Genomic DNA, 144,179 nt, shown 5'->3' on the forward strand with positions numbered 1-144,179 from the left:
CTTTATAGAATGCTGTAGATAAGCCCTGAAAGGCAGTGGCCGAATCCTATAGTGGCAAATCTGCGGACAGGTTCCCTTTAAGAAATGCATCAATTCAATACTGATGTAGTTTTTCATATTTTTTTTTCAACATTCACAATGTAGGATAAATAGTTATACAGTTTTTTTTACTGCTTGTTACAAATGTTGTGATACCAGACATGTTTTGGGGTGCATTTGTGATTTATTAGATTAATATCTATGTGTAAATGTGGGATAATCGTTTTTTTTTGCTTGTTTGTTTTTACAGTTTTCATAGACAGTATAACTACAGAGTAGCATATAGCCTATACTATCTGGAGTGACTGGCCCTGGTGTCCAGCTTGCAGTACATTCGCTTTCATTCCTTTTCCCACTGTATTACTGGTATGTGACTTATTTTCTAGTGTCTTGCACCTGTTCCTGTCTGTCTTCATCGCTGGGTCACATTTCCTTTCCATAGTCCGTTCTTTACTGTGAGTCCGAATGTGGAGGAAGGGCAGCAAAAAGGAACAGAGAAACTACCCAAAGAACAGCAGTGGAATTGGGAATTATGGAATGGTTATGGGTTATATTCACACTTAGTTTAGCTCCCTACTTTTCAGGTAAGCGTCTAACGCTTTTTATTCAATCTGCATATTTTAGTGATATTTCTAATTAAACAAATGTCTTTGCATATGTGCCGTCATTCTGTATTTTCATAAATGTTACCATAATATCCACTATTGACAGTCACATTTTGTGAAATAAGATTATCACTTTGGTTTTATATCTTTTTTGTGTGTTTTTTTATGTTGTGCTGCTAGAATGAAGAGTCAACATGACCATGAATAGGCATTTATGTTAAATCCCTAATTCTTTTATTTTTCTTTTATTAGTGGGTCAGTCATTTACTCATTAGAAATGCAATAATGCTGGATAATCTGGAAATTAATGAGCTAAAAGTAAATGCTAGTGAGTTTTCTAAAAGAACTACTGCCTGTCTCTTACTACAACCTCGTAAAATAACTAGATATTAATCACCCTGGTGGGTAATGCACAACTTCTTCAGACATTGGAATAAACAGTGGGCAAATCAAAAGATAGATAGATAGATAGTCTATTTCTTCTGGTAAACGTTCATTTAGGTTTGATTGTGTGTATAAAACATAGATATACCACAAAATGCAGAGTGTGCGTGTGATGTGTGACGTGTGTGGTGTGTCTGCACAAATCTATGGTGTGTGTTGTATGTTTTCATGCTCATGTGTATGTGGGGTACATGTGTGTGTGTGTGCGCATATATGTGCTTTAGGTGTGCCTGTGTGTGTGCGCACATGTGTGTGGTGTATGTGTGTCTATATGGGTATCTGCCAGGCCCAGATTGTCCGATCAGCCAGGACCAGGAGGGGGAAGAGCAGCAGGCAGCGTGCAGAGCAGCAGCACAGGACAGCAGAACAAGATGAGAAGTAGCTGCCCTGTGTGACCACAGCCCAGCACCTAGAGCAGCCCATCTCAGCTTTTGCTGTGCGGAGATAAATTGTGGGGGTTTGGGCATATAACAAATGATAAATTAAACATGGCAGTATAGAGTATGTGTGTTTTGCAGTGTAGGTGCATGTGTGTTTTCATGTGTGTGAGTGTGCATGTGTTTTCCTATGTGTGTGAACGTGAATGTGTGCATGTGTGTTTTACTATGTGTGTAAGTGTGCATGTGTGTTTTCCTATGCATTTGAGCGTGCATGTGTGTTTTCCTATGTGTGTGAGTGTGCATGTATGTGTAGCGCCCCCACTGCCGCAGGGCCGAGGGGTACCCGGTACCGGGCCTCTGAGTCTCTGCTCTGGGGTTGTCACGGTGGCTAGACCCGGTCCGTGACCCTGCTGAGGGGCGTAAAGTAATAGATGTGGATAGTGGTGGTGGTGCGGTGCAGTAAATAACGAGGACACCTGTTATGACCCCAATGGCAGAGGGTCTCAGAAATAAATACCAAGTCTGCAAACACAAAAAACCAGCTCATAGGGCAGTGGTAACTGGGCTGACCGTATATCTAATCCTAGCACCACAAATAGCAGCAGCCGGGGAACGTGCCTACGTTGGTTCTAGACGTCTCGCGCCAGCCGGAGAACTAACTACCCTAGAAGGGAAAAGATAGACCTTTCTTGCCTCCAGAGAAAAGACCCCAAAAGTTGGATACAAGCCCCCAACAAATAATAACGGTGAGGTAAGAAGAAAAGACAAACGTAAGAATGAACTAGGTATTTAGCAAAGAGAGGCCCACTGACTAATAGCAGAATATAGTAAGATGACTTATACGGTCAGCAAAAACCCTATCAAAATTTCCACGCTGGATATTCAAGAACCCCCGAACCGTCTAACGGCCCGGGGGGAGAATACCAGCCCCCTAGAGCTTCCAGCAAAATCAGGAATCACATTTAGTACAAGCTGGACAAAAAATAAGACCAATACAAATAACCAAAAAACAAGGAAGCAGGACTTAGCTTAATTTTGCAAGAACCAGGACCAGCAGACAGGAGCAAACAGAAAGGACTGATCACAACGATGCCAGGCACCAGACTGAGAATTCAGGAAGTTCATATAGCAACACCCCTGGACTAACGACCCAGGTGGGTGCCAAACTGAGGAAAGACAATCCCAGAGTCATATCACTAGTGACCACAAGAGGGAGCCAAAAAAGTCTAATTCACAACAGTACCCCCCCCTTTAAGGAGGGGTCACCGAACCCTCACCAAGACCACCAGGGCGATCAGGATGAGCAGCGTGAAAGGCACGAACTAAATCGGCCGCATGCACATCAGAGGCAACCACCCAGGAATTATCCTCCTGACCATAGCCCTTCCACTTGACCAGATACTGAAGCCTCCGCCTGGAGAGACGAGAATCCAAGATCTTGTCCACCACGTACTCCAACTCGCCCTCAACCAACACTGGAGCAGGAGGCTCAACAGAAGGAACCACAGGTACAACGTACCGCCGCAACAAAGACCTATGGAACACGTTGTGAATGGCAAACGACACCGGAAGATCCAAGCGAAAGGACACAGGATTAAGGATTTCCAATATCTTGTAAGGACCGATGAAGCGAGGCTTAAATTTAGGAGAGGAGACCTTCATAGGAACAAATCGAGAAGATAGCCATACCAAATCCCCAACACGAAGTCGGGGACCCACACCGCGGAGGCGGTTGGCAAAACGCTGAGCCTTCTCCTGTGACAACTTTAAGTTGTCCACCACATGACTCCAAATCTGCTGCAACCTATCCACCACAGAATCTACCCCAGGACAGTCAGAAGACTCCACATGTCCCGAGGAAAAACGAGGATGGAAACCAGAGTTGCAGAAACATGGCGAAACCAAAGTAGCGGAACTAGCCCGATTATTAAGGGCAAACTCAGCCAACGGCAAGAAGGTCACCCAATCATCCTGATCTGCAGAAACAAAACACCTCAAATAAGCCTCCAGAGTCTGATTAGTTCGCTCCGTTTGTCCATTAGTCTGAGGATGAAAGGCAGACGAAAACGACAAATCAATGCCCATCTTAGCACAAAAGGATCGCCAGAACCTGGAAACAAACTGGAATCCTCTGTCAGACACGATATTCTCAGGAATGCCGTGTAAACGAACCACATTCTGAAAGAACAAAGGAACCAGATCGGAAGAGGAAGGCAGCTTAGGCAAAGGCACCAAATGGACCATCTTGGAAAAGCGATCACATACCACCCAGATGACAGACATGCCCTGAGACACCGGAAGATCTGAAATGAAATCCATGGAAATGTGTGTCCAAGGCCTCTTCGGGACAGGCAAGGGCAAGAGCAACCTGCTGGCACGAGAACAGCAAGGCTTAGCTCGAGCACAAGTCCCACAGGACTGCACAAATGACCGCACATCCCGTGACAAGGAAGGCCACCAAAAGGACCTAGCCACCAAATCTCTGGTGCCAAAAATTCCCGGATGCCCTGCCAACACCGAGGAATGAACCTCGGAAATGACTCTGCTGGTCCACTTATCAGGAACAAACAGTCTGTCAGGTGGACAAGAGTCAGGTCTACCAGCCTGAAATCTCTGCAAAACACGTCGCAAATCCGGAGAAATGGCTGACAAGATTACTCCCTCTTTAAGAATACCAACTGGTTCTGTGACTCCAGGAGAGTCAGGCACAAAGCTCCTTGAAAGAGCATCAGCCTTCACATTCTTTGAACCTGGTAAATACGAGACCACAAAGTCAAAACGGGAGAAAAACAATGACCAACGGGCCTGTCTAGGATTCAGGCGTTTAGCAGACTCGAGATACATCAGATTTTTGTGATCAGTCAAGACCACCACACGATGCTTAGCACCCTCGAGCCAATGACGCCACTCCTCAAATGCCCACTTCATGGCCAGCAACTCCCGATTGCCAACATCATAATTCCGCTCAGCAGGCGAAAACTTCCTAGAGAAAAAAGCACATGGTCTCATTACAGAGCAACCAGGGCCTCTCTGCGACAAAACGGCCCCTGCCCCAATCTCAGAAGCATCCACTTCAACCTGAAAGGGAAGTGAGACATCAGGCTGGCACAAAACAGGCGCTGAAGTAAACCGGCGCTTCAACTCTTGGAAAGCTTCCACGGCCGCAGGAGCCCAGTTAGCAACATCAGAACCTTTTTTGGTCATATCCGTCAAAGGTTTAACAACGCTAGAAAAATTAGCGATAAAACGACGGTAGAAGTTAGCAAAACCCAAGAACTTCTGAAGACTCTTAACTGACGTGGGTTGAGTCCAATCATGAATAGCTCGGACCTTGACTGGGTCCATCTCCACCGCAGAAGGGGAAAAAATAAAACCCAAAAAGGGAACCTTCTGTACTCCAAAGAGACACTTTGAGCCCTTAACAAACAAAGCATTCTCACGCAAAACCTGATACACCATCCTGACCTGCTCTACATGCGAGTCCCAATCATCAGAAAAAAACAGAATATCATCCAGATAAACAATCATAAATTTATCCAGATACTTCCGGAAAATATCATGCATAAAGGACTGAAACACTGAAGGAGCATTAGAGAGCCCAAAAGGCATCACCAAGTACTCAAAATGACCTTCGGGCGTATTAAATGCAGTTTTCCATTCATCTCCTTGCTTAATGCGCACAAGGTTGTACGCACCACGAAGATCTATCTTGGTGAACCACTTGGCACCTTTAATCCGGGAAAACAAGTCCGACAACAGAGGCAAAGGATACTGAAATTTAACAGTGATTTTATTCAGAAGCCGATAGTCAATACAAGGTCTCAAAGATCCGTCCTTCTTGGCCACAAAAAAGAACCCCGCACCAAGAGGGGAAGAGGATGGACGGATATGCCCCTTCTCCAGAGATTCCTTGATATACGAACGCATTGCGGTATGCTCAGGTACAGACAGATTAAATAGTCTTCCCTTAGGAAATTTACTACCTGGAATCAAATCTATAGCGCAGTCACAGTCCCTATGAGGAGGCAGAGCACTGGACCTGGACTCGCTGAATACATCCTGAAAATCAGACAAATACTCAGGAACTTCCGAAGGAGTAGAGGAAGCAATAGACACCGGCGGGGAATCACCATGAATTCCCTGACAGCCCCAACTTGACACAGACATTACCTTCCAATCCAAGACTGGATTATGGGTCTGTAACCATGGCAGACCCAAAACGACCAAATCATGCATTTTATGCAGAACAAGAAAACGAATCACCTCCCGATGTTCAGGAGTCATGCACATGGTTACCTGTGTCCAAAACTGCAGTTTATTTTCCGCCAATGGCGTAGCATCAATACCTCTAAGAGGGATAGGATTTACCAACGGCTCAAGAACAAAACCACAGCGCTTGGCAAATGACAGATCCATAAGACTCAGGGCAGCACCTGAATCCACAAACGCCATAACAGGGTAGGAAGACAATGAGCAAATTAAAGTCACAGACAAAATAAATTTAGGTTGCAAATTACCAATGGCGACAGGACTAACAACCCTTGTTAGGCGTTTAGAGCATGCTGATATAACATGTGTAGAATCACCACAGTAAAAACACAACTCATTCTGACGTCCATGATTTTTCCGTTCATTTCTAGTCTGAATTCTACCACATTGCATTAAATCAGGTGTTTGTTCAGACAACACCACCAGAGGATTAGCGGCTTTGCGCTCCCGCAAACGCCGGTCAATTTGAATAGCCAGCGCCATGGAATCATTCAGACTTGTAGGAATGGAGAAACCCACCATCACATTCTTAATGGCTTCAGAAAGGCCATTTCTGAAATTTGCGGCCAGAGCACACTCATTCCACTGAGTAAGCACGGACCATTTCCGAAATTTTTGGCAATACACTTCAGCTTCATCCTGGCCCTGAGAAATAGCCAGCAAGGCTTTTTCTGCCTGAATTTCAAGATTGGGTTCCTCGTAAAGCAATCCGAGCGCCAGAAAAAACGCATCAATATTTGCCAATGCTGGATCTCCTGGCGCTAGCGAGAAGGCCCAATCCTGAGGGTCGCCCCATAAGAAAGAGATAACAATTTTAACTTGCTGAGCTGAGTCTCCAGATGAACGGGGTCTCAGAGATAGAAACAATTTACAATTATTCCTGAAATTCCTAAACTTAAATCGGTCTCCAGAGAACAGTTCAGGAATAGGTATTTTAGGTTCAGACATAGGACTACTGGTAACAAAATCTTGCATGCCCTGCACACGAGCAGCAAGCTGGTCCACACTTGTAATCAAGGTCTGGACATTCATGTCTGCAGCAAGCTCAAGCAACTCAGAGGTAAAGGGGAGGAAGAAAGAGGGGAAAAAAAAAAAAAACTCAGAATTTCCTTTCTTATTATCCCACTTCTGCAATGCATTAAACATTCAACTTAGGCCTGGCATACTGTTATGACCCCAATGGCAGAGGGTCTCAGAAATAAATACCAAGTCTGCAAACACAAAAAACCAGCTCATAGGGCAGTGGTAACTGGGCTGACCGTATATCTAATCCTAGCACCACAAATAGCAGCAGCCGGGGAACGTGCCTACGTTGGTTCTAGACGTCTCGCGCCAGCCGGAGAACTAACTACCCTAGAAGGGAAAAGATAGACCTTTCTTGCCTCCAGAGAAAAGACCCCAAAAGTTGGATACAAGCCCCCAACAAATAATAACGGTGAGGTAAGAAGAAAAGACAAACGTAAGAATGAACTAGGTATTTAGCAAAGAGAGGCCCACTGACTAATAGCAGAATATAGTAAGATGACTTATACGGTCAGCAAAAACCCTATCAAAATTTCCACGCTGGATATTCAAGAACCCCCGAACCGTCTAACGGCCCGGGGGGAGAATACCAGCCCCCTAGAGCTTCCAGCAAAATCAGGAATCACATTTAGTACAAGCTGGACAAAAAATAAGAGCAATACAAATAACCAAAAAACAAGGAAGCAGGACTTAGCTTAATTTTGCAAGAACCAGGACCAGCAGACAGGAGCAAACAGAAAGGACTGATTACAACGATGCCAGGCACCAGACTGAGAATTCAGGAAGTTCATATAGCAACACCCCTGGACTAACGACCCAGGTGGGTGCCAAACTGAGGAAAGACAATCCCAGAGTCATATCACTAGTGACCACAAGAGGGAGCCAAAAATGTCTAATTCACAACAGACACCAGGTTGCAGTCTCTTTACCTCTTTACTGAAGGTCTCTGGGTCCTCAGTCCGGAATACGGTTCACCAGGCTGCGCAAGTCCGGCCGGTCCGATGGCACCTCCAGAGTTCCCTTTGCAGGTGGAAATCTGTGCCTTCCTGCTAGCGCTATGTGTTGTGGTCCTCCCCTGCTGTGCTTACGGAAAGTCCCCACAACTGTTGTGTCTGTTTCTCGTGTTCCCTCACAACTCGATTAGATGATGTTCTGCTAATCCGTCCCTCCCGGTGTTATGGTTGGGACGCACCCGTATGACGGGTAGGCTCGGAGCTCTTCCGGGACCCTAGAGTCGCCCCTCTCCACAGGTTGCCCCCTATGTCTTCTTAGGGGATTAAGGTGAGACAGCCCGCCTGTGACTGACTGTCCTGCCGTTGGTTTGAAGTATTGCCTGAAGCTATATATAGAAATACTTCCTCGGCGTTCCGGCCGCCGGTTGTGCGCCTCAGTAGGATGTTGCCTCGGTCTTACAGCACGACTCCTACTGGTATTCTCCTTCTTGCTTTGATCTCGTTTCTCACTCAGCACAATATATCTCGCTTCTGATCCTTTCTTAGGGCACCGCCGCTATGCTGAGCAGGCACGGTCCCGTGACGTTCTCTCTCGTTGCCAGGCCTCTGTCAGGGTCCCAAACCTGACAGGGACCCTACCGAATCTTCCCCCACAACACCCTCTGCCACAAGGTGTTGCCTGGTTCCAACCCAGTCAGCTTTCTCTCTAACTTCCTGCCTGACCCCAGTTTTACCAGTATGTGAGGAGTGGCCTAATGAATAGTACCCTTAGCTCCCCCTGGAGGCCCGACTGTGAAATGTATTGGTGTATGTGATACCTGGTCAGATGAACTCCTTCAGTGCCATCAGACGTACCATAGCCCCCCTTAGCGGTGGAGCCATAGTACTGCAACGACCAGGACTCTGGGGCGCTGCACTCCCCCCCGGTTAAATCCAGTACTCCTGGACTGGGAAGAAAACAACAATACATGTCAGCAAAAAGACATACAATTTTTGAAAATGCAAGTACAAGTCAACTTTTTAACAGAGCTTCCCTTTATGGGAGGTGAGGACACTTGAACGTTACAAACATGGTTAAATACTTTTAAATAACCTTACTATAAATAACTTTTCTTACCCAACCGGGTATTCTACTAAGTGCAAATTCTGAACAACAATAGTTTAACATTGCCTTTAAGGACGTACTCGCTAAATCCACTAAAGACCTTCTTATATCACATATAAGGCTAATTACCTGTGCTACATTCTCCTACTTTACGTCTGCAGGACCGCCTGTCCTAACTGCTCCAGACCTACTGCCTCTCCTTTCTGTTACAGGACCGCTCCTTTCCGTCCGAGCCTACTGTCCTTCCACTACTACACTGTTGTGAACTGTGTTTCTGGGCTCCCTCTGGTGGTCACTAACGGTATTGTGTTAGGCATGTCTTGTTGCAGGCCTGAGCTCCAGCTGTGTTGTTAAGCAGCGAGTGTTCCCTATTTAAGTCTCCTCTGGACTCAGTCTCTTGCCTGGCATCGTTGTATCCAGACCTATATGGTCTCCTCCGGATTCCTTTCAGTCTGTCTCATGCAAGAAAAGCTAAGTCTGTTTTGAACAATTTGGATTGTTTGCATTTTTCAGTGTTTTTGTCCAGCTTGCTTATATTTGATTTTCTGGCTCGCTGGAAGCTCTAAGGGTGCTGATGTTCTCCCCCCGCACCGTCAGTCGGTGTGGGGGTTCTTGAATGTTCAGCGTGGATGTTTTCGTAGGGTTTTCTGCTGACCGCATAGTCCACTATCTATTTTCTGCCTATCTAGACTAGTGGGCCTCACTTTGCTGAAATCTAGTTCATCTCTACGTTTGTGTTTTCTTCTTGCCTCACCGTTATTATTTGTTGGGGGCTTTCTATATCTTTGGGGTTCAATTTCTCTGGAGGCAAGTGAGGTCTTATTTTCTCTCTAGAGGTAGACAGTTCTCCGGCTGGCTCGAGACGTCTAGAACCAACGTAGGCACGTTCACCGGCTGCTTCTAGTTGTTTGTGTTAGGATCAGGTATGCGGTTAGCCCAGTTTCCACCTCCCTAGAGCAGTATTTATGTTTTTGCTATCTTGCCGGAATATCAGAGATCCTCTGCCATTGGGATCATAACAGAATGCCAGGCCTAAAGAAAATGTTTAATGCATCGCAGAAGCGGGATTAAAAAGAAGTTCTGAGTTTTTGTTTTTTTGGGGTTTTTTTGCTGCAGTTTGCCTAGCTTCTTCCATCCCCTTTTTCTCTGAGTGGCTGAAACTCTGCTGCAGATATGAATGTCCAGACTCTGACTTCTAGTGTGGATCAGCTTGCTGCTAGGGTACAAAGCATTCAGGATTTTGTTATCCATAGCCCTATGTCTGAACCAAAAATACCTATTCCTGAGCCGTTTTTTGGAGATAGATCTAAGTTCCTGAATTTTAGGAATAATTGTAAATTGTTTCTGTCTCTGAAACCTCGTTCCTCTGGTGGTTCCGCTCAGCAAGTTAAGATTGTTATTTCCTTCTTGCGCGGCGACCCTCAGGATTGGGCCTTCTCTCTGGCGCCAGGAGATCCTGCATTGGTGAATGTTGATGCGTTTTTCCAGGCGCTTGGTTTGCTTTATGAGGAGCCTAATCTTGAAAATCAGGCTGAAAAAATGTTGCTGGCTATCTCTCAGGGTCAGGACGAAGCTGAGGTATATTCCAAAAAATTTCGGAAATGGTCCGTGCTTACTCAGTGGAATGAGTGTGCACTGGCCGCAAATTTCAGAAATGGTCTTTCTGAAGCCATTAAAGATGTGATGGTGGGGTTTCCTATCCCTACAGGTCTGAGTGATTCAATGGCTCTGGCCATTCAAATTGATCGACGTTTGCGGGAGCGCAAATCTGTTAATCCTTTGGCGGTGCTGTCTGAACGGTCACCTGATTCTATGCAATGTGACAGAATTTTGACCAGAGCCGAGCGACAAAATCATAGACGTCAAAATGGGTTGTGTTTCTACTGTGGTGATTCAACACATGTTATCTCAGCATGCTCTAAACGTTTAAAAAAAGAAGTTAATCCTGTCGCCATTGGTACTTTTCAACCTAAGTTTATTTTGTCTGTGACTTTAATTTGTTCATTATCTTCTTACCCAGTTATGGCTTTTGTGGATTCTGGTGCTGCTTTAAGTCTGATGGATTTGTCGTTTGCCAAGCGCTGCGGTTTTGTCCTGGAGCCTTTGGAAAATCCTATTCCTCTTAGAGGAATTGATTCTACGCCATTGGCAGAGAATAAACCTCAGTATTGGACGCAAGTGACCATGTGCATGACTCCTGTACACCAGGAGGTGATTCGTTTTCTGGTACTGCATAAAATGCATGATGTTGTCGTTTTGGGTCTGCCATGGTTACAGGCCCATAATCCAGTTTTAGATTGGAAAGCTATGACTGTGTCTAGTTGGGGCTGTCAGGGGATTCATGGCGATTCTCCATTGGTGTCTATTGCTTCTTCTACTCCTTCTGAGATCCCTGAGTTTTTGTCAGACTTTCAGGATGTATTTAATGAGACCAGGTCCAGTGCCCTTCCTCCTCATAGGGACTGTGATTGTGCTATAGATTTGATTCCTGGTAGTAAGTTTCCTAAGGGACGACTCTTTCATTTATCTGTGCCAGAGCATGCCGCGATGCGGAGTTATATAAAGGAGTCTTTGGAGAAGGGACATATTCGCCCATCCTCGTCCCCTCTTGGTGCAGGATTCTTTTTTGTGGGCAAGAAAGACGGGTCTTTGAGACCTTGTATAGATTATCGTCTTCTGAATAAGATCACGGTTAAATTTCAGTATCCTTTGACATTGTTGTCTGATTTGTTTGCTTGGATTAAGGGATCCAGTTGGTTTACCAAGATAGATCTTCGTGGTGCGTATAACCTTGTGCGCATAAAGCAGGGAGATGAATGGAAAACGACATTTAATACGCCCGAGGGTCATTTTGAGTACCTGGTGATGCCTTTCGGATTATCTAATGCCCCTTCTGTGTTTCAGTCCTTCATGCATGACATCTTCTGGAAATATCTGGATAAATTCATGATTATTTATCTGGATGATATTTTGGTTTTTTCTGATGATTGGGAGTCCCATGTGAACCAGGTCAGGATGGTGTTTCAGGTTCTGCGGGAGAATGCTCTATTTGTGAAGGGCTCAAAATGTATCTTTGGGGTACAGAAGGTTTCTTTTTTGGGTTTTTTGTTTTTTCCCCTTCTACTGTGGAGATGGACCCAGTCAAGGTCCGTGCCATTCATGACTGGATTCAGCCCACGTCTGTTAAGAGCCTGCAGAAGTTCTTGGGCTTTGCTAATTTTTACCGTCGTTTTATCGCTAATTTTTCCAGCGTGGTTAAACCTTTGACGGATATGACCAAGAAGGGTTCTGATGTTGCTAATTGGTCTCCTGCGGCCGTGGAGGCCTTTCGGGAGCTGAAGCGTCGGTTTACTTCAGCGCCAGTCTTGTGCCAGCTGGATGTCTCTCTTCCCTTCCAGGTTGAAGTTGATGCTTCTGAGATTGGTGCAGGGGCTGTTTTGTCGCAAAAAAGTTCTGATGGCTCCGTGATGAAGCCATGCGCCTTCTTTTCAAGGAAATTTTTGCCTGCTGAGCGGAACTACGATGTTGGTAATCGGGAGTTGTTGGCTATGAAGTGGGCATTTGAGGAGTGGCGACATTGGCTCGAGGGAGCTAGACATCGTGTGGTGGTCTTGACTGATCATAAAAATCTGATCTACCTCGAGTCTGCCAAGCGCCTGAATCCTAGACAGGCTTGTTGGTCGTTGTTTTTCTCCCGTTTTGACTTTGTGGTCTTGTACCTGCCTGGCTCGAAGAACGTGAAGGCTGATGCACTTTCTAGGAGTTTTGTGCCTGACTCTCCGGGAGTCTCTGAGCCGGCTGGTATTCTCAGAGAGGGAGTGATTTTGTCTGCCATTTACCCAGATTTGCGACGAGTGCTGCAGAAATTTCAGGCTGATAGGCCTGATCGTTGCCCACCAGAGAGATTGTTTGTCCCTGATAGATGGACCAGCAGAGTTATTTCTGAGGTTCATTCTTCGGTGTTGGCGGGACATCCTGGGATTTTCGGTACCAGAGATTTGGTGGCTAGGTCCTTTTGGTGGCCTTCCTTGTCGCGGGATGTGCGTTCTTTTGTGCAGTCCTGTGGGATTTGTGCTCAGGCTAAGCCTTGCTGTTCTCGTGCCAGCGGGTTGCTTTTGCCCTTGCCTATCCCAAAGAGGCCTTGGACGCACATTTCCTTGGATTTCATTTCGGATCTTCCGGTATCTCGGAAGATGTCTGTCATCTGGGTGGTGTGCGATCGTTTTTCTAAAATGGTCCATTTGGTGCCCTTGCCTAAGTTGCCTTCCTCCTCTGATTTGGTCCCTTTGTTCTTTCAGAATGTGGTTCGTTTGCACGGCATCCCTGAGAATATTGTGTCTGACAGAGGATCCCAGTTTGTGTCCAGATTCTGGCGATCCTTTTGTGCTAAGATGGGTATTGATTTGTCTTTTTCGTCGGCTTTTCATCCTCAGACTAATGGCCAGACCGAGCGAACTAATCAGACGTTGGAGACTTATTTGAGATGTTTTGTTTCTGCTGATCAGGACGACTGGGTTACCTTTTTGCCACTGGCCGAGTTTGCCCTTAATAATCGGGCTAGTTCTGCCACTTTGGTTTCACCCTTTTTCTGCAACTCTGGTTTTCATCCTCGTTTCTCCTCGGGCCAGGTTGAACCTTCTGACTGTCCTGGGGTTGATTCTGTGGTGGATAGGTTGCAGCGGATTTGGAACCATGTGGTGGACAATTTGAGATTGTCACAAGACAAGGCCCAGCGTTTTGCCAACCGCCGCCGCGGTGTGGGTCCCCGACTTCGTATTGGGGATTTGGTTTGGTTGTCTTCTCGGCATGTTCCTTTGAAAGTCTCCTCTCCTAAGTTCAAGCCTCGCTTTATCGGTCCTTATAAGATTTTGGAAATCCTTAACCCGGTGTCTTTTCGCTTGGACCTCCCAGCGTCATTTGCTATTCATAATGTGTTCCATAGGTCCTTGTTGCGGCGGTACGTGGTGCCTGTGGTTCCTGCTGTTGAGCCTCCTGCCCCGGTTTTGGTTGAGGGCGAGTTGGAGTACGTGGTGGAGAAGATTCTGGATTCTCGTATCTCTAGACGGAAGCTCCAGTATTTAGTTAAGTGGAAAGGCTATGGTCAGGAGGATAATTCCTGGGTTGTCGCCTCTGATGTTCATGCGGCTGATTTGGTTCATTCCTTTCATGCTGCTCATCCTGTTCGCCCTGGGGGTCTTGGTGAGGGTTCGGTGACCCCTCCTCAAGGGGGGGGGTACTGTGGTGAACTGTGTTTCTGGGCTCCCTCTGGTGGTCACTAACGGTATTGTGTTAGGCATGTCTTGTTGCAGGCCTGAGCTCCAGCTGTGTCGTTAAGCAGCGAGTGTTCCCTATTTAAGTCTCCTCTGGACTCAGTCTCTTGCCTGGCATCGTTGTATCCAGACCTATATGGTCTCCTCCGGATTCCTTTCAGTCTGTCTCATGCAAGAAAAGCTAAGTCTGTTTTGAACAATTTGGATTGTTTGCATTTTTCAGTGTTTTTGTCCAGCTTGCTTATATTTGATTTTCTGGCTCGCTGGAAGCTCTAAGGGTGCTGATGTTCTCCCCCCGCACCGTCAGTCGGTGTGGGGGTTCTTGAATGTTCAGCGTGGATGTTTTCGTAGGGTTTTCTGCTGACCGCATAGTCCACTATCTATTTTCTGCCTATCTAGACTAGTGGGCCTCACTTTGCTGAAATCTAGTTCATCTCTACGTTTGTGTTTTCTTCTTGCCTCACCGTTATTATTTGTTGGGGGCTTTCTATATCTTTGGGGTTCAATTTCTCTGGAGGCAAGTGAGGTCTTATTTTCCCTCTAGGGGTAGACAGTTCTCCGGCTGGCTCGAGACGTCTAGAACCAACGTAGGCACGTTCACCGGCTGCTTCTAGTTGTTTGTGTTAGGATCAGGTATGCGGTTAGCCCAGTTTCCACCTCCCTAGAGCAGTGTTTATGTTTTTGCTATCTTGCCGGAATATCAGAGATCCTCTGCCATTGGGATCATAACACTATACACAGTATAGAACATATTTTCCTTTCAGTTCAAGATCACTGAGCCATCCCTATATGGCTCCTAAGAGGACTCACCACTAACCCCTACGGGTTCACTTCCTGTCCTCATTCTTCTATTGACATTATTAAACATTTCTTACAATCAACTAGGTAGTTACATTTAACTTTCACATATCAACATCATCAATACTTTCTTTTCAAGACATTATTGCCATTCAACCATCTTAAGGCAATACCGTTCATAAGTGCAGGATATGAACATCCCCTTTAAGAGGGGACCAAGTCTCTTTGAGGTAGTGCAACTTCTCAAGCCGCAAGTCCATATGCAGCAAGGACTCCAGTGCAAGTTCCAAGAACCGTATCTTCGCAAAGAGTCCGTCTTTTATGTAAAACCAGTAGAGAGCACCTTTAAGAAGGTGCAAACTATATACAAGGAGTTTGTATCATGCACTGTTCATGATTCAGCAGTTCTTTGATAACTTGTGCAAAACGTAGAAAACAAACAAAAACAATAGGGATCCCGGGTCAACAAAGGGATCCCTTTAAGAGTTAACCCTAGACGGGTATAAAGCAGCAAAAAGCAGGAAAACAAACAGTTAACTATTTACATATCCATGGCATCGAGGTTTACTCTTGCTCTGGCGGCCGTAGCTCCGCATAGACCTCGCTCGGCAAGGTGATCGACGAGATCGGAGCCTTTAAGAAGTGCTCCATACCCTGGGCCTGATCCCAGGGTGTAAGGCGCTGGAATCTATAGGTCCCAGGGAGAGGGGGTGCCGCGACGGGGCCTACCAGCAGGTCCTCTGCTGGCGGGGCAGGGTTGTTCTTCATACCTGCTTCAGATGCGGTCCCTCCGGTGCCGATCTGCTCCGTCTCCGCTGGGATCTGGAACGCTGGTTGCAGGGCCTTGCGCTGCCATCTCCATTTGCAGCATCTCGCTTTCCGGCAGGGCCTTGCTTTCTGGCTTTGGAGCGCTGGAACTTCTTTCTTGCTCCGGACCAGACGAGGCTGCCGACAGATATCTGGTGAGGCTCCCGTTGATGGACTTCTTCCACCCGGCCTCGGTGCTCAGCTGCGTTCGCAGGAGTTGGTGGATCAGCTCGTCCGCTCCGGTCTGCAGGAGGTCAGCGCCAACTGTGGAGGTCTGGCTGCGGTGCCCCTCCGGGTAGCTGGGGGAGTCCTCTGCTCCTTCCCCACGCTCCGACTCCGGGAGGCTCGCCATGGCATCCTCCATGTCGCTGACTCCTTCTTCCTGGTCCTTTTCCCGCTCTCTCCTTCGTGGGCGGTTTCGTTTTCGTTGTCTCCGCCCTCCATTGAGATTCAGGAGGCGGATCTCGGCTGCTGACGGACACGTCCTCACGGTGCAGAAATACTTAGACTGGGCGGCCATCGTCGTTCGCGCTTTCCAGCTTGCCTACGCCCACTCCACGCCCCTCTTCTTCTCCTGCGCTCTCCTCAGCGCTGTAATGGCAGCGGATTTTGGCGGCAAATGGCACAGCACAGTCCTTGTAATAAGTCACAGTCCAAGTACAATAAATCACAGTTCCAAGGCACACATGACCTGATTCTTCAAGCTTAAGTAGATCCTGTTCGTGACGCCAAGTTGTAGCGCCCCCACTGCCGCAGGGCCGAGGGGTACCCGGTACCGGGCCTCTGAGTCTCTGCTCTGGGGTTGTCACGGTGGCTAGACCCGGTCCGTGACCCTGCTGAGGGGCGTACAGTAATAGATGTGGATAGTGGTGGTGGTGCGGTGCAGTAAATAACGAGGACACCAGGTTGCAGTCTCTTTACCTCTTTACTGAAGGTCTCTGGGTCCTCAGTCCGGAATACGGTTCACCAGGCTGCGCAAGTCCGGCCGGTCCGATGGCACCTCCAGAGTTCCCTTTGCAGGTGGAAATCTGTGCCTTCCTGCTAGCGCTATGTGTTGTGGTCCTCCCCTGCTGTGCTTACGGAAAGTCCCCACAACTGTTGTTTCTGTTTCTCGTGTTCCCTCACAACTCGATTAGATGATGTTCTGCTAATCCGTCCCTCCCGGTGTTATGGTTGGGACGCACCCGTATGACGGGTAGGCTCGGAGCTCTTCCGGGACCCTAGAGTCGCCCCTCTCCACAGGTTGCCCCCTATGTCTTCTTAGGTGATTTAGGTGAGACAGCCCGCCTGTGACTGACTGTCCTGCCATTGGTTTGAAGTATTGCCTGAAGCTATATATAGAAATACTTCCTCGGCGTTCCGGCCGCCGGTTGTGCGCCTCAGTAGGATGTTGCCTCGGTCTTACAGCACGACTCCTACTGGTATTCTCCTTCTTGCTTTGATCTCGTTTCTCACTCAGCAGAATATATCTCGCTTCTGATCCATTCTTAGGGCACCGCCGCTATGCTGAGCAGGCACGGTCCCGTGACGTTCTCTCTCGTTGCCAGGCCTCTGTCAGGGTCCCAAACCTGACAGGGACCCTACCGAATCTTCCCCCACAACACCCTCTGCCACAAGGTGTTGCCTGGTTCCAACCCAGTCAGCTTTCTCTCTAACTTCCTGCCTGACCCCCAGTTTTACCAGTATGTGAGGAGTGGCCTAATGAATAGTACCCTTAGCTCCCCCTGGAGGCCCGACTGTGAAATGTATTGGTGTATGTGATACCTGGTCAGATGAACTCCTTCAGTGCCATCAGACGTACCATAGCCCCCCTTAGCGGCAGAGCCATAGTACTGCAACGACCAGGACTCTGGGGCGCTGCATATGTTTTCCTATGCGTGTAAGTGTGCATGTGGGTTTTCCTATGCATGTGAGTGTGCATGTGTGTTTTCCTATGCGTGTGAGCGTGCATGTGTGTTTTCCTATGTGTGTGAGAGTGTATGTGTTTTCCTATGTGTGTGAGCATGCATGTGTGTTTTCCTATGTGTGTGAGCGTGCTTGTGTATTTTCCTATGTGTGAGCGTGCATGTGTGTTTTTTCTATGTCTTTGAGCGTGCATATGTGTTTTTCCTATGGCTTTGAGCTTGCATGTGTGTGTCTTTTACAATGTGTGTGAGCGTGCATGTGTGCATATTTTCCAATGTGTGCATGTGTTTTGCAGGGTGGGTGAGCGTGCATGTGTCTTTTGCAATGTGTATGTGTGTGAGCGTGCATGTGTGTGTCTTTTCCAATGTGTGCGTGTGTTTTGCAGTGTGGGTGAGCATGCATGTGTGTCTTGGAGAAAGAAATGTTTTTTCTCTACAAAGATGGCGCCGCCTGCGTAGTATCAGCTATTGGACCACCTTTATATACACCGATAGCTGCTACTGCACAGGTGCGGCCGGCACCATTTTCAAACTGATTTTGTTTTATGAATTTCAGGATAACCCTAAACAAATGAATTACTGTATATACACATTACATATACGATCAGGCTGCAGCGCAGGTGACACCGCCAGAGTCAGCCTGCAGAAGGGGATTTTTTTTCCAAATATATATATATATATATATACTGTATATATATATATATATATATATATATATATAATATTCAGTATGTAAAATAGGGTCGCAGGTCAGTGAGGGATCAGTGACCTGTCAGCAGTCTGCATTATGAATAGCTAATCAGAGCACCACATGGCTTCCCCTTACAGGCCGCCCCAGAGCACGAGCATATAATTAACTCAAAATTGAAAATAAAGATTGCTCAACAACCACAAGATGAATTTCATCACCCAGGTATCATTTTAATTAGTGTAACGGAGCCGACCTGACACTGTAGGTTACTGTGCATAATCCTTCTGATAGGTTCCCTTTAAAGGGAACCTGTCACCCCCCCCCAGGCGTTTGTAACTATAAGTTCACACAGGACTTTTTTGCTGCGTATTTTTGCTGCGTTTTTTAATGCTAATTTAGGTGCGTTTTTTTGGTGCGTATTTGGTGCGTTTTTTGGGTAAGTTCACACAGGACTTTTTTGCTGCGTATTTTTGCTGCGTATTTTATGCCAATTTTCAGCTGCTTATAATACATGCGTTTCTTGTGCGGTTTTGGTGCATTTTTTTGTCTATTTGTGCATGATAATAAAGTCGAGTGACCCCAGTGGAGCTTAGCATCGCCTTCATCCCAGCGGGGGAACAATTTACGGCGAATTACATGCCATGCATCGTCCTTTTTTTGACGATCACTGTAGTTTGAGCAAGCTACATCCCAAATTACAGGCATTGCTTCCACCTTGGAAAAATAAATGAAAAAGTAATTACCAAATGCAAGATGAAATGAAGCCAACATTCATGACAAGGAAGATACAAACATACACATGCAGAACACATGAACATGTACATAACAGCACATGAGCATCGCAAAGTGTACCATTGCAAACAATCGGATAGATAGATATATCACAAATTTAAAAAAAATATTACCTCCATGATTAGTTGGGAAACATTAATGCTCATCCTCCTATACCAAGACATGGCTAACACCTCACTACCAGAAACTCCCTCACAATAGATCACAATCAGGACACCTCACAATGGCTCTTCACACCTCACAATGGCTCACAATGGCTCTTCACACCTCACTACCAGGAACTCCCTCACAATAGATCACAATGGCTCTTCACACCTCACAATGGCTCACAATGGCTCTTCACACCTCACTACCAGAAACTCCCTCACAATAGATCACAATCAGGACACCTCACAATGGCTCTTCACACCTCACAATGGCTCACAATGGCTCTTCACACCTCACAACCACACCCCTAAGCTCTTGGCTGTGAGATCACTTCCTGCTGGCCATGATTTTTCTGCACAAAAAACGCAGCAAATAATGCTACATGCGTTTTTGCTGCGTTTTTGCAGCGTTTTTTCCATCACCCATTCAAGTCAATGGGTGAAAAAACGCTGCAAAAACGCAGCAAAAACGCTGAAAGAAGTGACATGCCCTATGTCCAAAAAACGCAGCAAAGCAGAAAATACTGATCAAACAAAAACCCAATGTGTGTGCATGAGATTTCTGAAATCTCATAGGGTATGTTTCCACGGTCAGTTTTGCTTCAGGCTTTGGTCAGGATTTTATGCAGGTAAAATCCTGACCAAAACTGCACCTAAGGTCACTGGCAGGTCACCTGCGGTGTACCTGCGTGTTTTGCTCATAGTAGCAACATGCTGCGTTTCGAAAAAACGCACCACGCATGCGTTTTTGCGGCAAAAACGCATGCGTTTTTTAACGCATAGTGGAGTCTGGATTTCATAAAATCCCATCCACTATGCTGTAACATCTGGACGCTGCGTTTTTGACGCTGCAGAAAAACGCAGCGTCAAAAACGCAGCGTTTCCTGAACGTGGAAACATACCCTAAGGCTTTGCTGGTACTGTAAAAAGCAGCTGAAAATTAGCATAAAAAAACGCAGCAAAAATACGCAGCAAAAAGTCCTGTGTGAACGTACCCTAAGAGCCACCTTGTGCAGAACTAATGCTGCATTCTGACAAGGTGGCTCTTTTAGTTATTGGTGCTGTAACTTCAGAAATAATCCATTTTGTAATTTGTCCCAAATACCTTTCATCAGTCCTGGAGGAAGGTCTTTCCCCCCCCCCCTGCTGCAGACGCAGCACCGCCATCACTCATGTCCTCTTGGCGCCGGGCGCCGCCTCCTCGGCGCTATTTTGAAATAAGCTGGCGCCTGCACTCTTTTCTCATGCCTTGGGCAGGCGCAGTGAGCGCTGCCCGTCCTCTGTCCTCATATGCAGTCTAGCTGACTGCGCCTGTGAGGCCGCCCTGCCCGAGATCCCGCCCCACAGTCTCTTCTGATTTATTCTCACTGCGGGGCTGGGATTCCTGGGCATGAGCAGTGCATATCTAAGCCTCTCTTTCATCTCGCTCCGCCTTCTTCAGACTGTGCGGAGTCAGCTGATCCCTAATCGTATGCCTCGGCGATTAGGGATCAGCTGACGATGCACAGTCTGTAGAAGGTGGAGGGAGACGAGAGAGAGGCTTAGATATGCACTGCGCATGCCCAGGAATCCCAGCCCTGCAGTGAGAATAAATCAGAAGAGACTGCGGGGCGGGATCTCGGGCAGGGCGGCCGCACAGGCGCAGTCAGCTAGACTGCATATGAGGACAGAGGACGGGCAGCGCTCACTGCGCCTGCCCAAGGCATGAGAAAAGAGTGCAGGCGCCGGCTCATTTGAAAACAGCGCTGAGGAGGCAGCGCCCGGCGCCAAGAGGACATGAGTGACGGCTGTGTGGCGTCTGCAGCAGGGGGGGGAAAGACCTTCCTCCAGGACTGATTCAAGGTATTTGGGACAAATTATAAAATGGATTATTTCTGAAGTTACAGCACCAATAACTAAAAGAGCCACCTTGTCAGAATGCAGCATTAGTGCTGCACAAGGTGGCTCTTTTAGTTACAAACGCCTGGGGGGGTGACAGGTTCCCTTTAGGTATATAGTGAGGACTTGTGTATGTAGCATATAGTAAGGTGCTGGGTAAATTTATAGTGTAGATATGTGTACATAATATGGTGCTGTGTGTATTAGATAGTGTGGACTCTATACTATATACACAGGCACATCTCTACACTGTATAATATACACACTGCTCCATACCAGGCTTTATAACACAGTATATAGTGTGGAGCTCTCTATATGGTGTGGACGCCCACTATAACTTATATACACAGGTGCAGCGCCCACTAAAGAACAATATCACAGCTCCACAGGACATACTGTACTACAATATAGTCCGCGTGTTGGTACAGTACACACATGTAGTAATTAGTGTGGAGACACACACACACACACTTTGCACAGTACCACTTCTCCTGACCTGTATACTGGGTGTAATTCTCAGTATTTGTATTAAGGCCACATTCACCAGTATTTGGTCAGTATTTTACATTAGTATTTGTAGCAAAAACCAAGAGTGGAACAATCAGAGGAAAAGTATAATAGAAACACATCACCACTTCTGTATTTATCACCCACTCCTGGTTGTGGTTTACAAATATTGATGTCAAATACTGAACATATGAACAAGGCCTTATTCTGTATATATACAGGGTGGGCCATTTATATGGATACACCTGGGTGGGCCATTTATAAAGTTGGATACAAAATGGCCGACTACAAAATGGTCGCCATGGTCACCACCCATCTTGAAAAGATTTCCCCCTCCCATATACTAATGTGCCACAAACAGGAAGTTGATATCACCAACCATTCCCATTTTATTTAGGTGTATCCATATACATGGCCCACCCAGGTTTATCCCCATATCTGGCCCTCCCTGTACACTGTATATATACACTTCTCCGGTCTTGTTGTCGGACAGGCTGCATTACACTTCTGGATTGTCATTAATGGTTTGTTTTTTATTCCTATGGCCAAACAAATATAAATCTTGGAAAACCTGTTTAAATGCGTTACCCCAAGTAATCCCCTCCCCTCGGGATATGGGATAACTTGCTAATCTCTGGGACCCTCATAACCTCGAGAACCGGAGCTCTGAAGAGCATCATGTAAATAGAGCTGTGGTCGATCCTTCTCACTGTGGTGCCATTCACATGTGGCTCCTCACATAACTCCTTTAAAGCACCAATTCATAATTTTTTTTTATTGTACTGATGGATTAGTACTTTAAATGGAATCCCGCTGCCCCCTGTCTCATGTTCACCTTCCGCTGCCATCATTGGTTTCCAGCATTGCGACGGTTTGTCTCCTGTGAAAAGTGACCTGCCGGCAGCTCTAGTGTTTCATGGAGCAGTGCAGAGGTCTCTTTTCAGTACAAGGCTATGAGAACCTTGTCCTTGCCTTGTTCTGGCTCTTATAACCTTGTATTGACAGCTTGTGATGTAACTTCTGACTTCTGGCTGTCAGAAGCTGCGCTTACACCATGGGACCGGAGCGGTACTGAAAAGCAGGGAAGACGCCGGAGGGTGAGAATATCACTGGGGCTAGTGGTTTACACTTGAAGCACCACTCCAGCGCTGAAAAAAAACAAACCGCTGGAGTAAGTAAATAAAAATCCATTGATCGGGGGTGGGACGTGTTATAGTATGTGGGCTGGTGGGATTTGTGTGGTAAGGCTGCTTTTTTGTCCCAGTTCGGCCCTGGTATCTGCATTTTGATATGTGTGTGTTGTATGTGTGTCTGTGTGTGCACTTATATGGTGTGTTGTTCTGATGTTGGTGAATAAAGTGTAATGTCTGCCATTGATCTATCTACAGTGAGTGCTACATCAGAAAGTGAAGAAGGACATTTGCTCAGATACCTGTTTCAGGAGAAAGGCTACAGGAATGATCTCCGGCCTGTGGAAAGTCCTGATGAGACAGTTGATGTATACATTGCTTTGACTCTCTCCAATCTTATCTCACTTGTAAGTCTGAATGTCATGTCATGGTAGCACCATTGGTGACCAACTACCCTTGCTTTAGTCACTAATTTTATAATAACTACAGAATCTCCATAACCTAATATACACTGTGTGCACAATTATTAAGTCCAGTGAGTACAGGTCCTTCTCAAAAAATTAGCATATAGTGTTAAATTTCATTATTTACCATAATGTAATGATTACAATTAAACTTTCATATATTATAGATTCATTATCCACCAACTGAAATTTGTCAGGTCTTTTATTGTTTTAATACTGATGATTTTGGCATACAACTCCTGATAACCCAAAAAACCTGTCTCAATAAATTAGCATATTTCACCCGTCCAATCAAATAAAAGTGTTTTTTAATAACAAACAAAAAAACCATCAAATAATAATGTTCAGTTATGCACTCAATACTTGGTCGGGAATCCTTTGGCAGAAATGACTGCTTCAATGCGGCGTGGCATGGAGGCAATCAGCCTGTGACACTGCTGAGATGTTATGGAGGCCCAGGATGCTTCAATAGCGGCCTTAAGCTCATCCAGAGTGTTGGGTCTTGCGTCTCTCAACTTTCTCTTCACAATATCCCACAGATTCTCTATGGGGTTCAGGTCAGGAGAGTTGGCAGGCCAATTGAGCACAGTAATACCATGGTCAGTAAACCATTTACCAGTGGTTTTGGCACTGTGAGCTGGTGCCAGGTCGTGCTGAAAAATGAAATCTTCATCTCCATAAAGCATTTCAGCCGATGGAAGCATGAAGTGCTCCAAAATCTCCTGATAGCTAGCTGCATTGACCCTGCCCTTGATGAAACACAGTGGACCAACACCAGCAGCTGACATGGCACCCCACACCATCACTGACTGTGGGTACTTGACACTGGACTTCAGGCATTTTGGCATTTCCTTCTCCCCAGTCTTCCTCCAGACTCTGGCACCTTGATTTCCGAATGACATGCAAAATTTGCTTTCATCAGAAAAAAGTACTTGGGACCACTTAGCAACAGTCCAGTGCTGCTTCTCTGTAGCCCAGGTCAGGCGCTTCTGCCGCTGTTTATGGTTCAAAAGTGGCTTTACCTGGGGAATGCGGCACCTGTAGCCCATTTCCTGCACACGCCTGTGCACGGTGGCTCTGGATGTTTCCACACCAGACTCAGTCCACTGCTTCCTCAGGTTCCCCAAGGTCTGGAATCGGTCCTTCTCCACAATCTTCCTCAGGGTCCGGTCACCTCTTCTCGTTGTACAGCGTTTTCTGCCACATTGTTTCCTTCCAACAGACTTACCATTGAGGTGCCTTGATACAGCACTCTGGGAACAGCCTATTTGTTGAGAAATTTCTTTCTGGGTCTTACCCTCTTGCTTGAGGGTGTCAATGATGGCCTTCTTGACATCTGTCAGGTCGCTAGTCTTACCCATGATAGGGGGTTTTGAGTAATGAACCAGGCAGGGAGTTTTTAAAAGCCTCAGGTATCTTTTGCATGTGTTTAGAGTTAATTAGTTGATTCAGAAGATTAGGGTAATAGGTCATTTAGAGAACCTTTTCTTGATATGCTAATTTATTGAGACAGGTTTTTTGGGTTATCAGGAGTTGTATGCCAAAATCATCAGTATTAAAACAATAAAAGACCTGACAAATTTCAGTTGGTGGATAATGAATCTATAATATATGAAAGTTTAATTGTAATCATTACATTATGGTAAATAATTAAATTTAACACTATATGCTAATTTTTTGAGAAGGACCTGTATTTTGACGACCATATCATCGTTTGTTTCCATATTTTCCAACTCCAAGCTGTTTAACTTTGAATGCTTTTTGGATGAAGCAGATCAGGTAATGTGTTTTTGTGTAATGAGGGACGATGGGGCCTGAGGATATCATAACCTTCTATCAAAGTGTGCAGAATTATTAGACAACTTGTTTTCCTCAGACAAATCGGGGCAAAAAAGAGATTTAACTGACTCTGAAAAGTGGAAAAATTGTTACAAGTCTTAAAGAGAGATGCACCACCCTTGAAATTGATAATATATTGGGGTGTTATCTCAGAACCATAAAAAGTTTTGCTGCAAATAGTCAACAGGGTCGTACAAAATGTGCTGAGAAAAAGACTTTTAGGACTGCTACTATGAAGAGACAATTTGACAAAAAAAGGCACACATTACCTGATAAACATTTGAGAAAAATCAGATGTAAAGGGACCAAGGACCCATTATCCTACAATGCTGTCGTATTCTAGAATTGCAACCTCCATGGCACGCCCATAAGTACATGGTGTTACGTATTGTAGGGATTCCACTCACTCAGGTGCGACGGCTGATACTCAGGAGGCACGTTCCTTTAAAGTTCACGGGGTTTATTACGTCATAAACCACATGGAAAGATAACAGCAAACAAAATAGCCTTAAGTTCAGGAAAAGCAAAAACAAAGTGTCCAGTCCACCAGGCTCAGTCCTGTAGCGTTAACACACTCAGGAGGGTTTCACCTCCACACATGTCCCCTGTGTTAAGCATTTGCCTGTCTTATATAGAGCTAACCACACCCAGCAACCCATCACATGATTAGCCATGTGGTCTGACATCACCACAGGTCCTGGAAGACACATATATACATGGTTATATACAACAAAGAAATACTCCGGGCTACATTACAGCAACAAGGCACTTATGTGGCACATACCTCCCGTCGACTACACACCCTTTAGCCATGCTACATACCTCCCCCCTCTGCCTAAAGCCGTGGGGCTTGGCACTTTTCCCCACTAAACAAGGGATTCTTGATAGGGCATCCGCATTACCGTGCAGCTTTCCGGCCCTATGTTCCACATGGAAACTGAAGTCCTGCAGGGCTAAGAACCAACGGGTGACCCTAGCATTTCTACCCTTTGTTTCCCTCATCCATCTTAGTGGGGCATGGTCAGATATCAATCTGAATTTATGACCAAGCAGATAGTACCGTAACATGTCCACCGCCCACTTTATGGCCAAACACTCTTTTCCACGACTGAGTAGTTCTTCTCAGATGAGGACAGCTTTCTACTCAGATAGAGGACAGGATGCTCCTCCCCATGTAGCTCTTGGGAAAGGACTGCTCCTACCCCAACATCTGAGGCATCTGTCTGAAGAATAAATTCTTTATTAAAATCTGGGGCCATCAGAACGGGCTGCTTACATAGAGCCCCTTTCAACTCTTGGAAGGCTGACTCTGTCTCTTCGGACCATTTAACCATCACTGATTTTGTCCCCTTTAGCAGATCCGTCAGAGGCGCAGCCACTGTGGCGAAGTTCGGGATGAACCTCCTGTAATATCCCACGATTCCCAGAAAGGCTTTAACTTGCTTTTTGGAGAGTGGTTTCGGCCATGTTTGGATTGCCTCCACTTTCCTGATTTGGGGCTTTATTTCTCCACGACCCACTATATAGCCTAGGTATTTAGCTTCTTCCTTACCCAAGGCACACTTCTTCGGGTTTATTGTAAACCCCGCCTCTCTTAGAGCATCAAACACCGCTTGGACTTTCTCCAGATGACTCTCCCAGTCCGGGCTAAAGATGACGATATCATCTAGGTGCGCAGCAGCGTAGGCCTTATGGGGTGCAAGGACTCTATCCATAGCCCTCTGGAAGGTCGCCGGAGCTCCCTGTAGGCCAAACGGCATCCGGACATACTGGAAGCATCCATCAGGTGTCGAAAAGGCCGTCTTCTCCTTGGCTTCCTGTGCCAAGGGGATCTGCCAATACCCCTTTGTCAAATCCAAGGTGGATATATATCTGGCGTGCTCAAGCCTTTCGATGAGCTCATCAACACGGGGCATGGGATAAGCGTCAAACTTGGAGACCTCATTCAACTTCTGATAGTCGTTGCAAAACCTCCATTCTCCATCAGGTTTTGGGACCAGGACAATTGGGCTCGACCAACCGCTCTTGGATTCCTCGATGACTCCAAGCTTCAACATACGCTCCACTTCCTTGGAGATAACTTCTCGACGAGCCTCAGGAATACGATAGGGCTTCACGTTCACCCGCACATGTGACTCTGTTAGGACCTCGTGCTCTATGACCTTCGTGTGTCCTGGCAACTCTGAAAACAGGTCCCTGTTTTTCTGGAGTAACTCCCGGCACTGCTGTTTCTGGGACTTCGATAGCGTCTCCGCTATAGTAACCGCTCCAACCTCACCTTCTGGGTTGCTTAACAATGATGGAGATACTGTCGGCTCTCTATCTTGCCACGGCTTGATGAGGTTGACATGGTATACTTGGAATGGTGTTGTGAACTGTGTTTCTGGGCTCCCTCTGGTGGTCACTAACGGTATTGTGTTAGGTATGTCTTGTTGCAGGCCTGAGCTCCAGCTGTGTCGTTAAGCAGCGGGTGTTTCCTATTTGAGTCTCCTCTGGACTCAGTCTCTTGCCTGGCATCGTTGTATCCAGACCTATTTGGTCTCCTCCGGATACCTTTCAGTCTGCCTCATGCAAGAAAAGCTAAGTCTGTTTTGTACAATTTTGCATCGTTTGCATTATTCAGTGTTTTTGTCCAGCTTGCTTTACATTTGATTTTTGACTCGCTGGAAGCTCTAGGGGGCTGATATTCTCCCTCCACACCGTCAGTCGGTGTGGGGGTTCTTGAATGTTCAGCGTGGATGTTTTGTAGGGTTTTCTGCTAACCGCATAGTCCACTATCTATTTTCTGCTATCTAGACTATTGGGCCTCACTTTGCTGAATCTAGTTCATCTCTACGTTTGTGTTTTCTTCTTGCCTCACCGTTATTATTTGTTGGGGGCTTTCTATATCTTTGGGGTTCAATTTCTCTGGAGGCAAGCAAGGTCTTATTTTTTCCCTCTAGGGGTAGTCAGTTCTCCGGCTGGCTCGAGACGTCTAGAACCAACGTAGGCACGTTCACCGGCTACTTTTAGTTGTTTGTGTCAGGATCAGGTATGCGGTTAGCCCAGTTTCCACCTCCCTAGAGCAGTATTTATATTTTTGCTATCTTGCCGGAATATCAGAGATCCTCTGCCATTGGGATCATAACAGAATGGTTTCCGTCTTCCTGGTTGGTGAATTTTATAATTTACTTCACCAAGTTTCTCGACAACCTCATATTGCCCTTGCCATTTGGCCAAGAACTTGCTCTCCACCGTCGGAACTAACACAAGAACTCGGTCTCCCGGATTAAACTGCCTCACTCTTGCAGACTGGTTGTAGACTCTGGCCTGAGCTTCTTGTGCCTGGAGTAGGTGTTCTTTCACAATAGGCATCACCTTTGCAATCCTCTGCTGCATCAGGGCCACATGCTCAATGACGCTTCTGTGGGGCGTGACTTCGGCTTCCCAGGTTTCCTTGGCTATATCCAGGAGTCCTCGCGGATGTCGGCCATATAGAAGCTCAAACGGTGAGAATCCTGTGGAGGCCTGTGGAACTTCACGAATGGAAAACATCAGGTAGGGTAAGAGACAATCCCAGTCTCTACCATCTTTCTCTATAGCTTTTCTCAGCATGCTCTTCAGTGTCTTGTTAAATATCTCAACAAGGCCATCTGACTGTAGATGGTACACCGAGGTCCTCAACTGGGAGATTTTCAGGGCTTTGCACAACTCCTTCATCACTTTGCTCATGAAAGGTGTCCCCTGGTCAGTCAGGATCTCCTTCGGCAGACCTGTCCGGGAAAAGGCATGGACCAACTTGCGGGCTATACTCTTCGAGGAAGAATTTCTCAGAGGAATTGCCTCAGGATAGCGTGTGGCATAGTCCAGGATGACTAATATATACTGATGGCCCCGGGCTGATTTAACTAAGGGACCGACCAAGTCCATGGCAATTCTCTCGAACGGGACCTCAATAATGGGCAGGGGCACAAGGGGGTTCCGGAAATGAGGAGTGGGAGCAGTTAGCTGACATGTAGGGCAGGACCTGCAGTAGTTCACTATTTCCCGGTGACACCCAGGCCAATAGAACCTCTGCACAACCCGCTCCTGCGTTTTTTCCACCCCTAGGTGTCCACCCAAGATGTGTGAATGGGTCATGTCCAACACCTTCCGTCTATATGGACCCGGCACTAGCAACTGCTCTACCAACTCCTCCCTTATTTTCGTGACCCGGTACAACAACTCCCCACTCATCAAAAAATGGGGAAATCTTGTGTCTGCCCCCAGCTCCTGTACCACCCCGTCAATAACTGTGACATTATTAAAGGCTTCCCTCAGAGTGGGGTCCCTATGTTGGGCAGTCCCAAAATTTTCACCGGTTACCTCTAACTCCATAGTGTCAGATGCAGGGGATACTTCCTCCTCATCCCCAACCAGCACACAAAAAGGAAACCTGTCTGTCTCTGGGTGTGGTGACACCCTTCCAGGGTTCTCGGGTTCCCTACTGTTGCTAGGGAGCTCAGAACCTTTTCCCCACAAATCCCAAAACAGACAGAAATCCCGGCCAATAATTATACGGTGTAACAAGTCCTGCACGACGCCGACTATGTGGGACTCAGTGCCACATGCCGTTTCAATGTCCACCCAGGCCAAAGGGTAGTCCTTGGCATCACCATGTATGCACCGCACGCCGACCTTCTTTCCCGGGAGCAGGTGGAGAGGGAAAGTGGCCCTCATCAGGGTCACTAAGCTCCCTGAGTCTAACAGCGCCACTGCTGCTCGACCGTTCACCCTTACGGGACATGCTTGAGGTCCCTCGTTGGGTGGAGAGTTCACACTGCAGGCTGGATACGCATAGTATGAACAACGGCGTCCCATGCTGCAGTCCATCTGCTCAGTGGTCTGGGAACAACGGGCAGCTATATGTCCTGGCCCGTGGCACCTCCAGCAAATAATATCACGCGTAGGGACCTTGGGCACCACCTCCCCCGCCCTTTGTGACCTTGGACGCGCCACCCCTTTTTGGGACTCAGTAGCTTTCTGGGACCCCCAGTACGGCACGGGCTGCCTCCCAAAGGAGCCTTCCATCCCTTGGTATCTCTCGACCAGTCCGATCAGTTCATCGGCATTCTGGGGATCACCCTGGGCAACCCAAGTCTGTATGGACCTCGGGAGGGAATGCACAAACCGATCCATCATCACTCGTTCCACCATCTGTGCAGGTGTACATGACTCTGGCTGCAGCCATTTCTGGACCAGGTGCAACAGATCAAACATTTGAGAGCGAGGCGGTTTGTCCCGGTGATAGGCCCAGCTGTGAACTCGCTGTGCCCTGACAGTCAGTGTCACCCCCAAACGTGCGAGAATCTCGACTTTCAATTTGTGATATTCTTTGGCATCCTGCAAGGTCAAATCATAGTACGCCTTCTGGGGTTCTCCCGTGAGGTATGGTGCCAGTACCTCTGCCCACTGCTCTGGCGGGTGTTTTTCCCTCTCAGCGACCCTCTCAAACACCGTCAGGAAGGCCTCAACATCATCCCCGGGGGGTCATTTTTTGCAATGCGCGTCTTACCGTCTTCCGGACGTGGGTGTCATCAGCCAGACCTGGGGTTGGGGCACTCGTCTTGCCCTGGATGGCGGTTGCCAGAAGCTGCATCTGCTCCCGTTGATCCTGCTGATTCTGTTGCATCTGCTGCCGTTGCTCCTGCTGGTTCTGTTGCATCTGCTGCCGTTGCTCCTGCTGGCTCTGCCATTGCTCCTGCTGGCTCTGTTGTATCTGCTGCATCAACAGACTGTTGGTCTCTTGCTGTACCTGCTGCCATTGCTCCTGCTGTGATTGCAACTGGACCAAGTGTTTCAGTAGTTCCTCCATTTTCCCTGGCTGGCTTACAACAGACTTGACCCAGGACATTCAATAACAGACTTTCGTCTCCGCTGGGAACGCTGCCCGCACGTCTACCACCAATTGTAGGGATTCCACTCACTCAGGTGCGACGGCTGATACTCAGGAGGCACGTTCCTTTAAAGTTCACGGGGTTTATTACGTCATAAACCACATGGAAAGATAACAGCAAACAAAATAGCTTTAAGTTCAGGAAAAGCAAAAACATAGTGTCCAGTCCACCAGGCTCAGTCCTGTAGCGTTAACACACTCAGAAGGGTTTCACCTCCACACATGTCCCCTGTGTTAAGCATTTGCCTGTCTTATATAGAGCTAACCACACCCAGCAACCCATCACATGATTAGCCATGTGGTCTGACATCACCACAGGTCCTGGAAGACACATATATACATGGTTATATACAACAAAGAAATACTCCGGGCTACATTACAGCAACAAGGCACTTATGTGGCACATACCTCCCTGTTATGGACCTGGTGGTTAAGAACACTTGGAATGACCTGATAGATAAACCTGAAATATAGGACAAGCTCCAGGGATGTGGGAACTTTACTGACCGCAACCCTAATCCTATCACACACACTATAAGCAGCCGTGGAGCGTACCTAACTCTCCCTAGACGCCTCTTCACAGCCTGAGAGCTAGCTACCCCTAGAGAGAAATAAAGCCTCACTTGCCTCAGAGAAATTTCCCCAAAGTAAAGTCAGCCCCCCACAAATAATGACGGTGAGTTAAGAGGAAAATACAAACATAGGAATGAAAACAGGTTTAAGCAAAGGAGGCCCACTAATACTAAATAGTAAGAAGATAGCAAGGGAACTGTGCGGTCAGTATAAAATACTACCAAAATATCCACGCAGAGAATACAAAAAGACCCTCATACCGACTCACGATGTGAGGGGGCAACTCTGCACCCCAGAGCTTCCAGGAAGCAAGAAAATAGCATATAAGCAAGCTGGACTGAACTTATCATATACTGAGAAACATTTTCCAAAAGCAATGAGCAAAAATGAACTAGCATGAACTTAGCTTCTCCTGGAGGAGACAGGTCACAAGAGAAGTCCCAGAGAGATCTGAACCAATACTGAATACAACGACAGCTGGCAACAAGTAAAGATCTAGGTGGAGTTAAATAGGCAGCCAGCATAGCAGAAAACGAGGCAGCTGGGAGCCCAGCTAAAGACCAGCAGTATCACTCAAAGCCACCAGAGGGAGCCCACGAACAGAACTCAACAAAGTACCATTCATGACCACAGGAGGGAGCCTGAGAACGGAATTCACAACAGTACCCCCCCTTGAGGAGGGGTCTTCGAACCCTCACCAGAGCCCCCAGGCCGATCAGGACGAGCCAAATGAAAGGCACGAACCAAATCGGCAGCATGGACATCAGAGGCAACAACCCAGGAATTATCCTCCTGACCATAGCCCTTCCATTTAACCAAGTACTGAAGCTTCCATCTCGAAATACGAGAATCCAAGATCTTCTCCACCACATACTCCAATTCTCCCTCGACCAACACCGGAGCAGGAGGATCAACAGAAGGAACCACAGGCACCACATACCTCCGCAACAATGACCTATGGAACACATTATGGATGGTAAAAGATGCTGGGAGGTCCAAACGAAATGACACAGGATTGAGGATTTCCGAAATCTTATAAGGACCGATGAAACGAGGCTTAAACTTAGGAGAGGAAACCTTCATAGGAACATAACGAGAAGACAACCAAACCAAATCCCCCACACGAAGTCGGGGACCCACACAGCGACGGTGGTTAGAAAAGCGTTGAGCCTTCTCCTGTGACAACGTCAAATTGTCCACTACGTGGTTCCAAATCTGCTGCAACCTATCCACCACAGAATCCACCCCAGGACAGTCAGAAGGCTCAACCTGCCCTGAGGAAAAACGAGGATGAAAACCAGAATTACAAAAAAAAGGCGAAACCAGAGTAGCCGAACTAGCCCGATTATTGAGGGCGAACTCAGCCAATGGCAAAAAAGTCACCCAATCATCCTGATCAGCAGAAACAAAACATCTCAGATAAGTTTCTAAGGTCTGATTAGTTTGTTCGGTTTGGCCATTCGTCTGAGGATGGAAAGCCGAAGAAAAAGATAAATCAATGCCCATCTTAGCACAAAAGGACCGCCAAAATCTGGACACAAACTGGGACCCTCTGTCAGACACAATGTTCTCCGGAATACCATGCAAACAAACCACATTCTGAAAAAACAGCGGAACCAAATCAGAGGAAGGCAATTTAGGCAAGGGCACCAAATGGACCATCTTAGAAAAACGATCACAAACCACCCAGATGACAGACATCCTCTGAGAGACTGGAAGATCCGAAATAAAATCCATGGAAATATGAGTCCAGGGCCTCTTTGGGACAGGCAAAGGCAAAAGCAATCCACTGGCATGAGAACAGCAAGGCTTGGCCCGAGCACAAATCCCACAGGACTGCACAAAGGAACGCACATCCCACGACAAAGAAGGCCACCAAAAGGACCTAGCCACCAAATCTCTGGTACCAAAAATCCCAGGATGACCCGCCAACATCGAACAATGAACCTCGGAAATAACTCTACTGGTCCATCTATCAGGGACAAACAGTCTCTCCGGTGGACAACGGTCAGGTCTATCGGCCTGAAATTCCTGCAGCACCTGCCGCAAATCAGGGGAGATGGCAGACAGAATCACCCCCTCTCTGAGGATACCAGCCGGTTTAGGAACTCCCAGAGAGTCAGGCACAAAACTCCTAGAAAGGGCATCAGCCTTCACATTCTTAGAGCCCGGAAGGTACGAAACCACGAAATCGAAACGGGAGAAAAACAGCGACCATCGAGCTTGTCTAGGATTTAACCGCTTGGCAGACTCGAGATAAATCAAATTCTTGTGATCCGTCAAGACCACCACGCGATGTTTGGCTCCCTCAAGCCAATGTCGCCACTCCTCAAATGCCCATTTCATTGCCAACAACTTCCGATTACCAACATCATAATTACGCTCGGCAGGCGAAAACTTTCTAGAAAAGAAAGCACATGGCTTCATCACAGAGCCATCAGAGCTTCTCTGCGACAAGACGGCCCCTGCTCCAATCTCAGAAGCATCAACCTCGACCTGAAAAGGGAGAGAAACATCCGGCTGATGCAAGACAGGAGCCGAAGAAAACCGACGTTTCAGCTCCTGAAAGGCCTCAACGGCCGCAGAAGACCAATTCGTCACATCAGCACCCTTTTTGGTCAGATCAGTCAAAGGCTTAACCACACTAGAAAAATTAGTGATGAAGCGACGGTAAAAATTAGCAAAGCCCAAGAACTTCTGAAGACTCTTCACAGATGTAGGTTGAGTCCAATCATAAATGGCCTGGACTTTAACTGGATCCATCTCGATAGTAGAAGGGGAAAAAATAAAGCCCAAAAAGGAAACCTTCTGGACTCCGAAGAGACATTTAGAGCCCTTCACAAACAAGGCATTAGCAATTAGCACGCAGGACCTGAAATACCATCCTGACCTGCTTCACATGAGATTCCCAATCATCAGAAAAGACCAAAATATCATCCAGGTATACAATCATGAATCTATCCAGATACTCTCGGAAGATGTCGTGCATAAAGGACTGAAACACAGAAGGGGCATTAGAAAGCCCAAATGGCATCACCAAGTACTCAAAATGGCCTTCGGGCGTATTAAATGCTGTTTTCCATTCATCACCCTGTTTTATACACACAAGATTATACGCACCTCGAAGATCTATCTTGGTGAACCAGCTAGCCCCCTTAATCCGAGCAAACAGATCGGACAGCAGAGGCAAAGGGTACTGAAATTTGACCGTGATTTTATTAAGAAGGTGATAATCTATACAGGGTCTCAGAGAACCATCCTTCTTGGCCACAAAAAAGAACCCTGCTCCCAAGGGTGACGAGGACGGGCGAATATGCCCTTTCTCCAAGGACTCCTTTATATAACTCCGCATAGCGGCATGTTCTGGCACAGATCAATTGAAAAGTCGACCCTTAGGGAACTTACTACCACAGGAATCAAATTTATAGCACAATCACAATCCCTATGAGGAGGCAGGGCACTGGATTTGGGCTCATCAAATACATCCTGGTAATCCGACAAAAATTCAGGGACTTCAGAAGGAGTAGAAGAAGCAATTGACACCAAAGGAACATCGCCATGTACCCCTTGACAACCCCAACTAGACACAGACATTGATTTCCAATCCAGGACTGGATTATGAACCTGCAGCCATGGCAAACCCAACACGACCACATCATGCAGATTATGTAACACCAGAAAGCGAATATCCTCCTGATGTGCAGGAGTCATGCACATGGTCACTTGAGTCCAGTACTGAGGCTTGTTCTTGGCCAATGGCGTAGCATCAATTCCCTTTAGTGGAATAGGGAATTGCAAAGGCTCCAAGATAAAACCACAGCGCCTGGCAAATGCCAAATCCATCAAATTCAGGGCAGCGCCTGAATCCACAACAGCCATAACTGAGTAGGATGACAGAGAGCAAATCAAAGTAACAGACAAAATAAATTTAGGCTGTACAGTACCAATGGTGACAGACTTAGCGAACCTTTTAGTGTGCTTAGAACAATCAGAGATAACATGAGTGGAGTCACCACAGTAAAAACACAACCCATTCTGACGTCTGTGATTTTGCCGTTCAATTCTGGTCAGAATCCTATCACATTGCATAGACTCAGGCTTCTGCTCAGAAAACACCGCCAGATGGTGCACAGGTTTGCGCTCCCGCAAACGCCGATCAATCTGAATGGCCAAAGACATTGACTCATTCAGACCCGCAGGCGTGGGGAACCCCACCATAACATCCTTAAGGGCTCCAGAAAGACGCTTTCTGAAAATCGCTGCCAGGGCACACTCATTCCATTGAGTGAGCACAGACCACTTCCTAAACCTCTGGCAGTAAACCTCCGCTTCATCCTGACCCTGAGACAGAGCCAGCAAGATCTTTTCTGCCTGGTCTACTAAATTAGGTTCCTCATAAAGCAATCCAAGCGCCAGAAAAAACGCATCCACATTTAGCAATGCAGGATCTCCTGGCGCCAGGGAGAATGCCCAATCTTGAGGGTCACCACGTAACAAAGAAATAATAATTTTAACTTGCTGAGTAGGGTCACCAGAGGAGCGGGGTCTCAGAGCAAGAAACAATTTGCAATTATTTTTGAAATTCAAAACCTTAGATCTATCTCCAGAAAACAAATCAGGAATTGGTATTCTAGGCTCTAACATAGGATTCTGAACCACATAATCCTGAATGCTTTGTACCCTTGCAGTGAGATGATCCACACTAGAGGACAAACTTTGAATGTCCATATCTGCAGCGGAGTCCTGAACCACCCAGAGATTAAGGGGAGGAGAGAGGCAAAACACACTGCAGAGAAAAAAAAAATGAGCTCAGAACTTCTCTTATCCCTCTTTTGCGATGCATTAACACTTTGGGCCAGCTGTACTGTTATGGACCTGGTGGCTAAGAACACTTGGAATGACCTGATAGATAAACCTGAAATATAGGACAAGCTCCGGGGATCTGGGAACTTTACTGACCGCAACCCTGATCCTATCACACACACTATAAGCAGCCGTGGAGCGTACCTCTCTCCCTAGATGCCTCTTCACAGCCTGAGAGCTAGCTACCCCTAGAGAGAAATAAAGCCTCACTTGCCTCAGAGAAATTTCCCCAAAGTAAAGGCAGCCCCCCACAAATAATGACGGTGAGTTAAGAGGAAAATACAAACATAGGAATGAAAACAGGTTTAAGCAAAGGAGGCCCACTAATACTAAATAGTAAGAAGATAGCAAGGGAACTGTGCGGTCAGTATAAAATACTACCAAAATATCCACGCAGAGAATACAAAAAGACCCTCATACCGACTCACGATGTGAGGGGGCAACTCTGCACCCCAGAGCTTCCAGCAAGCAAGAAAATAGCATATAAGCAAGCTGGACTGAACTTATCATATACTGAGAAACATTTTCCAAAAGCAATGAGCAAAAATGAACTAGCATGAACTTAGCTTCTCCTGGAGGAGACAGGTCACAAGAGAAGTCCCAGAGAGATCTGAACCAATACTGAATACAACGACAGCTGGCAACAAGTAAAGATCTAGGTGGAGTTAAATAGGCAGCCAGCATAGCAGAAAATGAGGCAGCTGGGAGCCCAGCTAAAGACCAGCAGTATCACTCAAAGCCACCAGAGGGAGCCCACGAACAGAACTCAACAAAGTACCATTCATTACCACAGGAGGGAGCCCGAGAACGGAATTCACAACACCTCCCGTCGACTACACACCCTTTAGCCACGCTACAGTACTCAGAGACATGTCTAATGTAAGAAGGGCTGAAACCATCTCTGAACAAGACAAAGGAGTGGAAATGCCAAGACAGTGCCAAGAAATATCTGAAGACAGATTTTTAAAAGATTTATGGAGGGATGAGACGAGAATGATTCTTGACGGACCAGGTGGATGGGCCTGTGGCTTGATTAGCTATGAGTCGAGCACAGACCTCCACTTCGACCTCCACACGCACAGTATGGTGACCCTACATTACTCTATCCTCTCCTCCACCCTGCAAAGTATGGTGACCCCCAACACAGTATGATGCCCCAACTGTGGCCCCCAACACAGCCCCCCACACAATATTATGGCCCCCTTTAGCACTCCAAAAAGTATTATGGCCCCACACAGCATGATGGACCCCACACAAACCTCCACAATGTTTAATTGCTCACATAGAATATAATGACCCCCACATAACCCTCAACAGTATAATGGTTCCCACTAGCCCTTCTAAAACTCTAATGACCCCACATAGCCCTCTAAACAGTATAATAGTTTACCACATAGCCATCCAAATAGTATAATGGCCCTTCACATAGCCCTCCAAACAATATAATGGCTCCACATAACCATCCACATAGCATAATGGCAGACACACAACTATCCAAACAGTATAATAGTCCCCACTAGCCCTCGAAACAGCATAATGGCTCCCCTCATTACTCTTATCACCGCACTATCCAACGTTCTGAAACGACTCTTTTACACTTTTCATTCTCTCCTCAATACAAGAGTGCACTTACCTCAGCGCTGACGATCTGGCTACTTATTTCAAAGAAAAAATTAACAATATCCAACAGGAAATTTTCTCCCATTCTCCTAATATCATGCATTGTCATCCCTCCCCCACTGCATCTAGCTCTCTTTCGTTCTTTGAACCGGTCACGGAAGTAGAAGTGACCAGACTCCTTGCATCTTCTACTACCTGCACCAGTGACCCTATTCTCTCACTTCTCCTTCAGTCCCTTTCCCCGGCTGCCACCACTCACCTAACTAAAATATTTAATCTCTCTCTCATCTGGTATATTGCCTTACTCATTTAAATCTGCCAGCATCCATCCATTGCTTAAAAAAACATCCCTCAAACCGAACTGCGCTGCTAACTACAGACTTGTCTCTAATCTTCCCTTCATCTACAAACTCCAGAAATGCTTGGTCCACTCCCGTCTAATCCGATATCTCTTAGATAACTTCTATTCTTGACCATTTACAATCTGGTTTCTGCTTATTACACTCTACTGAAACTGCCTGTCACGATGCATTTTTGGATTTGTGGAAGATCTGGTTTCTTTAAACTTTTTACCTTTTAGGCCATCGGGAGTTAATGTCAGTTTCTCCCTGCTGGCCTGCTGGTGTAATTGCATTGCTACCAGGTCAGTTGTTGTGGGTGGTGACCATTCTCACCTTCCTTCAAGAGGTCACCTGATGCATCAGCTGACTGTCAGTGTTAGAGCAATCTGCAGTGACCAAGCTGGAGTAAGGAGCTCTCTGGGTGCAGTAGTGATTCAGCTGAATTAGTTGATCTGGTGTCTTTATCCTGCTGTGCAGTACTTTGCAGCAGAAAGCTAAGTATTGTATTTGTGTTACCTTGTCCCTTAAGTGTCTGTCCCTTCTGTTGTGAAATTGGATTCTGGGCTCCCCCGGTGGCCACTTGTGGAATTGTACTTGTGTGCATCATCCCCTCTGTTCACCTGCTCCTATCAGGATGTGGGAGTCGCTATATAACCTTGCTCCTCTGTCAGTTTCATGCCGGTCATCAATGTAATCAGAAGCCTTTCTGTGCATGTTCCTGCTACTAGACAACTCCCAGCTAAGTTGGACTTTTGTCCTTGTGTGTTTTTGCATTTTGTTCCTGTTCACAGCTGCTGTTTCGTTACTGTGTCTGGAAAGCTCTTGTGAGCGGAAATTGCCACTCTGGTGTTATGAGTTAATGCTAGAGTCTTAAAGTAATTTCTGGATGGTGTTTTGATAGGGTTTTCTGCTGACCATGAAAGTGCCCTTTCTGTCTTCTTGCTATCTAGTAAGCGGACCTCGATTTTTGCTAAACCTATTTTCATACTACGTTTGTCATTTCATCTAAAATCACCGCCAATATATGTGGGGGCCTCTGTCTGCCTTTTGGGAAAATTTCTCTAGAGGTGAGCCAGGACTGTCTTTTCCTCTGCTAGGATTAGGTAGTTCTCCGGCTGGCGCTGGGCATCTAGGGATAAAAAAACGTAGGCATGCTACCCGGCCACTTCTAGTTGTGCGGCAGGTTTAGTTCATGGTCAGTATAGTTTCCATCTTCCAAGAGCTAGTTCTCATATTTGCTGGGCTATGTTCTCTCGCCATTGAGAATCATGACAGTTTGACCGGCCCAAAAAAAAGGGTTAAATTACTGGCTGAGAAAGGAGAGAAAAAAGAAGTCTGCTACAATTTTTTTTTTTTTTTTTTTCCTCTAGTTCTGAGTGTGCTCTTAATTGAATCACTTGCTAGTCTGCCTATACTGCAGCCTTCCTCTCTTTCTCTCCTTCTTATCCTTGAATGGCTCTGTGTTCACCTGTTTCAAATGGATCTTCAGAGTGTAGCTACAGGCTTGAATAATCTCGCCACAAAGGTACAAAATTTGCAAGATTTTGTTGTTCATGCACCTATGTCTGAGCCTAGAATTCCTTTGCCTGAATTCTTCTCGGGGAATAGATCTCACTTTCAAAATTTTAAAAATAATTGCAAATTGTTTTTGTCCCTGAAGTCTCGCTCTGCCGGAGACCCTGCACAGCAGGTCAGGATTGTAATTTCCTTGCTCCGGGGCGACCCTCAAGACTGGGCTTTTGCATTGGCACCAGGGGATCCTGCGTTGCTCAATGTGGATGCGTTTTTTCTGGCCTTGGGGTTGCTTTATGAGGAACCTCATTTAGAGCTTCAGGCGGAAAAGGCCTTGATGTCCTTGTCTCAGGGGCAAGATGAAGCTGAAATATACTGCCAAAAATTCCGCAAATGGTCTGTGCTTACTCAGTGGAATGAGTGCGCCCTGGCGGCGATTTTCAGAGAGGGTCTCTCTGATGCCATTAAGGATGTTATGGTGGGGTTCCCTGTGCCTGCGAGTCTGAATGAGTCCATGACGATGGCTATTCAGATCGATAGGCGTCTGCGGGAGCGCAAACCTGTGCACCATTTGGCGGTGTCTACTGAGAAAACGCCAGAAAATATGCAATGTGATAGAATTCTGTCCAGAAGCGAGCGGCAGAATTTTAGACGAAAAAATGGGTTGTGCTTCTATTGTGGTGATTCAACTCATGTTATATCAGCATGCTTTAAGCGTACTAAGAAGCCTGACAAGTCTGTTTCAATTAGCACTTTACAGTCTAAGTTTATTCTATCTGTGACCCTGATTTGTTCTTTGTCATCTATTACCGCGGACGCCTATGTCGACTCTGGCGCTGCTTTGAGTCTTATGGATTGGTCCTTTGCCAAACGCTGTGGGTATGATTTGGAGCCATTGGAGGCTCCGATACCTCTGAAAGGGATTGACTCCACCCCATTGGCTAGTAATAAACCACAATACTGGACACAAGTGACTATGCGTGTTAATCCGGATCACCAGGAGGTTATTCGCTTTCTGGTGCTGTATAATCTACATGATGTTTTGGTGCTGGGATTGCCATGGCTGCAATCTCATAACCCAGTCCTCGACTGGAGAGCTATGTCTGTGTTAAGCTGGGGATGTAAAGGAACTCATGGGGACGTACCTTTGGTTTCCATTTCATCATCTATTCCCTCTGAGATTCCTGAATTCTTGTCTGACTTTCGTGACGTTTTTGAAGAACCCAAGGTTGGTTCACTACCTCCGCACCGGGAGTGCGATTGTGCCATAGACTTGATCCCGGGTAGTAAATACCCTAAGGGTCGTTTATTTAATCTGTCTGTGCCTGAACACGCGGCTATGCGAGAATATATAAAGGAGTCCTTGGAAAAGGGACATATTCGTCCTTCGTCATCTCCCTTAGGAGCCGTTTTTTTCTTTGTGTCTAAGAAAGACGGCTCTTTGAGGCCGTGTATTGATTATCGACTTTTGAATAAAATCACGGTTAAATATCAATATCCGTTACCACTGCTTACTGATTTGTTTGCTCGTATAAAGGGGGCCAAGTGGTTCTCTAAGATTGATCTCCGTGGGGTGTATAATTTGGTGCGAATCAAGCAGGGGGATGAGTGGAAAACCGCATTTAATACGCCCGAGGGCCATTTTGAGTATTTGGTGATGCCTTTTGGTCTTTCAAATGCCCCTTCAGTCTTCCAGTCCTTTATGCATGACATTTTCCGCGATTATTTGGACAAATTTATGATTGTGTATCTGGATGATATTCTGATTTTTTCGGATGACTGGGACTCTCATGTCCAGCAGGTCAGGAGGGTTTTTCAGGTTTTGCGGTCTAATTCCTTGTGTGTGAAGGGTTCTAAGTGTGTTTTTGGGGTTCAAAAGATTTCCTTCTTGGGATACATTTTTTCCCCCTCTTCCATCGAGATGGATCCTGTCAAGGTTCAGGCTATTGGTGATTGGACGCAACCCTCTTCTCTTAAGAGTCTTCAGAAATTTTTGGGCTTTGCTAACTTTTATCGTCGATTTATTGCTGGTTTTTCTGATGTTGTGAAACCATTGACTGATTTGACTAAGAAGGGTGCTGATGTTGCTGATTGGTCCCCTGATGCTGTGGAGGCCTTTCGGGAGTTGTTACCCTTGCCTATCCCGAAGAGGCCTTGGACGCACATCTCGATGGATTTTATTTCGGATCTGCCTGTTTCTCATAAGATGTCTGTCATCTGGGTGGTGTGTGACCGTTTCTCTAAGATGGTCCATCTGATTCCCTTGCCTAAGTTGCCTTCTTCTTCCGAGTTGGTTCCTCTGTTTTTTCAAAATGTTGTTCGTTTGCATGGTATTCCGGAGAATATCGTTTCTGACAGAGGGACCCAATTCGTGTCTAGATTTTGGCGGGCATTCTGTGCTAGGATGGGCATAGATTTGTCTTTTTCATCTGCTTTCCATCCTCAGACTAATGGCCAGACCGAGCGGACTAATCAGACCTTGGAGACATATTTGAGGTGTTTTGTGTCTGCGGATCAGGATGATTGGGTTGCTTTTTTGCCTTTGGCGGAGTTCGCCCTCAATAATCGGGCCAGCTCTGCCACCTTGGTGTCCCCGTTTTTCTGTAATTCGGGGTTTCATCCTCGATTTTCCTCCGGTCAAGTGGAATCTTCAGATTGTCCTGGAGTGGATGCTGTGGTGGAGAGGTTGCATCAGATTTGGGGGCAGGTGGTGGACAATTTGAAGTTGTCCCAGGAGAAGACTCAGCTTTTTGCCAACCGCCGTCGTCGTGTTGGTCCTCGGCTTTGTGTTGGGGACTTGGTGTGGTTGTCTTCTCGTTTTGTCCCTATGAGGGTTTCTTCTCCTAAGTTTAAGCCTCGGTTCATCGGCCCGTACAAGATATTGGAGATTCTTAACCCTGTGTCCTTCCGTTTGGACCTCCCTGCATCCTTTTCGATTCATAATGATTTTCATCGGTCATTGTTGCGCAGGTATGAGGTACCGGCTGTGCCTTCCGTTGAGCCTCCTGCTCCGGTGTTGGTTGAGGGTGAGTTGGAGTACGTTGTGGAAAAGATCTTGGACTCTCGTGTTTCCAGACGGAAACTCCAGTATCTGGTCAAATGGAAGGGATACGGTCAGGAGGATAATTCTTGGGTCACTGCCTCTGATGTTCATGCCTCCGATCTTGTCCGTGCCTTTCATAGGGCTCATCCTGATCGCCCTGGTGGTTCTGGTGAGGGTTCGGTGCCCCCTCCTTGAGGGGGGGGTACTGTTGCGAAATTGGATTCTGGGCTCCCCCGGTGGCCACTTGTGGAATTGTACTTGTGTGCATCATCCCCTCTGTTCACCTGCTCCTATCAGGATGTGGGAGTCGCTATATAACCTTGCTCCTCTGTCAGTTTCATGCCGGTCATCAATGTAATCAGAAGCCTTTCTGTGCATGTTCCTGCTACTAGACAACTCCCAGCTAAGTTGGACTTTTGTCCTTGTGTGTTTTTGCATTTTGTTCCTGTTCACAGCTGCTGTTTCGTTACTGTGTCTGGAAAGCTCTTGTGAGCGGAAATTGCCACTCTGGTGTTATGAGTTAATGCTAGAGTCTTAAAGTAATTTCTGGATGGTGTTTTGATAGGGTTTTCTGCTGACCATGAAAGTGCCCTTTCTGTCTTCTTGCTATCTAGTAAGCGGACCTCGATTTTTGCTAAACCTATTTTCATACTACGTTTGTCATTTCATCTAAAATCACCGCCAATATATGTGGGGGCCTCTGTCTGCCTTTTGGGAAAATTTCTCTAGAGGTGAGCCAGGACTGTCTTTTCCTCTGCTAGGATTAGGTAGTTCTCCGGCTGGCGCTGGGCATCTAGGGATAAAAAAACGTAGGCATGCTACCCGGCCACTTCTAGTTGTGCGGCAGGTTTAGTTCATGGTCAGTATAGTTTCCATCTTCCAAGAGCTAGTTCTCATATTTGCTGGGCTATGTTCTCTCGCCATTGAGAATCATGACACCCTTCCCTGTGTTTCTTACCTGCAGTGGTGCGGCTAGTGTCTGTCTCCCGCCAGTGCACTAGCTAGGGCAGGTATAGGTGACATTTAGGGACAAGGTATCCTGACGTCGGTGTGGGAAGAACCTGCATAGGGTGCTAAGTGAGATCAGGGACGGGCTCTGGTTTGAGCTCTGGAGGTGTCCGTCCCTGATTCCCTAGTGTCAGGGCCTTCCTCTCCCCTATTCCATTGGCGTTGTGTTGTTGTTCCGTTTGGTGACCGACTAACCATTGGGTCATGTCACACTGGGTCAGTCACTCCGTGACACTGCCCTCACTAAAGTCTCTAATTATCTACCAACAGCTACATCTAATGGCCATTGGCCACTACTCCCAGCTGGTTCTCATGGATCTCTTTGCAGCATTTGACACTGTAGATCACCAGTTCCTCTTCACTATGCTCCGCTCTATCGGTCTCAAAGATACTGTTCTCTTTCGGCTGTCGTCTTTGACTGCTCTTTCACTGTATCTTTTACTGGCCCCTCTTCCTCTCATCTTCCCCTTACCATTTGGGTTCCTCAAGGATCAGTCCTAGATACCATCCTCTTCTCATTATATACTGCCTGTTTTGGACAATCAGCAGATTTGGTTTTCAGTACCACCACTATGCTTATGACACCCAATTATACGCATCATCTCCGGATGTCAGCCCTGCATTACTACAATATATCAATGTTTGTCTTTCTGCTGTCTCTAACATTATGTCCTCCCTCTATCTAAAGCTGAATCTATCAAAAACTGAACTCCTTGTGTTTTCTGCCTCCACTAACCTACCTATGCCATATATTGCTATTTCAGTGTGTGTTTCTACCATTACTCCCAAGCAACATGCCCGCTGTCTTGGGGTCTTATGTGACTTAGATCTTTCCTTCACTCTCCACATCCAATCACTTAATCTCTTGTGTCACCTACATCTCAAAAATATCTCTAGAATTCAACCTTTTCGTACTTTTTACTAAGCAAAAACTCTTACTGTTGCTCTTATTTACTCTCGTCTGGACAACTGCAACTCTCTGCTAATCGGTCTCTCTCTTACTAAACTCTACCCTCTCAAATCTGTCCTCAATGCAACAGCCACAATCATATTCCTTTCCAACGTCTACACCGATGCCTCCACCAGTCATTGCACTGGTAGCCCTTCCACTACAGAGTCCAATATAAACTTACTACTCTCAACCACAAAGGTCTCCACGGTTCAGCACCACCCTACATCTCCTCCATCATCTCAGTCTACCACGCTACCTGTGCCCTCTGTTCCACTAATGACCTAAGTCTAACATCCTCAATAATCTGAACCTCCCACTCAGGTCTCCAAGACGTTTTGGTGCTGTGCCAATTATTTGGAATGCACTACCCAGGACAATTCATTTAATTCTCAATATCCACATTTTTTAGGCTGGCCTATCACCTCACCTCACTTATCTAACTATCCCTGTTTTGCCCATACTAAACTTTCTTCAAAATTAGGACCCTCGTAGCATCTTTTCACACATACTCCTTGCACTTAATAACCCTCTGTCTCTCTACTTGTACACATACTCGCTTTTGACCAGTTCATGCAACAGCGTGAATATTCTATTTATTTAATTGATGGCTGGACCATACACAACAAACATTTTCTTTTTTTAATCACTTACCTTAGCAGGGCCCTCACTCCTTTGCTATTTGTGCTATGTAGTATTCTGTATTGTCTTTATTTTCTGTTCGAAGCTCTGCTAAAATGAAAAGTGCTGTGGAATATGTTGGCCCTATAGAAATATAAATTATTATTAGCTCTCCAAACAGTATGATAGCTTCCCCCACATAGCATCCAATCAGTATAATAACCCCCATATACTCCTGCAAACAGTATAATGGGCCCACATAGCTCTGCAAACAGTATCATGGCCCCTACATACTCCTGCAAACTGTATAATGACCCTTCGCATAGCCCTCAAAACAGTATAATGGCCCCATATAGCCCTCCATATAGTATAATAGCCCACATCTAGCTTTCCATATGGTATAATGTGCCCCATATAGCCTTCAATATATGAACTGCACCTTCACCACCCATATAGTCCTCCAAACAGTATAATGACCCCCACAATGTACTCATTGAGTAAAAAAAATACTCACCTCTCCTTGTTCCCCCATTGCTTTGGTCTCTCCAGTGTCTGGTTTGCATTGCTTGGCAGAGAGGGCATGATGTAGTGATATCATCATGCCCCCTGACACATCAAAGCTCAGACGAAGAGGGAGAATAATGGAGGAGGGATGTGACTGCTTCCTGTTCCATCATTGCTTTCAACGGTTTTGGCATCAATAATTATGCACACATAGATATTCTACATGTGCAGTACAAACTTCGGTGGTGGGGGAAAAATTCCACTGAGCTGCATCAACCTGCTCCGTACTCTGTTTATTTCCAGTGAGTGTAGGACCTGCGAACAGTTGATCAGTAGGAATGACAGGTTTGCGAACACTACTGATCTGATATTGATGACCTTTCATAAGTGTAAGTTTTCAATGTCTAAGTACTGGACAACCCCTTTAAACCAGTAGCTCCAATAAAAGGTTTACCGTAATTATATCTTCAATAGTAGCAGTTACACTAAGACCCCTGTGCCTTATGGGCCCAATCAATTCTTTGCCAAAAAAAGACCCCAATATTACAAATATAGCATATTTGGGGGTGTCTGGTTGTAAATCTTGCATTATTCCACTCGAGCGTCAAGTTTTCCCTCTGGCTGTAGTCACAAGAAGAGCCCTATTAATAGTTATTCAGTGCAGGGTCCCTGATAGATAGGGAACAATACCTTTAGTTATTATTTTATATTCAATACTTTCTATATTTCCATAATAACAAGCTATATTTTTTTTTTTTACAGAAAGAAGTTGATGAAACGCTTACTACAAATGTGTGGGTTGAGCACGTAAGTTAGTTATTAAAATAAGTATTTTGTACATTTATATTTGCTGATAACTTTCTACCAATTCCCACATTTTAGGAACATATTACCAATTCTACCTTCCAATCAAAACTCCCCTAATAAGATCATATAGATTTACACTTCTCAAAAAAGTCCATAGAAATAAAAAGTCCATCATTTAAGGGTGTAAAATCTTCAGCATTAGAGATAAGTTTATAGTAAAGATCTCTTCAATGAAATATTTGGGTCTCGCACAAAAAATGATCAGGTTTTTCTCACACGGGCTATCTTCCTCATCTCATATCCAGTAATGCCGTAATCCATATTTGATTCTGTGGGCCACTATGGCAGGAAAAGAAGAATACACTGTACTGTTTAAGTACCTTTTCAGATCCCTACCACATATTTTACTTTTTTAATGGGTACTTGGAAAAAGTGACAAAAGACCCATTTGTGCCTGTGAAATTAATTTGCACTATGCTGTTGTCTATCAAATGGGGTGCACTGATTAGTATAAGTGAGGTAAATGCACTGGTGATAAGTGGGTGAGAGTGGGTTTTTATAACACAGACACCTCACCACAGTAACAGATGTACACTTTTCGTGGTGGTAGCCCTCTACAGGAGGGATAAAATATTATCTTGGATGGAATCAAACACTATTTCCTTTACAGTGTGTGGTGTCCTGGAATAGCTAAATCTAAGCAGTAATGTGAACCAGAGTAATACTGAACAATGACTTATGCAGACCTAATGTTCTAATGTCACGGTTTGTCTGGTCGATTTACAGGGATGGTATGACAAGCGATTGTCCTGGAATAAGACAGAGTTCTATGGCATTGACACCCTCCGAGTTTCTCCGGACATGGTCTGGCAGCCAAAACTAATCCTAGAGAACAAGTAAGAATGGTCATAAACAAAACAGAAACACAAAGCAATGAGTTTCCCATTTGATTAAAAAGGTGTCTAACAAAACTATAAGCATCTATAAGCTCTGAGGAGGTTGGTACTTATTATTGTTATTATTTATTTATATAGCACCGTTAATTCCATGGTGCTGTACACTAGATGGGGTTACATCAAAATACAAATATCACTTACAGTAAACAAAACTAACAATGACAGACTGGTACAGAGGGAAGAGGACCCTGCCCTTGCGGGCTTACATTCTACAGGATTATGGGGAAGGAGACAGTCAGTCAGGGGTTGCAGTAGCTCCGATGGTGTGGAGGTGGCCATGTGGTCATTACAGGTGTAAGCTTTTTGAAGAGATGGGTTTTCAGGTTCCATTTAAAGGATCCAAATGTGGTGGATAACCGAACATGTTGGGGCACAGAATTCCAGATGATGGGGGATATTCGGGAGAAGTCTTGGAGGCGATTGGGTATGGAGCGGATAAGCCTGGAGGAGAGAAGGAGGTATTGGGAGGCCCGGAGATTACGTGAGGGAAGATATTGAGAGATTCGTTCGGAAATGTACAGAAGAGAAAGGTTATGGATGGCTTTGTAGGTCAGTGTTAGTAGTTTTAACTGGATACGCTGGGAAATTGGGAGCCAGTGAAGGGATTTGCAAAGAGGGGAAGCAGGAGTGTAACGAGGAGAGAGATTAATTAGTCAGGCAGCAGAGTTAAGGACAGACTGGAGAGGTGCGAGGGTGTTAGAAGGTAGGCCACAGAGGAGGATGTTGCAATAGTCGAGGCGGGAGATGATTAGGGCATGCACAAGCATTTTGGTAGAGTGAGGCTTGAGGAAAGGACGGATTCTGGAAATATTTTTGAGCTGGAGGCGACAGGAGGTGGCGAGAGCTTGGATGTGCGGTACTTATGGCAAAGGTGGTAAACAAGGGTGAACATATCCTTGGTGCAACCTGTTCAGCTGCACAGGGGCACAAGAGGTAAGGGGGCCCATTTCCACCTTAAAAACATTTAGTGTTGTGCATTATGATGAGCTATTGGACTACAAAGGGCCCATAAATTGTTCTTGCACAGGGGCCCTCTAAGGTCTGTGTCCGCCCCTGGTGGTAAACTAAAGGTACATTCACACTAAGCGACGCTGCAGCGACACAGACAACGATGCCGATCACTGCAGCGTCGCTGTTTGGTCGCTGGAGAGCTGTCACACAGACAGCTCTCCAGCGACCAACGATGCCGAAGTCCCCGGGTAACCAGGGTAAACATCGGGTTGCTAAGCGCAGGGCCGCGCTTAGTAACCCGATGTTTACCCTGGTTACCAGTGTAAAATGTAAAAAAACAAACACTACATACTTACATTCGCGTCCCCTGGCGTCCGCTTCCCTGCACTGTGTGAGCGCCGGCCCTAACAGCAGAGCGGTGACGTCACTGCTGTGCTTTACTTTACGGCCGGCACTGACACATTTAGTGCAGGAAGCTCTGAGCAGCAGCGCGGACGCCGGGGGATGTGACAGACATCAGAAGGTGAGTATGTACTGGTTTTTTTTTAACTTTTACAATGGTAACCAGGGTAAATATCGGGTTACTAATCGCGGCCCTGCGCTTAGTAACCCGATATTTACCCTGGTTACCATTGTAAAACATTGCTGGCATCGTTGCTTTTGCTGTCAAACACGACGATACACGCCGATCTGACGACCAAATAAAGTTCTGGACTTTCAGCAACGACCAGCGATATCACAGAAGGATCCAGATCGCTGCTGCGTGTCAAACACAATGATATCGCTATCCATGATGCTGCAACGTCACGGATCGTTATCCTTGCAAAGTCGCTTAGTGTGAAGGTAGCTTAAGGGGTGATGGAAAATTTGCTTACTGGGCATGAAAACACTGGACCAGCAGTCCAAAGGTCCAAGCTTATAGAAATCCAACACATGTCAGTATATCACTTCTGTGCTGTTATACTCAATATCACATTTAATTTTTATATTTGCATGTTTACAGCAATAATGGAGACTTTGAGGTGGCCTATTATTGCAATGTGCTTATAGCAGACGATGGATACATATACTGGCTACCTCCTGCCATATTTCAGACTCCTTGCTCCATCAATGTCAACTACTTCCCATTTGACTGGCAAAACTGTTCACTCAAATTTAGGTAACTATGGTAGTTAGCTATATGATGGTGTTTTCGGAAGACAATGACTTCTAAAGACATAATGTTGTGTGACTATGGTTGCAGTTCCTTTACGTATAATGCTAAGGAGATAAATCTACGGCTAAAAGAGGAACAAGATGCCGATACTCAGAGAAACTACCCGGTGGAATGGATTGTCATTGATGAAGGAGCTTTCACAGGTACCTTGTCACTTAGTTCATCAAACTACATGTGCTGTATATTGATATTCAACATGGCTTTACACCCTATAGATCCTTCCATATCTCCCTCAAGTGACAATGCTAGTGAATTACTCTTTATTTCTAAAAAAAAAATGCATGTAAATGGCTTCCAAACCCCTGATATTCTGCCTGGTCTATTTCGCTGGCTTTAGCTGAATTGATATCAGAACATACTCACTTGGAGTACCGTAAAAATAATTGTATAATAAGTGTGGCTTTAAGAGTTAACTTGCTTAGATGTGCTATCTCATCTAAAATGACTGAAGTAGCAAAAGGTAGCCTTGAATAAGGGATAGGTGAAACTAATGAAATGTTGATAGAGGAGGAGAGATCATGTGATTCCCACTTCTTACAGCTATATAACCCTTGTGTTACTCAATAATAGCCAGACAATGCTTTACAATTGTATTGTCTTGTCTCCTTGCAGCAAGCAATAAATCAACTTTAATCCAGCGATTCTGTACCAATAAAATGTTTCCCACAAGTACAGATGATGGCAGTGAAAGGGTTAGCACGTGTCCTCCTCTGAGCATTTTCACTTTTAAGGACAATCTCCTAAAGTAGGCTTATCCCCACAGTTAGTGAGACGACGGAGCCAAATCTTTCACTGCCTTAGGGCTCATACTCACATGCGAGAAACTCGGATGAGTCTCGCACGTCAATACCCGGCGCTGCACCCGGCACTCGGATCGGAGCGTGCGGCCGCGTAGCAATACATACAGCCATATGCTCCACTCCTGAGTGCCGGGTGCAGTGCCGGGTATTGACGTGCGAGACTCATCCGAGTTTCTCGCATGTGAGTATGAGCCCTTAATCTGTACTCCAAATGTGTACTTTCTGATATCAATACAGCTCAAGGCAGGCAAACAGAATGGAGACAAGCAGGTATTTGGAAGCCATTTATATACCATTTCTTTGCATGAATGAAAGCAAATCCTTTAATATAGTTATTTGCAAAGAAACCTTGAAGTATTCAGCAAAAAAAAAAAAAAAAACACGGGAAAAACACAACATGAGAACAAGCCCATACATGTGTTTCAATACATCAAGTACATCTGTTTATAATATCTAGCACAGGGTTTGATAATGTGATTCTCTTTTACAGAAAATGGTGAGTGGGAGATTGTCCACATTCCAGCCAAGAAGAACGTTGATAGGAGCGTTTCTCCAGAAAGTACCAAGTACCAGGACATCACATTTTACCTCATTATTAAAAGGAAACCTCTCTTTTACATTATAAACATCTTGGCTCCTTGCGTGCTGATTGCTTTGATGGCCAACCTTGTATTCTACCTGCCAGCTGACAGTAAGTGCCCTTACGTTGTAAAAAGCAGAAATAACAGGTAAAGGGAATCAAATACTGGTAGGGCCATGTCAGGAAAGTAGAGACTAGACTAGAAGTACGGTACGTACAAAGAAGCACTCCCAGCAGGGGAGTAAGTACAACAGGTGCAGGGGTTTCAATCGCACGCGGGCCCTTGAACACCACACAGATGCCACTACATAGATATTGCTAAGGGAATAGGCAATCATTTTTTTTCTCGGAATGCCTCCTTAAGTGTTTTGGCAGGAGTGAATGAACATTTTGGCAGGAGTGAATTACATTATGCTCTTAGGTATGTGCTAAGAGCAGTCTGTATGTAACATGATATTTCCGTCAGGTGGGGAAAAGATGACCTTGGCCATTTCTGTACTGCTTGCCCAGTCTGTCTTCTTGCTCCTGATCTCACAGCGCCTTCCAGAGACCTCTTTTGCCATTCCTCTCATCAGCAAGTAAGTCATCCTAAGTATTAGTATTGAGTTACACACAGGGTAAATATTGCTCCACAAAAACCCTGATGTTTTTTGTCTCATGAACCTAATGCTGCATTCTTATTCTTATGAGATTCTGACTCTTCTTCATGCAGTCACATTGTAGTTTACAACTTTTTGTCACAGGACTCAGTTTTTGGTGCATTAAAGAGGTTTTCTGCGAATTACTTTCTTCAGTCTTTTGTCTTTTAAGTTGCAATAATAAAATCAGATGTTACTATCCCTCCATTGCTCCAGCGATGCACTTTAACCCCCGAAATGCTGTGATCGAACACAATCGCAAGATTCTGGGTAACGGCAGAGGCATGACAGCTCCTCTGCTTTTGGATCGGAGACCCCCCTGGTGTGACGCAGCTGCATTCCCATTCTGTAGAAGCGATCAGCCTGCAAAAAATTATTGTCCCATAGTGGGAGAAAGTAAAAAAGTTAAAAAAAAAAGTTAAGAAAAATGTTTTTAAAGTATTTGTAAAAATATTTAAAAAAATAAAAAATAATAATAATAAAAAGCTAAAGATATCTATACATATAATTGTCTAAGGTCCACTTCCACCTGTTTGTCTGTAACAGAAATCCCGCATCGCCGATTGGTCGCGCCTGGCCGGTGCAACCAAACAGCGGTATTGGGGCGGGATTTAAACACCGCTTCACTTTTTATTTTTGATGCTGCCTATGTAGCATCAATAGTAAAAAGATTTAATGTTGAAAATAATAATAAAAAAAAAATTCCCGCTCCTTGCAATGACGTAGCGGTCTCGTGCGGGTTGTACTATATACTATGTGGGCTGTGTTATATACTACGTGGCTGTGCTATATACTGCGTGGGCTGTGTTATATACTGTGTGGGCTGTGCTACATACTGCATGGGCTGTGCTATATACTACGTGGGCTGTGCTATATACTACGTGGGCTGTGTTATATACTAAGTCGGCTGTGTTATATACTGCATGGGCTGTGCTATATATTACGTGGGCTGTGTTATATACTATGTGGGCTGTGTTATGTACTATGTGGGCTGTGCGATATACTATGTGGCGGTGCAATATACTATGTGGCTGTGCTATATACTACGTGGCTGTGCAATATAATATGTGGCTGTGTTATATACTATGTGGCTGTGCTATATACTACGTGGGCTGTGTTATATGCTATGTGGGTTGTTATATACTATGTGGCTGTGATGTGGGCTGTGCTATATACTACATGGGCTGTGTTATATACAACGTGGGCTGTGTTAAATACTATGTGGGCTGTGTTAAATACTACGTGGCTGTGCTATATACTACGTGGCTGTGCTATATACTAATTGGGCTGTGTTATATGCTACGTGTGCTGTTATATACTACGTGGCTGTGCTATATACTACATGGCTGTGCTATATGCTACGTGAAAATGAGAAGAAAAGGCATGTATTCCAGCTCCTTAAAATTTCGAAAAAGTCTTTATTGATCCATATAAAATATAAAATGGTACAGATCCTTGCACTAAGTGGATGCAAACAAGTGGAAAGGGCGACGCATCTCGATCTAGAAGATCTTAGTCATGTCTAACTCAGCTCACAGACAGACCAACGGAGCACGGAAACTTCGTCCGACTAAGATCTTCTAGATCGAAACGCATCGTCCTTTCCACTTGTTTGCATCCACTTTGTGCAAGGATCTGTACCATTTTATATTTTATATGGATCAATAAAGACTTTTTAGAAATTTTAAGGAGCGGGAATACACACCTTTTCTTCTCATCTTCTACTGCTACACGTCTGGGCCAGGACGACGTTTCCTTGCTCCGTTGGTCTGTCGGTGAGCTGGCTGCGGCTCTTGTAGCCTATTTTCTTTTTATTGCTTATTACTATGTGGGCTGTGTTATATACTGCGTGGGCTGTGCTATATACTACGTGGGCTGTGTTATATACTATGTGGACTGTGTTACATACTACTTGGGCTGTGCTATATACTACTTGGCTGTGCTATATACTACATGGCTGTGTTATATGCTACGTGGGCTGTTATATACTACGTGGCTGTGCTATATACTATGTGGCTGTGCTATATACTACGTGGCTGTGCTATATACTATGTGGGCTGTGTTATATGCTATGTGGGCTGTGCAATATACTACGTGGCTGTGTTATGTGCTACGTGGCTGTGTTATATACTATGTGGGCTGTGTTATATACTACGTGGGCTATGTTATATACTACGTGGGCTGTGTTATATGCTACGTGGCTGTGCTATATACTACATGGCTGTGTTACATACTACGTGGCTGTGCTATATACTACATGGGCTGTGTTATGTGCCACGTAGGCTGTGCAATATACTACGTGGCTGTGTTATATACTGTGCGGCTGTGCTATATGCTACGTGGCTGTGCTATATGCTACGTGGGCTGTGTTATATAGTACTGTATGTGGGCTGTGTTATATGCTACGTGGGTGGTGCAATATACTATGTGGCTGTGTTATATACTACGTGGCTGTGTTATATACTATGTGGCTGTAATATATACTACGTGGCTGTGCTATATACCATGTGGGCTGTGTTATATGCTACGTGGGCTGTGCAATATACTACGTAGCTGTGTTATATGCTACATGGCTGTGTTATATACTACGTGGGCTGTGTTATATACTATGTGGGCTGTGTTATATGCTATGTGGCTGTGCTATATACTACATGGCTGTGTTACATACTATGTGGCTGTGCTGTATACTATGTGGGCTGTGTTATATGCTATGTAGGCTGTGCAATATACTACGTGGCTGTGTTATATACTACGTGGCTGTGTTATATGCTACGTGGCTGTGCTATTTGCTATGTGGGCTGTGTTATATGCTGCGTGGGCTGTGCAATATACTACGTGGCTTCGTTATATGCTACATGGCTGTGCTATATGCTACGTGGGCTGTGTTATATACTACCATATGTGGGCTGTGTTATATGCTACGTGGGTGGTGCAATATACTATGTGGCTGTGTTATATACTACGTGGCTGTGTTATATACTATGTGGCTGTGTTATATACTACGTGGCTGTGCTATATACTATGTGGGCTGTGTTATATGCTACGTGGGCTGTGCAATATACTATGTGGCTGTGTTATATACTACGTGGCTGTGTTATATGCTACGTGGCTGTGTTATATACTACGTGGGCAGCGTTATATGGTACGTGGGCTGTGCAATATACTAGGTGGCTGTGTTATATGCTACGTGGCTGTGCTATATGCTACGTGGGCTGTGTTATATACTATGTGGGCTGTGTTATATGCTACGTGGGCGGTGCAATATACTATGTGGCTGTGTTATATACTACGTGGCTGTGTTATATACTATGTGGCTGTGCTATATACTACGTGGCTGTGCTATATACTATGTGGGCTGTGTTATATGCTACGTGGGCTGTGCAATATACTACGTGGCTGTGTTATATGCTACATGGCTGTGTTATATACTACGTGGGCTGTGTTATATACTATGTGGGCTGTGTTATATGCTATGTGGCTGTGCTATATAGTACATGGCTGTGTTACATACTACGTGGCTGTGCTGTATACTATGTGGGCTGTGTTATATGCTATGTAGGCTGTGCAATATACTATGTGGCTGTGTTATATACTACGTGGCTGTGTTATATGCTACGTGGCTGTGCTATTTGCTATGTGGGCTGTGTTATATGCTGCGTGGGCTGTGCAATATACTAGGTGGCTGTGTTATATACTACGTGGCTGTGTTATATGCTACGTGGCTGTGCTATATGCTACGTGGAGTGTGTTATATACTACGTGGGCTGTGTTATATGCTACGTGGGCTCTTATATACTATGTGTCTGTGCTAAATACTACGTGGCTGTGCTATATACTACATGGCTGTGTTATATACTACGTGGGCTGCGTTATATGGTACGTGGGCTGTGCAATATACTAGGTGGCTGTGTTATATGCTACGTGGCTGTGCTATATGCTACGTGGGCTGTGTTATATACTACGTGGGCTGTGTTATATGCTATGTGGCTGTGATATATACTACATGACTGTGTTACATACTACGTGGCTGTGTTACATGCTACGTGGCTGTGCTATATACTACATGGGCTGTGTTATTTGCTACGTGGGCTGAAGCTGTGATTAAAAATAATGGTTATTCCACAAAATATTGATTTCTGAACTCTTCCTGAATTAAAACATTAGTATTGTTGTTTCTAAATGATTATAAACTTGTTTTCTTTGCATTATTTGAGGTCTGAAAGCACTGTTTTTTTTATTTTGACCATTACTCCTTTTCTGAAAAAACAAAGCAAAATTTATTGCTTGGAAATTTGGAGACATGTTGTCAGAAGTTTATAGAATAAAAGAACAATTAACATTTTACTCAAAAATACACCAATAAAGTGAAAAATCAGACAAACTGAGCATTTTGCAGTGGTCTCTTAATTTTTGCCAGAGATGTATTTGGTATCGCTGTGTCCGCAACGACCCGATGTATAAAATTGTCTCAATAGTTAACCCCTTTTAGTGAACACCATAAAAAAACAGTGCTTTATCATTGATATAAATAAACATGGTACTTCTGAAAATGTTATCTTGTCCCTCAAAAAACAAGCCACCATACAGCTCCATCAGGAAAAAATAAGAAAGTTATAGCTCTCACAATAAAGGGATGCAAAAATAATTATTTTTTCTATAAAATAGTTTTTATTGTGTAATAACACCAACACATAATAAAAGATATAAATGAGGTATTGCTGTAATTATACTGACCCGAAGAATAAAACAGCCTTATCAATTTTACCACACACGGAACATTCTGCCTCCCAAAAATCAGAATAGAAAGCGATCAAAAAATGTCATGCACATGAAAATGGTATCAATAAAAATTTCAACTTGTCCCGCAAAGAACATGATTGTGTCGGCCGAAATATGTAAAAATTATAGCTCTCAAAATGTCTTGATGCAAAAACTATTTTTTGCAAAAAAAAAGTCTTTTAGTGTGTGTCAGCAGCCAAACATAAAAACCCTATAAAAATCTGGTATCGCTGTAATCACACCGACCCGAAAAATAAAGTCGCCTAATTACTTATACTGCACAAGGAACAGCGTAACAAATAAATGAAACCAATTCTTCACCTGTTGTTGATTTTTTTCATTCTGCCTCCCAAAGATCACAGTAAAGCTCAGCGCACATTTATCCTGCGCTTTACACTGAGCGCAGGCCTGTAGTGTCTCCATTTTTCATGATCTTATTTAAAAAAGAAAGACAACTTTAAAATGCTGAAAACTTTATAAAGAATAAGACACAAATACTAAAGCTGCTAAAAAGGAGCCACTTTCTCCAGAGAACAGGAGAAACAACAAGTACCGGTGATATTGACCAACCCATCTACTGACAAGGTACTTTTCCCTTACCAGTACACATAGCAAGGTTTTGTGGGGGTTGGATCTTCATAAAAGGACCAGCTGAATTTGGCATCATATTGGCAATGCCCCACTAGAAATAAATAAGAAAATACTTTACTTCCAGGAAAGAGATACCTTGGATACTTTTTTCTATGGTATAATTACATAGCTGGTCCGCTCAATGAAAGCCAGTTTCTCCCGAAACCTGCATCACAGGGGATCTAATTCAGCCCGTCAAACTTTGTTCCACAGCGATAAAGTGCATATTTTACATCATAACTATAATAATTTGAGGGCTTATAATGGAGATAACAACTACTATAGAGTTATTTTTCTCTCTGTTCTTCAGGTTCCTGATGTTTATTATGGTGCTGGTGACCATTGTGGTTGTGAGCTGTACTGTCGTGTTGAATATGCACTTTAGAACACCAAGCACACATATAATGACGGATCGCATGAAGATGGTAAGTACAGAACAGGTCGATTGTCGTACCTCCATGGTCAACAAATTAGACAATTTAGTTTTCTAGAATAACTCAATTTTAGGGCACATTCAGAAGTCCGTGTAGCGCTGGAGTCCTGGGTTCAAATCCCACCAAAGACAACATCTGCGAGGAGTTTGTATGTTCTCTTCGTGTTTGTGTTGGTTTCCTCCAGGTACTCTGGTTTCCTCCCACGTTCCATACAGTTAGGGAATTTAGATTGTGAGCCTCATTGGGGACAGTGATGATAATGAGTGCAAAACTGTAAAGCGCTGTATAAAAAATAAAGATTATTATTATTATCACCTGTGATAGTTTAAAAGATTCACATATCCGATTTTTTACTCCAGCCAAGTGGTCCACACAAAAGCACTTTCCAATATTGCTACAAGTGTCGGATCAAACTCGTTGATGCAAGGTCTATAAATGTGAGAAAAAATCGGACTGCACTTGGATAACATCCATGTGCTGTCCGTTTTTCACAGATTGTCTCATAAGAGAAGCCTGAGAAACCTCCATCAATTTTTTTTTCATCCGATAAAAGCTGATGAAAGTTTGGTAGTAAAAACTGGGACACTAACCAAACTCTGATGACATTGTGATAAAAAACACTGATAAAAATCGAACCGTTTATTTGGGTACGAGAAAAAAGTGTGATGTGTGAATGATAGAGAAACTCTTGCAGGCGATGGGTCATTGATCCAATTCTTTTTCTATGGAAATCTACAACATATGACTAGTGTTGAGCATTCCAATACTGCAAGTATCGGGTATCGGCCGATATTTGCAGTATCGGAATTCCGATACCGAGTTCCGATACTTTCAGTATATCGGATACTGGAATCGGAAGTTCCCATAATTCACAGAGCCAGAATTCAGCCAATGAGGACTAATTAGAAGTGTGGGCACATCCTGTTCTGCATGTTAGGCATGTAACTACTGGCATGGCTGTGATTGGCTGCTGAAATGATGTCATGATGCACTATAAAAGTCGCCGCCGCCATTTTGGGCTCACTCTGCTGTGAATTCAGTTAGGGACAGGACGCTGTGTTCTGACTGAGGGCCAGTTTAGAGATAGCGATTTGCTTCATTGTGCTTTACCCATGCTAATTTAGCAACTGATGTGTGAGAACCTTGCTTTTGCCTTGCAGCGCTGTTCACAGCTGTCTGCAAGGTCTCTGTGTGTGTGAGTGCAGCTCACTCTGTAGTCTGTCCGCAGCCACGGCCGGTTGTAGTCAGCTCAGGGTGCGTCACTGCCTCAGACCGTTCCATTGTCCTTTTTTGCAATTAGTGCAGCCTGCTGCCAATTTTTTTAAATTTATCCTATTAGTGGCTTTCCATCCGTATCCTGCTAGATTGTGGAAAAACACTATATAGGATTACGTAGAGGAGCTGTTTTTGGCCTTGCAGCGCCGTTTACGGCTGTCTGCACGGTCTCTGTGTGAGTGCACATTGCTCTGTAGTCTGTCCGCAGCCACAGCTGGTTGTAGTCAGCTGAGGGTGCGTCACTGCCTCATACTGTTCCATTGTCCTTTTTTGCCATTAGTGCAGCCTGCTGCCAAGTTTTTCAAATTTATCCTATTAGTGGCTTTCCATCCGTATCCTGCTAGATTGTGGAAAAACACTATATAGGATTACGTAGAGGAGCTTTTTTTGGCCTTGCAGTGCCGTTTTCGGTTGTCTGCATGGTCTGTGTGTGAATGCAGCTCGCTCTGTAGTCTGTTCTGCCACCACAGCCGGTTGTAGTCAGCTCAGGGTGCATCACTGCCTCATACCGTTCCATTGTCCGATTCTCAATTAGTGCAGCCTCCTGCATATTTTCTCAAATTTATCCTATTAGTGGCTTTCCATCCGTATCCTGCTAGATTGTGGAAAAACACTATATAGGATTACGTATAGGAGCGTTTTTTGGCCTTGCAGCGCCGTTTACGGCTGTCTGCACGGTCTGTGTGTGAGTGCAGCTCGCTCTGTAGTCCGTTCTGCGGAAAAAACAAAAAGTTTATAAAGTTCACCAAACACTCCACTTTAGAGTTGTGTAGGCCACATTAGCTCATATTAAAGTCTAGTCCACACTTGATAAAGTTAGTGTTCCTTATACCTGTTAGCAGCTGTTCAGGAATAAGCACACTAAGCCCTTAGTACTTTTCAGCCTATCTTTATCAGTCTACCAAGATGAAGAAGGCAGGGAGTAAGGCACATGGGCGTGGAGCAGGGAGAGGACATGGGGATTCTGTGCCTGCTGCAGGCACTGGTGAATCATCATCCCTCAGTTTTAGCAGGGAACAATCCTTCATGCGCAGCTTTGTAGGAGCTCGCTGTGCCCCGCTGCTGCGGGACAAACAAATTGAAGCCGTTGTCGGATGGATGGCAGCTAACGCATCTACTTCATTTAGTGTCGCATTCTCTCAGGCACAGAGCACTGAAGAGCACCCATCTGTCTCATCACCACCTGCCAAATTGCCCAGGCAGTCAGAGAGCCCAGGACAGGAGCCATCTCTACTTCTGTTCTCTGAATCTCTTGGCTTGGAAAGAGGAGGACAGCCAAGCAGCATTGGAGAAATGGAAGAAGAGGCAGTATGCCATGATGCCCAACAGCTTTGTCTCTCTGACTCTGAAGAGACGGGTGGGCCAGTGCCAGAGCACACCTCAGTACGCATCTGATGATGAGACTCAGGTGCCACTTTCAGGTGCGTGCAGTGCTGTCGATACTACCCAGGAGAAGCAGTTGGTGGAAGAGGGTAGTGTAGATGATGAGGTCCTTGACCCTTCATGGCGTGAGGTACAGGAAGGTGGTGGGAGCAGCTCTGAGGAAGAGATTCCCCGAACGGCCCAAAGAGGGAGCGGGAGGGGGAAGACTGTGGAGCCTGTAGCCTCCACTTCGGCACCCGTTAGGAGCATGCCTCTTCCAAAAGCCAAAACGGGCGATCCCAAGACTTGCAGTGCCTGGTCCTTTTTTCACACAGTTGCAGATGACATTTGCTTTGTAAAATGCAAGGTGTGTCATCACAAAGTCAAAAGAGGGAAAAGTGTCAGCAACCTCAATACCACAAATATGTGGAAACATGTGCGGACCAAGCACGCGGTGGAGTTACAAAAACACACTGAAGGCCTAGGCCAACCTACAGTGGCACCTACCACCTCTTCAGCTCGTGTTGTTGCCTCTTCCTCCAGCTCGCACACAGCTGGTTCGGCTTCCTCACAGGATCACCATGGAAGAACCTCTGGCACTGTTGTCCACAGACCCAGTGTAATTCCACCCACAGCACCACGTTCCCAGTCATCCTCACACTCCCAGCCCAGTCTACTGCCATCGGTAGCACAGGCATGGGAGAAAAGGCGGACATTCTTGTCAAACCACCCCCGAGCACAGGCTCTGAATGCTGGCATTGCAAAACTACTGTCCATTGAAATGCTGTCATTCAGGCTGGTGGAGACTGACAGCTTCCGTAACTTGATGGCATTGGCAGTCCCACAATACAATGTGCCCAGCCGCTTTTATTTCAGCAGGCAAGCCGTCCCTGCCCTGCACAAGCATGTGGAGGGACACATAAAACACGTGCTACTGAACGCCGTCAGTAGCAAGGTCTACCTCACCACCGATGCGTGGACCAGTCACCATAGACAGGGGCGATACCTTTCCCTCACTGCCCATTGGGTTAATGTTTTTGAGCCGGGTACAGATCATGCGAGTGGCGCAGGACGTGTTCTGCCAACTCCAAGGATTGCAGGAATCCAGTCTGTACGCATTGACTCCTCCTCATACACAAGTTCCTCAGAATCATTGCTGCAGGAGCCGTCACAGTCCACCTCCACATGGACCCGTGAACGTTTACCTGTAACGACCGATATGAGCACAGCTGTGGCCAAATGTCAACAGGCCGTCTTGAAATTAATTTATTTGGGGAATCGAAGCTACACAGCACAGGAGCTCTGGAATGCCATGAAGCAGCAGAGCGACGTGTGGTTTGTGCCAGCGAATCTCCAGCCAGGCATGGTAGTGTGTGACAATGGCCGAAATCTGGTGGCAGCTCTTTCCCTAGGCAAACTCACTCACATCCCATGTCTGGCACATGTGCTCAACTTGGTCGTGCAGAGTTTTTTGAGGGACTATCTGGATCTTGATGCACTGCTGCACAAGGTCCGCCTAGAGTGTGCTCACTTGCGGCGTTCCAGCAATGCAAGATCACGCATTGCAGCTCTGCAGCGGCGATTCCGCCTTCCGGAACATCGCATCATATGTGACCTACCCACCAGGTGGAATTCCACGTTACATATGTTGGAGCAGTTGTGTGAGCAGCAGCAAGCAGTAATAGAGTACCAGCTGCATCAGGCGCAGAGAAGTCGCACTGCGCACCGTTCAGACTTCACAACCACCGAGTGGGCCACTATGAAGGATGTCTGCCAGGTTTTGCGTTCCTTCGATGATTCCACATTGATGGCGAGTGCAGATGATGCACTAGTCAGCATGACTGTCCCCCTTATCTGCCTGCTTCAACAAACACTGCAAGCGCTAAGGGATGATGTTGTGGAAGAGGTGGAGGATGAGGAGTCACCAATTCCATCAGCTTCTGGACAGTCAGCGCTACGTGGTTCCTCACAAAGGCCTAGGCAGGGGTCACTTTGTGCGGAGGATGAGGAGGAGTCAATGGAGGAGGAAGACATCGGTCCAGAGGAAGGAGTTACACAATTCTCCAATAGTCAGTGTGTAGAGCAAGGGTGGCATGATGCAGAGCAGGCAGAGATCATGCCTCAAGCAGGGGACAGCATTTTTTGGCCAGTTGGCAGTCTGCAGCATATGGTTGATTACATGCTGCAGTGCCTGAGAAACGACCACCGCATCGCCCACATTCTCAACACGGCTGATTATTGGGAGTAAACCCTCCTAGATCCTCGCTACCGGGACAACTTACAAAGCCTCATAACACCGTTGAACTGGGAGCGTAAAATGCGGGAGTACCAAGACACACTGGTGAATTCCATCATCTTCTCCAGTCCAACTGAGAGCAGTGCTGCTAGTGCTTTACAAAGCAGCTCAGTGCGTCGAGGCAGTGGAGGAAGCTCTGCACAAAGAGGGAGCAGAAGCAGTGCCTCAGCACAAGGCAAGACCAGTATGGCCCAACTGTGGCACAGTTTTGTGTGCCCGCCACAAATGTCTACACAATCACAGGTGACTCCAGTCAGCAGGAGGCAACGATTCCGTCAGATGGTGACAGACTACATGTCTTGCCCTCTTACTGTACTCCAAGATGGCTCTTCCCCCTTCAAGTTTTGGGTCTCTAAGCTGGATACATGGCGAGAGCTAAGCCAGTATGCATTGGAGGTGCTGGCTTGCCATGCTGCTAGTGTATTATCGGAACACGTCTTTAGTGCCGCAGGTGGTGTACTAACAGACCGTCGCATGCGACTATCCTCCGATAACGTTGACCGGCTTACTTTTCTGAAAATGAACAAGGCCTGGATCTCGCAGGAATTTGCCACTCCTCTTCCAGATTAAATAATTGGTTGGCTACAGTATCCATATCTCCTGTTGCGTTCATGTTTCTACCACCTGAACAGTAATCCCTGGGCTCCAACACTGCCAGTTGAAGCTCAGAAATGCCGTCTGCACAGTCAAAACACATGACCCAGTGTTATTGGGTTTCAGTAACGTCAGCTGATCCCAGGCTTTGTATCCGATGTCTGAAAGAGAACCATCTGTATATTAAGCTGGAGAAATGTGAGTTCCATCGTTCTGAGATACAGTTCTTAGGTTATATCATCTCTCCCGAGGGGCTGAACATGGAATCTGGTAAGATTCAGGCTATCCTTGACTGGCCGGTACCCAAGAACGTTAAGGAGGTCCAGCGTTTTATTGGTTTTGCAAATTTCTACAGATGCTTCATTCGAAATTTTTCTGATATTGTCCGTCCCATTACTTCCTTGACAAAGAAGGAGAAGCCCTTTAAGTGGTCATCATAGGCTCAAGAAGCTTTTGATCGGCTTAAGATCTGTTTCACATCAGCACCGCTGTTGATACACCCAGATCCAACACTTTCTTTCATTGTGGAGGAGGACGCTTCTGATAATGCTTTGGGGGCTATTCTCTCCCAAAGAACTGGAGAGAAGAGTCTGTTACATCCTTGTGCTTTCTTTTCCCGTAGACTAACCTCAGCAGAGAAGAATTATGACGTGGGAGACAAGGAATTGCTGGCTATTATTGCGGCTTTCAAAGAATGGAGGCATCATCTGCAAGGAGCTGCACAACAGATCATAGTGCTAATTGACCATCGCAATTTAGAGTTCCTTAGATCCGCTAGATGTCTTTCTCCTCATCAGGCTCGTTGGAACTTATTTTTAAATCAATTTAACTTTGTTTTCTCGTACCGTCCAGGTTTTCGTAATGGGAAGGCTGATGCTTTATCCCTAATCCATGCTGCGGATTCCGTACCTGGAGCCCCGTCCAAGACCATTCTATCTGATGCCAATTTCACCAGAGTTATCCACGACCAGGACTTGTGGAAGGAGTGCAGGGAGGCCTATGACGGTGATATATTTCTGGCCAACCCACCTGTGGATATTAATCTTGTCTTTAAGGGTGGCATGTGGTTCAGAGATTGACGTATCTACGTCCCTGAGGTCGTCCGTCTGCAGATCCTCAAGTTGGTACATGACTCCAAGTTGGCTGGTCACAGGGGGGTACAGAAGACACAAGAGTTCCTGAGCCGATTCTTCTGGTGGTCAACTTGCCTGAAGGATACCAAGGACTATGTTCTCTCTTGCGAGGTATGTGCTCGTTACAAGACTCCTCATGTGGCACCTACGGGTCTTCTACAACCATTACCTGTTCTGTTCCGCCCTTGGGGGTCTATATCAATGGACTTTATTGTGGAGCTGCCTACATCGGGGGGCATGAATACAATCATGGTGGTAGTTGATCGCCTGACTAAAGCTGCTCATTTTGTTCCATGCACCGGCCTCCCCTCAGCTAAAGATACAGTGAACTTGGTTATACAGAATGTCTTTCGCTTGCATGGGGTTCCGGATGAGATCATCTCTGACCGTGGAGTGCAGTTCACTTCAAGATTCTGGAAGGGGTTTTGCTCTGCACTCAATATTAATGTCTGTCTCTCTTCCGCTTACCATCCCCAGACAAATGGTTAGACTGAGCGTACCAACCAGACGCTGGAACAAGATCTAAGATGCTATGTCAGCCATCTCCAGGATGATTGGTTGGAGTTGCTGCCGTTAGCCGAATTTTCATATAACAATTCTCAGAGCGCCTCCACTAAATTTACACCTTTCTTTGCCAATCTGGGTTATCATCCATGTATCTTACCTAGGTCTCCAATTAATTCTCCAATTCCGGCAGTGGAGGAAAGGCTGACTGCGATGAGGCAAAATCTGGAGGTTCTGAAGGAATCCCTGACCACAGCTCAAGAATGCTATAAGAGATCGGCTGATAGATTCTGTAAACCTGCACCCATGTTCAAGGTAGGAGATTCCGTGTGGTTAGCAACTAAGAATCTGAAGTTAAATGTTCCTTCACAAAAATTTGGACAAAAATTCATTGGCCCTTTCAAGATCAACGGTATTGTGAGCTCTGTGGCCTGCCGGCTGAAGCTGCCTAGGACTATGAAGGTACACCCAGTTTTTCATGTATCTTTACTAAAGCCTGTATCTCCTAATACCTTCCAGGGACGTGTTGTGCCACCTCTGCAGCCTGTGGTGATTGATGGGCAAGAACAATTTGTGGTGGAGGAAATTGTTGATTCCAGGATTCGCAGGAATCGGCTCCAATATCTGATAAGATGGCAGGGATATCTGTTATGATCCGGTGACCTTGGAGCCGCATGAGAGACTTTCTCAGGAGTAGGTGGTACCTGTACTGACTGCAACCCCTAAACTAACACCGCAACTAGAAGTAGCCGTGGGATGTACCTAACACGTCCTAGACACCTCGACACAGCCGGAGGACTAAATACCCCTATAGATGGAAATGGGAATTCTATCTTGCCTCAGAGCAGAACACCAAAGGATAGGCAGCCCCCCACAAATATTGACTGTGAGTATAAGAGGAAAGACACACGCAGGCAGAAAAACAGGATTTAGCAAAAGAGGCACTTCTAGCTAAATAGAAAAGGATAGGACAGAATTCTAAGCGGTCAGTATTAAAATCCTAAAAATATCCACAGCAGATAAAAGAAATATTCTACATCTAACTAAAGACATAGAAAGTATATCTGCATCTCCTGAGAATCCAGCATGACTGAAAAATCCAAACAAAGTCTAAGCTGGACAAAAACACAATGAATTGCACTGAATTGCAAAGCACACTGCATGTGTGCACAGAGACAAAAAACCAGACACTTATCTTAGCTGAATTGGCAGCAGGGCATGAGGAGCCAGAGAGAGATGCAATCCCTCCAAGTACAATGGACAACTGGCATGGACTCATGGATCCTGCACACCTAAATACCTAATAGAGCTGCAATCAGCAGAAACACCTGCCCGGATTACAACCCCAAGACAACTGCACTACCACCAACAACCACCGGAGGGAGCCCAAAAGCAGAATTCACAACAGTAACCCCCCCTTGAAGAGGGGTCACCGAACCCTCACCAGAGCCCCCAGGCCGATCAGGACGAGCCAGATGAAAGGCACGGACCAAATCAGCAGCATGGACATCAGAGGCAAAAACCCAAGAATTATCCTCCTGGCCATAACCCTTCCATTTGACAAGGTACTGAAGCCTCCGCCTCGAAAAGCGAGAATCCAAAATCTTCTCAGCCACATACTCCAACTCCCCATCAACCAACACAGGAGCAGGAGGATCAACCGAGGGAACAACGGGCACCACATATTTCCGCAATAAAGATCTATGGAAAACATTATGGATGGCAAAAGAGGCCGGAAGGGCCAAACGAAAAGACACCGGATTGATAATCTCAGAAATCCTATAAGGACCAATAAACCGAGGCTTAAACTTAGGGGAAGAAACCTTCATAGGAACATGACGGGAAGACAACCAGACCAAATCCCCAACCCGAAGCCGGGAACCAACACACCGACGACGGTTAGCAAAACGCTGAGCTTCTTCCTGAGACAACACCAAATTGTCCACCACATGAGCCCAAATCTGCTGCAACCTGTAAACCACAGAATCCACACCAGGACAATCAGAAAATTCAACTTGCCCCGAAGAAAAACGAGGATGAAAACCAAAATTACAAAAGAAGGGCGAAACCAAGGTAGCCGAACTAGCCCGATTATTAAGGGCAAACTCGGCCAATGGCAAGAAAGCCACCCAGTCATCCTGATCAGCAGACACAAAGCATCTCAAATAAGTTTCCAAAATCTGATTAGCTCGCTTGGTCTGGCCATTTGTCTGAGGATGAAATGCGGAAGAAAAAGACAAATCAATGCCCAGCCTAGCACAAAAGGCCCGCCAAAACCTAGAAACAAACTGGGAACCTCTGTCGGACACAATATTTTCCGGAATACCATGCAAACGAACCACATGCTGAAAAAACAACGGAACCAAATCAGAAGAGGAAGGCAATTTAGGCAAAGGCACCAAATGAACCATCTTAGAAAACCAGTCACAAACCACCCAGATAACCGACATCCTCTGGGAAACCGGAAGATCTGAAATAAAATCCATAGAAATATGCGTCCAGGGCCTCTCAGGGACCGGCAAAGGCAAAAGCAACCCACTAGCACGGGAACAACAAGGCTTGGCCCACGCACAAGTCCCACAGGACTGCACAAAAGAACGCACATCACGCGACAAAGAAGGCCACCAAAAGGACCTACCAACCAAATCTCTGGTACCAAAAATACCAGGATGACCAGCCAACACAGAACAGTGAACCTCAGAAATCACTCTACTAGTTCATCTATCAGGAACAAACAGTTTCCCCACAGGACAGCGGTCAGGTTTGTCAGCCTGAAATTCCTGCAGAACCCGTCGCAAATCAGGGGAAATGGCAGAAAGGACCACCCCTTCCTTCAGAATGCCGACCGGCTCAAATACCTCAGGAGAATCAGGCAAAAAACTCCTAGAGAGGGCATCAGCCTTAACATTCTTAGAACCCGGAAGATACGAGACCACGAAATAAAAACGGGAGAAAAACAGGGACCATCGAGCCTGTCTAGGATTCAGCCGCTTGGCAGATTTGAGGTAAATCAGATTTTTATGATCGGTCAAGACACACGCAGGCAGAAAAACAGGATTTAGCAAAAGAGGCACTTCTAGCTAAATAGAAAAGGATAGGACAGAATTCTAAGCGGTCAGTATTAAAATCCTAATAATATCCACAGCAGATAATACAAATATTCTATATCTAACTAAAGACATAGAAAGTATATCTGCATCTCCTGAGAATCCAGCATGACTGAAAAATCCAAACAAAGTCTAAGCTGGACAAAAACACAATGAATTGCACTGAATTGCAAAGCACACTGCATGTGTGCACAGAGACAAAAAAAACAGACACTTATCTTAGCTGAATTGGCAGCAGGGCATGAGGAGCCAGAGAGAGATGCAATCCCTCCAAGTACAATGGAAAACTGGCATGGACTCATGGATCCTGCACACCTAAATACCTAATAGAGCTGCAATCAGCAGAAACACCTGCCCGGATTACAACCCCAAGACAACTGCACTACCACCAACAACCACCGGAGGGAGCCCAAGAGCAGAATTCACAACAGATATCCCCCTGAGGAAGACTCTTGGGACCCTGTGGAAAACATCAATGCCCAACAGAAGATTTCTCGTTTTCATCAGAGATTCCCTGAGAAACCAGGTCCAGGATCATCCTGAGGCCGCTTCTAAGGAGGGAGTAATGTCAGGACTCTGAACATTTTTTATTATCTTTTTGTACATTACTGCCCTTTTCCAAGATGGCGTCTTTAGTCTCATGTGCATTGTGTCTTCCTGCTATTAAACTCCACTCCAGCCTTCAGTCTGTGCTAGAGTATTCTGCTTTGCATCCAGCTCCTGACCTCTGGTGACTCCCTGGCTATATACCTGCTCCTGTGAACCTGTGTGGTGATCCTGCTACTCTGCTCTGAGTTCCTGCTGCATACACCAGTTCCAGTAATCCTCCTTCATCCGCTGCTCGTGTTTACTTCCACCTGCATTTTCTGGACATGTAAGCTGTTTCTGCTCTGCAAGAACCTAAGACTATTACCCAGACCTCCCTGGTGGAGCTAAGATATTATTTGAACTGCCTTATAAGCATATCTATCTGTGTTTTGGACTAAGCAAGGACTTATTTGTGTCAAGTATCCGCAAGAATAATTGTGCTTCATAGACTTTCTGCATGATTGCATTTTCCTCTGAAGTTTCCTATAGACTGCTGAGCTGCATTTGATATTTGCACCAAGTGTTGTGGACTTGAGTTTCTCTCTGCACCTGTTTGAATCACCGTGTGATAATATAGACTTTACCACTTATAAAACTGTGTATTGTAGTTGTCTTGTTCCACGCAAAGAGTCTCCTGAGTTATCCCCTATAATTATTACAAAGTGCTGTCTGCACAGTCAACACTTGCTGCCGTGTTATTGGGGTTCAGTAACATCAGCTGTTCCCCTGCTGTGTATCCGGCAATAACTCTAGCCTACTCCTCCTGCTTTCCCTGGGCGTCAACACCGCCAGTTGTTGCCCGGAAGTGCTGTCTGCACAGTTAACAGTTGCTACTCTGTTATTGGAGTTCAGTAACGCCAGCTGCTCCCCTGCTGTGTTGCGGCAATAACTCTAGCCTGCTCCTCCTGCTATACCTGGGCTCTAACACCGCCAGTTGGTGCTCAGAAGTCCTGTCTGCACAGAGAAAAACACTTGCTCCTGTGTTAGTGGGGTTCAGTAACGTCAGCTGTTCCCCTGCTGTGTTGCGGCAATAACTCTAGCCTGCTCCTCCTGCTATCCCTGGGCTCTAACATCACCAGTTGGTGCTCGGAAGTGCTGTCTGCTCAGAGAAAAACACTTGCTCCTGTGTTAGTGGGGTTCAGTAACGCCAGCTGTTCCCCTGCTGTGTTGCGGCAATAACTCTAGCCTACTCCTCCTGCTTTCCCTGGGCGTCAACACCGCCAGTTGTTGCCCGGAAGTGCTGTCTGCACAGTTAACAGTTGCTACTCTGTTATTGGAGTTCAGTAATGCCAGCTGCTCCCCTGCTGTGTTGCGGCAATAACTCTAGCCTGCTCCTCCTGCTATACCTGGGCTCTAACACCGCCAGTTGGTGCTCAGAAGTCCTGTCTGCACAGAGAAAAACACTTGCTCCTGTGTTAGTGGGGTTCAGTAACGTCAGCTGTTCCCCTGCTGTGTTGCGGCAATAACTCTAGCCTGCTCCTCCTGCTATCCCTGGGCTCTAACATCACCAGTTGGTGCTCGGAAGTGCTGTCTGCACAGAGAAAAACACTTGCTCCTGTGTTAGTGGGGTTCAGTAACGCCAGCTGTTCCCCTGCTGTGTTGCGGCAATAACTCTAGCCTGCTCCTCCTGCTATCCCTGGGCTCTAACACCGCCAGTTGGTGCTCAGAAGTGCTGTCTGCACAGAGAAAAACACTTGCTCCTGTGTTAGTGGGGTTCAGTAACGTCAGCAGTTCCCCTGCTGTGTCTCCGGCAATGTGTCCTGCGACCGCCACGCTGACACTCCTTCAGATATTAAACTGCCTCTAGTTCAGGCTTTGGCCTACACTCTGCTCCTCCTGCTGTCCCTGGGTTCCATCACCGCCAGTTGCTTCCCAGAAATGCTGTTTGCACAGAGAAAAACACTTGCTCCTGTGTTAGTGGGGTTCAGTAACGTCAGCTGCTCCCCTGCTGTGTATCCGGCAATGTGTCCTGCGACCGCCGCGCTGACATAACAACAGAAATTAAAGGGAACCTTTCCCCCCACCCCAGGCGTTTGTAACTAGAAGAGCAAGCTTGTGCAGCACTAATGCTGCATTTGGACAAGGTGGCTCTTTTAGTTAGTCACCTTGCACGCGCAGAACTAAACACTTATAAAAGGTCTCCCCTGATACCGTTAAACGGTCCCGGAGGTGTGACTTTCCTTCGTAATGACACGCAGCAACCCCCTTGTCGCCATGCGCCGCCTCTTCAGCGTTGTTTGAATCTGTTCCTGAGCCTGCGCTGTTAAGTTATCCATTGGCCATGCGCAGTTAGCGCTGCCCAGCTTCTGACATCATTTGTTGTCAGGCTGGCTGCGCCTGTGCGGCCGCCCTGGCCGAGATCACGCCCCGCAGTGTCTTATTTATTCTCACTGCGGGGCTGTGATTGATGGGCATGCGCAGTGCATATCTTCGCCTCTCACTCATCTCCTTCCACCTTCTTCAGACTATGCGGCTTCACGGCCGTGGCATGTGATTAGGGATCAGCTGACGCCGCACAGTCTGAAGCAGGCGTAAGGACATGAGTGAGAGGCGAACATATTTACTGTGCAAGGCCATGAATCCCAGCCCCGCAGTGTGAATAAATCCGAAGATACTGCAGGGCTGGGATTCATGGGCAGCGTGACCGCACAGGCTGACATCAAATGATGTCAGAAGACAGGGGGCGCTAACAGCGCATGGCCAAGGGATAACATAACAGCGCAGACTCCGGTACACAAAAAAGCAACGCTCAGGATGCTGTGGCCAGCGCCAGGGGGGTATTTTTGACAGCTGTGCTGCGTCTCATTCAGAAGGAAAGTCCCGCCTCTGTGACGGTTTCACGGTATGAGGGGCAAAATTTGATAAGTGTTTCGTTCAGCGTGTGCAAGTAGCATAATTAAAAGAGCCACCTTTTCCTTTTGCAGCATTACTGCTGCACAAGGTGGCTCTTTCAGTTACTAACGCCTGGGGGGGTTTAAAGGTTCCCTTTCAATTTGCTCCAATTCGGCCTCAGCTTACAATCTGCTCCTCCTGCTGACCCTGGGCTCCAGCACCACTAGTTGCTGCCCAGAAGTGCTGTTTGCACAGTCAACAGTTGCTCCTCTGTTATTGGGTTTCAGTAATGTCAGCTGATCCCCAGCTGTGTATCCGGCAATGTGTCTTGCGACCGCCACGCTGACACAACAACAGATATTAAACTGTCCCGAGTGCAGGCTTCGGCCTACACTCTGCTCCTCCTGCTGACCCTGGGCTCCAACACCGCTAGTTGCTGCCCGGAAGTGCTGTCTGCACAGAAAAAAACACTCACTCCTGTGTTAGTGGGGTTCAGTAACGCCAGCTGCACTCTGCTCCTCCTGCTGTCCCTGGGCTCCAACACCGCTAGTTGCTGCTCAGAAGTGTCTTTGCCACAGGTACTCCCTCCTGCCCAGCCCGGTTACAGCACGCCAGCTGTTTCCAGGTAGTGTCAAGGTCACTTGGCCTCCAATACGTTGTCCTGTCGGGTTGAGGTCGGGTTAGCTGACTCCATGGTGCCTGCAGTTTAGGTGCTTCCTATGTGGGCTGCAGGAACTGGCAATCAAGGCTGGTTCAGTAGTGCCAATAGGACAAACTCCCCCTGTACGACTGTGAATTTTCAATAACCACGGCCAGCTCGAGGCCTAGCTACTTTTGTTTTTCCTGTGGACCTTCTTCTGCCTATCAAAGTTCCAGCACCATTAGCTGGTTCTTAGGAAGACAATCTTGAATAGGTCCCCCTGGTTCCACTACCATCAGCTGGTTCCGGGCAGAGCCTTTGGCTTAGGTGCCTCCTTCTGGGTATCCGAGTTCCACCAACATCAGGTGGTCCTTGGGAGTGCTTTCTGGCATGGGTACCTCCTGCTTAGTAACCGGGTTTCAGTACCGTCAGCTGGTCCTCGGTTGTTCCATTGGCTCGTTTACCTTCTGCTACCCATCCGGTTTCCAGTTCCGTCAGCTGGTTCTCGGCAGCATCTTTTGCTCTTGTACCTTCTGCTCCCCATCCTGGTTCCAGTACCGTCAGCTGGTTCCGGGCAGAGCCTTTGGCTTAGGTGCCTCCTTCTGGGTATCCGAGTTCCACCAACATCAGGTGGTCCTTGGTAGTGCTTTCTGGCACGGATACCTCCTGCTTAGTAACCGGGTTCCAGCAACGTCAGCTGGTCCTCAGTAGTTCCATTGGCTCTTGTACCTTCGGCTACCCATCCGGGTTCCAGTTCCGTCAGCTGGTTCTCGGCTGTGTCTTTTGCTCTAGTACCTTCTGCTCCCCATCCTGGTTCCAGTACCGTCAGCTGGTTTCGGGCAGAGCCTTTGGCTTAGGTGCCTCCTTCTGGGTATCCGAGTTCCACCAACGTCAGGTGGTCCTTGGTAGTGCTTTCTGGCACGGGTACCTCCTGCTTTGTAACCGGGTTCCAGTACAGTCAGCTGGTCCTCAGTAGTTCCATTGGCTCTTGGACCTTCGGGTAGCCATCCAGGTTCCAGTACCATCAGCTGGTTCTCAGCATTTCCTCAGCCTTCTTGTACCTTCTGCTACATTTCCAAGTTCAAGACCCTAAAGACGACGACCCTGAAGACCACCCCTAAGATGACGACGACCCCTGAGACGACGACCCTGGAGACGACGACCCTGAAGACCACCCCGAAGACAACGATGACCCCGGAGATGACAACCCTGGAGACGACGACCCTGGAGATGACAACCCTGGAGACCGAGAAGCAGAAGAATAAGAAGCTGCAGATCAAAGAGCAGAAGAACATTAAGCATAAGACTAAACATCAGAGCAAAAGATATTATCTAAATTATAAGCAGAAGAAGACTAAGCAGTGTATGGGGGTGAGTTCATTCCTCCTCGTGGTGCCCCTGGAAAAAGCCTGCTGCTGCAGGCCTAACTGAATGCAGACAAATCCTGTTGTTACTCATTTGTGACAGGCAGAACGGAAGGTGTAATCTTCAAACTTTTATAGATAACTACAGGAATGCATGTCACAAATAAGAATATGATGAAGAAGTAGAATATGAAGAAGAATAATAGTTGAATAGAAAGAATATGAAGAATGTAACAAAAAAGAATAATAGGTAGAAGATGAAGAAGAAGATGAATAAGGTGAAGAAGAAGTTGATGTAAAAGATGCTGCTGCTGAGGATGATGAAGAAGAAAGCGTTGGAGAAGTAAAAAAGAAGGTGAAGAGCATGGAAGTAGTGAAACATCAATATCTGACAAAATATAAAAAATCTTAACATAGTCAATATCTTTGTAACTCCGAACGTCTTAAAAAAAAAATTGAAATTCCTGCTATTCCATTTGATTGGGCTAAACCTCTATGCCTTTAATGTCTCCGCCACCTCCCCCAATACATCCTACATTATTCTTAGTTGTTTTCCTTCATGTAGAATGAGCCTACAAGGAAAGAAAGGGTTTATTTTAATTCCGATATTTTGGTCCCATTGACTTGCATTGGTATCGGGTATCAGTATCGGCGATATCCGATATTTTTTGGATATCGGCCGATCCAATCCGATACCGATACTTTTGGATATCGGAAGGTATTGCTCAACACTACATATGACACTACAAAAGTACACAGTGGCATACATTGTCCTTAGGGTCCTATGATTACAGAAAGTATATAGTGCAATATACAATACTTTAGTGTACCTCTGGACAGAATAGAGTAGTCTATCATACTATTTTATACTGTACAACAAAGAAAAGGTTTGCCAATACATATCAGTCTAGTATAAGCCAAAAAGGAGAAAGGAGCCTTCATATGTGTGGGGAGTCGGCCTTTCAAAGTAATTCACATACAGAATGTGACCGGAAACATACAAAATCCTTACCAAAAAAGTACAAAACGTACAAGGAATTATTTCTCACAAAGTCATTATTTTTTGTTGAAACTACAAAAAAAGACACTATGAGACCTTTACTTCTTCTTACCATTACAACTGCATTGTGTCATTAGTGTATGAACTGTAAATTACATACATGGACCACCCTCATCTGAAAGTTTTTAATTGTTCTCATGTAATAGTGTCTTTTTGTATTGTATTTTGTATTTGATTTATGATAAATTGTTCTGTGCACACTTTGTAGGTTGTCGTTCTCAGAGTTGTGTCCTGATGTATACTGGGTTTTTTGTGGCATGTACAGTTGCAAACCAAATTATTCAACATAATTTGGTTTATTTGCAAAATTTACAAACTTTCTGCCATGTGCAATAAACCAATGAAATAAGAACAATTTAAATAACACAGCACAATTAATATAACACATGGTTTCTTCAAATTCAACACAAAATGCCACCATTAATGACTACTACACTCTCAGTTATTCAAGCCCATCATGAATAGAGTCGTCAGTACTTAGTAGACCAACTTTTGGAAAATATGACCTTCTACCAATCTGATGAATAGCCAGACACCAGCTTATGGAATCTCAGCCCATTTCGCATGAGCAATGTCCTCCAGTTCACTAATATTTTTGGATTGTCAGGAGAGTGGTACAAGGCAGCAGTTAAAACATATCTGTCAGCAGGATTATGCACATTAAACTACAGACACTGTCAGGTTGGCGCTGTTATACTGATTAAAATGATACCTGAGTGATGAAATCTGTCTTATGGTTGTTGTTTAATCTTTATTTGCAGTTTTCAGTTAATGAGATTCTCATGCTTTGGGGTGGTCTGTGGGCAGAACTTTATGTGGTGCTTTGCTCACATATTCATTTTCATGCATCCAGATGCTGCTGCGCAGGCGCTGCCACCATTTTGCTAGAGAAAAAAAATTAGGCTTCTTCAAGATGGCACCAGTAGCGCCTGCACAGTAGCATCTATCGGAAAGTGATAGATGCTACTGTGCAGGCACTGCCACAAGCGCCATTTTGCTTGCGAAAAAAAATAGGCTCCATCAAGATGGCACCGACGGCGCCTGCGCAGTAGAATCTATCAGAACTTGATAGATGCTACTGCACAGGCACCATTTTGATAGAAAAAAAATTGGCTCCATCAAGATGGCACCAGCGGTGCCAGCGCAGTGGCATCTATCGGATCGCTGATAGACACTGCTGTGCAGGCACAGCCACCATTTTGATGGAGTCAAATTTTGTTTTTCTCTAGCAAAATGACGGCGACGGTGTGGGCACAGTAGCATTTCCCAGAACGCGATAGATGCTACTGTGCAGGTAGGGCTGCTGGTACCATTTTGATTAAGATATTTTTTTATTTCCCAAGAAAACAAAATGCCTAAATAAAATGAATTTATGCATATTACCCATGTTATCATGCTACTACGCAGACCCCGTCACCGGGGCCTGCATGATTTTTGTTTTTCAAACAACAGTATATTCAGTATATAAAATAGGGGGGAAGTCACTGAAGGATCAGTGACCTGTCATAAGCACAAAACAGATAAATCTGTAAGCAGAGCATCACGTAAAGCTCCGCCCACAGGAATGCCCCGAAGCACGACAATCACATTAACTGAAAACCGCAAATAAACATTAAACAACAACCACAAAATGGATTTTATCAACCAATGTATCACTTTAATCAGTATAATGACGCCGACCTGACACTGTCTGTAGTTTACTCAGCAGAATCCTGCTGACAGGTTCACTTTAAGAGAAGAGATATACTACCTTGCACAAGCAAGGTAAAGGATACAAAAACATAGCAATTTCATTGAATGAGGTACTGTTGGAATTATAGTTCGCAAGTACAACGTTAGAGGAATACTGACTTCAACAACACATGGCAGAAAGAGGAAGCTATCACTGTTTCCCACCAGATTCCATGAATCATGGAGAGGCAAATTGTCAGTAACCCTCAAGTGACTGTAAAAGACTCATGGAAAGATGTGATGTCAGCAGGCACTGCTATGCATTGAAGCTCTCTTTGCCCAACCCGCAAAAAATACACCTCTTCAATATACTTAAAACTATATAAATAAACCATAGACATTTTGGGGTTCTCTTTTGCAGAGCAATGGAAAAAAACTAGGACTTTTTGGGACTATGGATCAGCATTATATTTGGATGAATGAAGCATATGCTAAAAAGAACACCCTGCCTATAGTGAGGCATAGTGGTGGCACGGTGATGCTCTGGGGTTGCTTCACTTCCTCTGGTAGTGGAAAGTTGCAGTGTGAATATGAGAAGATATTTTCAGTCAAGTAAGTAGACATCTATGAAAAAAAGTAATGACTTCCGTGAGGAAGTTGCAGTTTGGTCATCGTTGGGCTTCCCAAAAAGACATTTATCCCAAGCAGACCTCAAAGTTCACTAAGATTTGTGTCAGGATTCAAACCCAGCAGCTCTTCAGCATCAGGTGGCATTTCTTCCCTCTGAGCTATTCAGCTCACTGGACAGTTCCTTGCTAAATCAGAAACTAGTACCTGTGTTATTCCTGATGTCTCCAATCTGAGTTTCTGATGTCTCTACCTCAAGTAACTGATTGGCTCACCCTGTGATCTCCTGATTGAGCACCCTACTTAAGCCTGGCTCCACTGGTCGGCAGGTGAGCGTTTCTGCTGCATATAGGCGATCTGATCATAGCCTATGTGTAGCAGAAGCGATCAAACAACTGCAGCTTCTAGTCTCCCATGGAGACTATTGAAGGATGCAAAAAGTAATAAAAAAAGTTATTAAAAAAATATATAAAAGTTCAAATCACCCCCTTTCGCCCCATTCAAAATAAAACAATAAAAAAAAAATCAAATATACACATATTTGGTATCGTTCCATTCAGAATCGCCCGATCTTTCAATATAAAAAAAAAGAATTAACCCAATCTCTAAATGGTGTAATGTGAAAAAATTCAAACCATCAGCATTACATTTTTTTGGTTTGCAATAAAATGCAATAATAAGCGATCAAAAGATTGTATCTACAGCAAAATGCTATCAATGAAAATGTCAGCTCTGTGCACAAACAATAAGCCCTCATCCAGCCCCAGATCACGAAAAATGGAGACGCTATAGATCTCAGAATATGGTGCCATTTTTTTGTCTAACCAAAGGTTTTTTTTCACCACTTAAATAAAAAAGAACCTAGATATGTTTGGTATCTATGAACTCGTAATGATATGGAGAATCATAATGGCTGGTTACTACCAGCATTTAGAGGACATGGTAAAAAAAAAAATAACAACTGTGGAATTGAACTTTTTTTTGCAATTTCATGGCACTTGGAATTTATTTCCCGTTTTCCAGAACATGATACGTTAAAACCAATGGTGTCATTCAAGAATACAAAAAAAAAGCCCTCACATGGCCATTTTGACCAAAAAATATAAAAGTTATGGCTCTGGGAAGAAGGGGAGCAGAAAACGCAAAAACAAAATTACCTCCAGTCATGAGGGGGTTAAAGTTGCTTTCTCTGAATGGAGACATCTTTTGGAAGGGGCCAATCATCCAGTGACTGTCCTTAATGACCACAAAAATGTAGAATTCATCTGTACAGCTAAGGGGGTTATCTGCAGGACAAGCATGTTGTTATTTTTCTCCAGGTTTAATTTTTTTAATTTCTTGTTGGCCTGGTTCAAGAAACAGCTCTGTCCTGGATATTTACCGAACCTCAGGAGAGATCTAACACTGGCTGTACCATTCTCACCCCAAACATTTTTAGGGGAATACTGGACACCAAAGAATTTTTAACAAAAATTAAAAATGGACACCAAACTAACTAACTTTTTTCTTAACCATTCTTGTAAAGATGTTAATCTTTCTTTCAAGGAGGGGTTTTGGATGCAGAACCACAAATATACGCCCCCGAATTTGCTCGACTTGAAGTCCTCAATCTTGTTCATGATTCTAAATTTGTAGGACGCTCTGGAGTCATGCAAACGCAATAAATACTGCTTCATTCTTTTGGGTGGCCTAATTGTAGGAAGGATGTGAGAAAAAATATGCTTCCTCCTGTTTAACATGTGCATGGAAGAAGACACCATGATCCTCACCTCTAGGACTCCTTCAACCTCTTCCAGTTCCATCCAGGCCTTGGGGATAAATCTCAATGGATTTTATCATGGACCTACCTCCCTCTAAGGCAGAGGTCCCCAACCGCCGGTCCGCGGACCAGGACCGGGCCGTTGGGGTTTTTCAGCCGGTCCGCGGCGCCGCTGACAGCTAGCTCCGCGGCCTTGCGCCTGGTCAGAGCTCGCACAATTAAATCCCTCATCATCCCCGGCGCCCGGCGGCACCTCGGCTGCAGGGGGTCCACAGCCACAGAGCTCTGTCTGAGCTGTTTCGCCAGCTCCTGGCGCTGCGCAGCTGCAATAGCAGCAATACTCACCCCCGCCGGCCCTCACCATGGATACACACAATACACTTCCGGGCGACGCTGGGTCATCTCTCCTGTTACTTCCGGTCGGCTCATCATCCTAAGAGCAAGAAGACAGAGAGAGAGCCCCACGTCGTCCAGCGCAGCGTCCACCAGGTCACCGTCCAGGACATGAGGTCCAGCAGCGGCAGCGCCAAGTAGGAAAAGACAAGCAGCAGCTGCAGTGAGGACCGTGCAGCACCCTCTCCTGCTGTGTCCACAACGAGGGTGATGGACGGGCCGGTGAAGCAGTGAGTGAGTCAGTGACTCGTCTGCACTTTGTGGGGGCGGGGGGAATATGGGATGCAGCCTGCTGCTGCTGAGCCTGGGTCTGCTCTGCTGCGTGCTCACTGACCCTTTTACTTGCAAAATCTGATCTCCAGTGATGCTCCTGGGCCCTGTCACACATGAAAGACACGGAATAGCTGCTTGAGGGCATGAATTAGTGGTGGCACGTCTCTGTTCAGTGTGGCACATTGTAAACACACCGCAAGGTGCATTGCTAGCATATGCAATCATTCAACAAAGTCACATTCTCATTATAAATGTCATAATTATATGATAAGTATGCACTAAGCTCCATCCCTCCATAACCCCACCCCCATATGAACAAAACCCCGGCCCTGCCCCACCAGGCCATGGAAAACTGGTCTTGCTTAAAGCCGGTCCCTGGTGCAAAAAAGGTTGGGGACCTCTGCTCTAAGGAAATGACTGCTATCCTTGTTGTGGTGGATCGGCTCACAAAGATGGCTCATTTTATTCCAATTAAAGGGATTCCTACCGCTGAACAAACTGCAGAATTAGTGGTCAACAAGATATTTAGGCTACATGGAATTCCTGACAATGTAATTTCTGATAGAGGTGTTCAGTTTTCTTCAAAATTTTTGAAAAAGTTCTGTACAGCTTTAGGAATTACTGTCAATTTGTCTACTGCCTTCCACCCACAATCCAATGGCCAAACTGAAAGAACTAACCAAACTCCTGAACAATACAATAATATTTCTTACCTACAGGATGACTGGGTGGAATATAACCAACAGCAGAATTTGCTTATAATAACTCCAAGCACAGGTCTACATCCCAATGCCCATATTTTGCTAGCTATGGCTTGCATCCGGTATTTATTCCTAATCTTCCTTGAATACTTTGGTTCCTGCTGTTACTGACAGACTTACAAAGTTGCAGAAAGCTTAGGGAGAACTAATTAAGATGCTACAAAAGCCCCAAGAAGATTACAAAGAAACAGCGGATAAACATCGCAAAGCCCCTCCTACACTTCAGGTTGGTGAGAAGGTTTGGCTATCTAATAAAAATTTGAAAACGAAAGTACCGTCTTCTAAATTGGGTAAAAAATTCATAGGACCTTTTTAAATTTCTGCATAAATTAACCCAGTTGCTTTCTGTTTAAAATTTCCTAACAGCCTGAAAATAAATTCTGCATTTGATGTATCCTTGCTCAAACCATTCAGCGAAAGCCTGTTTCCAGGAAGAACTCAGCCACCTCCTCCATCAGAAAAGTTCATGGTGAAGAAGAGTACATTGTGGATAAAATTCTGGACTCAAGAAGATTGAAATATTTAGTGCAATGGAGGGTTTACAGGCCAGAAGATAATTCTTGGGAACTGGAGGGCAACGTCCATGCTCCTAGGTTTACAACAGTCTTTCATCAGAGAAGCCAGCAACTGAGATGTCCAGAGGCCATCCTGGAAGGAGGGGAGAACTGTCAGGATTCAAACCCAGCAGCTCTTGTGCATCAGGCAGCAGCTCTTCCCTCTTAGCTGTTCAGCTCGCTGGACAGTTCCTTGCTAAATCAGATACTAGTATCTGTGTTGTTCCTGATGTCTCCAACCTGAGTTCCTGATGTCTTCACCCCAAGTTACTGATTGGCTCACCCTATGATCTCCTGATTGATCACCCTACTTAAACCAGGCACTGCATTTCCTTCATTGTGAGATGATTGAGCTCCCAGACTTTAGTCTAGCTTCTTCCCACCTGCTGCTTATCCTCAAGATGCTACTGCTGCTCCGTGTACCAACTTCTGGCTATATCCTGACTACATTACCTGCTTATCCTCCCAACTATACTGCTGCTCTGTGTACGGACTTCTTACTATATCCTGACTATAATTACTGCTTATCCTCAAGATCCTATTGCTGCTATGTTTACCGACCTCTGACTATATCCTGACTACGATTCCCTCTTATCCTCAATATCCTACTGCTGCCCAGTGTACAAACCTCTGGCTATATCTTGACGACGCTAGCTGCCGGAGCTGCCCCTAATGATTGCAATTAGAGATGAGCGAATTTGATTGGGTCAGGGCTTATTCAGCAAGCTATAGCGCTTACCAAATAAGCTGCAGAGGGAACCGAGCTTCCTGGAACGCTCCGGCTGATCAGCTGTCCGACGCCACCGCTGCATGTGTCGCGGCTGTGTGACAGTCACGACACATGCATGAAGAGCCCAACAAACAGGCTCTCCATGCATGTGTTACCTGATTGCAACACCATAGAAAAACTTTGGTGGAATTTAAAGAAGGTGGTTGCAGCACTCAAACCCAAGAATATCAGTGAACTTGAGGCCATTGCCCATAAGGAATGGACTAATATTTTTCTGGAACATTGACAGAAGCTGATGTCTTGCGATGCATCACGTTTGTAGCAGGTCGTTGTCTACTAGGTATTAAAGACGCTTCTCATGAAGGTATTGAATAATTTTGATTCTGCAGTAGTCATTAAAAGCAACAATTTGTGCAAAATTTGGAGAAACCATTTGTTATATTACAGTAGTTCTATTGAGTTATATAACTTGTTCTTGATTGGTTTATTGCAAAGAGCAGAAAGTTTCAACATTTTGCTGATAAACCTACCGTGATTTTTAATGAGGTTTTGATCATCTTGACTGCAACTTTACTTGCGCACATTGTAGGTAAACCCTCTCTACTCAGTTTGCATAAATATGTCCTTATAGTTCTATCAGGTAAATAGTTTGGCATAATATTAAAGCATTGGTTAAGTTATACATGATGATATATCTACACTACACTGATTTCCTTATATTTTTTTTTCAGATCTTTCTGAACAAACTGCCCCGCTTATTACATATGTCCCAACCAGCAGAACCTGACCCTGAACCATGGAATGGGGTTCTCCAGAGACGCAGCAGTTCTGTGGGATACATTGCAAAAGCAGAGGAGTATTTCAGTGTGAAATCTAGAAGTGAACTTATGTTTGAGAAGCATGCTGAGCGGCATGGTCTGACCAGTCGTGCTACACCTGCCAGTAAGTACTGTGTTCATTTCCCTAAATTTATTGTCCATACAAATATAAGTAAATAAAGTAAAGTAAATAAAATATAGGCATGCATATATACAGTGTATTAAATAATTATTGAACATGTCATCAATTTTTTATGTAAATATTTTTCTAAAGGTGCTATTGGCATGAAATTCTCACAAGAGGTCTGTAACGACCCATGCAATCCACACAGGCAATACTGAAATATATTTAATACTACTTACAAAAGCTTTTGTTGGTGGTGATAGCTTCAGCATACCTCCTGTGTGGAGAAACTAGTCACATGCATTGCTCAGCTTTGATTTTGGTCCATTTTTACACACAAATACTCTTCAAATCCTGAAGATTCCATGGCCTCCTTCTATGAACCCTGAGCTTTACTTCATTTCCTACATTTTCTATTAGATTCTGGTCAGGTGATTGGCTGGGTCATTCTAGCAGCTTTATTTTCTTTGTCTGAAACCAAATGAGAGTTTCTTTGGCTGTGTGTTTGGTATCATTATCTTGCTGAAATGTCCACCCTCATATCATCTTAACAATCCTAGCAAATTGCATTCTTTTTAAAGAATGTCTTGGTACAGGGGCAGACATACCGCCTGTGTAGCTGCTGTGGTGCCCAGAGGTGGAAGGAGGTCCTTGCAGGAAGGGGCGTACTCCCCATAGCGGCAGACTATGGAGCCGCTATAGGGCCCCTCAGTCAAGAGGCCCTGTGTCAAGCTCTCCCATCCATGTAGATACCTAGATCCAAGTTCGGGCATTGACAAAGGGGGCAAGTCATGCAAGGAGAGAGGCCACTGACTAATGGACGCTTTCCCATCAGTGATGAGAGCGCTCACTGGTTGGTATCTCTGTCCTCCTGCACGGCGCCACAATGGTGAGTGTTCATTGAGTTATGAGGCCAGCCGCACAACACACGGGACCATAGTGGGGGACGCGTAGAGGAAGTCCCAGTGTGTCTTCTGCTCCCTTCACTGTTCCCTTCCCGGTAGCATCACATCAAAGAGTGCAGGCGCTATGTAAATATCGTTGTGCGGTTTTATATGTAAAAGTAACATGCGATAAATGTAATGTATTATGGTGATGTACATTATATAAGGTGTTAATGCTTAATTTGAGTATAGAATAACAATAAGTAGGTTTAGCATGTAAGATAGGAAATGGTAAAGAATAGGATTAACCCAGTGGGTCAGCACTAATGCTGATAAAAAGGGGGGGCACTTCCTAGTAAGAGGGAGTTCATTGTCAGCTAATGAAGTGTACAGTGGAGTTCAAGTTCAGGTGGGGTAGGTTGCTAGGGGCAGCATGGGCCAAACGATCGAGTCAGTGGGAGGCCAAATAGAGTTCCCTGATGAACATTCCAACAGCGTCTGGAGCCTATTGCTCAGGCCAGGTACAATCGAATGGACCTGGTCTTCTGATATTACAAGATCAGTGGATGTGGAACTACATGGGGGAAAGTGGTAGTACTGGGTGCATTGCTGGAGTGGACAAAGAATCCCTGAGGCTGATGTAATCAGAGGGCTTGGGAGTAGTCCAGAACAAACGGTTGGCAAAACGGAAGAGGAGCTGTACTGAGGAGGAAGGAAGTGTGAATTGCTCTGCCCTATTCGGCTTGTATCCACTTGATGAATGTGGACTGTATAGTAAATGTTTGACTGGTACAACGAACCTGGTGTCCCATGTATTGTGTGCGTGTGGCTCCTGAGGACGGAAACCTGGAGGCAGCAGAGTCCTGCGGCCTACAAATGAGTGTGATGCTCCCCACACCCTCCAGCACACTAAGACTGGAACACCACTTGTCTGTAAAGTTCCACAGTGCAACCGGACAGAAGCTCGGTTGCAACTACTGCTCTTGGACACTTTACAGTTGCACACACCGTAATGTTGTTGGTTCATAATACTCTGTCAGAGCATCCATGTATGTGGAGAACATGGGCTCTCTAGCCTTAGGCACCTTCATCGTTTCCTAAAATCCTGTTATAAAAATAACCTCTCTTTACTGACATATTTTGCATCTTTTTGGCCATCATTTGCAGGGGTGAATCCGCTGAATACAGACAGTTCTCATGACCAACTATATGGAGAAATTAAACCAGCCATTGATGGAGCCAACTTTATTGTCAAGCACATGCGAGATAAGAATGACTACAATGAGGTATGTATGGATTTTATGTGTCATTCATCTTAAACTAGAAAGATTGCTGAATTTCACAGTATAATTTACTGTTCTTTTCCTTTGATCGCTGGTCAATGCAGTAATGCAGTGACTTCATGCACCATATATGTTATGAGCCAGATGAAAAGGCACTAAAGCACCGATTCATCATCGCTTTTGCGCCTGTTTTTTGTTTAGTTTTGTGACTTGTTTTTGTTTCCACCTAATTCACTATTCTAGTCACGCCTTCGATTAAATCAATTTTATATTTGCTTGCCTGTTTTTTTGGTTTTCAGTTTTGTGGGTGAAGTTTAGCAATTCTAGATGTTTCAGCCTGATTCATCAATAGGTAAAATTTGGCACAATTTCACTCCAGTCCCCTGGGTGTTTTTTGGAGTATGCCTGCTATTTTCGCACAAATTTGCACCAAAGTTCGCATAAGCAGTTCAACACAGAAAAAGCCCATTTTTTACTTTGCACCAAATTCATGAATTGCATAAGACATTTTGATAAACTTGGTGCCAAAAACAGCAACTAATACCACAAAACAAAAAAGGAAAGTGACTTAAAAAACACTGATGAGAAATCAGGGACAAAATATTATTCCCTTTAGGTCCAATTTTCTAATTAGTAATTTTGCATAATTCCCACACAAACCCATTTGCCTTTTTACATCTTTGACTTTTTCCCCATATTTTCACTTGCAGGAAAAGGACAACTGGTATCGCGTTGCTCGGACAGTTGATCGATTGTGCCTTTTTATCGTGACACCAGTTATGATCATCGGGACCCTTTGGATATTTTTGGGAGGAGCTTACAATCAACCACCTTTATACCCTTTCGCTGGTGACCCCTATGATTATAAGGAAGGACATAAAAGATTGATATAGAACCTGACATCAAGGTCCAACTGAACATATACAAGTCCACATGGACCCGGAAATATGGTTTTAAAGAGGATCTTCCAGCAGATTCCTCCTATTTAGATTAAACACTGTGGCAAGAGAAAAGTGTGGATACATTCTTTTCTTGGTGCTCATAGAGCTCAATGTGTAGAGAAAATGATTATATAAATCACCCATAGGCAATTCCAGACCAAGCAAGTGCTCTGGTTGTTGTCACTAAGTCCCCAATCTCTCCAGTTTGACTGATGAGTGCTCATTCGAGGCGCTGAGATCCCTTGCCTGTGCTGTGGAATCCATGGGGAGTGCATGCACACTGACTTTATATGCTTGTGGCATCAACCTCGCGGATGTAATGTGATGTCCACGGAATTCATTGGGATTTACTTGTTCCAAACACTGAAGTCATGAGCTTCAGCCATATTGGGGAATAGCGTAAGGATCGTTTATTGACAACTGCCACTGATCACTTGCTAGCTAAATTGCATAATCGTTAACAGTTCACTCTTCCTGCACCTAGAAGTCTATCAGTGCCAAGAAGGGTCATGTTTCCCCATACTATAAGATGTATAAGGACTCCCTTTAAATGAATTATTACAAGCATACATTCTTATGGCACTTAATCAGTGTCTAAAATATGTTTCTCTTTTACAAATTTGCCAGTGGTGGTGTCTTTATAGGTTTATCTGTTACATTTTGAAGTTATTTTATATAGGGAATATCCTTTATAATTGTTTAATTAGATCAAAGTCTTCAAATGTGTGTAAAGTTTTTTTGTTTTTTTTTTTACATAAAAAAGGTTTTGCGAATATTCAGACATCAAATACATTAAAGATAAATGGAATGAAAATAGTACGTGGTATTTTTTTAATCTCAAAGGGAGACCTTGAGATTAAAATTTCAATAATGTCGGAGCAAGGAATTGTTTACAATCACTAGCGTAGCTCCCGGGGGGTCAGAGGGGACGGCAGCCTTGGGCCCCACACTCAAAGGTGGCCACCTGGAGTTACCGCTACACTTAACTATATCGTCGTGTTGTGCACTCCTATATAAACTGTGCGGTAGAGCAGGGAAACATAGTCTCCCTTCACTCCTGCTCTCTATTCTGTAGATCACAGGTCACTTTAACCCCTTAACCCCCGGAGCTTTTTCCGGTTTTGCGTTTTCGATTTTTGCTACCCTTCTTCTCAGAGCCATAACTTTTCTATTTTTCCCATCCAAGACAAGAAAAACATGTATCCGGCACTGAACAAGCTATGCAATGGTTGCAATGCGGCAATTGTGATCTATTCAGATAGGACGGATTCCGTTTCCAAATGAGACCCGGGTGGTGCTCGGCATATAAAGTGCATGATTCCATTGCATAGAAAAGAGAAAGAAATGCAGCACTCACCCACAATCTTCATCAAAATATGAGTCCTTTATTTGACATGACAAGCCATAGTGGACATAACGTGGCGGCGGCAGGAGTGCATTAGGGAGCGGGAGTGTGCGGAGCCGGGACGACGGCCGTTTCGCGCTGTGGCGCTTCTACGGGTCCATGTGAGTAAAACTGGTGATGTCATTTCCTTTTATAGGATCAAGCTCACCCGATTATAACAAACAAATAATATATACAATTTAAAAACAAACAAACTCCGCAAAACAGGCTGCATATTACGAATAAATTAGATGAAAATTGCCATATCGAGTTTGTCATTAAGACCCCATGGTCCTTGAGCGTTTGTTTTTAGAATCCACTTAGCCTCGCGTTGCAATAGTAATCTATCATGATTACCGCCTTGCTGTGGAAATTTAACCACTTCTAAACCTGCAAAGCGTAACTGGCTTGGGTCGCCGCAATGCACATCTTGCATATGTTTCACAAAGCGTACGTGTCCCTTGCCTGTCAAAATTGAATTGTAATGCTCGCGAAACCGGACCATCAAGGGTCTTATTGTTTTGCCAATGTAAAAGCGACGGCATGGGCAAAACATTACATACACTAAGAATTTGCCTTTACACGTTATGAAATCCTTTACAAAATGCTCTACCGTGCCGACTTTTAAGGGATTATCAGTTTTATGTAGGTGACACACACTACAATTTCCACATTTAAAATTACCATGCGGTAATGCTTTATTCATCCAATTATTACTAGTTGACTGAATTCGATTTTTTACCACTAAATCTCCTATATTGACTGAGCGTTTGTATGCAAATAAGGGAGCAGAGGCCGATAGATTTCTAAAGTCCACATCTTTCTGAAGGACGTGCCAATTTTTTCGAATGGAAGCATGGATGTCTTTATCTAAAGGGCTATGTTTGAATGTGAACGTAAACCTGCGATTTTCCTTGCGGTTTTGCGCCCCATTTTTAATTGCTTTACGCTTTCCCTCTCTAACAATTGCCATTGAGTTAAATTGGCCGCCCTTAATTCTGCTTGCTGAAGTATGTGTTTCGGATAACCCCTATTTATAAAACGTGTTTTTAATTCACCAATTTGATTTTTATAACTATCTTCGTTGTTATTGATTTTTCTGAGCCTTACCATTTGGCTGTATGGAATACTATGTTTCGTGTGGTCAGGATGAGAACTCTGAAAGTGCAGAATATTATTTGTTGCCGTTATTTTCCTATGTACACTAGTTCTAATCTTTTCCTCTCTAATTTCTACTTTAACATCTAAGAATTCTAATTCTTTATTGCCAAACACTGCCGTGAATTTCATATTTTCATCGTTATTTTCATTAAAAAAAGATACAAAATCATTGAAAATCTGCTCACCGCCATCCCACACCATAAAAATATCGTCGGCAAATCTTAAATAAAGCCGTATATGCTTCAGATATGGGTTCTGGGGTCCGGTGACATGTTTCTCCTCGAATGCTGCCAAAAACAGATTCGCGAAGACACATGCCACCGGAGTACCCATCGCGGTGCCAACCCTTTGGAGGTACCATTTGTCCAAAAATTTGAACGCATTATGCGCTAGAACAAATTCTACCCCATCCAGTACGAATGAAATGAAATTCTGGTCTTTATCTGTGTTTGACAAAATCCGATGGATTGCTTCTAATCCCTTCTGTTGTGGAATTCTTGTGTAGAGGTTAACAATGTCAATTGAAGCAAGTGCAAAAGTCGGTTGCCATTGGAAGTCTTTTAAGGCTAAAAGAAAATCCCCTGAATCCTTTACAAAAGAAGGAATCTTGGATAACAAGGGTTTTAACAACCAGTCCAAAAACTGAGATAACGGTTCTGTCACCGAGTCCTTTCCCGAAACTATCGGTCTACCGGGCGGTTTTTCCGCATTTTTATGGATTTTAGGGATACTGTACCAATGCGGATACAGTGGGAATTCAGGTAGTAATTTTTCCGCTCTCCCCTTGGTTATTGTCCCTTTTTCCACATATTTTCTTAGGAGACTTCTTAGTTTTTCTTTAAATGTATTGGTTGGGTTGCTCTCTAGGATCGAATAAGTGTTGGAATCATTCAATTGTGAAAGCGCTTCTTCAATATAATAGGACTTATCTAGTATCACTAGATTACCGCCCTTGTCGGCTTTTCTGATGACAATATCATCCCATTTTTGTATATCTCGGAGAGCAGTTTCTTCCTGCCTTGATAAATTTTTTGATGGTTGTCTATATAACACTGCTTCTATATCCTTAATAACCAGATCCTGGAAAAGATCTATAGAATTACCCGGCGATACTGGTGGCATCCAGCTGGATTTCACCCCCCTATAAAGGGATCGACTGACAAGGGTTTTAGGGGAATCGAATTCGTTTCAACCACTTCCTCACTATTGTCACATAAACCCGCTAAAGTAGCAGTCATTTCTATATCATTAGGATCCAAAACAGGATAGGCCATGAAACCCAAAGATCCAATTGTGGCTGGGATATCAGTCGTAACCGGCAATGAAACTCTCTCATTATTTTTACAAAAATGTTTAAATAGATGTAGCTTTCTAATGCTTTTAAACAAATCTACTTTAAAGTCACACAAGTTGAATGGCTCCGCCAAACAGAAATTCAATCCTCATGAGAGCACCTTCACCTGATCCATTGTGAGAGTTTTTTTCGACAAATTAATAATTTGTAAGGCACCATCATTTTCACAGGCCAATCTTTGTTCATTTATCGCCTCCATGACACCTGTTTGCGCTTTTTCAGTGTGCTTCCTTCTCCCTCCCCGTCGGATTTTTTTCCCCCTAAAGGGATGGAAGAGGGAATACTCGCTGAGGTTGAGGGACTTTCCTCATTATACTCCTCAGCTGCACTTGAGTCAGAATCCGTGATCCAACCATCTCTGGGAGATTTCTGCTTTTTCGCAAATCTCCTGGAGCGGTTTTTAGAGAAGACTTTTTTAGGATTGTTTTTATTCCATGAAAAAATCTGACCAGTTTCAAAATCTCGTTTGTCCCTGAGAAATTTTTCTTTTCTTTTCTATTTTTCTGTCAATATGGCCAAGTGAGGGTTTGTTTTTTGCAGGACGAGTTGTATTATTGAATGACACCATTGGTTTTACCATGTGGTGTACTAGAAAATGGGAAAAAATTCAAAGTGCGGTGGAATTGCAAAAAAAGTGCAATCCCGCACTTGTTTTTTGTTTATATTTTTTAATAGGTCCACTAAATGCTAAAACTGACAAGCCATTATTATTCTCCAGGTCATTACAAGTTCATAGACACCAAACATGTCTAGGTTCTTTTTTTATATTAGTGTTGAAAAAAAAATTCCAAACTTAGTAAAAGAAAAAAAATTGCGCCATTTGATATTCGTAGCATCTCCATTTTTCATGATCTCGGGCTGGGTGACGGCTTATTTTTTGTGTGCCGAGCTGACGTTTTTAGTGATACCATTTTGGTGCAGATACGATCTTTTGATCCCCCGTTATTGCATTTTAGTGCAATGTTGTGGCGACCATGAAAAAGTAATTCTGGAGTTTTTACTTTTTTTCTTGCTACACTGCTTAGCGATCAGGTTAATCCTTTTATAGTGATAGATCGGGCAATTCTCAACGCGGCGATAGCAAATATGTGTATGTTTGATTTTTTTATTGTTTAATTTTGAATGGGGCAAAAGAGGGGTGATTTGAACTTTTTTTTTTTTTTTTAATATTTTTAAAAACTTGGCTCTGCTGCATAAAGGCGATGATCAGATCGCCTCTATATAGCAGAATTACTCACTTGTCATGAGCGTCGACCACAGGGTGGCGATCACAGCAATCTGGCACTGACAACCATAGAGGTCTCCAGGAGACCTCAGGTTGTCATGCCAACACACCAATGACCCGCAATCACGTGATGCGGGTCACCGGTGGGCGGGTTTCTGGTGCGATTGCTGGAAGCTCTTGTTAAATGCAGCTGTCAGAGTTTGACAGCAGCATTTAAATGGTTAATAGCCATGGGTGGTTCGCAATTCCACCCACGGCTACTGCGGGCACATGTCAGCTGTTCAAAACAGCTGACATGTCCCGGGAAAGATGTGGGCTTAGCGCCAGAGCCCACATCAAAGGGAGGGAGTCCGACATCGGCGTACTATTACGCTCGATGTTGGAAAGGGATTAAAGGGAGCCATTCTCCATATTTTACCCTTATAAAGTATGGCCACCACCACTAGGGCCTGTTTTACAGCATACTGAAATGATGCAAAAAAGTCCACAATTCAGTCTGCAGATCCCAAAAGAGAGCTTTTAATATACTCATAGATAAGGCGGTCCAGCCCAATGAGCGTCTTTGGTCTTGACTACTTTCACTGTCCTCCTTCCCTGCTTCATATGGATGAGGTAAGGCGTGTGGACAAAGTAAAATACTATAGTGTGCTTGCGCCGGGAAAGGCCAAAGAGTGCCAATTACCAAGCAGGGAAGGAGGATGACTATCATTTTAAGAGAGAAGGCACTGGATCAAGACCAGAGATGCCCATCGGACTGGACAGCCCCATCTGTGAATATAATAAAAGCTATTTTTTTGGGATCTTCAGACTGGATTGGGGACTTTTTTACAGCATTTATGTATGCTGTAAGACAGGGCCTTATGATTATAGTTTATATGGGGAAAATCTAGTGACATGTTCCTTTAAGTCTGTGGTCTACAGAACTGGAGGATGATTCAGGGACTGAAGCACCGGTGCACGAACAGGATGCCAAGAATCTGATGTGCTTGTCAGGCTCCTGAATTAGGGAGTACATGATGTTTTTTATTTTCATTAAAACATGTGGTGTAACTGAGGAGGCATCATAAAGTATGGGGACCCCTCATACATTGTAGGAAAGTATCTGGACCCCTCATACATTGTAGGGACTACTGTGAAGGAGCCCTCATACAGTGTGGGGCCACATAAAGTATGGGGGCCATTATATGGCGTGGGAGCTAAAGTGGGGGGGGCCATTATAAAGTTTGGGGCCTACTGTGGAGGCCAACATACAGTATAGGGGCTACTGTGGGGGCTATTATACAGTGTAAGACCTAATGCAGAGGCCATTATACAGTTTTGGGACCACTGTTTGGGCCATGATACAGTGTACAGTGAGGGAGCTAACGTGCGAGCCATTATAATTTGGGGACTACTGTAGGGGCTATTATAGGGTGCGGAAGCTAAAATGGGTGCCATTATATAGTTTGAGGGTTACTCTTGTAAGCATGGGGACCCTCATAAAATGTGGTGACTACTGTTGGGCCATTATACAGTGTGAGGGCCTTTATACAGTATTGGGGCTAGTGTGGGAGCTATTATACAGTATGGGGGCTACTGTGGGACCATTAAACAATGTACTGGCTACAATGAAGATCATTGTAAAGTGTGGGTGCTGTTCTACACTCTGGGGGCCATTATGCAGTGTGAGTGCCATTGCAGTGCCCCCGAGTCCTGGTCGTTGCAGTATTGTCGCTCTTCCACAAAGGGGAGTGATGGTACGTCTGATGGCACTAAAGGAGTTCACCTGACCAGGTATCACAGTCACACACTAGACTTCACACTCCGGCCACCAGGGGGAGCAAAGGGTTCTATGTATTAGGCCACTCCTCACACTCTGGTAAAACTGGGAGTCGGATAGGAAGTTAGAGAGAAGCTGACTGGGTTTTGCCCAGGTAACATCTAGTGAGAGAGAGAGTTGCTTGGGAAGATTCAGGGAGGTCCCTGTCAGGGGTGGGATCCTGACAGTGGCCTAGCACGAGACAGATCGTTACGGAGCCATGCCTGCACCTCATTGCGGCGGCATCCTAAGAAAGGACACAAAGCAAAGTATATTGTGGAGAAGTGAGAAACGAGATCACAGCACAAAGGAGATAGAACCAGGAGGAGTCGTGCCCCAAGATCGGCAACATCCTTCTGAGGCGCGTAGCCGGCGGCCGGAACGCCGAGGGAGTAATAGGCTCTACGCATTACTCTAAACAGCGGCAGGGCAGTTAACTCTAGGTTGGCTGTCTCATCTTTACACCTAATGAAGACAACGGAGGCAATTGTGGGAGAGGGGTGTCTCTAGGGTCCCTATAAAATAACTCCACGCCTACCCCGTCATACGGGTGCGTCCTATCCATACCATCTGGGGGACGGAGAGAGAGAACAGAAACATACACGACAGTTGTGAGGACTATCCCGTGGTGCTCAGCAGGGAGGTACTACAACACACAGGCGCTAGTAGGAAGGCTACTGATTTCCACCTGCAAAGGGACTTCTGGATGTACTGATAAATAACTGTGAGTGGCGCTATACAGCACAAGGCAGTTTGCCTGCCGCAGGTACAACAATCACCACAAAAGATTGTAATTGATATGAAATAAAATTAAAATAGATGATTACATAAAGATGTAACCATCAGTATCTGCGCTGGTATAACTGTCTTTTGACACAGATCTCCCGCAATGGTAGAGAATGAAAAGTAGTATGCACAAAAAAGCTATATTAGCATGCTTATAAGTCCAATATAAAACAAACAGACCAGCAATTAAGCCTAGTCAGAAAAGAAAGCTCAGTTCTTACCCTTAACCCACAAGGGAAAAGCTGACGATCTTGAGTGGAGATCCGTTGCCAGAAAAAGTCCTCCAGAAGCCGCTACACTGTCTGGGTGGGTGACTGGGCTTTAGACCCCTGTAGACAGCGCGGCAATCTCCCGGAGACAAACAAGAACCCCCTCAGTGCGGGTAGTGCGATCGGCGCCTGCGCAGGACCTGTGAGCCGTAGTACGCAATGTGACCACGCACGTGACGAGGGGTGAGGTACGGATGGTGATATGGACCAAAAGAATCAACAACGCGTTTCGGAGACGTCTGTCTCCTTCCTCAGGTATGGTCCATACCTCCCAGTAACGATCCTTATATAGACGCCAGCCGTACCATTAGTTATTGGAACCCAAAAAGTTCTATCCCGCAGTTCAAACCATTAGGAACAATAGTATCTAAGGTAAAAATCCATTTAGTTTCTAATCTTGACATGGATTTTATGAAATTTCCTCCTCTCCAATGCGGATGTATCCTTTCAATTCCCGCAATCTTCATGCTTTTTGCCTTTCCCTCATGTTGTTCAGTAAAATGCTTCGAAAGCGGGTGACCCAAGAATTTACTATCAATATTACGAATATGTTCATTTATTCGAACCCGCAAGGGTCTTTTTGTGCGCCCAACATACATTTTATTACAGGGGCATGTGATGGTATAAATAACCCCTGTAGATGAACACGTTATAAATTCTTCAATCCTCAGTTCGGTGTTGCCAATCTTCATTTGTTTATGTGTTTGAGTTTTTTTACACATATTACATTTTTTACAAGGAAAAAAACCTTTTAAAACATTTTGTGAGAGGGTAGTTTGAATAGATGCTGGTTTGTTTTGTACTGTGGGAGCAATATATGTGCCTAAATTACGGCTTTTCCTATAAATAAAACGAGGTACCTCCGTAATACTGCCCCCCAAGATTTTATCTTTTTTTAATAGATACCAGTGTTTTCTCACTATTCTCCGCAATATGTTTGAATTTGCATTAAACTGGGTAATTATTGGGATACACTCCAGATTATTATTTTTTAATTTAGGAGTAGGGTTTATCAATTCCTGACGTGGTTTCAAAAGGGCTGCTTCCCTAGATTCCTTCAACATATCTATGCTATACCCTTTTTCCAGAAATTTAGTGGTTAGGGCCTCCGCTTCAACCTCAAAATCCTGTGACTTCGAACAGTTCCTATTTAGTCGCATATATTGGCTTTTTGGAATATTTAAAAGCCATTGTGGGAGGTGGCAGCTGTTTAAAGGGATAAAACTATTGGTGTCTGTTGGTTTGTTAAAGGTTCGAGTTTGGATGGTACCCTTCTTAATAAAAATATTTATATCTAAAAAATTGATTTGATGTGCACTAATATTATTAGTAAAATTTAAAAAGAATTCATTTTTATTTAAATTAATTAAAAACCGGTTCAGGGCCTCTTGACCTCCTGACCAAATAAAAATCACATCGTCAATAAAACGTTGCCAGAGGACCAGGTCCGCACGCAGCCCGCCCCCCTGCTGGTACACGAAGGTTTCCTCCCACCTCCCGACGTACAGGTTAGCGTAACTGGGCGTGAACCTAGTCCCCATAGCAGTACCCCACTGCTGGGAGTAATAATTATCCTGGTACATAAAATAATTGTGGGTTAGAATAAAATGCATACATTCACCTAAAAAATCGATTTGTTCGTCTGGAATAGTTGAATATTTATTTAAAAAATATTTTGCAGCATCACAGCCCTTACCATGGTCAATCACTGTATACAGGGAAGCAATATCTAATGTGCCGAGAATATAATGGTCTTCCCATTTGATTGTTTCCAGGCATTTTAAAATATGGGCACTGTCCTTCAAATATGCAGGTAAATGTGGTACCACTTTCTGAAGGTGGCAATCCACTAATTTAGATAGATTAGCTGTCAAGCATTGGATACCTGATACTATGGGCCTCCCAGGTGGGTCATTTCTATTTTTATGTATCTTAGGTAGATAGTAAAATACCGCCAACCTGGGATGCCCATAGTTAATAAACTCAAATTCCTGCTGGTTTATGTATCCCATATCTAGACCTCTAGTGGTCAGGGATTTCATTTCTCTCATGTATTCATTGGTGGGGTCATTTTTAAATTTTTTGTATGTACGAGAATCACTTAAAAGACGTATTGATTCCCTATGATGTGTCATGATCTAAAATCACAATCCCCCCCCCCCCCTTATCTGCTGGACGGATCACGAGATCTTTCTTCTTTTGTAATACTATTAAAGCATTCCTTTCTCTACGTGTCAAATTGTATTTAAATTTCTGACATCTCTTCTCATTAACTTTGCGTAGATCTTCTATTACGTTAGTTTGAAAGGTCTCCATCTGTTTGGAATATTCGTTACATGGGTGAAAATGAGATTTGTTCCTAAGATTAGTATGCACATAGGTTTTATTGGATATACCGTCCTGATCCCCACTAATTGGATTTTTTATAAAATGTCTCCGGATGGCCAATTTCCTCATAAAGAGTTTAATGCCGATATATGATTCAAATTTATTAAATCTACTGGCCGGGGCATATTTTAAGCCTTTGGACAGCAGAGATAGCTGATCATTATTTAACTTGTGTTTGCTCAAATTAAAAATCATAGATTCATCTATATTTTTTGAACCATTTATTGACCTTTTCGTTTTTTTGGTGAGTTTCCCACCTCTGCACCTTCTTTTACGGATTTTTTTGGAGCCGTGTGAAAAAACGGATGTCTGGCTGATTTGGTAGGTAATCTTTTAGTGCCTTTAGCTTGGACTTCTGGATGTGCCTTCGGACCGGCCGGTCTCAGCCAGCCCTGTTAGCAGTGCTCTGGATTGTGGATGCCGAAGCCTTCAGTAAAAAGGTAAAGAGACTGCAACCCTGTGTCCTCGTCATTTACTGCGACCTACACCATTACCATCTACTCATCAAGGGAAGCCCTGGGGACATACTTCACCTGTGGGAAGTTACACCATCTGGCTGCCATTCCATCACCATGACCGAATACCACAGGTGGCGTCACGAACACTTGACAAACTGTCACCTACACCTTTAATTGGGCGCCCCTTAGCAGGGCCACGGACCGGGTCGGGCCACCGTGACACCCCTAGAACCGAGACCGAGGGACCGGGTACCGAGTACCCCACTGCCTTGCGTTTGGGGGCCGCTCCACCATCATACAGTGTGAGGACTACTGTGGGGTTCATTATATTGTGTATAGGGGAGCAATGGGCATACCATACTGTGTATAGAGGAGCTGTGGGATTATCATACTGTGTATGGGGGAGCTGTTGGCCCATCATACTGTGTATAGGGGAGCTGTGGGCTCATCATACTGTGTATGCGAGAGCTGTGGGACCATAATACTATGTATAGGGGAACTGTGGTGACTCAGTGGTTAGCTGTGCTGGGGTCCTGGTTTCAAAACCCACCAACACAACATCTGCAATGAGTTTGTATGTTCTCCCTGCATTTGCTTATGTTTCCTCCAACACTCCAAATACATGCTGATATTGAGTTTGGAGTGTGAGCCCCAATGGGGACAGTAATGAAGTAATGATATCTGTAAAGCGCTGTGGAATTAAATGCACTATATATACTTTTTTTTTTTTTTTATCAGCCTTAACCTTGATCTCGAGTCATGGCGACTGTAGGAAAATCGATCTTGTGCAAGTCTAGACAAGTCTACCAGGGTCTTCTTCACTGTTATTTTCATAATATTAAGCCATCAGGTTGCTGGTCTTTTTCGTTTTCCTTCTATGCTTCCGACCATGATGTCTTTCTTCAGTGAATGCTCTCTTCTTATGATGTATCTAAAGTAGGCAAGTCATAGCTTTGTGATTCTTGCTTTGATTTTGACTTATTGCAAAATTAATTTGTTTGTTATTCTTGCCATCCATGATATCGATAACATCCTTCTCTAGCACCACATTTCGAAGGTGTTGATTGTTCTTCTGTCTTGCTTCTTTATTGTCCAGGGTTCGCATCCGCATGTTATGTTCTAGCCGTGTCGTCGCTAGTAGTGATGATTGAGCACTAAAATGCTTGAATCGAGCAGGTCGGATGCTCGGGTGGGCTCAATTCGAGTAACTAGTATAATGGAGATGGGAAACTAGCATAATGGGAAATCGAATTTTTCTGGAAGACCTTACCTTAAGTGCTAGGGGAGGCAGAACAATCACTGAAATAGATGGAAGCAGAGCTCAAATGGAATGGGAACAGCATGGGGAAGATGCCTGGATGCATCTCTAACTTCCAGGTCGCTGCTGGGAACAATATTGTCAGAGTGTTCGCAACTTTTACAAACTGACAAGAAAGCATACAAAACCGAAGAAAAAATTAATTTTACAGAAAAACGTCAGGAACATTTTTTTCCTGTGTAATGACTTGTATATAAGGCAAAATGAGAAAGAGAGAAAAAAAAGCCTCCGCCACCCCTTAATAGCTGGGCCATGTCTACCGTATTTCGCCGTCACATATGACTACAGTAGATTACATACTAGAGGGGAAATAAAACTGCACCTCCTGATGGTCACTGGTAAATGCAATTTTAATATTTTACTAGCTTTTCTGGGCATGTGGTGTGTGTGACATGGTCAAACACATCCTGTTTAATTTATGAAGAAGGAACTCTGAAACTCGCAAACCCTATGTGGACAATGCAAGAACTGCCAAAAATTATAAGGAAAAAGGACCCCTATACAGCCTGTATTAGACATTAAGGAGGGCCTCATACATATTCTGTTAAAATTGTTAGGTAGTGGGACTCCTAGACTCATAAAGCGTATGTATTAAGTGCAAGGGCTGCAAAAATTAGAAGGAGGGACTGCAATACACCCTGGAAGACAAAAATTGCCACATGATGACCCTTTAAAGAGTTGGAGAGCATCAGGCATAATGACTTTCTAAAAATTTGGAGAGAGTGACTATAATGACCCTCTAAAAATTTGGAGAGAGTCACGCATAATAACCTTCTAAAAATTTAGAGAGAGTGGCTATAATGACCCTCTAAAAATTTGGATAGAGTGACTATAATGACCCTCTAAAAATTTGGATACAGTGATGCATAATGACCTTCTAAAATGTGGATAGAGTGATTGTAATAACGCTCTAAAAATTTAGAAGGACAGTTCATTCCGCGTGTCCAGCTTGGACACCCAATAGTTGTACGGTACAGGAGAATCAAGGCGGAGGCTGGTACAATAGGCTAGATACTCCTACACCATCTTCAAAAACATTTCCCTCCTTGTCAGACAACCCTGTGCATCAGGGCCTGGACCCTGGGAGGATCTAATGAAACAAATGAAACTATCCGAGACCTTTGATAGTGTTCTACTGTCTCTGTTGGACCTGGTGTGTGACTCTCTCATCTCTCCTTCTTGGTGCCCAAGGATCTACTACCTCTGTCACCAGCATTGTCAAATTGGCTTCATGGTATGCCACCATTTTATTAGCCCTCTCAGCCATAGGAAGGAGAGATGGAAAGTTCTCCTTGTAGCATGGCTCCAGGGGGGTGATCAGTATTGACCAAAATGCATATAAGGCAAGGGTCATGGTAAAGGCAGTGGGACATAAAGTCATCAAAGTTTGCCAGACTCCAAACAGGCAAGAATTTCCTGTCCCGACCAGGAAGATGACTCTCCATCTACTCCTCCGCATCTTCAGTCTGTCCACGCTGAACAGATGGGATGAAGCTGGTGTGGGTAGTACCTTCGGAATCACAGGCAACCAACTCCTGCTCCTCCTCCTTCTCAGCCTCCTTCTGCTCATTATCACCCAATCCGCACTGAGAAGATGAGATGAGGATGGTCTGGGTAGTATCACATTGTATACTCTCGTCTTCCATCTCCACTAGGTCCATATGCAAAACTTCCGCTTTACTTGTGAGTAGCGAGTGTTTGAGTAAACACAGAAGTGGGGTGGATACGCTGATTATGGTGTCATCAACACTCACCATCTTGGTTGATTCCTCAAAGTTTTGGAGAACCTCAGAGATGTCAGTGCTCCATGCCCATTTGTCTGTTGTTATATGCAAATGGCTTACTGGAATATAGATGAGCATGTTGTATCTGGCATTCAACTACTTCCCTCTGCTGCTCACAAAGCCTTTGCCAACATGTGTAATGTGGAGTTCCAGCGCTTGGTCACATTGCACACCAGTCGGTGAACTGGCACTTGCAAGCATTGCTGCAGCTCTGCCAGACAGGCGCCAGCTGTAGCTGAATTGCAGAAATGCACATGTGGTGTACCTTCAAAAGTGTCTCAGGCAAATCTGGGTAGGTTTGCAGAAACTGCAGAACCAATAAGTTGAGCATGTTCACAGCCGTGGATCATTATCAAACATGACCATTCTGGTTCAGTGGCAAGAGCCACAGATCTATCTGGTCTGTTATACCTTTCAACAACTCAGCTGCGGTGTGCTGTTTTTCACCTAAACAAATTAGCTTCAACAGAGCCTGTTACCGCTTCACCGAGGCAGTGCTGCAGTGCTTCCAGCTTGCGTCTGATATGAATGACAATTTGGAGATGGAAAATGAGGAGGAGGAGGGATGCAAAAATTGGTGTAGGAAGCAGAGGAAACCCTGATGGAACTAGGGCCATCAATCCTCACGATCAGTAGCATGTGTGTCGTCCCCTAGTACCCAAGCATGCTGGGGGTGATCAGGCTGGTAATGGTTGAGCCCCTGCTGATCTTCATATGGCACTGGTTGCAAATGACCATTCAATTAATATCTTTCGAAAAGCGCCACACAGGGGCACACCTAATCCTTTACCTAGTAACTTGATGCGTGTGTGTGCCTATTCCTGTATGTTGCGGTGCTACAGGTCCCTCCCCCTCTATGCTGATGGCCTTGCTCTACATGGCACCTTCCTAGGTTGGGTCAGTGACTTCATCGTCCACCACCTCGTCTTCCACTTCCGCACTCTGATCCTCCTGAGTTGTTGACTTAATAACATCACTAACATCACTTCTTGGCAACTATGTCTCATCATCATCTACCTCATGAGACACTAATTGCCATTCCCCTGCGACATCTTCTACTGACCATGGCTGCTCACATATTTGGGCATCACCACACATGATCTCTTCATGTCCCTCGTGAAATGTGCAGAACGAGAGGGCAGAATCAATAAATGGAAATGTAAAGAGCTCCTTGAAATATCCGAGTGTGGATCACTTGTCTCCTGGAACTTACCATGGTGGGAGGAAAGAGGATCAGGGTGAGGATTATGTGGTCCAGACTCTTGGCTAGTGAAACAGTGTGGTGCTGGGAAACATACTGAGAGCATTATCCGTCATCTAACTGACCACCTATTTGCACTGTTCTGGCTTCAAGAGTGGTGTCCAGCACCCCGCTGCAAAGTGGAACTGGAAGCTATACCTTGAGGATAAGCATATTTGTTGAGCTCCCGCAGCAGGCACAGTTTTACTTGGTTCAAGGCGTCAGCCACTACATGCACCATCAGCAGCACGTCCACTTCCCTTCCCTTACCGTATGCCTTGCACATTTTAAATTAGATGCATATGCCTGCAAACTTTATGGTATTAAAAAATTTTTTTTAGCCCTGACAAGGACTGCTGTTTAAACGATGCAGCAGCAGCGGTGGTATACTAGTATTGCAATAGTAATATTAAACTCTGCCTAGATGCTTCTAATCCTAAACTTTCCCTCCACTAAATGCAGGTAACAGCAGTTTTACTACAGAAAGGAAAATATTTAGGTCTGACAAGGACTGTTGTTTTAATGGTGCAGCAGTGTTGGTATACCAAGCATTGCATCACTTGGTCTTATATGACACCCCCTAATACAATGTGACCGGTAGTGTTGAGCGATACCGTCCGATACTTGAAAGTATCGGTATCGGAAAGTATCGGCCGATACCGGCAAAGTATCGGATCTAATCCGATACCGATACCCGATATCAATACAAGTCAATGGGACTCAAGTATCGGACGGTATCCCTGATGGTTCCCAGGGTCTGAAGGAGAGGAAACTCTCCTTCAGGCCCTGGGATCCATATTAATGTGTAAAATAAAGAATTAAAATAAAAAATATTGCTATACTCACCTCTCCGACGCAGCCTGCACCTTACCGAGGGAACCGGAAGTGTTCTTTGCTAAAAATGCGCGCGTTTACTGCCTTCCGTGACGTCACGGCTTCTGATTGGTCGCGTGCCGCCCATGTGACCGCGACCCGACCAATCACAACAAGCCGTGACGTAATTTTCAGGTCCTGAATGCCTAGAATTAGGCATTCAGGACCTGAAAATTACGTCACGGCTTGTTATGATTGGTCGCGTCGCGGTCACATGGGCGGCACGCGACCAATCACAAGCCGTGACGTAATTTTCAAATCCTGAATGCCTAGAATTAGGCATTCAGGACCTGAAAATTACGTCACGGCTTGTTGTGATTGGTCGCGTCGCGGTCATATGGGCGGCACGCGACCAATCACAAGCCGTGACGTCACGGAAGGCAGTAAACGTGCACATTTTAAGCAAAGAACGCTGCCGGTTCCCTCGGTAAGATGCAGGCTGCGTCGGAGAGGTGAGTATAGCAATATTTTTTATTTTAATTCTTTATTTTACACATTGATATTAATCCCGATACCGATTCCCGATATCACAAAAGTATCGGATCTCGGTATCGGAATTCCGATACCCGCAAGTATCGGCCGATACCCGATACTTGCGGTATCGGAATGCTCAACACTAGTGACCGGCCATTCGCAGTAATGTCAGTAGCCAACATGGCTACGGCATTACCGTGCATAGCAGGGAAAAGGAAAATTGGAACCAGCTCACCACATTCTGCGCTATGTAGTCCAGTATGCACGGAATGGCGTTCTGACCAAAACATGAAGTATAGAGACAAGTAGAAAAAATTCCAGTTTCTGACAACAATACATAAACATAGGAAAATTCTTTATTAAAGACACTTTAAAATTCCAAAAATTTCATGGCACATGACACATTGCGGGAGACAGGAAACAACATGGCGACGCGTTTCTGTAATAATTATAGGGGATAACTCAGGAGACTCTTTGCGTGGAACAAGACAACTACAGGACACAGTTTTATAAGTGGTAAAGTCTATATTATCACATGGTGATTCAAACAGGTGCAGAGAGAAACTCAAGTCCACAACACTTAAATGTAAATATAAAACGCAGCTTAACAGTCTATAGGGAACTTCAGAGGAAAATGCAATCACGCAGAAAGTCTATGAAGCACAATTATTCTTGAGGATACTTGACACAAATGAGTCCTTGCTTAGTCCAAACACAGATAGCTATGCTTATAAGGCAGTTCAAATAATATCTTAGCACAACCAGGGAGGCCTGGGTAATAGTCTCAGGTTTTTGCAGAGCAGCAAACAGCTTACATGTCCAGCAAATGCAGATGGAAGAAAACACAAGCAGCAGATGAAGGAGGATTACTGGAAACTGGTGTATGCAGCAGGAACTCAGAGCAGAGTAGCAGGATCACCACACAGGTTCACAGGAGCAGGTATCATGATCTCTGCAGGCAGAGATCATAGCAAGCCTATAGAGGAACAAGCTCTCGGAAGATGGAACTATACTGACCATGAACTAAGCCTGCCGCGCAACTAGAAATAGCCAGGTAGCATTTCCTATTTATCGCTAGATGCCCAGCTCTGGCCTAAGACCTAAATAGCTAGCAGAGGGAAATATAAGACCTGGCTCACCTCTAGAGAAATATTCCAAAGAAGACAGTAGCCCCCCACATATAATGACGGTGAGTTCAGATGAAACAACAAACGCAGCAGGAAAATAGTCTTAGCAAATTTGAGGTCCGCTTACTAGATAGCAGAAGACAGATAGTATACTTTCATGGTCAGCAGAAAAACACTAACAAAACACCATCCAGAGATTACCTTAAACTCTGGCATTAACTCATAACGCCAGAGTAGCAATCCCTGATCAACGAGAGCTTTCCAGACACAGTAACAAAACTTCAGCTGTGAACTGGAACAAATAGGCAAAACGAAACATGGACAAAAGTCCAACTTATCTAGTAGTAGTCTAGAAGCAGGAACAAGCACTGAGAGGCATCAGATAACATTGTTGACCGGCAAGAAACCACCAGAGAAATGAGCTTAAATAGCGACACCCACTACTGATGGAACCAGGTGAAACAGGAAAGAGGATGACAAGTCCAATTCCACAAGCGGCCACCGGGGGAGCCCAGAATCCAAATTCACAACAGTACCCCCCCCTCAAGGAGGGGGCACCGAACCCTCACCAGATCCACCAGGGCGACCAGGATGAGCCCTATGGAAGGCACGAACAAGATCAGAAGCATGAACATCAGATGCATTGACCCAAGAATTATCCTCCTGGCCGTAACCCTTCCAGTTGACCAGATACTGGAGTCTCCGTCTGGAAACACGAGAGTCCAAAATTTTCTCCACAACGTACTCCAACTCACCCTCAACCAACACCGGAGCAGGAGGCTCAACTGAAGGTACAACAGGTACCTCATACCTGCGCAATAACGACCGATGAAAAACGTTATGAATGGAAAAGGACGCAGGGAGGTCCAAACGGAAAGAAACAGGATTAAGAATCTCCAATATTCTATAAGGGCCGATGAACCGAGGTTTAAACTTAGGAGAAGAGACCCTCATAGGGACAAAACGAGAAGACAACCACACCAAATCTCCAACACAAAGCCGAGAACCAACACGACGATGACGGTTGGCAAAACGCTGAGTCTTCTCCTGGGACAACTTCAAATTGTCCATAACCTGCCCCCAGATGTGATGCAATCTCTCCACCACCGCATCCACTCCAGGACAATCCGAGGATTCCACCTGACCGGAGGAAAATCGAGGGTGAAACCCCGAATTACAGAAAAACGGGGACACCAAGGTGGAAGAGCTGGCCCGATTATTGAGGGCGAACTCTGCCAATGGCAAAAAAGCAACCCAATCATCCTGGTCAGCAGAGACAAAACACCTCAGATATGTCTCCAGGGTCTGATTAGTCCGCTCGGTCTGGCCATTAGTCTGAGGGTGAAAAGCAGATGAAAAAGACAAATCTATGCCCATCCTAGCACAGAATGCCCGCCAAAATCTAGACACAAATTGGGTACCTCTGTCAGAAACAATATTCTCAGGAATACCGTGCAATCGGACAACATTCTGAAAAAACAGAGGAACCAACTCAGAAGAAGAAGGCAACTTGGGCAGAGGAACCAAATGGACCATTTTAGAGAAACGGTCACAGACCACCCAGATGACAGACATCTTCTGGGAAACAGGCAGATCTGAAATAAAATCCATCGAGATGTGTGTCCAAGGCCTCTTAGGAATAGGCAAGGGCAACAGCAGTCCGCTAGCCCGAGAACTACAAGACTTGGCCCGAGCACAAACGTCACATGACTGCACAAAGACTCGCACATCTCGTGACAGGGAAGGCCACCAGAAGGATCTTGCCACCAAATCCCTGGTACCAAAAATTCCGGGATGACCTGCCAATGCAGAAGAATGTACCTCAGAAATGACTCTGCTGGTCCAATCATCCGGAACAAACAGTCTATCAGGCGGACAACGATCCGGTCTATCCGCCTGAAACTCTTGCAAGGACCGCCGCAGATCAGGAGAAACGGCCGACAAAATTACTCCCTCCCTAAGGATACCTGTGGGTTCAGAATTACCAGGAGAGTCCGGGTCAAAACTCCTAGAAAGGGCATCTGCCTTAACATTCTTAGAACCCGGTAGGTATGACACCACAAAATTAAAGCGAGAAAAAAATAAAGACCAGCGCGCCTGTCTAGGATTCAGGCGTCTGGCGGTCTCAAGATAAATCAAATTTTTGTGGTCAGTCAATACCACCACCTGATGCCTAGCCCCCTCGAGCCAATGGCGCCACTCCTCAAACGCCCACTTCATGGCCAAAAGCTCCCGATTCCCAACATCATAATTCCGCTCTGCGGGCGAAAATTTGCGAGAAAAGAAGGCACAAGGCCTAATGACGGAGCAGTCGGAACCTTTCTGCGACAACACTGCCCCAGCTCCGATCTCCGAAGCGTCAACCTCAACCTGAAAAGGCAGATTCACATCAGGCTGACGCAACACAGGGGCAGAGGCAAAACGGCGCTTAAGCTCCTGAAAGGCCTCTACAGCATGAGGGGACCAATTAGCAACATCAACGCCTTGTCTGGTCAAATCAGTCAGTGGTTTAACGACATCCGAAAAACCAGCAATAAATCGGCGGTAAAAGTTGGCAAAGCCCAAAAATCTCTGAAGACCCTTAAGAGAGGAGGGCTGAGTCCAGTCACAAATAGCTTGCACCTTGACGGGATCCATCTCAATGGAAGAGGGAGAAAAAATATACCCCAAAAAGGAAATTTTCTGGACCCCAAAAACGCACTTAGACCCCTTCACACATAAAGAATTAGACCGCAGAACCTGAAAAACTCTCCTGACCTGCTGGACATGAGAGTCCCAGTCATCAGAAAAAATCAGAATATCATCCAGATATATTATCATAAATTTATCCAGAAAATCGCGGAAAATATCATGCATAAAAGACTGGAAAACTGAAGGGGCATTAGAAAGACCAAAAGGCATGACCAAATACTCAAAGTGGCCCTCGGGCGTATTAAATGCGGTCTTCCACTCATCCCCCTGCCTGATCCGCACCAAATTATACGCCCCACGAAGATCAATTTTAGAGAACCACTTAGCACCCTCTATACGAGCAAACAAATCAGTAAGCAATGGCAATGGGTATTGATACTTAACAGTGATCTTATTCAGAAGCCGATAATCAATACATGGTCTCAAAGAGCCGTCTTTTTTTGAGACAAAGAAAAACCCAGCTCCCAAGGGAGAAGAAGATGGACGAATATGTCCCTTTTCCAAAGACTCCTTTATATATTCCCGCATAGCAGCATGTTCCGGCACAGACAGATTAAACAAACGACCCTTAGGATATTTACAACCCGGTATCAAATCTATGGCACAATCGCACTCACGGTGCGGAGGTAACGACCCAAGCTTGGGTTCGTCAAAGACGTCTTGATAATCAGAGAGGAACTCAGGGACTTCAGAGGGAATGGACGACGAAATAGAAACCAAAGATAAGTCCCCATGAATACCCTTACATCCCCAGCTCAACACAGACATTGCTCTCCAGTCCAAGACTGGGTTGTGAGACTGCAACCATGGCAATCCCAGTACCAAATCGTCATGTAAATTATACAGCACCAGGAAACGAATAATCTCCTGGTGATCCGGATTGATACGCATGGTTACTTGTGTCCAGTATTGTGGTTTATTATTAGCCAATGGGGTGGAGTCAATCCCCTTCAGAGGAATAAGAGTCTCCAAAGGCTCTAAATCAAAACCACAACGATTGGCAAAGGACCAATCCATAAGACTCAGAGCGGCGCCAGAGTCAACATAGGCGTCCGTGGCAATGGATGACAAAGAGCAAATCAGGGTTACAGACAAAATAAACTTAGACTGAATGGTGCCAATGGAAACAGACTTATCAAGCTTCTTTGTACGCCTAGAGCATGCTGATATAACATGAGTAGAATCCCCACAATAGAAACACAATCCATTCTTCCGTCTAAAATTCTGTCGCTCGCTCCTGGACAGAATTCTATCACACTGCATACTTTCTGGCGTCTTTTCCATAGACACCGCCAGATGGTGCACCGGTTTGCGCTCCCGCAGACGCCTATCAATCTGAATAGCCATTGTCATGGACTCATTCAGACCTGCAGGCACAGGGAACCCCACCATAACATCCTTAACGGCATCAGAGAGACCTTCTCTGAAAGTTGCCGCCAAGGCGCACTCATTCCACTGAGTAAGCACAGACCATTTACGGAATTTTTGGCAGAAAACTTCAGCTTCGTCTTGCCCCTGAGATAGTGCCATCAAAGCTTTTTCTGCCTGAAGTTCCAAATGAGGTTCCTCATAAAGCAAGCCCAAGGCCAGAAAAAACGCATCCACATCGCGTAACGCAGGATCCCCTGCTGGCAATGAGAAGGCCCAATCTTGAGGGTCACCCCTGAGCAAGGAAATCACAATCCTAACCTGCTGAGCAGGGTCTCCAGCTGAACGAGACTTCAGGGACAAATAAAGCTTACAATTATTTCGGAAATTCTGGAAGCTAGCTCTATTCCCTGTGAAGAACTCCGGCAAAGGAATTCTCGGGTCAGATACCGGAGCATGTACCACAAAATCTTGTAAATTTTGTACTTTCGTGATGAGATTATTCAAACCCGCAGTTACACTCTGGAGATCCATTATTGTCAGGTGCACACAGAGCCATACAGAGATTAGGAGGAGAGAGAGAAAAAAGACTGCAGCAAGGCAGACTGGAAGGAAAAAAAAAAAAAAAAAATTTCCAGCAGACTTCTTATAACTCTCCTTTCTCAACCTGGGTCTTTAACACTTTATAGGCCGGTCAAACTATCATGATCTCTGCAGGCAGAGATCATAGCAAGCCTATAGAGGAACAAGCTCTCGGAAGATGGAACTATACTGACCATGAACTAAGCCTGCCGCGCAACTAGAAATAGCCAGGTAGCATTTCCTATTTATCGCTAGATGCCCAGCTCTGGCCTAAGACCTAAATAGCTAGCAGAGGGAAATATAAGACCTGGCTCACCTCTAGAGAAATATTCCAAAGAAGACAGTAGCCCCCCACATATAATGACGGTGAGTTCAGATGAAACAACAAACGCAGCAGGAAAATAGTCTTAGCAAATTTGAGGTCCGCTTACTAGATAGCAGAAGACAGATAGTATACTTTCATGGTCAGCAGAAAAACACTAACAAAACACCATCCAGAGATTACCTTAAACTCTGGCATTAACTCATAACGCCAGAGTAGCAATCCCTGATCAACGAGAGCTTTCCAGACACAGTAACAAAACTTCAGCTGTGAACTGGAACAAATAGGCAAAACGAAACATGGACAAAAGTCCAACTTATCTAGTAGTAGTCTAGAAGCAGGAACAAGCACTGAGAGGCATCAGATAACATTGTTGACCGGCAAGAAACCACCAGAGAAATGAGCTTAAATAGCGACACCCACTACTGATGGAACCAGGTGAAACAGGAAAGAGGATGACAAGTCCAATTCCACAAGCGGCCACCGGGGGAGCCCAGAATCCAAATTCACAACAAGCAGGTATATAGCCAAGGAGTCACCAGGGTCAGCAGCTGGATACAAGGCAGAATACTCTAGCACAGACTGAAGGCTGGGGTGGAGTTTTATAGCAGGAAGACACAGTGCACATGAGACCAAAGACGCCATGTTGGAAAAGGGCAGTAATGCACAAAAGGTAATAAAAATGTTCAGAGTCCTGACAGTTTCAAATGCAAACAGTATTCTTCCTCAAGGGCAGGGTGGGGACTAGTCTTCCTTTTGTTTACCAAATAATACTGAAGGAGAATGTCCGGCCATCTGTTTGTGACCTCACTCTGAGGTGCACTTGGGTTATGGCAGCAGGACAATGATCCAAGCATGTCTGTTATGACCCCAATGGCAGAGGGTCTCAAAAGTACATACCAAGTCTGCAAACACAAAAAAAACCAGCTCTTAGGGCAGTGGTAACTGGGCTGACCATATATCTAATCCTAGCACCACAAATAGCAGCAGCCGGGGAACGTGCCTACGTTGGTTCTAGACGTCTCGCGCCAGCCGGAGAACTAACTAACCCTAGAAGGGAAAAGATAGACCTTTCTTGCCTCCAGAGAAAAGACCCCAAAAGTTGGATACAAGCCCCCAACAAATAATAACGGTGAGGTAAGGAGAAAAGACAAACGTAAGAATGAACTAGATATTTAGCAAAGAGAGGCCCACTGACTAATAGCAGAATATAGTAAGATGACTTATACGGTCAGCAAAAACCCTATCAAAATTTCCACGCTGGATATTCAAGAACCCCCGAACCGTCTAACGGCCCGGGGGGAGAACACCAGCCCCCTAGAGCTTCCAGCAAAATCAGGAATCAAATTTAGTACAAGCTGGACAAAAATAGGAGCAAAGCAAATAACCAAAAAACAAGGAAGCAGGACTTAGCTTAATTTTGCAAGATCCAGGACCAGCAGACAGGAGCAAACAGAAAGGAACTGATTACAATGATGTCAGGCACAGGACTGAGAATCCAGGAAGTTTATATAGCAGCACCCCTGGACTAACGACCCAGGTGGGTGCCAAACTGAGGAAAGACAATCCCAGAGTCATATCACTAGTGACCACAAGAGGGAGCCAAAAAAGTCTAATTCACAACAGTACCCCCCCTTTAAGGAGGGGTCACCGAACCCTCACCAAGACCACCAGGGCGATCAGGATGAGCAGCGTGAAAGGCACGAACTAAATCGGCCGCATGCACATCAGAGGCAACCACCCAGGAATTATCCTCCTGACCATAGCCCTTCCACTTGACCAGATACTGAAGCCTCCGCCTGGAGAGACGAGAATCCAAGATCTTCTCCACCACGTACTCCAACTCGCCCTCAACCAACACCGGAGCAGGAGGCTCAACAGAAGGAACCACAGGTACAACGTACCGCCACAACAAAGACCTATGGAACACGTTGTGAATGGCAAACGACACCGGAAGATCCAAGCGAAAGGACACAGGATTAAGGATTTCCAATATCTTGTAAGGACCGATGAAGCGAGGCTTAAATTTAGGAGAGGAGACCTTCATAGGAACAAATCGAGAAGACAGCCATACCAAATCCCCAACACGAAGTCGGGGACCCACACCGCGGCGGCGGTTGGCAAAACGCTGAGCCTTCTCCTGTGACAACTTTAAGTTGTCCACCACATGATTCCAAATCTGCTGCAACCTATCCACCATGGAATCTACCCCAGGACAGTCAGAAGGCTCCACATGTCCCGAGGAAAAACGAGGATGGAAACCAGAGTTGCAAAAAAATGGCGAAACCAAAGTAGCGGAACTAGCCCGATTATTAAGGGCAAACTCAGCCAACGGCAAGAAGGTCACCCAATCATCCTGATCTGCAGAAACAAAACACCTCAAATAAGCCTCCAGAGTCTGATTAGTTCGCTCCGTTTGTCCATTAGTCTGAGGATGAAAGGCAGACGAAAACGACAAATCATTGCCCATCTTAGCACAAAAGGATCGCCAGAACCTGGAAACAAACTGGGATCCTCTGTCAGACACAATATTCTCAGGAATGCCGTGTAAACGAACCACATTCTGAAAGAACAAAGGAACCAGATCGGAAGAGGAAGGCAGCTTAGGCAAAGATACCAAATGGACCATCTTGGAAAAGCGATCACATACCACCCAGATGACAGACATGCCCTGAGACACCGGAAGATCTGAAATGAAATCCATGGAAATGTGTGTCCAAGGCCTCTTCGGGACAGGCAAGGGCAAGAGCAACCCGCTGGCATGAGAACAGCAAGGCTTAGCTCGAGCACAAGTCCCACAGGACTGCACAAATGACCGCACATCCCGTGACAAGGAAGGCCACCAAAAGGACCTAGCCACCAGATCTCTGGTGCCAAAAATTCCTGGATGCCCTGCCAACACCGAGGAATGAACCTCGGAAACGACTCTGCTGGTCCACTTATCAGGAACAAACAGTCTGTCAGGTGGACAAGAGTCAGGTCTACCAGCCTGAAATCTCTGAAACACACGTCGCAAATCCGGAGAAATGTCTGACAGGATAACTCCCTCTTTGAGAATACCAACTGGTTCTGCGACTCCAGGAGAGTCAGGCACAAAGCTCCTTGAAAGAGCATCAGCCTTCACATTCTTTGAACCTGGTAAATACGAGACCACAAAGTCAAAACGGGAGAAAAACAATGACCAGCGGGCCTGTCTAGGATTCAGGCGTTTAGCAGACTCGAGATACATCAGATTTTTGTGATCAGTCAAGACCACCACACGATGCTTAGCACCCTCGAGCCAATGACGCCACTCCTCAAATGCCCACTTCATGGCTAACAACTCCCGATTGCCAACATCATAATTCCGCTCAGCAGGCGAAAACTTCCTAGAGAAAAAAGCACATGGTCTCATTACAGAGCAACCAGGGCCTCTCTGCGACAAAACGGCCCCTGCCCCAATCTCAGAAGCATCCACTTCAACCTGAAAGGGAAGTGAGACATCAGACTGGCACAAAACAGGCGCCGAAGTAAACTGGCGCTTCAACTCTTTAAAAGCTTCCACGGCTGCAGGAGCCCAGTTAGCAACATCAGAACCTTTCTTGGGCATATCCGTCAAAGGTTTAACAACGCTAGAAAAATTAGCGATAAAACGACGGTAAAAGTTAGCAAAACCCAAGAACTTCTGAAGACTCTTAACTGACGTGGGTTGAGTCCAATCATGAATAGCTCGGACCTTGACTGGGTCCATCTCCACCGCAGAAGGGGAAAAAATAAAACCCAAAAAGGGAACCTTCTGTACTCCAAAGAGACACTTTGAGCCCTTAACAAACAAAGCATTCTCACGCAAAACCTGAAACACCATCCTGACCTGCTCTACATGCGAGTCCCAATCATCAGAAAAAAACAGAATATCATCCAGATAAACAATCATAAATTTATCCAGATACTTCCGGAAAATATCATGCATAAAGGACTGAAACACTGAAGGAGCATTAGAGAGCCCAAAAGGCATCACCAAGTACTCAAAATGACCTTCGGGCGTATTAAATGCAGTTTTCCATTCATCTCCTTGCTTAATGCGCACAAGGTTGTACGCACCACGAAGATCTATCTTGGTGAACCACTTGGCACCTTTAATCCGGGCAAACAAGTCCGACAACAGAGGCAAAGGATACTGAAATTTAACAGTGATTTTATTCAGAAGCCGATAGTCAATACAAGGTCTCAAAGATCCGTTCTTCTTGGCCACAAAAAAAAATCCCGCACCAAGAGGGGAAGAGGATGGACGGATATGCCCCTTCTCCAGAGATTCCTTGATATACGAACGCATTGCGGTATGCTCAGGTACAGACAGATTAAATAATCTTCCCTTAGGAAATTTACTACCTGGAATCAAATCTATAGCGCAGTCACAGTCCCTATGAGGAGGAAGAGCACTGGACCTGGACTCGCTGAATACATCCTGGTAATCAGACAAATACTCAGGAACTTCCGAAGGAGTAGAGGAAGCAATAGACACCGGCGGGGAATCACCATGAATTCCCTGACAGCCCCAACTTGACACAGACATTGCCTTCCAATCCAAGACTGGATTATGGGTCTGTAACCATGGCAGACCCAAAATGACCAAATCATGCATTTTATGCAGAACAAGAAAACGAATCACCTCCCGATGTTCAGGAGTCATGCACATGGTTACCTGTGTCCAAAACTGCGGTTTATTTTCCGCCAATGGCGTAGCATCAATACCTCTAAGAGGGATAGGATTTACCAACGGCTCAAGAACAAAACCACAGCGCTTGGCAAACGACAGATCCATAAGACTCAGGGCAGCACCTGAATCCACAAACGCCATAACAGGGTAGGAGGACAATGAGCAAATTAAAGTCACAGACAAAATAAATTTAGGTTGCAAATTACCAATGGCGACAGGACTAACAACCCTAGTTAGGCGTTTAGAGCATGCTGATATAACATGTGTAGAATCACCACAGTAAAAACACAACCCATTCTGACGTCTATGATTTTTCCATTCATTTCTAGTCTGAATTCTACCACATTGCATTAAATCAGGTGTTTGTTCAGACAACACCACCAGAGGATTCACGGCTTTGCGCTCCCGCAAACGCCGGTCAATTTGAATAGCCAGCGCCATGGAATCATTCAGACCTGTAGGAATGGAGAAACCCACCATCACATTCTTAATGGCTTCAGAAAGGCCATTTCTGAAATTTGCGGCCAGAGCACACTCATTCCACTGAGTAAGCACGGACCATTTCCGAAATTTTTGGCAATACACTTCAGCTTCATCCTGACCCTGAGAAATAGCCAGCAAGGCTTTTTCTGCCTGAATTTCAAGATTGGGTTCCTCGTAAAGCAATCTGAGCGCCAGAAAAAACGCATCAACATTTGCCAATGCCGGATCTCCTGGCGCTAGCGAGAAGGCCCAATCCTGAGGGTCGCCCCGTAAGAAAGAGATAACAATTTTTACTTGCTGAGCTGAGTCTCCAGATGAACGGGGTCTCAGAGATAGAAACAATTTACAATTATTCCTGAAATTCCTAAACTTAAATCGGTCTCCAGAGAACAGTTCAGGAATAGGTATTTTAGGTTCAGACATTGGACTACTGGTAACAAAATCTTGTATGCCCTGCACACGAGCAGCAAGCTGATCCACACTTGTAATCAAAGTCTGGACATTCATGTCTGCAGCAAGCACAAGCCACTCAGAGGTAAAGGGGAGGAAAAAAGAGAGGAAAAAAAAAAAAAAACTCAGACTTTCCTTTCTTGTAATCCCACTTCTGCAATGCATTAAACATTCAACCTTGGCCTGGCATACTGTTATGACCCCAATGGCAGAGGGTCTCAAAAGTACATACCAAGTCTGCAAACACAAAAAAACCCAGCTCTTAGGGCAGTGGTAACTGGGCTGACCATATATCTAATCCTAGCACCACAAATAGCAGCAGCCGGGGAACGTGCCTACGTTGGTTCTAGACGTCTCGCGCCAGCCGGAGAACTAACTAACCCTAGAAGGGAAAAGATAGACCTTTCTTGCCTCCAGAGAAAAGACCCCAAAAGTTGGATACAAGCCCCCAACAAATAATAACGGTGAGATAAGGAGAAAAGACAAACGTAAGAATGAACTAGATATTTAGCAAAGAGAGGCCCACTGACTAATAGCAGAATATAGTAAGATGACTTATACGGTTAGCAAAATCCCTATCAAAATTTCCACGCTGGATATTCAAGAACCCCCGAACCGTCTAACGGCCCGGGGGGAGAACACCAGCCCCCTAGAGCTTCCAGCAAAATCAGGAATCAAATTTAGTACAAGCTGGACAAAAAATAAGAGCTATGCAAATAACCACAAAACAAGGAAGCAGGACTTAGCTTAATTTTGCAAGATCCAGGACCAGCAGACAGGAGCAAACAGAAAGGAACTGATTACAACGATGTCAGGCACAAAACTGAGAATCCAGGAAGTTTATATAGCAACACCCCTGGACTAACGACCCAGGTGGGTGCCAAACTGAGGAAAGACAATCCCAGAGTCATATCACTAGTGACCACAAGAGGGAGCCAAAAAAGTCTAATTCACAACACATGTCCACCTCTGAATGGCTTAACAAAAACAAAATTAAGACTTTGGAGCATCCTTGTAAAATTCCTGACCTTAATCAAATTGAGATGCTGTGGCATTACCTCAAAAAGGCTTGGAAACCCTTCAATGTGGCTGAATTACAATAATTCTGCATAGATGAGTGGGCCAAAATTCCTCCAGAGCGCTGTGATCCAAGAAGTATTGTTTCTCCTTGCGGAGAGTGACATGATAAGCATGTCGAGGTGAGGAGACTTCAAGCCGCAATGCTTCTCGGGGAAATATGCAAATTGTCTCTTCAGAGAGGAAGAGGACTAGAACTCTAGTGCCACCTATTGGAAGTAGCAATCCTAATAGTCAATGTCAACCCTTTCATGAGCTTTGTCACATGACTTAGGATAATAGCCAGACCAGAATCTCAATTTGCAGACACTGTGTTTCGGGGTACTGCCCCTCGTCAGTGCAAAGTGCAGATCTGGTTTGGCTGATTGAGAGGCGTCTGACCGGGATCCAAGAAGTATCGTTTCTCCTTGCGGAGAGTGACATGATAAGCACGTCGAGGTGAAGAGACTTAAAGCCGCAATGCAAAGACTCATTGCCAATTATGGCAAACACTTGTTTGCAATTGTTGTTGCCAAGGATGGCCCAAATAGTTATTAGGTTTAGGGTGCAATCACTTTTTCACACAGGGCCCTGAAGGTTTGGATTTCTTTTTAACTTAATAATGAAGATGTTGATTTAAATACTGCATTTTGTGTTTACTTGTGTTATCTTTGTCTAATATTTAAATTTGTTTGGTGATCTGAACCATTTAAGTGTGACAAACATGCAAAAGAATAGCAAATCAGGAAATGGGCAAATACTTTTCCACACACCTGTATATGGAGGACTATGGGGAGCACATTATACTGGAGGGAGAACTATAGGTAGTGCATTATACTATAGAATGTAAGTCCGCAAGGACAGGGTCCTCTCCCCTCTGTACCAGTCTGTCATTGTAAATTTGTTTACTGTAAACGATATCTATAACTCTGTACGTAACCCCTTTCTCATGTACAGCACCATGGAATTAATGGCGCTATATAAATAAATAATTATAATAATACTATATGGAGGATTATGAGGTGCGTTATACTATATAGGGGACTATAGGGAGTGCATTATACTGTATTGAGGACTATGGAGAATGTCTTATACTGTATTGAGGACTATGGGGAGCGCATTATACTACACAAAGGACTATGGAGAGTGCATTATACTATATGGAGGACTATAGTTTGCAGTATATTATATGGAGGATTATGGGGTGCAACATTCTATATAGAGGACTATGGGGAGTGCATTATACTATATGGAGGATTATGGGGGTGCCATTTACAATATGGAGGACTTTAGGGTCCATTATACAATATGGAGGGCTATGTGGGGATATTATAATATATGGAGGTCTAGGTGAGGGCCATTATAATGTTTGAAGGGGTATGTGGGGGCATTGTAATATTTGCAGGGCTAAGTGGCGGCCAATATAATATTTAGAGAGCTATGTGGGAGTCTTTATACTTTATGGAGGGCTATATAGGGGCCATTATACTGTATGCAAGCAATTATACAGTGTGAAGGTTTGTGTGGGGTGCATCATACTGTTTGGAGGGCTATTGGTGGCCATTATGCAGTGTGGCGAGGTGTGGGGACCATTATACTGTATGTAGGCCCATTATACTCCATGGTAGGCTGTGTGGAGGTCACAGTTGGGGGATCATACTGTGTTGGGGTCACCATACTTTGCAAGGGAAGTTGAGTTGGGGTACAGTAGGGTCATCACACTGTGTGTGTGAAGGTACTGTAGAGTAATTGACTGTGTGGTTATCATATAGTGTTTGTGGGGCACTTTTGTTGGCATCATACTTTATAGGTGCAACGAAAGGGGAAGTTAGGGCTACAATAGTAGACAAATTACTTTGTAAAGTTGTGAGATACGCTCTTCTACAACTCCGTAGGATATTAATATTTTCTTTTTTATGTTGGGAGGGCCCAATTAGAACTTCTGCTATGGGGCCTAATGATTTCTATGTACACTCCTGGAGTGAATCCCTACACTGTTTAACGCCTTCCTGACATGTGCAGTGCATATATTGCTCTGCGGGAGCTGCGTTCCCGCAAACAGCAGTACATGTTTGGCTGCACAATTGCACGGCCTCACGCTGAGTGCTGCAGCGTTCGCATGCGGCTATCATCTCTGTATGTGTGCTGACACCCCACAGCAATGCCCATGATCGGTGCTAGCACCGATCACGGGCATTTAACCCCCCTGATGCCGCTGTCAGCGGCATAGAGGAGCATCGCGCAGAGAATCAGTTCTGTTAATGAAAAGAAGAAGGGCTAAATTGGTCACTGATTTTTTTTTTTGTAATTGCATTATTGTATTTTTCTATATTTTGAGTTGCTTGGTTATTATACACACTTTACCAGATGAAAATAACCAATTAAGATGGGAAAATGTACATTTTTCATTCAGTTGCATAATAAGGCTGCCGTCACACTAGCAGTATTTGGTCAGTATTTTACATCAGTATTTGCAAGCCAAAACCAGGAGTGGGTGATAAATGCAAAAGTGGTGAAGTATTTCTATTATACTTTTCCTCTAATTGTTCCACTCCTGGTTTTGGCTTACAAATACTGATGTAAAATACTGACTAAATACTGATAGTGTGACGGCAGCCTAACTCTGCACGCTAATAGTTGTCCAATAATTACATACAGAGATATTCTCTGAAGAAAGACAAAACCGCACTTCTAATTTCTTAAATATTCAGATATCAGGTTTATTAACCTTTTGGATTGAACGACAGCACTGTATTTGTTCAATGAAATTAGTCATCAAAATACAAATTGCTTAATAATTGTGCACACAGAGTGCAAATACATTGTTAATACATTATTAATAGTCATTACATAGTTACAGTGGGGCAAAAAAGTATTTAGTCAGTCAGCAATAGTGCAAGTTCCACCACTTAAAAAGATGAGAGGCGTCTGTAATTTACATCATAGGTAGACCTCAACTATGGGAGACAAACTGAGAAAAAAAAATCCAGAAAATCACATTGTCTGTTTTTTTATCATTTTATTTGCATATTATGGTGGAAAATAAGTATTTGGTCAGAAACAAACAATCAAGATTTCTGGCTCTCACAGACCTGTAACTTCTTCTTTAAGAGTCTCCTCTTTCCTCCACTCATTACCTGTAGTAATGGCACCTGTTTAAACTTGTTATCAGTAGTGTTGAGCGATACTTTCCGATATCGGAAAGTATCGGTATCGGAAAGTATCGGCCGATACCGTCAAAATATCGGATCTAATCCGATACCGATACCCGATCCCAATGCAAGTCAATGGGACGAAAATATCGGAATTAAAATAAACCCTTTATAAACTTGTAGGTTCATTCTACATGAAGGAAAACAACTAAGAATAATGTAGGATGTATTGGGGGACGTGGCAGAGACATTAAAGGCACAGAGGTTTAGCCCAATGTAATAGAATAGCAGGATTTTGTTTTTTTTTATGACGTTCGGCGGTAGAAAGATTTTGACTATGTTAATTTTTTTTTTATTTTGTCAGATATTGATGTTTCACTACTTCCACGCCCTTCACCTTCTTTTTTACTTCTCCCACACTTTCTTCTTCATTATCCTCATCATCAGCTTCTTTGACATCAACTTCTTCACCTTATTCATCTTCTTCTTCATCTTCTACCTATTATTTTTTTGGTTACATTGTTCATATTCTTTTTATTTTACTATTATCTTCATCATATTCTACTTCTTCATCATATTCTTATTTGTGACAGGCATTCCCGTAGTTGTTATCTATAAAAGTTTGAAGATTACACCTTCCGTTCTGCCTGTCACAAAAGAGTTACATTTGTCCGCGTTCAGTTTGGCCTGCAGCATCAGGCTTTATCCAGGGGCACCACGAGGAGGAACGGACTCACCCCCATACACTGCTTAGTCTTCTTCTGCTTATAATTTAGATAATATTTTTTGCTCTGATATTTAGTGTTATGCTTAATGTTCTTCTGCTCTTTGTTCTGCAGCCTCTTGTTCTTCTGCTTCTCGGTCTTCCAGGTCGTCGTCGTCTCCAGGGTCGTCGTCTCCGGGGTCGTCGTCATCGGGGTGGTCTTCAGGGTCGTCGTCTCCGGGGTCGTCGTCATCGGGGTGGTCTTCAGGGTCATCGTCTCCAGGGTCGTCGTCATCACGGTGGTTGTCGTCTCTGGTGTCGTCGTCATCTTAGGGGTGGTCTTCCGGGTCATCGTGTTTAGTCTCTTGAACTTGGAAATGTAGCAGAAGGTACAAGAAGGCTGAGAAAATGCCGAGAACCAGCTGATGGAACTGGAACTCGGATGGCTACCCGAAGGTCCAAGAGCCAATGGAACTACCGAGGACCAGCTGACGTTACTGGAACCCGGTTACTAAGCAGGAGGTACCCGTGCCTGAAAGCACTACCAAGGACCACCTGACGTTGGTGGAACTCGGATACCCAGAGGGAGGCACCTAAGCCAAAGGCTCTGCCCGGAACCAGCTGACGGTACTGGAACCAGGATGGGGAGCAGAAGGTACAAGAGCAAAAGACACTGCCGAGAACCAGCTGACGGTGCTGGAACCCGGATGGGTAGCCGAAGGTCCAAGAGCCAATGGAACTACCGAGGACCAGCTGACGTTACTGGAACCCGGTTACTAAGCAGGAGGTACCCGTGCCGGAAAGCACAACCAAGGACCACCTGACGTTGGTGGAACTCGGATACCCAGAGGGAGGCACCTAAGCCAAAGGCTCTGCCCAGAACCAGCTGACAGTACTGGAACCAGGATGGGGAGCAGAAGGTACAAGAGCAAGTGTCAGCGTGGCTTTTTCAGGACACGATGCCGGCTGCACAGCAGGGGAACAGCTGGCGGTGCTGAACCCCACTGACACATTGGCTGGTGTTTTTCTCTGTGCAGCTAGCAGTACCGGGCCCCAACTGGCGGTGTTAGAGCCCGGGGTCAGCAGGAGGAGATGGAGCAGAGTGTAGGCCGAAGCCTGCACTGGCGGCAGCTTTGGGTCTGTTGTGCCTGCGTGGCAGTTGCAGGACACGTTGCCGGCTGCACAGCAGGGGAACAGCTGGCGGTGCTGAACCCCACTGACACATTGGCTGGTGTTTGGCTCTGTGCAGCTAGCAGTACCGGGCCCCAACTGGTGGTGTTGGAGCCCGGGCTCTGCAGGGGGAGCAGAGTGTAGGCCGAAGCCTACTTGAACCAATTTCAAAGGTAACCTTTAACCCCCCCTCAGGGGTTACAAAGTAGAAGAGCCACAGCTTATGCAGCAGTAGTGCTGCACAAGTCAAAGGTTGCTCTTTTAATTTTGCTCCTTGCACATGCTGAATGAAACACGTATAACATTTAGCCCTTTATACAGTCAAACTGTGTTGGAGGCGCGAGTTCCCTTTGTAATGAGACGCAGCACAGATGTCAAGAATCCCACCTTGGTGCTGGGTGCAGCCTCCTGAGCGTTGTTATTTGCTGTACAGGAGTCTGCGCTGTCGTGTTATCCCCTGGCCTAGCGCTGTTAGCGCTGCCCATCTTCTGACATCATTTAATGTCGGCCGGTGCGGTTCGCGATGACCATGAATCCCAGCCCCGCAGCGTCTTAACATTGTTAAAACACTGCGGGGCTGGGATTCATGGCCTGGCGCAGCACATATGTTCGCCTCTCGCACTCGGGTCCTTACACCCGCTTCAGACTGTGCGGCGTCAGCTGATCCCTTATCGCATGCCACGGCCATGAAGCCGCACAGTCTGAAGAAGGCGGAAGGAGATGAGGGACAGGCGAAGTGATGCACTGCTCATGCCCATCAATCACACCCTCGCAGTCCAAATAAATAAGACACCGAGGGGCGTTGTGTGGGGCAAGGCGGCCGCAGAGGCGCAGGCAGCCAAACAATGATATCAGAAGACGGGCAGCGCTACCAAGGAGCTTGTTGCGTGTCAATACAAAGGAAAATCACACCTGAGGGACGTTTTAATGGTCGCAGAGGACTCATTTTTAGACGTGTTCACTTCAACATGGGCAAGGAGATTAAGTTTCTGAGCCACCTTGCACACATGCAGCATTACTGTCGTACAAGGTGGCTGTAAAACGTAAAAACGCCTGGGGGAGGGGGGACAGGTTTCCTTCAATTTCAGTTCTTGTGTCTGCGTGGCTGTTGCAGGACACGTTGCCGGCTACACAGCAGGGGAATAGCTGGCGGTGCTGAACCCCACTGACACATTGGCTGGTGTTTGGCTCTGTGCAGCTAGCACATCTGGGCCCCAACTGGCGGTGTTAGAGCCCAGGGTCAGCAGGAGGAGGAGAGGGAGCAGAGTGTAGGCCGAAGCCTGCACTGGAGCAAGTTGAAAGGGAAACTTTAACCCCCCCCCAGGCGTTTGTAGCTGAAAGAGCCATCGTGTACAGCACTAATGCTGGAAAAGGTAAACTTAGCTCTTTTAATTATGGTCCTTGCACATGCTGAACCTAACACTTATAAAAAGTGTCCCCTCCTACCGTGATACCGTCCGGTAGGTGGAACTTTCCTTTGTGATGTGACGCAGCACAGCCGTCATTCTTACCCCCTTGGCGCCGTGCGCCGCCTCCTCAGCGTTGTTTGAATCAGTCCCGGAGCCTGCGCTGTTAGGTTAGCCCTTGGCCATGCACACATTTTGCGCTGCCCGTCTTCTGACATCATTTGGTGTCAGGCTGGCTGCGCCTGTGCGGCCGCGCTGGCCGAGAGCCCGCCTCGTACTGTCTTCTGATTTAATCCCACTGGGGGCCTGAGATCCATGGACATGCGCAGTGCATATCTGAACCTCCACCTCTCACTCATCTCCCTACGGCTTCTTCTGACTGTGCGGTGTCACGGCCGTGGCATGCTATTAGGGACCAGCTGACACCGAACAGTCTGCGCATGTCCATGGATCCCAGGCCCCCAGTGGGATTAAATCAGAAGACACTGCGAGGCGGGCTCTCGGCCAGCGCGGCCGCACAGGCGCAGCCATCCTGACACCAAATGATGCCAGAAGACGGGCAGCGCTAAGTGTGCCTGGCCACGGGATAACATAACAGCGCAGGCTCCGGGACGGAATCAAACAACGCTGAGGAGCCGGGGCGCGGCGCCGGGGGGGGAGGAATGACGGCTGTGCTGCGTCATATTACGAAGGAAAGTCCCACCTCCGGGACGGTTTTACGGTATCAGTGGACACATTTTATAAGTGTTAAGTTCTGCGTGTGCAAGGAGCTAAACCAAAATAGCTACCTTTTCCTTGTGCAGCATTACTGCTGCACAAGGAGGCTCTTTCAGTAACAAACGCCTTGGGGGGGAGACAGATTCCCTTACATTTCAGTTGTTGTGTCAGCGTGGCGGTCGCATGACACATTGCCGACTACACAGCTGGGGATCAGCTGACGTTACTGAAACCCAATAACACTGGGTCGTATGTTTTGACTGTGCAGACGGCACTTCTGAGCCTCAACTGGCGGTGTTGGAGCCCAGGAATTTAAGTTCAGGTGGTAGAAAGATGAACACAACAGGAGACCTGGATAACGTATACAGTGACCTAATTATTTAATCAGGAGGAGGAGTGGCAAATTCCTGCGAGATCCAGGCCTTGTTCATTTTCAGGAAAGTAAGCCGGTCAACGTTATCGGAGGATAGTCGCATGCGACGGTCAGTTAGTACACCACCTGCAGCACTAAAGACACGTTCCGATAATACACTGGCCGCAGGGCAAGACAGCACCTCCAATGCATACTGGCTTAGCTCTGGCCATGTATCCAGCTTTGAGACCCAAAACTTGAAAGGGGAAGAGCCGTCTGGGAGTACAGCAAGAGGGCAAGACATGTAGTCTGTCACCATCTGACGGAACCGTTGCCTCCTGCTGACTGGAGCCGTCTGTGATGGTGTAGACTTTTGTGGGGGGCACAGAAAACTGTGCCACAGTTGGGCCATACTGGTCTTGCCTTGGGCAGAGGCACTGCTTCTGCTCCCTCTTTGTGCAGAGCCTCCACCACTGCCTGGACGCACTGAGCTGCTTTGGAATGCACTAGCAGCACTTCTCTCAGTTGGAATGGAGAAGATGATGGAATTGACCAGTGTGTCTTGATACTCCCGCATTTTTCGCTCCCGGTTCAACGGTGTGATGAGGCTTTCTACGTTGTCCCGGTAGCGAGGATCGAGGAGGGTGAACACCCAATAATCAGACATGTTGAGAATGTGGGCGATGCGGCGGTCGTGTCTCAGGCACTGCAGCATGTAATCCACCATGTGCTGCAGACTGCCAACTGCCCAAGAAACGCTGTCCCCTGCTGGAGGCGTGATATCTGCCCGCTCGTCATCACCCCACCCTCGCTGTACACACTGAGTACTGGACAATTCGGTAACTCCCTCCTCTGGACGGATGTCTTCCTCCTCCATTGACTCCTCCTCATCCTCCTCACAAACTGTCCCCTGCCTACGCGTTTGTGAGGAACCACGTGGCGCTGACTGTCCAGAAGATGATGGAAATGGTGAATCCTCATCCTCCACCTCTTCCACAACATCATCCCTTAGCGCTTGCAGTGATTTTTCAAGCAGGCAGATAAGGGGGACAGTCATGCTGACTAGTGCATCATCTGCACTCGCCATCCGCGTGGAATAATCAAAGGGACGCAAAACCTGGCAGACGTCATTCATAGTGGCCCACTCTGTGGTTGTGAAGTCTGTATGGCGCTGACTGCGACTTCTTTGCGCCTGAAGCAGCTGGTACTCCATTACAGCTTGCTGCTGCTCACACAACCACTCCAACATATGTAACGTGGAATTCCACCTGGTAGGTAGGTCACATATGATGCGATGTTCTGGCAGGCGGTGTCGGCGCTGCAGAGCCGCAATGCGCGCTTTTGCCGTGCTGGAACGCCGCAAGTGAGCACACTCTAGGCGGACCTTGTGCAGCAGTGCATCAAGATCCGGATAGTCCCTCAAAAAGCTCTGCACGACCAAATTGAGCACATGTGCCAGACATGGGATGTGAGTGAGGTTGCCGAGGCCCAGAGCTGCCACCAGATTTCGGCCATTATCACACACTACCATGCCTGGCTGGAGATTCGCTGGCACAAACCACACATCGCTCTCCTGCTTGATGGCATTCCAGAGCTCCTGCGCTGTGTGGCTACGATTCCCCAAAAAAATTAATTTCAAGACGGCCTGTTGACGTTTGGCCACGGCTGTGCTCATGTCGGTCGTAACAGGTACACGTTCATCACGGGTCCATGTGGAGGTGGACTGTGACGGCTCCTGCAGCGATGATTCTGAGGAACTGGTGTAAGAGGAGGAGTCAATGCGTACAGAATGGATTCCTGCAATCCTTGGAGTGGGCAGGACACGTCCTGCGCCACTCGCACGGTCTGTACCCGGCTCAACGACATTAACCCAATGGGCAGTGAGGGAAAGGTATCGCCCCTGTCCATGTTGACTGGTCCACGCATCGGTGGTGAGGTGGACCTTGCTACTGACGGCGTTCAGTAGCGCGTGTTTTATGTGTCCCTCCACATGCTTGTGCAGGGCAGGGACGGCTTGCCTGCTGAAGTAAAAGCGGCTGGGCACATTGTACTGTGGGACTGCCAATGACATCAAGTCACGGAAGCTGTCAGTCTCCACCAGCCTGAATGACAGCATTTCCAGTGACAGAAGTTTGGCAATGCCTGCAGTCAGAGCCTGTGCTCGTGGGTGGTTTTACGAGAAAGGCCGCCTTTTCTCCCATGCCTGTACTACCGATGGCTGTAGACTGGGCTGGGAGTGTGTGGATGACTGGGAAAGTAGTGCTGCGGGTGGAATTACAGCGGGTCTCTGGACAACAGGGCCAGAGGTTCTTCCACGGCGATCCTGGGAGGAAGCCGAACCAGCTGCGTGTGAGCTAGAGGAAGAGGCAACACGAGCTGAAGAGGTGGTAGCTGCCGCTGTTGGTTGGCCTAGCTCTTCAGTGTGTTTTTCTAACTCCGCCGGGTGCCTGTTGCGCACATGTTTCCACATGTTGGAGGTATTGAGGTTGCTGACATTTCGACCTCTTTTGACTTTTTGATGACACACCTTGCATCTGACATAGCAAATGTCATCTGCAACTGTGTCAAAAAAGGACCAGGCACTGCAAGTCTTGGGAGCGCCCTTTTTGGCTTTTGGAAGAGACATGCTCCTAACGGGTGCCAAAGCGGAGGCTGCAGGATCCGCAGTCTTCCCCCTCCCTCTCCCTCTTTGGGCCGTACGGGGAATCTCTTCCTCAGAGCTGCTCCCACCACCTTCCTGTCCCTCACGCCAAGATGGGTCAAGGACCTCATCATCTACACTACCCTCTGCCCCCAACTGCTCCTCCTGGGTAGTCTCAGCAGCAGAGCACGCACCAGTAAGTGGCACCTGAGTGTCATCATCAGCTGATGCGGCCTGCGATGTGGTGACCGGAGCCACTGGCCCACCCGCCTCTTCAGAGGAAGAGAGAAAAAGCTGTTGGGCATCACTGCACCCTGCCTCTTCTTCCATTTCTCCAATGCTGCTTGGCTGGCCCCCTGTTTCCAAGCCAAGAGATTCAGAGAACAGAAGTAGAGACGGCTCCTGTCCTGGGCTCTCTGTCTGCCTGGGCAATTTGGCAGGTGGTGAAGAGACAGATGGCTGCTCTCCAGTGCTCTGTGTCTGAGAGGATGTGGCACTAATTGAAGTTGATGCATTAGCTGCCATCCATCCGACAACGGCTTCAATTTGTTCTTCACGCAGCAGCGGTGTACGGCGCTCTGACACAAAGCTGCGCATGAATGACTGTTGCCTGGTGAAAGTGGGTGCTGATGAGTCACCGGTGCCCGCAGCAGGCACAGAATCCCCACGTCCCCTCCCTGCTCCGCGCCCACGCCCACACCCACGTGCCTTACTCACTGCCTTCTTCATCTTGGTTGACTGATAAAGATAAGCAGAAAAGTACTAACGGCTTTTTGTGCTTATTCCTGAGCAACTCCTCCTAACAGGTATAAGAAACACTAATTTTCTAAAGTGTGGACTAGACTTTAATATGAGCTAATGTGGCCTACACAAATGTAAAGTGGTGTAACTGGTGTGTTTGGTGAACTTTATTATTTATTTATTTTTTGGGGGCTGAACTGACAACGGATAGAGCTGCAGTCACACGGAGACCGTGCAGACAGACGTAAACGGCGCTGCAAGGCCCAAAAACCCTCCTCTACGTTATCCTATGTAGTGTTTTTCCACAAGTTAGCTGGAGACGGGTGGAAAGACACTAATAGGATTTTTTTAAAAAAATGTGCAGCAGCCTGCACTACTTAAAACAAAATGAAAATTGATTTGGCGGTATGACGCAGTGAAGAACCCTGAGCTGGAGACAACCAGGCTATGGCTGCTCACAGACTACAGGGCGAGCTGCAGTCACACGGAGACCGTGCAGACAGCCATAAACGGCGCTGCAAGGCCCAAAAACCCTCCTCTACGTTATCCTATGTAGTGTTTTTCCACAAATTAGCTGGAGACGGGTGGAAAGACACTAATAGGAATTTTTTGAAAAAATGTGCAGCAGCCTGCACTACTTAAAACAAAATGAAAATTGATTTGGCGGTATGACGCAGTGAACAACCCTGAGCTGGAGACAACCAGGCTATGGCTGCTCACAGACTACAGGGCGAGCTGCAGTCACACGGAGACCGTGCAGACAGCCGTAAACGGCGCTGCAAGGCCCAAAAACCCTCCTCTACGTTATCCTATGTAGTGTTTTTCCACAAATTAGCTGGAGACGGGTGGAAAGACACTAATAGGAATTTTTTGAAAAAATGTGCAGTAGCCTGCACTACTTAAAACAAAATGAAAATTGATTTGGCGGTATAACGCAGTGAACAACCCTGAGCTGGAGACAACCAGGCTATGGCTGCTCACAGACTACAGGGCGAGCTGCAATCACACGGAGACCGTGCAGACAGCCGTAAACGGCGCTGCAAGGCCCAAAAACCCTCCTCTACGTTATCCTATGTAGTGTTTTTCCACAAATTAGCTGGAGACGGGTGGAAAGACACTAATAGGATTTTTTTGAATAAATTAGCAGCAGACTACACTACTTGAAAAAAAAAAAAAAAAGAACAGTATGAGGCAATGAACCACCCTCCCTGAACTGAATACAACCAGCTATGGATGGCCTATGTGGCTGCACTCAGACTAGAGAGTGGGCTGCACTCACACACACACACACACACACAGACCTTGCAGATCGCTGTGAAAACAGCGCTACAAGGCAAAAGCAAGGTGAATAGTAGGTGAACACAGCGGTTGCTAAATTAGCCTTTGGAAAGCACAAAGAAGCAAATCGCTATCTCTAAACTGTCCCTCAGTCAGCAAACAGCGTCCTGTCACTAACTGAATTCACAGCAGAGTGATCGCAAAATGGCGCCAGCGACTTTTAAACTGCATCATGACATCATTTCAGCAGCCAATCACAGCCTTGCCAGTAGTTTCATGCCCTCCATGCTAAACAGGATGTGCCCACACTTGGAATCATTCTCATTGGCTGAATTTCTGCATTTTGAATCTTGGAACTTCCGATTCCGGTATCCGATACGCGGCAAGTATCGGAATCCCGGTATCGGAATTCCGATACCGCAAGTATCGGCCGATACCCGATACTTGCGGTATCGGAATGCTCAACACTAGTTATCAGTAAAAAAAGACACCTGTGCACACCCAAACTCCACTATGGTGAAGACCAAAGAGCTGTCAAAGGACTCCAGAAACAAAATTGTAGCCCTGCACCAGGCTGGGAAGACTGAATCTGCAATAGCCAACCAGCTTGGAGTGAAGAAATCAACAGTGGGAGCAATAATTAGAAAATGGAAGACATTCAAGACCACTGATAATCTCCCCCGATCTGGGGCTCCACGCAAAATCCCACCCCGTGGGGTCAGAATGATCACAAGAACGGTGAGCAAAAATCCCAGAACCACGCGGGGGGACCTAGTGAATGAACTGCAGAGAGCTGGGACCAATGTAACAAGGCCTACCATAAGTAACACACTACGCCACCATGGACTCAGATCCTGCAGTGCCAGACGTGTCCCACTGCTTAAGCCAGTACATGTCCGGGCCCGTCTGAAGTTTGCTAGAGAGCATTTGGATGATCCAGAGGAGTTTTGGGAGAATGTCCTATGGTCTGATGAAACTGGAACTGTTTGGTAGAAACACAACTTGTCGTGTTTGGAGGAAAAAGAATACTGAGTTGCATCCATCAAACACCATACCTACTGTAAAGCATGGCGGTGGAAACATCATGCTTTGGGGCTGTTTCTCTGCAAAGGGGCCAGGACGACTGATCCGGGTACATGAAATAATGAATGGGGCCATGTATCGTGAGATTTTGAGTGCAAACCTCCTTCCATCAGCAAGGGCATTGAAGATGAAACGTGGCTGGGTCTTTCAACATGACAATGATCCAAAGCACACCGCCAGGGCAACGAAGGAGTGGCTTCGTAAGAAGCATTTCAAGGTCCTGGAGTGGCCTAGCCAGTCTCCAGATCTCAACCCTATAGAAAACCTTTGGAGGGAGTTGAAAGTCCGTGTTGCCAAGCGAAAAGCCAAAAACATCACTGCTCTAGAGGAGATCTGCATGGAGGAATGTGCCAACATACCAACAACAGTGTGTGGCAACCTTGTGAAGACTTACAGAAAAGTTTGACCTCTGTCATTGCCAACAAAGGATATATTACAAAGTATTGAGATGAAATTTTGTTTCTGACCAAATACTTATTTTCCACCAGAATATGCAAATAAAATGATAAAAAAACAGACAATGTGATTTTCTGGATTTTTTTTTCTCAGTTTGTCTCCCATAGTTGAGGTCTACCTATGATGTAAATTACAGACGCCTCTCATCTTTTTAAGTGGTGGAACTTGCACTATTGCTGACTGACTAAATACTTCTTTGCCCCACTGTATATATATTCCAAGCGCTACATATATGACCATGGAAAAAAAGAAAGTATGACGGCACCAGGATAAATGGTTTTTGATGGCAATTAAAGTGGGCGACTTGCTGCAATAGTCAGAGTTTCATGTGGCAGGCAGACCAACCATGGACAATTATCGCACTGCAGTGCACAACCAAACAGTAATTCGTATCAAAACATCCAGAAAAAACAGAAAAGGTGGCACTCACCCAAGCGATATACATAAAAAATCCTTTATTCATCCATAAACAGGAGTACGGACATGCCTTTCGAGCTGCAGTTAAAACGAGAGGACCTTGGACCTTGGACCCGTTGAAGCGCAGGCCGCGTGAAACGGCCGTCGTCCGGTTCTCTCCCTGCACCCTCTCGTTTTAACTGCAGCCCGAAAGACATGTCCGTACTCCTATTTATGGATGAATAAAGGATTTTTTATGTATATCGCTTGGGTGAGTGCCACCTTTTCTGTTTTTTCTGGATGTTTTGCTACATACATGACTAGTTGACCTTTTTTTCAGAGTCATGAAAACTCGCTAAGCAAGGTCGCCACCTAGTGGAAGTACATTATATAACTCAATGACACAGGCATTCAAATTTTTGAGTTTGTCAGACAAGGGTGAAATACCAATAAAGCTTTCACAAGCCATTCTCCTTGCTGTGTAGACTGGGAGGATTCCAGCTGATAACTGGAAGCTCTCACCAAGTGTATAGGAAGGTCTAATTTCAGAAGGACTGAGTGACACACATTATTTTGTAGCCAACAGATGGCCTATGAAGACAAACACTTCCAACATCAGCTGTCTACTGAGGCAGAACATGTGCCAACAGCTTAACTCATTGTGCACCTAGGGCAGTAGGATGCATTGCATGTTGAAGAAGTGTAAGGAAGAAAATAAGTACATTTAAATTTATTTTTGTAAGTTCTCCTTTGATTTTATTCATTTTCTAGCTATTGAAATCAATTTCCAGAATCACTACAGCCATACAGGGAATAATTACTCCAGGAGCATAGTGATAGGCTCATGGGTCCCACTTATACGTATTCTAATGTTCCCACAACTACTCCCTAATGCCTACCACAAAACCAAAATTTTACCTTGTATATACCTTGCTTATATGCAAAAAAAGAAAAACTTGTGGAGGTTTATCAACCTTCTCCTACAAAACAGTCAGTGAAAAGCGGAAAACACTAGGATACAAATAGAATGCCATCAGTGTGCTGGCTGAGCTTTTACTAAACTATTGACTTGCATGCAGGGCCAGACTGGCCATCGGACAAATCTAGCAAGTGCCCGGTGGGCTGGTCTGGTCATGGGTCGTATTGTTTCCTACACTGTTAAAGTCAGATAACCTAGATATGGGAAATAGAACACACAATAGGGTGATACTCTACAAAGGGGCATAGAATACATTTCACATATAACGTAAAATAAGTATGCTTATGGTAACATAATGGAATAATCTAGTATCTCCTAGTCATTTGATAGCTGTCATAAACATGCATTTAAATAAGGGAGTTCAGTTAATGCCATAAAAACAGTTACCTGGTTAAATGGAGCCAGGAAGATCACCTTCATGCCACTTCTTCACTTTCAGTTGGCGCCTGTGCTATAAATAAATACATTTAAAAAAATGTGGGGTCTATTCTATTTTTGATAACCAGCACAGGCAAAACCGACAACTGCTGGCTGCAGCCATCAGCTGTCAGCTTTACCGTGGCTGGTTATCAAAAATAGAGTGGCCCCATGCCATTTTTTAAAATTATTTAAATAAATAATTGAAAAAACAGCTTGGGATCTCTCCATTTTTGACAACCAGTCTAGCTAAAGCAGACAGCTAGGGACTGATAAAGGGCCATCGACATTGGTCCACCCAGTCTAAAAATAGCAGACCACAGCCACCCAAAAAAATGCATTCTAGTTCTTTGTCTTGCTCTTCCTACTTGCCCTGGTGTGGTGGCAAGTGGGGTAATAACTTAGTCGTTGATGACAGCTGTTTAATGGCTGCTGACATCAAGCCCAGAGGATAGCAATGCAGTAATGAAGGGGTGTCTATAAGATGCCCCCATTACTAACCGCCTAGTTAGAGTAAAAAAAACACAGCCAGAATAAAATCATTTAATTGAAATAATGACATAGACTCCTTTATTTGAAATAAAAATAAAAAAGCAAAGTTATACTCACCTTTACGCCTAATCCATTGAAACCTATGTCACCTGTAAAAGACAGAAAACAATGAACAACCATGATTCTCACCTTTTCGCCTAATCCACAGATGCCCATGTCCCCTGTAAAACAACCATTTCCCTAACCTGTCCGACGTGAAGATAATCCATATCTGTTCCACGAAGATCCAGATGATTTGGATAGCAGTCACATTAGTGATGCGACCCGATAGCCACACCAGGAAGCTCACACTGAGACAGGAGCATAATCACATTCCAGCCGTATGTAGCGCTAAGCTCCCTTGACAAAGGTCACAGGAGTTCATAGCTGATAAGGTGACATCACGGCACCGCTCGCTGAATGAGAAAGTTTTCACTACATAACAAAGTTCTCCTAAAAGTTCATGTTCAGGGTCTGTGCAAGGACACTAGGTGTTTGGTAGGGACCCCAAACTTTACTGTTCGCCCTTCTCAAATGGGACACAGATGACACATACAGGTGCATCTCACAAAATTAGAATATCATCAAAAAGTTAATTTATTTCAGTTCTTCAATACAAAAATTGAAATTCATATATTAGAGTAATTACAAACAGTTTGTCCTTGACTGGAATATAAATTTCTGTACTTTCCCATTTCTTCGGAGAAAAAGAGGATTTTGTAGAGCCAAAAACTCCCATCCAGTCAAGGTCAACTGTTGCTCAACTTAAAGGAAATATGTCAGTAAGTTTTTGCTACCTTATCTGAGAGCAGCCTGATGTAGACAAAGAGAAGCTGAATCCAACGATGTATCACTTAGTTTACTGAGTGCAGCAGTTCTCCCACAATCAGAGTTTTTAGATTTAGCAATGAAGCAGAGCTGAAAAGCAGCCCCTGCATACACCAGGCTCTGTATACTGTACATACAGTACTATGCCTATAGACAGTGAGCTGCCTATAACAGGAGGTGGTGTGTTGGTCTAGTGCTCACATGACCAGCTAGTCACAGCAATGGTACTTGTGCTAAAACAATCACAGTAAATAAACAAACCCTCAAGCTTGATAAGAGAGGCATGGCTGAAATCTGTGTTTTAACCAATACCTCATGCTGTCTTCAGATTACATAGCAAAAACCTGCTGACAGATTCCCTTTAAGGAGAACAAGGCTGCTCATGAAGACCCAGATAATAAACACAGAAAAACAAATATGCCATATTTTTCTGACTATAAGATGCACTTTTTCCCAAACAAATTTGGGAGGAAAATGGGGGTGCATCTTATAGTGCGAGCGCAGGCTTAACGGGGGGGGGAGTTGCATCAGAGATGTGATGATGCTGTGGCGGTGTGGCTGTGCGGAGTGCACCTGGGCAGGGTCCCTTCTTCAGGATGCCGGCGGCAGAAATATGGCGGTGCTGCGGCCCAGTGTCCACTGTGAGCAAAGTGTATCACCAGTTTCCCTGCGGCCATCTTCCTGAAGCCGTGGGCCACCGCAGGCTTCAGGAAAATGGCCGCCGGAAGCCGTGCGTGCACAGATTGAAATCTCGGCGGCACTCGGCTTCAGGAAAATGGCTGCCGAGATCTCAGTCTGCCCACGCGCCATTTTCCTGAAGCCTCCGGCGGCCCACAGCTTCAGGAAAATGGGGTCCAACAAAAGGGCGGGATCTTACATCACTCCTATCGCTGGGCGAGGGGGCTGCTCTCGATGGTTCTTGAGCCAAAGAGGGGGCTCTTCTGACGCTGGATCATTCACTCCGCATGTCTTGGATTTCCCTCCAGATCTCTCGGGCCCACTGTGACTTGGCTGCGGGCGGGGTAGGTACTTAATTGCTCTGGACCATCCCTGCTAGGCCTGCCACCCCCTGTTCCTGCGCTCTTACTCGTGCCTCCGTCCCTACTTCTAGGAAGGTCATACATGGGCTAGTGCGCAGGCGTTCTTGCAAAGTCCCTGAGACCTGACACAAACTGATCTCTCAATATCCTATCAGGGAGCCCCACTCCCATGGTCCCCATATCATCCCTTTCAGTGATGTGCACATGCACCTCCTGCAATGCATTGATATACTGCATCACTGTCTCCCCCTCCCGCTGAACGTGGTGAAAAAAAATCGCATCCGCAACTCTCCCACATCAGTGGGATCTCCATGCATTTCTTCTAGGATCTGCATCACCTTATCCAACGAATCCCATTCATGGGGTCATTAAAGCTATTTCAGCCTGCATTGCAGGGGTCAAGGGGTGCATCTGCAAGATACTTGTAACCCTCTCCGTCCAGTCCCACAACATCATATTACTCCCTGTGAACTTTGGGAAATAGCTGAGCATGGACCCCAATGGCAAGCTAGACCTTGGGGCACTCATGGTGGACTTGTCTGTAGCATTTGTGTCCAAAACTGCATCCTGCCGACTACACCAAAATGTAACACTCATATTCTGATGCAGTTACACAGAAGCACAGAGCAGGGGTTAACAATTACTTATTTTATCAACACAGAGACAACCTCCTTGCAGGGAGAAACAGGAAATAAACAAATAAAGGATGAGGGGAGAAGAAGGGGAAAATGTCATTCAGAATGGCAGTCTATATATTAATTCCACGTTGCGTGAATCTGCTGTCCGTTTCTTCTCCTGAGTCTGATGGTTGGTCAGCTGACGGCTGAGGCCGATGCTGAGTTCTTTCAGCTTCCCCACCTAACTAACTGTCCTCACTTCTGGCGGCAGCGGGCAGTCACCAGTCTTACCCGCTGAGCCCCTAGTCCGTTATGCTGCAGCTCCACAAAGTGATGTTCACCACAATCCTCCACTCAGCGAGCGTTCCTCCACATGCCCGCCGAAGCCCGGGAGCCCTCACTGTACCCGGACATGATCTCTATTATGCGGCCTATCTTTCCCTGCAGTCCCACGCCGGTCCTCTCTGACTCCTCTCTCTGGCAGGAAGCCCCGTTCTTTTCAAGCCCCTGTGTTCTGTCAGCACCCACAGCCCGGTCTTTTCCTTTACACCATCACAAAGGCCAAAAAATCGTATTGGTGGTGGAAAGTATTTTAGTTAAATCCCTTCTGTCAGTGTGTTTGGGGTGACCATCAGATCATGTATACAGAATGTAACACTATTGAGGGAGATCAAGTCAACTGTCATCACAATCTAGACTATTATCTGCATTCGTAATAGCATACTATCTTGCTGGTCAAGGACTGGTCTGTGTGTAGACAGCTTTAGGATCAACATTCCAAATCAGTACAGTATAAAGCTCAACATTTGGAGACATCTAAAGGGAACCTGTCACCAGGTTTGGCCAATATGAGATTAGACCACCACCTTTCAGCGTTCTATAACGCTGTATATCTGCCCCCAACCTGACCTGTAAGACAAGAAAAAGTTGTTTTATTATACTCACCCGAGGGGCGGTTGGGTCTGAGGGGTGTCTATGTTCTTGGTCCGGCGCCAAGACATCTAAAGGGAACCTGTCACCAGGTTTGGCCAATATGAGATTAGACCACCACCTTTCAGCGTTCTATAACGCTGTATATCTGCCCCCAACCTGACCTGTAAGACAAGAAAAAGTTGTTTTATTATACTCACCCGAGGGGCGGTTGGGTCTGAGGGGTGTCTATGTTCTTGGTCCGGCGCCTCCCATTTACTTACGATCGCCATCCTCCCTCTTGCTTTGTGTGAATGAGGCGTCCATGCGTCATCCACAAAGTCTCCTCGGCATTCCGCTTCTGTGCAGGCGTACTTCTCTGCCCTGCACTGCACAGGTGCCTGGGAGAGGTCAAAGAGCCCTGGTGCCTGCACACTGCAGTACTTTGCGCTGCACTCAACAGGGCAGAGAAGTACGCTTGCGCAGGAGCGTGATACTGTGAAGACTGTGTGGATGACACAGGGACACGTCACCCACACAAACAAAGAAGGAGAAGGCGATCATAAATAGATGGAAGGCGCTGGACTAAGAACATTGACATCCCTTGAACCAGACTGCCCCACAGGTGAGTATAATAAAATGTCTTTTCTTCTCTTACAGGTCATTTTGGGGCAGATATACAGCCATGAAAGGTGCTGGCCGTATCTCATATTGGCCAAAACTGGTGACCGGTTCGCTTTAAAGAGGATCTTTCACCAAATTGTTCATGTTGTTGAATTGGACACAGGATGTAATGGTGGCTGCAAAGTGGAATCAAACTTAAGTTGGGGGCTGTTCTGTCGCCGTTGTGTTGCTGCCTGCTTATGATTGTTCAGCATCAAACAGATGATGTACATGCCCCCTGTGAAAACTGTCAGATAACACCAACATGGACTTAATGAAAGTTAACCCCTTAGGGGCCAAACACTTTGATTGCTAATATCTCTGCAACGGAAAAGCAACATTTGAAAAAAAACAAATAATTTATTTCATTCTGCAGCCACATTTCCATTTTGTGTCCAGTTCAACATGAAAAACCTGGTAAGGCTACTTTCACACTAGCGTTGTTGGCTGTACATCGCAATGCGTCGTTTAGGAGAAAAAACGCATCCTGCAAAGTTGTCTGCAGGATGCGTTTTTTCCCCATAGACTAACATTAGCGACGCATTGCGACGTATCGCCACATGTCACAACCGTTGTGCGATGGTTGCGTCGTGTTTTGGTATACCGTCGGCACAAAAAAAGTTACATGTAACTTTTTTTGTGCGTCGAGTCTGCCATTTTCGACCGCGCATGTGGAGCGCCCCCACACCGCCGCAGGGCCTAGGGGTACCCGGAGCCGGGCCTCTGGGTCTCAGTCCTGGGGTTGTCACGGTGGCTAGACCCGGTCCGTGGCCCTGTTTGTCAGTGGGGGACGTCCGGTAGAATAAGTGATGATGATGGTGCAGTAACGGTGGTGTAGCGGTGCAGTTGTGGGGTGCAGGTCGCGGTAAATAACGAGGACACCAGGTTGCAGTCTCTTTACCTCTTTACTGGAGATCTCTCAGTCCGCAGTCCAGAATACGGTTCACCAGGCTGCGCAAGTCCGGTCGGTCCGATGGCACTTCCAGAGTTCTCCTCACAGGTGGAAATCAGTGCCCTCCTTCTCAGCGCTATGTGTTGTAGTCCTTCCCTGCTGTGCTCACGGAAAGTACCCCACAACTGTTGTGTCTGTTTCTTAAGTTCCCTCACAACTCGATTCACTGATGTTCTTCTCGTATTCCATCCCTCCCTGTTATTCAGGTTGGAACGGCACCCGTTTGTCAGGTAGGCCTGGAGTTCTTCCGGGACCCTAGAGACGCCCCTCTCCCGCAATTGCCCCCCAAGACTTCATAGGTGATATGTGGTAGACAGCCCGCCTTAAACTGACTGCCCTGCCGCTGTTTGGAGTATGGCTTGAAGCTGTATGCTATTCCACTCCCTCGGCGTTCCGGCCACCGGTAATGCGCCTCAGTAGGATGTTGCTCCGGTCCTACAGCATGACCCCTACTGGTATTCTCCTTTTTGCTTGATCTCGTTTCTCACTCAGCACAATCTATCTCGCTTCTAGTCCTTTCTTGGGCACCGCCGCTATGCTGAGCAGGCACGGTCCCGTTACGTTCTTTCTAATGCCAAGCCTCTGTCAGGATCCCACCCCTGACAGAGACCCTACTGTCTCTTCCTCCACAACACCCTCTGCCACAAGGTGTTGCTTCGTTCAATCCAGTCAGCTTTCTCTTCTAACTTCCTGCCTGACCCCCAGTTTACCCACTATGGTGGGGAGTGGCCTAATGAATAGAACCCTTAGCTCCCCCCCGGAGGCCCTGCTGTGAAACATATTGGTGTCTGTGATACCTGGTCAGATGAACTCCTTCAGTGCCATCGAACGCACCATGGCTCCCCATAGTGGCGGATCCACAGTACTGCAACGACCAGGACTCTGGGGCGCTGCACATGCGCTGCCGAAACTCCGCCCCCTCCTCCCTGGAACTTACAATGGGGCAGCGGAAGCGTCGTAAGACTGCTTCGGCTGCCCACGTCTGGCATTTCTTTCACAACGCACGTCGGCACGTCGGGCCGACGCTAGTGTGAAAGCAGCCTAAAACGTCAACTTTAAGGGCCCATTCCCACTTGCGATGAAATGATGATTAAAAATCAGATTGCATTCAGAGCAATGTTATTCTATCATTGTGCGTTCCTCTGCATTTTTTGTTTCCAGCTCGGATCGGATCACAATCAGACTGGAAAAAATGTGCAGCGTGCTGCGATTGTAATCAGAAATCGGATCACATTCCGCAATAGAAGTCAGTGAGTGCGAGAAAAAAATTGGATCGTGCAAATGCTGTCCGATTTTTAAACACCAATCTCCTTGTAAAAGTCGGCAATTCATGTGCTGCGTACAATAATATCACAGCGTGACAGGTTAGAATAACATAGATAGAATATATACACATAGAATACATAGCTATATAGATGTCAGTGACACACACATACTGTATATATGTATTGTAGCATAGCGCCTACTACGTGTCTTGGGGGACACTCGCTTGGCACGGGAATAACGCATACAGGCACGTTTTTCTATCAAAACACAGTCTCTTAGCTTTATTTCACATCCACATGAACAACATCTTCAGGAACTTGATAACAGCATGAACACTGTCTGCACATATTCAGCTTTATCACAGTACCTTACTGATCCCAATCAGCATAACACACGGTTTTCAGACCGTTACCCGTTGGCAACCTTCACGGGTTCCTGGACACCTCTTGGCCTCAGAGGAGCCCCAGACACAATGTCTCTCTTTCTTTCTCTCTGACCCCGGTCAGTATAACACACGGATCTCCATCCGTTACCTGTGGGTGCCGCACAGGTTCTCGGATACCTCTCTTCACCAGAGGCATCCTTCAGACGTTCACACTCTGTCTTTCCTTTTCTCTGACCCCGGTCAGTACAACACGAATCTCCATTCGTTACCTGCCATTGCTGCACAGGTTCTCGGATACCTCTCTTCCTCAGAGGCATCCTTCAGACATTCTCACTCTGACCCCGGTCAGTACAACATGGATCTCCATCCGTTCCACAGTCTGGTCTGTGCGAGGTCCAGAGCCCCCCGCCATGTGCTCTTCAGGGAGCCGACACTCCCAACACATGGGGCTCTCTCTCTACCTTCCAGCACAGACCATTCAGGTCTGCACTCAGAGACCATGTGACCAGACCTCAGTCACATTATATAGTTGTAACCCCTCCCCTAGATGGGAGTGTGTTTGGCTAGTCTGATCCACCCATCTCTCAGAGCTAGCCCTGCCAATCTCTCTAGCTAAACAACACCATTCACATGTAGGACTACAGGTCCCAGAACATCCTTGCTTTGGGCCGACAGTGCAGAGTGTCTCCCTCTGCGACACACACACCGGCCATTCACCATAATGCCATACTTTGACTCATCACCACTTATATCTGCGATTGCCATGCGTTCCTATGGCTTCCATATGCCTCTATGCGCACTCTGGGAAGCTCATACAGCGCCCCCTACCTACAACATAGGTCACTATACTACAGTATGTACTGTATATTACATTGATAGACAGAAGAAAAGCCGGCAATTCATGTGCCAAGTACAGTAAAATTACAGAGTGACAGGTTAGAATAGACTAGATAGAATAGATATATACAGTATATACATAGAATATATACATATATAGATATCAGTGACACACACAAAAGTTAAGAGTAGTGTTGAGCATTCCGATACCGCAAGTATCGGGTATCAACACAAAAGAATGGAGCAAAAACATCCATAACATCATAGTTAAGAAATGTATATAAAGTTTATTTAATAATTAAATCAATACAAAATATCCACACCATAAATGGGTGCTATATGCATGGTGCACAACAAGGAGGGCAATAAAGAGAGGACATGACAGTAACCAGGTTAACAGCAGGGAAACACAGAGTAAATCACATCAATTACATAGGTTTGTAAGCAGATGATCACTATATAACATGGTCCAACCGGTATCCAAGCATTAATTAGCATCAGCAGCATACACCACATATGCCATAACATAGGTCACGCTTACCCATTACTGTGTGTTCAGAAAAAAGTGTCCCCGACTGGCCTGGTGCCCCTGGACGCGCGTTTCGCGTGATCACTTCCTCAACAGCGCCACCTGCGGCGCCACCGAGGGATCTTCCAGCCACCTTCCACCAAGGCCCAGAGACTGATAAGTTAAACTACTGTTACCTTTACTATTTTACCCCCTGCTTAACCTACTGCTGTTTTATATAAAAACACCTGTTAACCCTTGCTCTGCCTCCTGTGTGTCACTGCATCCTACGCACCTGCTAGCTTCCTACACATGCTCAGGTGATCTCCGAGTATTTGGATGTGCGCAGAGATTTAGTTTCTGTCTTCGTAGCTACATGATTTGCAGCTGCCAGCCAGCCTGAGTACTTGTAGGGGTTGCCTGTTGGTTAGGAAATCCCCACAAGTATTCAGGCTGTCTAGCAGCCGCAAATCATACAGCTACAGAGACAGAAACTAAATCTCCGAGCACATCCAAATACTCGGAGATCACCCGAGCATGCTTGGGAAATCTCAAGTAATAAGTATACTTGGTCATCACTACTACCCCTACTCTGGAACTCTCTACCCCATCATATCAGACTCTCGCCCACCATGGAAGCCTTCATAAAGAACCTGAAGACCTACCTCTCCCAACAAGCCTACAACCTGCAGTAACCACTGATAGACCAAACCGCTGTACAACCAGCTCTACCCTCATCTACTGTACCCTCACCCATCCCTTGTAGATTGTGAGCCCTCACAGGCAGGGTCCTCTCTCCTCCTGTACTAGTTGTGACTTGTATCGCTTAAGATTATTGTACTTGTTTTTATTATGTATACCCCTCCTCACATGTAAAGCGCCATGGAATAAATGGCGCTATAATAATAAATAATAATAATACCTCCCCGTATTGCCTGCAGATCGAAACAGCACAAATACATTGTACAGCGCCATCTGTACAATGTGCGTGACCAATTTTTTGTACCATACTTTAGCTTTTCACATGGCACTGTATGGTTTTATGGCTTGATGACTTGACTGAGAGATCTACAACCCCCATGTACTTATTATAATCCAAGATACAATCTGGCTACGAGACTTGTGCTGTGGTACCTCGGACAGTGACATCCTTCTTGTCCTTATACTTGACAGGCCTAGCGAAACGGACAGATCGTTACGGAACCGCGCCTGCACTTCATTGCGGCGGTATCTTAAGAAAGGATAAGAAGAGAGGTTTATTGTGGAGAAGTGAGAAATGAGATCACAGCACAAAGGAGAATAGAACCAGTAGGAGTCGTCCCCCGAGATCGGCAACATCCTACTGAGGCGCGTAGCCGGTGGCCGGAACGCCGAGGAAGTATTGGGCTCCACGCATTACTTCAAACAGCGGCAGGGCAGTTGACTTTAGGTTGGCTGTCTCACCTAAATCACCTAAGCAGACAACGGAGGCAATTGTGGGAGAGGGGCGTCTCTAGGGTCCCTATAAAATAACTCCAGACCTACCCCGTCATACGGGTGCATCCTAGCCAAATCATCTGGGGGATGGAGAGAGAAAGAACATCAGAAACAGAAACAACAGTTGTGAGGACTATCCTGTTGTGCTCAGCAGGGAGGTACTACAACACACAGGCGCTAGAAGGTAGGCACTGATTTCCACCTGCAAAGGGAACTCTGGATGTGCCTTCAGACCGGCCGGTCTCAGCCAGCCCTGTTAGCAGTGCTCTGGATTGTGGATCCCGAAGCCTTCAGTAAAGAGGTAAAGAGACTGCAACCCTGTGTCCTCGTTATTCATCGCACCTTGCACCACGCACCATCATCACACCTTTCGTTGGACGCCCCTTAGCAGGGTCACGGACCGGGTCTAGCCACCGTGACAACCCCAGGACCGAGACAGAGAGGCCCGGTGCCGAGTATCCCGCGGCCCTGTGTCTGGGGGCGCTCCACATGCAAATGTATCTCTGACAGAGAGGGTCTTGAAGGGTGGGATGCTGTAAAAGTTATCTATGAAGAAATGACAACCTTTTTCTGGTAGTGGGTGCAGCAGTTCCAAACAATTTCTCTTCTCACCCCCAGGACAGGGGGGCATTCAAGGAGGTCTATCTAGGTGTCCTTCCCTTCGTAGACCATAAATCTGTGGGTGTACCTTGAGTTACTCTTGCACAGCTTGTACAGTTTAATTCCGTACTTGGCCCTCTTACTGGGCAGGTATTGTCAGAATTTTAGCCTCCCTATGGAATGAACCAGAGATTCATCTAGTCAGATGTCCATTTGGGAGTTGTACAGCTCAGCAAATTTTCTGCTCAAGTGGTCAACTACTGGCTGAATTTTATGTAGAAAATCAAAGTTAGGATGGTTTCGGGGACGTCACTGTACATTATCATTATAATGAAAACATTTTTGAATCGCTTCAAATAGTGTCCTTGTTATGACCATATGGAATACCGGTATGCTGAGTATACTCAGTATTGAGAAATCTCTTGTTTTTTTTACTATGCCCATATGCAGCACAATGCTCCAAAATGTCATAATTTCTGTTGCATTGACAGGGGTCCATCTGGTGTATGATGTGGGATTTTGAAATAAAAAAAATCAATTCCAATGAGGCCTGTAACATCAAATTGGATTCCTGAGCTGCCCATGAAATCTGGAATAAAAGGCTGGTATTTTTCGCAGTGTTGAGTTCATATGGGATTGAATGCTGTAGGGGTTGCCTGGGCCCTAGGGCACCTTCCTGGGGTTTTCTTCTACTAGATGAAAAGGAGAAGGAAGAGGAGGAGGAAAAGAAGAATGTGGGATCTTCCTGACTGGCTGAATCAGTGCCAGAGGCAAGGAAAGCATATGACTCCTCTGGTGAATAGCGTCTTGACGAATATGACAATTTTATTTCATTCTTCAAAACACTAGGGATGTGTGTAAGTAGTGCTTTTATACTTGTATTGTGTGGGGCTTGTGTAAAGGGTATTACCGTATTTTTCCGACTATAAGACGCACTTTTTCCCAAAAAAAATTGTGAGGAAAATGGGGGATGCGTCTTATAGTTGGAACGCAGGCTTACCGGCATTGTGGCGGCGACAGAGGTGCGGGGATGATGTGGCACGGTGAGCGGTATGGCGTGAGCAGGGTCCCATCCACATTTGAGGTGAATCCGCGGCCCGGTATTGAAGGAGAGCAGCAGAGCTGGGTGAGTTACGGTTTTCCCGGTGGCGGCAGCCATCTTCCTGAGGCCGCGCGTGCGCAGATTGAGTTTTCTGCTTCCTGGGGCTTCAGGAAAATGGCCGCTGGAGGCCGCGTGTGCGCAGATGGAGATCGCGGCGGCCATTTTCCTGAAGCCGAGTTCGCAGATTGAGATCTCGGCTTCAGGAAAATGGCCGCCGCAATCTCCATCTGCGCACGCGAGGCCCCCCCGCGGCCATTTTCCTGAAGCCCTGGGAAGCAGAGTACTGAATCGGCGCACGCGCAGCCTCAGAAAGATGGCCGCCGCCACCGGGAAAACCGTAACTCACCCAGCTCTGCTGCTCTCCTTCAATACCGGGCCGCGGATTCACCTCAAATGTGGACGGGACCCTGCTCACGCCATACCGGTCACCGCGCCACATCATCCCCGCACCTCTGTCACCGCCACAATGCCAGTAAGCCCGCCGCCATCGGGAAAACCGTGACTCACACAGCTCTGCTGCTCTCCTTCAATACTGCCGTGGCGTCACCTCAAATGTGGAAGGGACCCTGGCCGCCGCCACCTGAGGAAGTGACCGCACATCTGCCGCCGCCACAGCACTGCCGCAACCTCCCCATGTACACCAGGCCATGGTGTCGCCCACCTAAGCAGGATGGGACTCTGCTCAGGTGCACGCCATTCCGCCCACTGCACCTCAGCATCACCTCACCTCTGCCACCACCATGCCTCCTGTGACCCTGCTCTGCCACTGCCTGCTCTCAGGTAAGAGATCTTAAATTCGGACAATAAGACGGACCCCCATCTTATAAAAAATCTTTTTTTCTGCAATTTTCACCCCAAATTTGGGGTGCGTCTTATGGTACGGTGCGTCTTATAGTCCGAAAAATACGGTACTTATTATTAAAAAAAAAAAAGAGAAAAAAGAAGTAGAGTAAAAAGGTAAAAAGTTTATCTAAAATTACAGTGACGTTAATTACACTAATGCCCTAACTATAAAGTTACTAGGTCCTAACTATTCTTTTGCAAAAGAAAAACAGATGTCACTATCAATGCGACAATTCTCTTTTTTTACAGAAGGAAAACGGACGTCACTAACAATGCGACATATGCTCTCCTAAAGCACTAGCTAAACTTTTACTTGGCGCAAACAATTCTTTTTTTTTTTTGCAGAGGAAAAACAGACATCACTAACAATGCGACGTACACTCCCCTAGTGCGCTACCTCGTTACCTAAAAGGCTACTCTATACTATTATATACTACTCTATAACTTGTTCATTTTCAAAAATAAAATCGGACGTCGCTACTCTGCTACTCTAATGCGCTACCTTGCTATCTATGAAACTACACTGTACTACTATTTTTTTTTTTCTAAAAAAAAAAAAGACATCACTTAGACTGTGATGTCCGCTACTCTAATACGCTACCTTACTACCTATGAAGTTCCGCTGTACTAACTGTTATAATTTTTTTTTCTAGTCAAAATCGGACGTCACTTCCACTGTGACATCTGCTGCTCTAAGTGCTACGTCGTGATCTATGAAACTACTCTATTTTTCTTTTCCACAAAAAAAATTCCATCACTTACACTGCGACATCCGCTACTCTAGCTAAAAAAGGAAAAAGTCCCTTAGCGCAGTCTCTGATCAGCAGCGATACTCATAAGAGTGTTGGGGCCACAGGGCAAGCATGAATGCTCAGCGTAGGACGCCGTGCACACAGAAAAATGCAAAAAAGTGTGCAAAAAATACAGTTCGGAGTGGAGGAATTGGGGAGGGGGGAAGGGGGTGATGGTGGAGGGGGGGATAGGAACAGGGATTTGGGAACTGCTGCAGTGATCACAGATCAGTCACACAGCAGCCAGCACACAGCACAGGAGATCAAAGCAGGCACAAATCGCAGGAGGCACTGGAAGACACAGATCGCAGGAGGCACTGGAGGACACAGATCACAGGAGGCACTGGAAAACACAGATCGCAGGAGGATCGCACTGGAGGACACAGATCGCAGGGGGATCGCACTGGAGGACACCTATCGCAGGAGGCACTGGAGGACACAGATCGCAGGAGCTACTGGAGGACACAGATCGCAGGAGGCACTGGAGGACACAGATCACAGGAGGCACTGGAGGACACAGATCACAGGAGGCACTGGAGGACACAGATCACAGGGAGCACTGAAGGACACAGATCACAGGAGGATCGCACTGGAGGACACAGATCGCAGGGGGATCGCACTGGAGTACACCTTACGCAGGAGGCACTGGAGGACACAGATCACAGGAGGCACTGGAGGACACAGATCGCAGGAGGAT

At 45.7% G+C, this 144,179-nt stretch overlaps 1 protein-coding gene across 1 annotated transcript; it reads left to right on the forward strand.

Annotated features, from left to right (window-relative positions):
• The first annotated feature begins 463 nt into the window (after positions 1–463).
• CHRND (cholinergic receptor nicotinic delta subunit) lies at positions 464–86,162 on the forward strand. The gene is made up of 12 exons (XM_077292916.1): positions 464–623; positions 23,000–23,148; positions 46,755–46,799; positions 47,586–47,695; positions 49,710–49,865; positions 49,950–50,065; positions 51,213–51,413; positions 51,769–51,880; positions 57,660–57,774; positions 82,038–82,248; positions 84,300–84,418; positions 85,126–86,162. The coding sequence occupies exons 1-12, from the start codon at positions 572–574 to the stop codon at positions 85,306–85,308; spliced, it is 1,569 nt and encodes a 522-aa protein (XP_077149031.1). The 5' UTR covers positions 464–571; the 3' UTR covers positions 85,309–86,162.
• The last annotated feature ends 58,017 nt before the right edge of the window (positions 86,163–144,179 follow it).

This window comes from Ranitomeya variabilis, chromosome 2 (assembly GCF_051348905.1).
Source record: "Ranitomeya variabilis isolate aRanVar5 chromosome 2, aRanVar5.hap1, whole genome shotgun sequence".
NCBI lineage: Eukaryota > Metazoa > Chordata > Amphibia > Anura > Dendrobatidae > Ranitomeya > Ranitomeya variabilis.

Bases quoted from the DNA above. Each gene is read 5' to 3' on its own strand.
- CHRND (XM_077292916.1), top strand. From the start codon at position 572: ATGGAATGGTTATGGGTTATATTCACACTTAGTTTAGCTCCCTACTTT. The intron at 46,800-47,585 runs GTAAGTTAGTTA...GTCGATTTACAG, and splicing joins CAAATGTGTGGGTTGAGCAC to GGATGGTATGACAAGCGATT. The intron at 51,414-51,768 runs GTAAGTGCCCTT...TATTTCCGTCAG, and splicing joins ATTCTACCTGCCAGCTGACA to GTGGGGAAAAGATGACCTTG.